This window comes from Barbus barbus (genome assembly GCF_936440315.1).
Source record: "Barbus barbus genome assembly, chromosome: 1".
NCBI classification, from domain to species: domain Eukaryota; kingdom Metazoa; phylum Chordata; class Actinopteri; order Cypriniformes; family Cyprinidae; genus Barbus; species Barbus barbus.
In genome coordinates this window covers 33985896-34130074 of record NC_136729.1, presented here as the reverse complement: position 1 = coordinate 34130074, position 144179 = coordinate 33985896, and the positions used below count along the sequence as shown (strand labels likewise).

General features: G+C 40.0%; 1 protein-coding gene across 2 annotated transcripts in view; it reads left to right on the top strand.

Moving 5' to 3' along the window:
- Nucleotides 1-4012, top strand: part of LOC306868746 (uncharacterized protein) — a 5046-nt gene extending 1034 nt beyond the window's left edge. For both annotated transcript variants that reach the window (XM_079415072.1, XM_079415073.1), the window contains 3 exons: nt 157-226; nt 1245-1422; nt 3397-4012. In XM_079415072.1, coding sequence (XP_079271198.1) covers nt 157-226; nt 1245-1422; nt 3397-3514 — 366 coding nt within the window. In that variant the 3' untranslated portion in view covers nt 3515-4012. The remainder of the gene's footprint in view (nt 1-156; nt 227-1244; nt 1423-3396) is intronic.
- The last annotated feature ends 140167 nt before the right edge of the window (nt 4013-144179 follow it).

Below are 144179 nucleotides of genomic sequence, written 5' to 3'. Positions count from 1 at the left end.
GCGGAAGAATCATTTTCCCTGATTAGAGTGAAACATTTTACACACAAAAAAAAGGCTCATTGCTTCCTTATCAACAAATTTCAAAAAGCTTTTTCTATCCTAGAGATAATATACCGTCTACCTTGTTTCAAGTAACTCTTATCTTTGCTGTCATAGGAGACTACCACTCCCACAGACGCAGAGGCCCAGCTGTCTCTCCCAATCACTCCAAGGATCATCATGCTCGGTAAGTTTCACATTCAATGTTAACGAATCCTTTGAATGTATAGGGCACAAGCAAAGCAACGTTTCTGGAACACTAGTGAATGTGTGTCGTGTCATTCTCTGCCTCTGCACCAGTCAGGAACAGCACAGTCACTTCAAAAACTTAAGTTATGTGAAGTAATCTCTCATCTTTAGTAGCCACCTATAATGTCGTGATTGCTATTTCAGATTGCTTGCTATGCCTGTATCACACATTCTTTTTCTATCACCAAACCAGTTACTGCTGCTTAAAGGATTAGTTCACCTCAAAATGAAAATTTCCTAATAATTTACTCACCCCAATGCCATCCAAGATATCCATGTCTTTCTTTCCTCAGTGGAAGAGAAATTACATTTTTGTAGGAAAACATTTCTGGATTTTTCTTCGAATAATGGACTTCAATTGTAACCAACGTTTTGAAGTCCAAATAAATGCAGTTTCCCAGATCCCATCTGAGGATTAGGGTCTTATCTAGTGAAACGATCTGTCATTTTCTAAAAAAATATATATAATTTATATACTTTGACATAGTATATAAATTAAGTAATATTTTATATTTAAAAATTTTATAAAGTATATAAATTATATATTTTTTTAGAAAATGACCGATCGGTTCACTAGATAAGACCCTAATCCTCAAATGGGATCCCGCACAGCCCGTTGAAGCACTTCAAAGACCTTTGAAACTGCATTTATTTGGACTTCAAAACGTTGGTTACAATTGAAGTCCATTATTCGAAGAAAAATCCAGAAATGTTTTCCTACAAAAATGTAATTTCTCTTCCACTGAGGAAAGAAAGACATGGATATCTTGGATGGCATTGGGGTGAGTAAATTATTAGGAAATTTTCATTTTGAGGTGAACTAATCCTTTAATGCACTGCTTCGAAGATATGTATGCTCCCTGCCCTGTTTTTATAATAATTTATGTGGAGAAAATCTTTTATAGAATGTATTGCTATGAAATATATTTTTTGTGATGACTATTGTCTTTACTAAGGAGAGACAATCCTGACTGCAAAAAAATGGATGCTGTCGATCGAGGGGAGGGTCGTAATCCCACCTGGTGCTCACATGGCGGACTTCACCACTGCCTTGGCCGCTCTCTTCGCCTGTTACTATGTATTCAACCTAGAGTATCAGGTGGAAGCCAGCACAACACTGGAGTTTGTTCAGAGGTATTTTTTATCTTAAATAGTTTGATTGCAGTGTAAAAGCAAATTGACAATTGAAAAGCTGTTCAAAATCATCTTCTCCCTTTAAAATTAGGGGTGTGAACCGACACAGGTCTCACGGTTCGATTCGATTACGATTATCATGTCATCGATTCAGTTCAATCCGATATCACAATGCATTGCGATGCACCGCATTCTCAATTTAACATTTTTCTTCAAAAGTGATGTGTGTGCTCGCCTGTTCAAACAGTGACATTCCAGTTGGGAGTAAAGCTTGTGCCATTAAGAAAAGGAAAATCTGTCATATAAATTTTGTTTTAAAGAAATGTTCATTTAAAAGCAGCGCTCATTAATCAGTGTATTATGTTACCATTAAAGATGCGCGCATCAACCATCGCCGAGTCCGCTGTTGAAGGTGACGATCATCCATTTATAATCACGCATAACAACACAGAATAATTGTAATTTGACCATCGGGTGTGGATACTTAAGTCAGAGAAAATTATTGGGGTGGGTGGATGATTTATTTTTGGCTACGGATTCGGCGTTGGAGCTCATCCGTGCATCTCTAAAAGCAGTCAGACTCTGCCAGATGTTAACAGCTCGTGGTGCAAACGGCTAATGTGGTTTATCAAGTTAGTGGTATTACCTCCTGCATATTCTATTTGTGCGTGACATGAGCGCACACAGCGCGTCTTCTGCAGGTCGTGCTTACCAGGTTGTTCATAAAAACCTGGTAAGCAGGTTTTTATGAACTTTTTTATGAAACTGCATTTCGTTGCCCTGTACCTTACTTGTGCAATGACAATAAAGTTGAATCTAATCTAATAAAAGCCGAAATGTGCCCAGATGTAGGCTTTAAAAGTAGTTGGAGCATCTTTAATTACTCGCACTCGCCTCCCTCTGCCATTGTATGCTACCGCGTTAAATGACGTCAGAAAGCGTCAGTACATTATAATCGGTTATGGTCTATTACTGAACCGATACCGAATCGTCACAGGATCAACACCGGCTGCCTGCCACATTGCGTTTCGTTATTCATTTAAAAAAAAAAAAAATAGTGTTAAAAGAAAATGAATAACTCTCCCTCCATTTCTCTCAGCCGCCAAAGCGAATTTTTGTCCTGCTAAAGCCATTTGAACGGGGTGATGTAGATGACTGCTGCACTTGTGACAGGGCGCATGTTACTGATAGAACGAGCAGAGAGAGAGAGAGCCCTGGCCTTGCGCGCACTCTCACCGTCTTCAAACTGTCTTGCTCGCTCTCGCTCCCTCAGGCATATTAATCAAAATCAATTGAGAATTGACACGATGGTAAAAGACCGAAGTTCATGTCGAGCATTCAGAGATTTTTTTTTTTTTTTTCCCTGAATTACCGCTAGGTGTGAATTGTGCTAAAAAAAAACGTTGCCTTATGTACTCTGAAAATTGTTCCGCATCAGCTGAAATAAAAACACTTTCAATAAACAAACAAAACTATCCAGTGATGAAATGTTTCCTGTGTTGACAAAAATGTTGTACAATGTCCTAAACTCCCGGGATAATAAAACGCGTGCCATAGTCCGCTAATGACACGTCCGATTCTCGAACTAATGACTCCTTTGAACCGATTACATTTAATGAATGGTTAAAACAACTGATCTGTCCAACACTGAACTCACGAGACGTCTGAATCGGTGTATAACAAATTGGTAACACTTTACAATATGGTTCCATTTATTAAACTCTAGTTAACTACATTAGTTAACATTAACTATTAATAAACTACACTTCTACAGCATTTATTAATCTTTCTAAATGTTAATTTCACCATTTACTAGTAGCCTACATTATTTAAATAAAAAGTTGTATTTGTTAAAAGAACACTCCACTTTTTTTGGAAATAGGCTCATTTTACAACTCCCCCAGAGTTAAACAGTTGAGTTTTACCGTTTTCGAAACCATTCAGCCGATCTAATGTTTTCTTCTTTAATTTCAGGGCTCCAACTACGATTCTAGGTCTCCAAGGTCAGGGCATGCAAGAGGCCATAGACCTTTGTCAAGTGGCAGGGGAAGTTTATTTTCCTTTCTGTTTTAAATGTTCATGCAAATGTTAAATATTTTATTTTTTAATGTTCAATGTTTTATTTTATTTCAATATTACCATAGTGTTATTTATTGCTCTTTAGAATGTGGTAATAATCAGTTATTTGCACGGCTTCAAAGTAGTTCAATTGTTTGACCGTATTGTATCAATTTGCATTATTGTTCCGTCATAGCAACCAGTCATGTGGAACTAGTGAATGAACTAGTAACAGTTTGCTCTGTGACTTTACAAAACTTTTAATGAAATAGCCTAGTTTTGTAAAAAATTTCTTCAGTCGTAAATTAAATTTAGCAACAGTAGAATAAGCGGGATAATAGACTTCACGCCATTAGACTATCCAAAGTTAACACACTCCGCTGGGCGTTGTGGCCGCATTACAAACATAGAATGTGCGTTAACTTTGGATGGTATAATAGCATGTTGTCCAATGTCCATTATCCCTTTATGTTGTACCTGTTTTGTCATTCCTGTTCACCAAATGTTTTTAAATAAATAACTGTTAACATTTTTCTTATTGTCTGCAGTTGATTGCAATGTTTTAGAATATGGGTGATTCTTTTAATGATGGCTAATATTAAATCAGAGTGATACAGTATTTAAATTGTACAGTGAGAAACTGAATTTACAGTGATTAACTGTTATCTACTGTTTATAGTACTGTATTGCATACAATACATAAAATACAATACAATTTTGTATGTAAATGCAATTGAAATCACAGTATATTTTTTTATTCTACAGTAAAACAATCAATACTGTAAATACAACTAAAATCACAGTTTTTAATTGTTTTTTATTTTACAGTGAATACACAAAATACTGTAAATGTAAGTACAGTGCCCTTACTGTAAAACGTATTCACAGTAACTTACTGGCAACAATTAGCCAGTAAGTTACTGTAAATACAACTAAAATCACAGTATTTAATTGTTTTTGATTTTACAGTGAATACATAAAATACTGTAAATGGAAGTACAGTACCTTTACTGTAAAAAGTATTCACAGTAACTTACTGGCTAATTGTTGCCAGTAAGTTACTGTAAATTTTACGGTAAATTTTTTACAGTGCAGTCGAGGGCTCCATTCGTTGACCTAAGCCTTGGTTTGTCAGTCAGTCATCCGTCCAAGGACACTCAGTGCTGTGGGGTTCTACTGAGCTCCGCTGTACATGTGTGTGTATGTGTGTGTGTTTGGGAGTATTAGTGTGTGTGTTAACTGTACTTTGTCTCTGCTTTGAAATGCAGAGGGCAATAGACCTTCCAAGATCAAAGGCTGCTGCTTCTTTTGCTCAAAATGTGCCGGCATCTCTGTCCATATACACCACTGTTCCTACATAGTGTGTGTGCTTGTGAGTATTATAACATCATGTTCCTCAGACCAAAGGCAAGCACCTCTCTCAGTCCTTCTAATCTTTCTCCTTTCTGCTTTTTTCTTCCTCCTGGGCAGCAGAGAAAAGCTGAATAGAATAGAATCGAGTCATGATGAGCAAATAAGTGATTCTTCTCAATGGCCATCAGTTACAATTGAATGCAACCTCTGTGAAATGCATGCTTGGGAAAAACAAGAACAAGAACTGAGCTGTATTAAAGGTGCTTTCAGTCATTTAAAACGTTTTACACATTAGGAAATAAGTTGTATATTTGTAGATAGGTATGTACACTCACATCATGAGACTGTACACATATTACTTTTATATCAGCACATGTACAGCCGAAGAAGAAGATCAGAGGCCAAAAGACAGAAGTCAAGACAAAAACAAAAAGTGTAAACACTGATACAACATACACAATGAGGAAAGCTTTGATTCGAGTCTCAGGTTCGGCAGGGATTTTAGGTGGGGGGAGTGAATGTCCAGCGCTCTCTCCACCCCTCAATACCACGACTGAGGTGAGACCCTTGAGTGAGGCACCGAACCCTAACTGTTTCCTAGGTGCCGCAGCATAAATGGCTGCCCACTGCTCCGGTTGTGTGTTCACGGTGTGCGTGTTTGTTTGTTCACTACTCACTGCTATGTGTGTGTGCACTTGGACGGGTTAAATGCAGAGCACAAATTCCGAGTATGTGTCACTATACTTGGCCACATGTCACGTCCTTTCCTTAAAATTTAGACACAGTCATACTGAACCACATCGATAGATGGCAGTGCAGTGTCTAACAACATTGTCACTATTGGTATTAAAAGTTCACAAAGGACAGCCATGTTCTAGCATGTATTCTGGGTTCAAGTTGAGCTCAATAAACAGCATTCAACAGCATAATATATCAGTTACCACAAAATAATTGTGACTTGTTTTCTTTAAAAAAAATAAATAAATAAATAAAATAAATGAAGTTTATGGTGAGACCACTTAATGTGCACTTTTATTAATTCTTCTGTTAAAACTTCTAACACATTAACACATTTTGTTGACACCTTGTGGCTATGCTGTTGAAACATTGAGTTTATGTATTGCCCATAATGCATATTTGCAACTAAAATAAACAAAAATCATTGCTAGTCAGCTAACAAAAATATGTTAATAAAATAAGTTATGTGCTAGTGTTCCTAAGTTGGTCTTTGAACATTCAAAACACTCAAATGTGTCAAATGTGAACATTAAGAGAACATTATTATTTTGCAAACATGGGAATTTTAATTTTAAATATTCTCTGAACACAGAAATAACAAGTTAGATGTATGTCCAAATAAAACGTTCCATGAAAAATGTATAAATAATGTTTTTGTGCTTATGTTTTGAGAATATTAAAGACAAGATAACTCTGAACATAATTTTAAGAACATTGGTTCGTAACTTTAAAATAACTTCTTCTCGCCAGAACGTTTCTCGTCAGGTACTGGTATATGTTTTTTTTTGTTCACCTGTGTTACCATCTACCAGCAAAAATCTGAATGCTTGAAGCAGCAGCACATGTAATGTGATTTCATGAGAAAGACAGCTTCCTCTCAATGTCCATTTCATTTCAGCAAATCAGTTTCATTCTGTCTTGTCTTTTGTTTGTGCAGTCTTGCCTTCCATAACCGCGACTCTCAGCTATGATTTTAGCTGCTCTGCTGCATTTAATACAATCACATAATCAAAGAACCGAGACACAAAGTCTTTTCCAAGTCATTGCACTCTCTCGAATAAAAGAATTGAGCATGAGCTTCAAAAGGACAGCTTTTTTCAATTTCAAAGCATGGGCTTCATGAATTGCTTTTCTTTTTTTCAGGTAATAATTGTGAGCAGAATTATTGGATCTGACAAAATATGGAGTGATTCCTTAAAATATATCAAAGTCAGTTACAGCACATGGGGAACAGGGACTTTATCACGCATGATCAAAAGAAAGTGGTTGCAAGTACACACATAAAAACACACACACACAGACATGGCAGATGGCTTGGCACATCTCAGGATACGCACTCAGTAGAGGAGTCAAGGAGGTGTGGGAGAGCACATCATTACCACCATCATCGTCGTGATGTTTTATTAACAAATTTCGGGCGAAGCACGCGCAGATAATTAACACGGCCAATTCATCATCAGCAAATACACCACCTATCCAATCAGTACGAGAGAGAATCCCTATAAATAACCAAACAGTCTTACTCTTAGTCATTATCTCTCGTCTTCCAACATTGGCACACCCAATTCGCAGGAACATGTCAGAGATAGAACTTTTCGCTAACGAAAATTCCTTCGAAGCCACGGATCCTCCTGCATCATCAGCAGCTCTCCAATACACCAGCACTCTGCAGGACATCACAATCGAGCCCACGGCTGCAACACGGGGCCTCCGGCCTTCCCACGCAGCACCCGCTCATACATCCAGGCGTCGAGGCACGCAGTCACCTTCATCTTCAAGGCGTCAGCCACCTTCTCCAGCATCCTCCTTCACATCAGCCGTTTCTTATGCCCCAGCCGTGGAAAATTGGACCATTGCAGGACTTCGCCAGGTACTCACCAGCGCCGGCGTCATCATTCCAAGCCGTTCTACAAAGCCGGATCTCCTCGCCCTCTACGCTTCTCTCCAGTCCGGGGAGCCTTCAAACTCTTCACCTCCGTCCAAAGCAGTGACTAAAGCAAGCCAGGGCCGCGGCGTTCCTTATTCACGACCCGAACAATTCACCACTCCCTAGGGGACGGGCCCCTAGGGAGCATGTGTGCGATCATGAGGACTTTAATGAAAATGTCAAAGTGGCATGAGAGTGAGAGAACACTGAATCTGGATAATAGAGCACCATAACCTTCCCAGGTGAAAAAAAAGCGCACTTCCATAATATACTTGAAGTGCTATAGTTTCGCACACTAGTTTTGTACTTGATATACTAAAAATTATTCTTTGTACATTATGGAAGTGTACTTTTTTCACCTGGGTCACTCAGTGTCATTGTGTACATATAGTAAAGTGAGATTTTTTTCTCAAGATCAGCATATCATACACTGATAAAGGACAACTATGAAAACACATCTTATTAAAAAAGAAAAACATATTAACCCTCTGGTGTTGTTTTTTTTAATTTTTTTGAATTTTTGAAAATCGCTACTTCATCGGAATGGTACGAAACTTGGTGACTTTTATGGCAGTCGCTATGTGACCACAAAATAAAAATTGTGGACTTGATTCGAAAAAGCTAAATGGTCGTAAAAAAAAAGTCACACTTGTGTTGTTCGCGGTCAAAAATGACCACCATTGGAAATGAATGGAAAATACACAAAAAACAACAATCATAGCTATACTTGATAATTTCAAGTTGCCTAAATGCATTTATGCAAATATATTATGAAGCTGAAATAAGGAGTTTTCACATTTTAGTGAGTAGGCCTGTATATTACATTATTATCTCCAGTTCCTCATTCACTTAAAAGTTACTCTGCATATTGGATTGTGATTCCTGCTTTAAAAAACGCAATGTTCTATAGCAGCCATTTGGAAATACTCTAAAACTTCTTTAATTCTATAGTAATCCTAAATAACACCAGCTTTCAGAGGGAGAGAGACACGGTGTGCTGTAAAAACTGTACTTTATTAAAAACAATCAATGGAATTGAAAACTGTAAAAATAATAATAAAAAAAGTTTAGCACCAAAAAAATATTAAAATAATAATTTCTCCAGACAAATCTACAATATTTCAAATCTAGCATGGTACCAATAAACATACAAGACAACAATGACTTCATCTGCAAATCATGAAACACCACAACAAGGGGTCATATCCCATGATGCTCCACTAGCACTTAGAGCACCAGTTCCAAAGAGTGTCATTTCCAGTTTTACTCCCACTTACTCACCTTGAGCATATGTACACCTTGCACACACACAAACACACACACGTTTGTTTTTGTGAAAAGTGGGGACATCCCATTGGCGTACAAACACACATGCCATATTCTAAAGATGCACAACAAATAAACGCTGCATACTGCAGTTTTTGACTCGACTGTTTCCCAGCGAACCAAGCACATATAGTTAAACAACCAGTATTTAAAAGTGCATTTACTTATTTCCAAAGGAAAGCAATTAGTCAATGTCGAATGATGATTCAACAACTATGAAGGATGTGAATTTAACTGCTAAACACATTGTAGAGATACCTGCTTGATTTGAGCAATGTCAGCCTTGAACGTTTCAGCATACAAGCAGTCAGAGCTTTAAAAGTCTTCATCCTAAAAGTGTGAAAAATGTCTGTAGAGTAAAAGATCAGTGCTGACCACTATTTCCCACACCTGAAGACGCCCTAGGGTATGGACAACAGACAGGCAAGGCCGTCAGTACTCAATGGCGTGATTTAAGTGTCTGTGAGAGCCAATGGCCCTGGCATATGTGAAGTTCATCTTGTTGAGCTTGTGTTGAATTTAACCTGTTTGATATAATAGCACACTGGAGTAAGGCTTACTGTGCCAAACCTATTTCATGTCTGTATATAAAGCCACAAAATGCAATTTCATCAATAAATAAAACTGTAAATTATGTAACTATTTTCTTTGACCAGTGGTGGATATTGGCATACATGGCATTAGGCAGTTATCTGTCTGTCTGCCTGCATCATGGAAATAGGATAAGCATGCTTAAAGTGTCTGTGGGTTGTCATAACTGAAGAACTATGCAAGAATAGCATTTTATAGCAGCTTATATAGGCAAATCTTAACAAGTAAGCCAGTCACAGGTGGGGGTAATCAGGCCATAGAGCATTCATGCAAAGGAATCTGGAAAATGTAGTTCCTGGAGAAGCTAAAGAGTAGAAGAGTATCCTATGAGGAAGATCATAGGGCACTCCAGTTACTGGGCGTAACAGTCACTTTCAAGTGCTTTGTCGGAAAGAACAGGAATGGAGAACAGCTCATTCATGAATTCATTCTTACCTATTTTTTGGGAAAATCTTATTAAAGCCAAAAGTTAGAGAATATATTTATTCAGTATCCAACAGGTTTTGAACAAAATGTTGCAAACCATTCATTGGTAACCATATAAGCCTTTACCGCAGTAGATACAAAACAAAATATGCTGAAATTTTGATCAAATAAATACTATTTTTTTCTTTCAGTGTGTTCAATACATACAATATGCATCAAATGTTTTTTTTTTTTTTTTTTTGTAAATATACATGATTGTAACTTTACAGTACCACAACTATGTTCGTACACTCTCCCATGTTTCAAGTTTTTAACTCGAAAACTCAGGTATCAAAATGATCTGTGTTCCCCAGTTGTAAATGCAACTTGAGGTCATCCATGTCTAATTTACGACCAGGAAACTCATATTTATGACCATTCTGATAGCATGTGCATCTGTATTGTTAAAAGCGCTATATATAAATAAAGGAACCTAGTCTCATGGCATACGTACCTGGGTGCACTTTGTAGCGAGACACAAAATACGTACCAATAACTACATATTACTGCAGTTTCAGTTTCCTAAAGAAACAAACACTATAGGCAGTAAAACTCTGACACCTTTTACTCCTTTTCACACAAATTTACAGAGTTTTGATTAATAAAGCGTATTTTTCGCACAATTACTTTAAGAATATCATGTTACGACTTCAAAACAATATTAATATGCTGGGAGATTTGAAAACTGATGCTTTTGAATGTTAGCATCGCACATATCCAGCCTCGTATCTATGGGTTTTCATTGACGGAAAGTTTGTTTGGTAGCTCACGGAGAACAGAGACGTACTTAGAAGGTGACAGTTTGACAAAACAGTTCAAATCTGCATATAAGGAAGTTGAAATGGCATGGTTGTATCAACAAATACGTTTTTATACCAGTTTTGCACTTGTTAACACTATCGGGTAGGTTTAGGGTTGGGTTTGGTGTAGGGCACCATTTTTCCAACACCATATTTCCAACACGATAGAGCATTAACTTTTAGGGACAGACCCCGGATATTTGAATTCTGAACCGGCGCAGTACGTACCTGTAGCAACATAATAAAAACATAGCAATACGTACCTATATCAATATAATAAAAACACAGCAATACGTACCCATTTCAACACAATAAAAACGTGTCAGGGTTCACGTATTTAACCTGTGTTTTAGCGCCACTCAGAGGACATTTCTCTTTGAAACTGCGGCGAAACGTGCAGTAAGGTACGTAAAACGGTGTCGCACAGAAAGTGCACAGAGGTACATATTTTTATGAGACTAGGTTGCAATCAGGGCTCTGAACCGGTTCAAGGAATGAAAACGAAAACCGGAAACGAACGAAATTTTGACTGGAACAGAACTGGAAACAGAAACTAAATCCAATTTTATAGTTCCAACAGAATCGAAAATTTGAAATGGCCATTAACCGGTTAATAACGTTATTTTATCATTCCATTTAATATTTTTAATTTGCTGTCAACCAATCACGAATTCAAGTAGTACAGACTATACAAATGTGATGCTGACGCATCCAGCGAGTGAAATGCCCGCCCGTGCTCAGCTGTGAACCCTAGTCGCAATGGCAATGAATTCTGCTACCATCTGTTTTAATGGAAAATCTGACAGGGTAGCACAAATCGTCAGAACACCGGCGTTAGCGTTTATCCGACGTCAGTGTAAGATGGATTCAACAGATCTTACACACCAGTGGTGCTTCGATGAAAGTAAAAGCCAATAAATAATATTTTAGTAGGCTATACGTCGAGAATATGGAAACATTTGGATTTGTGCCGAGTGAGAGAGGTAGGCATCAGTTTCACCTTTAATTTGTTTTTGGAATGACGTTTTTATAGCCTATAGGCTATCCTTAAGTTTAGAGGATTTGTTGTGGAGAGAAACTAATTACTGTGTTTATTAGGGATGTGCGGGTCTAGTCGACTAGTCGACTAAACGGTAGCTCCTACTAGTCGACACTGAAAACAATAGTCGATTACACGAGAGAAAAAAAAAACAACCCAAAAAAACATTTTATCATTCAAATTACCATCATTTTAACGTTACATTTTAAAACATTTTTAAAATAAACAAGTTAAAATAAAACTTTTGAAAAAGAATACATATCAAAATATTTAAATATTTTTAAAAGCATATCTGGGCAGAAACTACATTTTTACCTCAGACCTCTCATGCCTTGTCTTCACGTCAGTTGCGGCGAGCTTAGAATGACCACAGGAAAGACCTATGCGTTAGCTTGGAGGCTAGCCAAAGCCAGCAATGTCAATCTTTCATATGTCGCTGCTGTCCGTGATCCCATGCACACGATCTATTCTTCTAAACGAAGACCCACTTCGGTGGTGCTGCGGGATTTCCAGGCGCCTGATTTCCAGGCGAAAGACTGGACTAGACGATTCTGCACTTAAAAAAAAAAAAAAAGCACGCAGAGAGTTTCGAAAAGAGCGCTCTTTTCAAAACTCTCTGCGTGCTTTTTTTTTTTTTTTTTTTTTTAAAAGTGCAGAATCGTCTAGTCCAGTCTTTCGCCAGACCAGTTAACAAATGTGCATGGAGTAAGTAAAACTAGCATTCTTTTGTTTTTAGACAATATAGCCAACATGAAGTAAATTTTTTAAAGCCATTTTAATGCTATTCCTTGATAAACGTTCCTATTTTTTTTTACTTTTGTTTTTATATGTTGGCCAACTTTATATGAAAATGAAGACTTCTGTCAGTCTATTGATTGATTTTCCATTTCTGCATTGCTCCAGCCGATCTGAATAAATAAGCTATGCACCGGTTTATGTTGAGTGTTAGAGCCCTGCAAAATTATTTTTATATTGTAGACATCTATCGATTAGTGATGAAAAAAAAAATCACGCGCTGGTGGAAACAACAGTGTCCCGCAGCAGCAGCAGGTGACTTCAGCGCAGCAGAATAGTTCTGCGTTCAAATGCACGCAATAGGCTAAAGCTTGCTGCAAAACCCCAGCAAACATAACCATGAATGTGTCTGCGGGAAATAGTAAGGAGATATTTGAACTATTTACTAATAAACTAATGTTTTCTGAGTCCTTGTCGCAAGGATGAAGTTGCTGATCCTGACTCACCGTCTCCTCATTAGACGCGCCTTTAGAGAGAAATGCATCTTTATTGATTATGATTAAGATTATAATAAAAGAGTTTTTGTTTTCAATTTTTTATTTCGTTAAGTGATAATTTAAAGCTGTCTATAGATATATTTATCATGTCTGTGAGGCATGTATTCATTTTCATGAAGCGCTCCTGTTCAAGACGAGACGGCAGAAAGCGCAGAAAGTTTGTTTTCTTTGTTTTATAAAAGAACTACCTTTTGTTGGTATTGTGAGTGTGCACAAATACAAGTGGACCCTTTACAGGTCGGAATGATGTATTATTCTTACCTTTATCTACGGTGGCCGAGAGAGCTCAACGCGCTGCAACTTCAGAAAACACATGCAAATAGACAAAACACCAGCAAATCAAGAAAATATCTTCATCATTTTGACAACACATGCGCTGCAAATGCTCACAACACATGCAAATTAATAAACGCTGCAAATCCTCACAACACATGCAAATTGAGAAACGCTGCAAATGCTCACAACACATGCAAATTCAGAAACGCTGCAAATCCTCACAACACATGCAAATTGAGAAACGCTGCAAATGCTCACAACACATGCAAATTGAGAAACGCTGCAAATCCTCACAACACATGCAAATTGAGAAACGCTGCAAATCCTCACAACACATGCAAATTGGGAAACGCTGCAAATCCTCTCAACACATGCAAATTGAGAAACGCTGCAACTGCTCACAACACATGCAAATTGAGAAACGCTGCAAATCCTCACAACACATGCAAATTGAGAAACGCTGCAAATCCTCACAACACATGCAAATTGAGAAACCCTGCAAATCCTCTCAACACATGCAAATTGAGAAACGCTGCAAATCCTCTCAACACATGCAAATTGAGAAACGCTGCAAATGCTCACAACACATGCAAATTGAGAAACGCTGCAAATCCTCTCAATACATGCAAATTGAGAAACGCTGCAAATGCTCACAACACATGCAAATTGAGAAACCCTGCAAATCCTCTCAACACACGCAAATTGAGAAACGCTGCAAATCCTCTCAACACATGCAAATTGAGAAACGCTGCAAATGCTCACAACACATGCAAATTGAGAAACGCTGCAAATCCTCACAACACATGCAAATTGAGAAACGCTGCAAATCCTCACAACACATGCAAATTGAGAAACGCTGCAAATCCTCACAACACATGCAAATTGGGAAACGCTGCAAATGCTCACAACACATGCAAATTGAGAAACGCTGCAAATCCTTACAACACATGCAAATTGAGAAACCCTGCAAATCCTCACAACACATGCAAATTGAGAAACGCTGCAAATCCTCACAACACATGCAAATTGAGAAACGCTGCAAATGCTCACAACACATGCAAATTGAGAAACGCTGCAAATCCTTACAACACATGCAAATTGAGAAACGCTGCAAATCCTCACAAAAACGTGCTGCATGGATCACAATGGAAATGTTTCAAGGGGACCCAAAAAAAGTGACGGACCAGCTGGGATTGTCATGATCGGCTGAAGGGAAGAGGAAACAAGATGCAAGTGAAATGACAGGGTTTATTGATGAAATGAAGTGAGACACCGACAGGACTGTGGTACTGGAGTGACACAGGAACTGGATGGGCTACACGGTGGAGTGGTGGTGAAGACAGACCCAACGACGACAGGGGAACTCCAGACACGAGACGAGGACACGACGACACCAACACGAACTCCGATCCACGAACACCAGACGGGACACCAGATGACGAGATGACGACGAGAAGACTGGAACACTGTACGTGGGTAGACATCAAGAACAATCTGGCAGAGGAGAGGAATGAGAGAGAGGTATTTATGGTAGAGGAAATGGGCTACAGCTGGCTCAGTGATGAGACACAGCTGAAGGGAGTGAGTGGATGACGGCTCGGCCACGCCCCTGCACGTACAACACGCACGCACATGACAAACCACGGGACGAGGTGAGACCGTGGGTAAGTGAACCGTGACAGTACCCCTCCCCTAAGAACGCCTCCTGGCGTTCCCAGGTGCTCCTACCTGTCGATTATAGTCATCGATCAGAGAGTGATCCAGTATGTCTCTCGCAGGTACCCAACTTCTCTCCTCCGGACCGTAACCCTCCCAGTCCACCAAGTACTGGAATCCGCGTCCCCTCCGCCTAGAGTCCAGTATGCGGTTTACCGAATATGTGGGTTCCCCGTCTACGAGTCGCGGCGGGGGGGGAACCGGAGCAGGCGGGTTAATAGGGGAATGAAAAACGGGTTTAACTTTGGACACATGAAAGACGGGATGAATCCTCCTGTACACTGGAGGAAGGTTGAGGCGGACTGCCACCGGACTAATGATCTTGGTGACAGTGAACGGGCCAATGAATTTGGGCGCGAGCTTATTAGAGACGGAGCGGAGAGGAATGTTCTTAGTAGAAAGCCACACTTTTTGACCAACGACGTAAACGGGAGGCTTCGACCGGTGGCGATCGGCCTTGGCCTTGGTGCGCGCCCCCACTTGGAGTAGAGTCTCACGGGCTCTGGTCCAAGTGCGGTGACACCTCTGGACAAAGGCGTGAGCAGAGGGGACCGCGACTACGGATTCCAGACTAGGAAAAATAGGTGGCTGGTACCCTAAACTACATTCAAACGGAGACAGGCCCGTGGATGACACTGGTAATGCATTGTGGGCGTACTCCACCATAGAAAGCTGCTGGCTCCAAGAGGAAGGATTCTTGGAGACCAGACATCGCAACACTCTCTCCAAATCTTGGTTGGCTCTCTCGGTCTGGCCATTGCTCTGGGGATGAAACCCAGAGGACAGACTGACAGTCGCTCCCAGTAATCTACAGAACTCTTGCCAAAACTTAGACACAAACTGGGGACCCCTGTCGGAGACCACGTCTACCGGGAGGCCATGTAAGCGAAAGACGTGGTCTACGACAGTTACCGCTGTCTCCTTGGCTGAAGGTAATTTGGGCAAGGGAATGAAATGTGCTGCCTTCGAGAATCGGTCCACCACGGTCAAAACAACCGTGTTGCCCTGAGAGGGCGGGAGGGCGGTGACAAAATCTAGCGCGATGTGGGACCAGGGTCTCGAAGGCACAGGCAGCGGTTGGAGTAACCCATCTGGGGGCCGATTGGAAGTCTTACCAGTGGCACAAACCGAGCAAGCCAAAACAAAACTGTGAATGTCGCGAGCCATGCGCGGCCACCAGAATCGTTGCTTGACCAAAAACCCGGTGCGATTGACTCCTGGATGGCAAGCCACGTTGGAACAATGGCCCCACTGGATAACGTCAGACCTTAATTCCTCCGGCACAAATAATCGATTCGGTGGGCAACCGGGCGGAGGCATTACCCCTTCTAGAGCCGTCTTGACCCTCGATTCGACCTCCCATGTCAGAGCGGAGACGAAAAGCGTCTCGGGTAAAATGCACTCGGGAGTTGACGGGCGTTCGGAATTGTCAAAAATACGAGATAAAGAATCGGGTTTGATGTTCTTGGAACCCGGGCGGTACGAGAGAGAAAAATCAAAACGACCGAAAAAAAGTGCCCACCGCGCCTGCCTGGAATTCAATCTTTTAGCAGTTCTGATATATTCTAGGTTCTTATGATCGGTCCAGACGATGAAAGGTACCCCTGACCCTTCCAACCAGTGACGCCATTCCTCCAACGCTAGCTTGACGGCCAACAACTCTCTGTTACCAATGTCATAATTGCGTTCGGCTGGCGATAAACGATGGGATAAAAACGCGCAGGGATGCATCCTGCCGTCCGTGGAAGAGCGCTGGGAAAGAACTGCACCTACCCCCACCTCTGACGCATCGACCTCCACCACAAACTGACGTGAGGAATCAGGGGCTATGAGGATGGGAGCCGAAACAAAGCGGCTCTTGAGTTTAGTAAACGCAAGCTCGGCTGCGTTAGACCACCTGAACGTGGTTCTGGGGGAGGTCAAGGCAGTCAGAGGCGCGGCTAGTTGGCTGAAATTGCGAATAAAGCGCCGGTAGAAGTTGGCGAAACCCAGAAACCTCTGTAGGGCCTTACGGGAATCTGGGCTTGGCCAATCCACCACAGCCTTGACTTTGTCAGGATCCATGCGCACCGCCCCGGACGACACGATATATCCCAAAAATGGAACAGACTGTGCATGAAACGCGCATTTCTCCGCCTTGACAAAAAGCCCATTCTCTAGCAACCTCTGAAGCACTCGTCGGACGTGCTGCACATGCTCCTGGAGAGATGAAGAAAAAATCAATATGTCATCCAGGTAAACATATATGAATTGATCGACCATATCTCGCAGCACATCATTGACGAGTGCCTGGAAGACCGCTGGGGAGTTGGACAGCCCGAAGGGCATGACCAAATATTCAAAGTGCCCCCTAGGGGTGTTAAAAGCAGTCTTCCATTCATCCCCCTCCCTGATGCGGACCAAATGATAAGCGTTACGTAAATCCAATTTCGTGAAGATAGCCGCTCCCTGCAACCTCTCGAAGGCTGAAGACATCAACGGCAAAGGATAAGTATTCTTTACCGTGATGTTGTTCAACCCTCGGTAGTCGATGCAAGGACGCAGGGATCCGTCCTTCTTCCCCACGAAAAAGAACCCCGCCCCCGCTGGAGAAGAGGAAGGGCGGATGAACCCAGAAGCTAGAGAATCAGAAATATATTTCTCCATAGCCTCCCTTTCTGGAACAGAAAGCGAATATAATTTGCCCTTAGGCGGAGACGTACCTGGCAGTAAATCTATAGCACAGTCGTAAGGACGATGCGGAGGAAGAGAAGCTGCTCGAGACTTACTGAATACCTCCCTCAGGTCCTGGTACTCCGCGGGCACGTTTGACAGATCCACTGCCTCCTCCTGAAACATAGAAACAGAGACAGACGGACAAGCAGACACAAGACAGGACTTATGACACTGATTGCTCCAAGCGGTGATAGTTCTGTGATGCCAGTCAATTTTAGGGTTATGGGAAATGAGCCAGGGGTGGCCGAGCACGACGGGTGCTAGGGGTGAGTCCATGATAAGGAAGGGGATGGTTTCAGAATGATTGCCTGACGTGATGAGTGTGATGGGTTCAGTGATAAGGCCAATGGTGGGAAGCTCTTGGCCGTTGAGGGCGTGAACAGAAATCTTGTGAGTGAGGGGTTTGGTGGGAATGTTGAGTCTCTTGGCTAATGATGAGTCCAAAAAATTACCCTCGGCTCCCGAGTCCAGCAGGGCTTGACTGTAGTGAGAGTTAGTAGCCCATCTCAGTCTCACCGGAAGGAGGGTAGAAGATGTTGATGAGGTCTTTTTGGCGGAGATCCCGCCCGACAGTAGCCTCATGCTTACCGTCGGGCTTGGTCTTTTACCGGACATCTATCTCGAAGATGTCCCGCCCCTCCGCAGTATAGGCAAAGACCAAGGGATCTCCGTCTGTCCTTCTCCTCCCGGGAGAGCCGAGCCCGCCCCACCTGCATGGGTTCGAGATCGTAGTCGGGACTGGCCGCGTCCCCGTCGTTGGTGCGGCGACTCTCAAACCCACCAGGGACTCGACTGGCCAGGACGCGAGCCTCCGCTCTAGAGAGCCGTGCGTCCACCCGGATAGCTAGTTCGATGAGTTTGTCGAGTGTGGTGGGGAGGTCCAGGACGTAGATCTCCCTGTGGACGCGGTCAGCCAACCCATGCAGGAACATGTCCCACTGCGCCTCCTCGTTCCAGCGACACTCCGCCGCCAGGGTGCGGAACTCGATAGAATAGTCAGCGACTGACCTCGCACCCTGACGGAGATCAGCGAGCATTCTGGCCGCCTCCCTACCGGCGGCGGCGCGGTCGAATACCCGCCTCATTTCCTCTGAAAGCGCTTGGAACGAGGTACAGCATGGGTCTTGATTTTCCCACACCGCCGTTCCCCAAAGTGCCGCTCTCCCAGTGAGCAGGGTGAGAACAAACGCCACCTTACTTTGCTCCCCGCTGAAGGTCCGGGGCTGGAGGGCGAAGTGCATCGAACACCTTGTTAGGAACGCCCTGCAGTAGTTGGGTTCCCCGCCGTACGCTTCCGGGATAGGTAGGCGTGGCTCCAACTGGGAGAGGGGTTCCGATGGCGTGGGAGGAGTAGGCGGCGTGGGTGGCGCAGTGGTAGCTCGTAACTGTTGAAACTGTTGGGTGAGCTCGGATACCTGTGTCACAAGAGCCTGAATAGCACGACCCGTGTTACTCAGGCTCGCTTCCTGATTGTTCATCCTGTCGATGCTCTGGGCGATGAAGTCTTCCAGGGCTGAGGATGAACCACTCGCTGCTTCCATAGCATGGCCAGATTGTTCTGTCATGATCGGCTGAAGGGAAGAGGAAACAAGATGCAAGTGAAATGACAGGGTTTATTGATGAAATGAAGTGAGACACCGACAGGACTGTGGTACTGGAGTGACACAGGAACTGGATGGGCTACACGGTGGAGTGGTGGTGAAGACAGACCCAACGACGACAGGGGAACTCCAGACACGAGACGAGGACACGACGACACCAACACGAACTCCGATCCACGAACACCAGACGGGACACCAGATGACGAGATGACGACGAGAAGACTGGAACACTGTACGTGGGTAGACATCAAGAACAATCTGGCAGAGGAGAGGAATGAGAGAGAGGTATTTATGGTAGAGGAAATGGGCTACAGCTGGCTCAGTGATGAGACACAGCTGAAGGGAGTGAGTGGATGACGGCTCGGCCACGCCCCTGCACGTACAACACGCACGCACATGACAAACCACGGGACGAGGTGAGACCGTGGGTAAGTGAACCGTGACAGGGATTTGCTTATTGTGCAGTGGCTATTGGGTGAGTTGTTGGTGAACTGAAAGGTGAGTGTTTTTTTTTTTTTGTTGTTGTTTATTTTAACACCCTGATTGCAAGATTTATTTGTCTTTTGGATATTATTAGATTAATAATGACAAATTACACGATTAACGTTATTATGTAAGATGGCTAACTTATCCTCAACTAAATATAATTTTAAGGTTAATGAAAATTAATTTGCAATGCTTCATTAATTGTTAAAACCAGGTCAAAATAAAAATGTCAGTAAGAATAATATTTTAAAATTTATTCAGGCTCTTTTAGTAGGCTAATGAAAGAAAGGACATTTGCATGTGTTGTGAGCATTCGCAGCGTTTCTCAATTTGCATGTGTTGTGAGGATTCGCAGCGTTTCTCAATTTGCATGTGTTGTGAGCATTTGCAGCGTTTATTAATTTGCATGTGTTGTGAGCATTTGCAGCGTTTCTCAATTTGCATGTGTTGTGAGCATTTGCAGCGTTTCTCAATTTGCATGTGTTGTGAGCATTTGCAGCGTTTATTAATTTGCATGTGTTGTGAGCAGTTGCAGCGCATGTGTTGTCAAAATGAAGATGTTTTCTTGATTTGCTGGTGTTTTGTCTATTTGCATGTGTTTTCTGAAGTTGCATCACGTTGAGCTCTCTCGGCCACCATATATTTATCAAACAAACAAACAAACAAACAAACAAAAAATGACGGCGTAGGCTATTTTAATTTGTTTCCACTGAAAGTAATCCAAGTGTTTGCTGGTGCCTCCATGTCCTGCAGAGCGCGCTTTAGCTTCCACTCTCCGCACAAACATACATATAGGCTAGCGCACATTATTATTATAGCAGGTTTAACGTTTAAACATTGTTGTATACTTGAACTGTTTTAGTATATCTATAGATTTTATTTTAGGCAAGTCGTGATGATATGAGAAGGCTAAATTTATCAAACATAGGCTATGATCAGCTCATGCCGCTGGTCGCTTGGTCGTTACTTAAAAAAAAACAAAAACGTATAGGCTATTTAATGAACAAAAATGCTCCCAACGTTTTTCTAAATTAACTTAATAAAAAAAACAAAACGAAATATAATACTTTTGCCATTACACACAAAACGGAACTATTTTAATAGCCGAAACAGTAGTATAAACTGTTTTAGGAGAAGGGGGAAAAAAAGGGCTCGGGTCGGAAATTGTGATAAGCTGTCGGACGTGGGCCGGGCCTAGCCTGAGCGTCTCGGGCCAGGGCCGGGCTAGGGCCTAAATTTGAGGGCCGTGCAGGGCTCTGTTGAGTGTATGCTCTTTATTTTTTTCTGTTTAACGACCGCCTAATATTAAATGATGATAACGCGAGGCAAGCATAATCATGACCTATTTTTAGCAGAATTAATTGAGGGATTTGACAGTATGATTAAAAGATTTAAGTATTTCAAGTGTAGGCTGTTATATAGTCACACACTTTTTTTGCCATTTTTTTGGGGGTTTCTAGCTTTTAGACTAGTCGGATACAAAACTTCCGTTTAAACGACAGTCAAATTAGTCGTAGCGCACATCCCTAGTGTTTATAATGTTTGTAAACATTTTTGATTTACCGGCATTTTAGCCTACATCATTTCTGAATAATAGGCTAATAAAATGCAGGCTTAGCCTTTTTATTAACATTTTATACAAGTAGCGTTTTTTTTGTTTTTTTTTACAATTTGCAGCAAACATCTTTAAAAAAATTCTTTAATGTCTTTAAAGCATTAATAGATTTTTTTTATTTTGTTTAGTAGCCTACATTTAGAAATGTAAAAATCTAGAAAAGATGATGCTGTATAGCCTATTAGCGCAGCGGGTTAAGATACCATCTCTTTCTGTATTTTTTTTTTATTTATTTTTCTTTTTGTGTAAAGAAAACACAGTACTTTATTATTATTATTATTATTATTATTATTATTATAGGCAAAGACAATTTTAAAAATAACGGTATTAACCATTATTTTTTCTACTCAAACCGGTTTCGGAACGGTAATAATACAGAGGAACGCAGGAACGGAAACGTTAAAATATCGATTCTGCTCGGAGTGAACCGATTGACATTTTTTTTTTCGTTTTCAAGCCCTGGTTGCAATAAAGGTGATGTGAAGGCAGCAGAAGATCTTGCAATATGATTGTAAAAATATTTTCAAAAACCTTATTGTTGATTATTTGCATTTAATCATATGCATTTTTTTTCTTTTCTGTGAAAAACAATTACATGTAGTGACATTTCTTTTACTTTTAACCAATGCAGCATTACTTCTATAAGGGTAACGTGAATTATTATTATTATTTTTTCAAAATGCCCTATTCGTCCAGGCACTGACTCTGCTTGTATGTTTGACAGAAAATTAGGAATCACTGCTTTCCACTCTTTCCTTTCCATCTCGTCAAAAATCTTATGATCTGTTTTTCACAGTTCTATCTATCTTTCTGGAGTGACCTCAAACTTGCCTGCCTTTAAAGTGGAAAAGTAAACATTACTTGAATGACATTTCCTCAGATAAAAAAAAAAGTATATATGTGCGCGCAGGGTACATGATAACTTGCAAATGTGTATTCGGTGATGGTTTTTCATTTTCATTTTTAAACTTGTTTTGTGATTTCACACTGCTGGGTACCATCTCACACATGCACATGCGTCATTAGAAGCAAACAGTCTAAAGCAATTCCCCCCTCACGAGTCATAGCACACAAGCAAACGACCAGGCTAATTTGATGGCCCCTTCGTCCCTCCTCCCCTCGCACTCTTCTCTTCATCACTGATAGTCCACGGCCCTTGGGTCGACCAGCTCTCCAGTAATTGTTATCCTATTTGGTAATCTATGAGCCTTGGTTTCATCAGACGTTTAGCAGTGCATATAAATATCGCTGACGTTTATTGAATGTCGGAGTTCACGGCGTGGCTGATTGATTCTAACCCGTTGTATTTGGGCATGTCAAAATATGATTTGTTGCCATATAATAGCAATTTTAAAAGCAATTTTCTCAGAGGGAAGAAAATACTATCATTCAGAGGTGAATTGAAGGCAGCTAACTGTGAGATTGAGATTAATGAGCATTTTAGTGAGTTGCCATTAGCCTGTACAGCTGGACAGTGAGGGAGAGTTGAAACAAACTATAGTCAAGACAGCTTGGGCAAACAGTCTGAGAGCAGAGCCTGTCAAGATGTGAGCGTGCATGTGTTCGGACTGCGAGATTTTGGAACGGACGCTTGTAAGCATGAATATAAACGTATCCAACCCCTTAATCTGTCTCTGTGTGTAGGTTTAGTTCAATCATAGTTATTGAGAATTGAGTAAATCAGGCCCTAGCAGCAATATGCAGGGCTACAAACTGCGACTAAAATGGTCGCATTTGCGACCAAAAATATTAATTTGCGAGTGAAGTTTTTGCTGAGGTCGCCACTGGCGACTATATAATTTGCATGAAAGGACTTTTTTCCCGATTGTTTTGCGCTCACATCTTTTGTTATGTTCACGTATTAAACTTACATAAGACGATGCGCATCAAAGTTTTACTGGAAAAGAGTTTCAAACAGTCCTCGTCTGCCGCACACAGTCTGCTGAACGCAGTGAGAGAGACCTGAAAGGGCCTGTTTACACCTGGTCACTTCATGCATTTTCTCTGATCGGATATCTATATGATTTGTTAAAACGTTTCCCCATTTACACTTGGCCACACAAATGTGTCTTCGCAAAACGGATATAAATCCGTTCTTCAATTCCCGCTTCATATGCAAATATAGTTCACGTCAATGAAAGCAATGGATAATTTTATTAATTATCAGCTAATTTCAATATCAGAGACCGCAACAAGAGAGCGCGCGGCATCAGCACTAGAAAGATAGGCTAGTCTCGCTACTTTTAATGAAGAAGATTGTGTTGAGCGTCTGCGACAATCTTTCAGGTTCATTCAGTTTGCGCGTCGCTTGCTGAAGAAATACTCCGCTACTCATCCGCGGTGATGCTTGTTGCATTGCGCTGTCATATCTGACTATAACATGCCATATAGCCTATAAAACGCTCTCACACGTCTATTATTTTAATATTATGGGAGGAGTAAAATTACCGTATGTGGTTTCAACAACCAGATGCATTTACACTTGTCCGGTTTCGCCCAGACCACCTCCTGAAGTGGTTCGAGCGATTGGATTTATATCCGTCTCGAATGCGTTTCGGACGGCATTTACACCTGGTCTTTTCAGGATCAGATAGCTATCCGATCAGGAAAAAATGCATGAAGTGACCAGGTGTAAACAGCCCCAAAGTGCAAGTGCAGAAAAGCTGTGTCTATTTCGTGCACAACTTGAACAAACTTCAACAGGTAAAGCTGTCAGCTCTGTGGATACTGGCAATATCGTCAACAATTCTCATTTATAACCATTACTAATATGGCTTCTTCTTATCGAGATCTTAGTCTATATGCTGTGTTCTGTTAATGCATGGACTTCCTGTTATTTGAAGCGCACTTGCCATCCAGTAATCGCAAAAAGCTTTGTGCTGTCTTACTTTTTATAAACAAAGTATCAGCTTTAAAATGCTACGAAATTCAAATTATGCGGTTTGGGTGCTCTTTAATGCGGACCACAAGCGCACACTTTCGGTAATATAAACACCAGCACCCCGCGTCCACACGGTCCGTGTATGCGTCCGGATCGCGCGAGCGGAGAGTATCGCACTTAATGCTCAGGCGCGATCTCTTTAGCACCTCAGTTAAAGCAGCAAGTGAACCCATTATATATTTCGATTTACTACTATAGTATGAAATGAACATGATCAAAAGGTAGGCAATAAGAAAGCCTATAGTACAACTTACTGAAATGTTTTATGTAAAAGCTCATTCAGTGTTTCAAACTGAGGAAATGTATAAAGCTTGTAAACATTGCATTGTAATACATTTACCTCAGAATAACCACTCAGTGTCCATAAACTCGTCAGTCAGCTAGAAAAATAACTATAAAGAGGAGCGTTTTGCTATATTTATGCGCTGTTGCACATTAATATTTTTACTTATTCTGTTGTACATGATTCAACTCCTCCTATAAAATTGCATTTTACTAATGAAGAAAAACAGACTGAATGTGTGAAAGACGTGACAACATTTATAGGATGCACTGCACTCAGTTGCCAAGTGATGCTTATGGTCCATGATATTGGTACAGATTCTGTGTAACGAACAATTCTTTGTGACTGTATATTTCAAGTTGTAAAAGACATTTAATTCACACTTTAAGTGAACCTTAGTCCCCCGGTCGACCTGATCATCTACAAGATGGATTAAAATGCTGATAAAGCCTAGAAAAGATAAGACATAAACACATGACAAAATGATTGAAATGTTAAAATAGGGGGGAAAAATAAAATGATAATTATAAAATAAACCACTTTATTCTGTGGCACCTAAAAAAATAATTTGGCGCCTAAGTATTTCTTTTATAGGAGCCAATGGCTCCTTACTCGATTTTTTTGTCTGGAGCCCTGAATATGGAAATCCTTGGTGTTCAGCATCTGTTTGGTAAGTGTTGTAAAGCTGTTCACATGCACACACACACACACACACACACACACACACACACACACACACAGCATCAGCAGAAGAGATCAGTCACTCCCTAGAGAGTGCATGTCTCTCGGGAGTGACTGATCTCTTTTGCTGATGTCTTGTTTTATAATTTGTTGTGATAGAACATGAAAGTAAATAGTAAAATAATAAGTAAAATGTCTTGAAATTGGAGGAGAAAATGTCTGTTTGCCTGATTATAAGCGTAGGTTTGAAGTGAATCCTGAATCTCTGTGTTTTATCAACTACGACATACCAGCATTGATTGAATGCTACAGGGCACAATTCATACAGTTAATGTTTAACATTTTCAATGAATCAGGGGTTAATACTGTGGAATAAGTGTGGAATATAAATTAAATCAAAAGAGTCACTCCGATATATGTGTTGTATCACTTCACATAAATAATTATGACTGGATGTTAACTGTTTTGTACTCTACTGTTCAAAAGTTTGGGATTTTTAATGTTAGACAAAGGTCTTTTAAGGCCTGTTCACACCAAGATAACTATAACAATAAAAATGCTAGTGTCCACACCAATAGGTGATATTATAAAGCTCTTTAAAAGCATGATGGCTGTCAATGTTTTTATCGTTCATCAGCTTGGAATTTTTTTTCTAAAAATTATTCCGGTAACATTTTATTTTAAGGACCAGTTTTTAATATCAACTAATTGTTTATTAGCATGCTTATTACTAGCTTATTGGCTGTTTACTTATAAAGCACATATTAATGTCTTATTCTACATGACCATATTTTACAACCTCATAACTAAATTTAACAACTACCTTACTAACTATTAATAAGCAGCAAATTAGGAGTTTTTTCCAGGGAAAACTCTTAATAGTGAATAAGTGTTCCCTATTCTAAAGTGTTACTGTGATCCTATTGATATTTTTCTTCAGTGCCATTATTGTTATAGTTGTGGTGTGGACTCTTTGAAGTTTAGAATGATTTTTTTAAAATCTCTATCTTATTGCTATAGCTGTTGTGCTAGGTGTGAATGGGTTTTTATGCTCATCTAGGATGCATTTAGTGGTTCTCTTATTGGTTTTTGCATGTACATTCAGCAGTTGTTCTTGATGTTTGATGAAGGCTTTGAGAATGGCGAAACATCACTTGTTTTTAACTAATAAAGTTGAAATATTTTCTTCTAGAGTGAGTGTTGCACATTCTCTTCAAGCAGAACAGTGTACTAAAATACTCTAACAGAGTTCTCTGCACCATTCAGCAGCAACATTGCAACTTTCTGAATCTAAAGCACAAAACCACAACACGGCCAATGTAGTCTGAATCCTGATTGAATGACTCATACTGTATATTGTTTGCTACAATTATTGGATTGCATTTATGATGCCTCTGAAAAATGTAAACACACATTTTATTTATTATTATCGAAATGATCAAAATCTGTTCATTAGCAGAATTATTTGTCATTATGTGGCTTTGGAATTACTTGTCCATTTTCTTTTATCCCTAAATATGACTTCAGTAAAATGTTTCCAATAGTTATTTTATATAAAAAGAACTAGAACAGTAATCAAAAAATCAGAATGAGAATCATTCATTTTTTTCTGTTTTCAACATTCATAATAATTAGATTTGTTTTTTGAGCACCAAATAAAGGATATGAAGGATCATGTGAACCTGAAGATTGGATTAATGGCTGCTGAAAATTCATCTTAGCCATCACAGGAATAGATAATATTTTAAATATATTTGAATATAAACACTTGCTTTAAATTGTAATGGATTCATAATATTACTATTTTTAGTGTTTGATTAAATCAAAAACATAAAAAGATATTAACCACCCCAAACTTTTTAATGGTATAGTGTAAATTAAACTGAAAATGCAGTACTTCGCGCACACATCCCTGTGATTCTTGAAGAGGTTTGGGAAAAAAAGTGTCAGCTCTAATGTTCAAATGAAACCCTCATTACTGGTGTCCCTTTTATAGCTACATTTCACACACTGTTAAATTTGCTGATCCAGTCTAACAAAAGTCAGCACAGGAACACAAAAGGTGCCTGTTTGCTAAATTACTCTGTGCAATTAAGACTTCAACAAATGAGAAGCTGGAGTCACACATACATTTAGTCTCTTTCTCTGTCTACGGGGACTTTATAACTCGCATGTAACAGCAGGTGGTAGGGCACCTTGCCATTGTGTAGTTAGCTGGAGAATTCGTATGTGAGACAAAATTAAATGTGTTTGTGTAGGTGTTTCAAAAATGCACCAACTGAGAACCTGAGTTTCCAGATAGACCCCGCAGGAGATGGTGTCCCACCTACACACTCATTCACTTACTTTGCTGGCTGTAATATTCAAACGCTCCTATACGTTTCTGTTTTCAATTGGTCTAAATACATTTGTAATTAAGCGTGTCAAGGGGAAACAGACCAAAAGGAATGTCTGACAAAATAAGAGAAAAAAAATCCATTTTCAGACCGAAATGGAAAGAGAATGTGTGTATCCACTGAGGAAAGCCTGACATTTGTTTGTCTCATTCTCTCTCTTTCCACCCCTTTTCCATCCCTATTTTCCCTTTGGGGAAGTTTGAAATAAATAGTGGGCTTTTACTCTGTTCTTATTTTACACATGATTGAAGGTGATGTCAACAGTGAGGGGCTGAGAGAGAGTCTGGCTGGATTATTGTTCTGAATCATCTCTCTCTTTCTCTTACTCTGTCACACTTTTCTTAAACCTCCAGTCTGTATTCCCTCTATTCTTTATAGCCACATATTTTCCCCTAAACACAGCCCATGTCAAGACGCCTGTATTTATGATATCTAGCAAACAACTGCTACCCTAATTTTAGAGTGAATCTCCAGTGAGAGAGCGAGTCTAAGGCAAGGTGAGTCAAACTGTATCATACAGGCATATACTCTTTCAATAAAAAAGGTGCAAAAGCGGTCACTGGGGCAGTACACTTTCTAAAGTACACCATTTGTACCTTATTTACCACCAAACGGTGCATATTAGTACTTAAAGTACATATTAGTGCCTATATTAGTGCGTTTTGAAAAGATACATCAGAGACAGCTTTTGTGCTTTTTTCCCCTAAAAGTGTGTGAATGAGTGTCAGTTTTGCCTCATAATGCATATTGCAAGGTTGCATTATTTATCTCATATATGTGTAAAATGCAGAATTACTGAGACTACAGGTTTTCTGTTTCACTGTGTGATCTTCATGAAAGGCACTTAACCTTAGGTTACTCCAGATGGACTGTCCAGGTGGTTTGAAAATGCATGGGAAATACTGCATGCTTTGAGTTTTGAGACCTGACCAGCAGCTCACGTTGTAATTCATACATGAGGAAATGCATCTTGCAGTCAAAAACTGTATAATTCTGATTTAAACAAACAAAAAAACTAAATAAAAATAAGATAGTGCATAGGCTTAACTGTATGAATTACATAGCCTATTCATTGATCCTTATTAAAGGTACAAATGTTAATCAGTGAAGAACAGTGAGTGATTCTCCCTTTTGTTTGATTAATATTAACAACACACATCAGTCGGTATATTAGGCTGCTGTCACTTTAAGACCTAATGAACTGCTTCAATATATTGATTTTCTCTCAGGTGTTAACATTTACTTAGGATGTACTAGAATGTGTATGTCAGTGGTGGTCAGTAACGAAGTAAAACTTCTTCGTTACTGTACTTAAGTACATTTTTCAAGTATCTGTACTTTACTGGAGTAGTTTTATTTTGAGTAACTTTTACTTTTACTTCACTACATTCCAAAGCATAAGATCGTACTTTTTACTTCAGTACATTTCATAAAACATATCGTTACTCCTTATAATCTTTTCAATGATATTATAATATTCTTTTCAATGAACCAATTTTTCAGTGAAATTGGTTCGCAAATCGCAACAAACGATTCATTCACGAATTGGAATGATCCGATCGCAGCTGTTCTCGAGTCGAAAACTCACTGATTCAAATGAACCGTTTAGAGCGAGTCTCCAGTGAACTCAACTCACTGATTCAAACGATCGGTTTAGAGCGAGTCTCCAGTGAACTGAACTCACTGATTCAAACGATCCGTTTAGAGCGAGTCTCCAGTGAACTGAACTCACTGATTCAAACGATCCGTTTAGAGCGAGTCTCCAGTGAACTGAACTCACTGATTCAAACGATCCGTTTAGAGCGAGTCTCCAGTGAACTGAACTCACTGATTCAAACGATCCGTTTAGAGCGAGTCTCCAGTGAACTGAACTCACTGATTCAAACGATCCGTTTAGAGCGAGTCTCCAGTGAACTGAACTCACTGATTCAAACGATCCGTTTAGAGCGAGTCTCCAGTGAACTGAACTCACTGATTCAAACGATCCGTTTAGAGCGAGTCTCCAGTGAACTCAACTCACTGATTCAAACGATCCGTTTAGAGCGAGTCTCCAGTGAACTCAACTCACTGATTCAAACGATCCGTTTAGAGCGAGTCTCCAGTGAACTCAACTCACTGATTCAAACGATCCGTTTAGAGCGAGTCTCCAGTGAACTCAACTCACTGATTCAAACGATCCGTTTAGAGCGAGTCTCCAGTGAACTCAACTCACTGATTCAAACGATCCGTTTAGAGCGAGTCTCCAGTGAACTCAACTCACTGATTCAAACGATCCGTTTAGAGCGAGTCTCCAGTGAACTCAACTCACTGATTCAAACGATCCGTTTAGAGCGAGTCTCCAGTGAACTCAACTCACTGATTCAAACGATCCGTTTAGAGCGAGTCTCCAGTGAACTCAACTCACTGATTCAAACGATCCGTTTAGAGCGAGTCTCCAGTGAACTCAACTCACTGATTCAAACGATCCGTTTAGAGCGAGTCTCCAGTGAACTCAACTCACTGATTCAAACGATCCGTTTAGAGCGAGTCTCCAGTGAACTCAACTCACTGATTCAAACGATCCGTTTAGAGCGAGTCTCCAGTGAACTGAACTCACAAGTAAACACTGGAGATCTTTTTTTTTTTTTTTTGTTTCTTTACTGAACTTGTTTTTTTTTTTTTGTTTATTGAAGAACCGTGTAAATATACAGATACATTCAGGAGAACATAGAAGAGGTAAAACAAAGACAAAGGATACAGAGTAATTACAACTTAAATGCCTTATATCTCTACATAAGGGAACAAAACTAACAAATGATAAAAAAAAAAAAAACTAAACAATTGTAACGAGGGAGTCCACTGAAGGCGAGTGTAGTATGAACCCAAGTGCAGTTTATTTACAAAGTGGTTTCCATAGTCCAAACATGATCCAAACAGATACAGACTTGACAACAGGCTTGACGTGGCATGAGACAGACGTAGCATGAACAAACTAAACTCACCGACAGCAGGTTACAACGACAATACACGACAAGGCACAATTGCACTAACTAGCAAACTTATACAAAACTATGAGGGTCACATGACAAGGACAACCAATCAGAACATGACACATAGAACAAAGGAACCAATAGCAATGAAACATGAGGGCAAGGGAAGCATGACAAAACAGGAACCATGACCAAACTTCAAAATAAAAGACATGAAAACATGAACAAGAAACAAAACCCAAAACAGACCTTACATATTCCCCCCTCTAAGGGCGGCTCCCGACGCCCAAACAAAAACAACCCCAAAATAGTCCAGGGGGGGGTGGTGAAGCAGAGGCAGAATAGGGGGAGGGATGGAGGGCCAGGCCCGTGAAGGGGAACAGGACTAGGAGCATGGGGCAATGGCGGGCCTGGGAGAGCAGGGAGCCATGGCGGAGCAGGCGAGGCCTGAGCAGGCAAGGCAGGGAGTCATGGCAGAGCAGGCAGGGCAGGGAGCCGTGGCGGAGACGATGGGGCTGGAGCCCACCAGGGCGGAGCAGACGGGACCGGAGCCCACCAGGGCAGAGCAGCCGAGACTAGAGACTCGGGATCTGAGGGGCGCTCTGGAGGAGCGGGTACTTGAGGGCGCTCTTGAAGCGCGGACACTATAGCCGTGACTGGGCAGGACAAGGATTCACATACGGCCTCCATAGCCATGACTGGGCAGGACAAGGATTCACACACGGCCTCCATAGCCGTGACAGAGCAGGACGAGGATTCAGGAGCACAGTGTGCAGCCCACACACACCCAATGGCAACCGCCATCACAGACAGTGCGGTATTTAATGGGAGGTCAGATACGTCAACCATGCATCCATTAGCTCCAGACCCAAGCTCCGCATTAGCAGGAGCTTCGGTACTATAGCCCCCCCCAAAAGACATTTTGGTGGCGGCCATCTTGGCCAGGGACTCAGGCGTGGCGTGAGCAGGCCCCGTAGACTCGGGCTGGGCAGGCATGACGTGAGCAGACTCGGGCTGGGCAGGCATGACGTGAGCAGACTCGGGCTGGGCAGGCATGACGTGAGCAGACTCGGGCTGGGCAGGCATGACGTGAGCAGACTCGGGCTGGGCAGGCATGACTTGAGCAGACTCGGGCTGGGCAGGCATGACGTGAGCAGACTCGGGCTGGGCAGGCATGACGTGAGCAGACTCGGGCTGGGCAGGCATGACGTGAGCAGACTTTAGAACTGCGTCCATTTTCCCAAGAGACTCCTGCGTGGCAGCTATCTTACGGTGGAGCTCTTGAATAGCAGCCATGTTATGGAGAATCTCCTGAGTAACCAGCATGACATGAGCGGGCCCTGGGGTAACAGACATGACATTAGCGAGCTGTGGCGTGGCAGGCATGACGTGAGCAGGCCTCGGTGTAGCAGACGTGATGTTGGCAGGTTCTGGGTTAGCAGGCTTTGGTGGAGGTACAGCACAATTGCGGGGCTCCTCATCCGCAATTCCCACAGTCAGAGGTGACCCAGCCAAAAGCAGAACAAAGTCAATATATCGTTCCAATGACCAACAAATTGTTCCCCCTGGCAGACTGGAACGAAGTGGTTCGTCGACACCCGAACAAAAAATGTCCTTTAGGGTCACGTCATTAAAATTCACCAAGTGAGAAAGTTCACAAAAATCGGCCACATACTCCTCTATAGCCCGGCCCTCCTGACGCAGGCAGAGGAGACGTCCAACTGCTGGGTTCATTGTAGGGGTCGTGTATTCTGTAACGAGGGAGTCCACTGAAGGCGAGTGTAGTATGAACCCAAGTGCAGTTTATTTACAAAGTGGTTTCCATAGTCCAAACATGATCCAAACAGATACAGACTTGACTTGACAACAGGCTTGACGTGGCATGAGACAGACGTAGCATGAACAAACTAAACTCACCGACAGCAGGTTACAACGACAAGGCACAATTGCACTAACTAGCAAACTTATACAAAACTATGAGGGTCACATGACAAGGACAACCAATCAGAACATGACACATAGAACAAAGGAACCAATAGCAATGAAACATGAGGGCAAGGGAAGCATGACAAAACAGGAACCATGACCAAACTTCAAAATAAAAGACATGAAAACATGAACAAGAAACAAAACCCAAAACAGACCTTACAGCAATATATGACAGAAAGCTGGTTACTCTTGAATATCAGAGCCATTATAAAACAATTGTTCATATATTTTCAGGAATCTATCACATTTCTTATTGCTAATTAAATTAAAGGATTTAAGCAGTGAGTCTACTTCAACCAAAAAATGAGAGAAAATAGGAAGTGAGCCCATAAATTTCTGTTTATGGATGAAAAATTTGCCAAATAAAATAAAAAAGTTAAAAATGTATTCTTTGGATGTGTGGGAGTCAGTATAATAGCAAATAATATCTTTTAAATTAAAAGAGTGTGCATGAATGAGGGTTTTATTTAAATGGGAAAATACGCTAGACCAAAATTTCTGGACCAATTTGCAAGAATAAAATAAATGTATTAATGTTTCATCTTCGTCACCACAAAACGAACAAGTACTAGAAATATTTATATATTTGGACACCGTTGCATTAACAGGATAGATCTTATGTAATATTTTAAAGTGGACTTCTTTGGTCTTGTTGGGAATAAAATATTTATGTGGTAATAACCACGCTCTTCTCCATTCAATATCGCCAATAAAGGCAGCCCAATAGGATCTGCCTCTAGGGCAAATTAAATCTCTTTTTTGAAAAATCTGGCGAATATGTTTATTATTGCATTTCTTATCATAAATGCTAATGCCATCCAATAACAAAGCCGAATCCTTCGTATCATTTTGGCTGTATACTAAGTGGCTCTTAACCAGTTGCACTAGACCTGTAGGAACAGCTTTAATCACAGTATTGTATTCTTTAAAATGAATAGGGAAGTCATGGATAGTCATGAAGCGTTCATAAGACAAGATATTACCAGAATTGTCAAATAAAGAAATGATATGAATTAAATCTCTATTAAACCAATTAGAAAAAAAGAGAGATTTGTTTCTAACAGTTATATTCATATTATTCCACAAAGGAGTTTTATGTGGTGAGAAATTGTGGATGTAACACAATTTCCACGCGAGAAGAGCTTGCTGATGAAATTTAGATAGTTTAACCGGGAGCTTATTGCACATATAATTACATTTTAAGATAAAAGGGAGGCCTCCAATTTTATTAAAGATGAAATTAGGAATAAAAAACCATATAGAATTTGAATTTATTAGACATCTTCTAATCCAACTGATTCTAAACACATTGATAACATTGTGAAAATGTAGCAGTTCTAGTCCCCCATCACTTCTACAATTGGAAATCACTGCTTTTTTAAGTTTATGAGACCTGTTTTTCCATATAAAATCAAGGAAAACTTTATTGACACCTTTAGCAGTGCAGTCATTCACAAATAAAGAAAGTGATGGATACACAAAGCGAGAGAGACCTTCCGCTTTAGACAATAGAACCCTACCATAAAGAGTTAGGTCTCTTTGTAGCCAAAGATTTAAAATATTTAGGGTTTTCTTAATTCGACTAGAGAAATTAAGTTGTTGTCTGTCTACTAAATTTTTTGTTAAGTGAATTCCTAAATACTTTGTGTCTTTGACTGGAATACCTTCAAATAACTTGTCATCGCATTCATGCAACGACATTATCTGTCACGGTTTGGTTTCTGCTTCTGTTCAGTTTTGCCCTTATTTGGTATTTCCTGTCCCAGTTTAGTTAATCAATCATTATCATCACCTGTGTTGTATTAATTATCTTGTTTCCTTGTTTGATCGCTCCCTTTATAAGTCCTTAGTTCTGCTTGTATTGTTGTCCGATCTTGAGTAAATATAGTGTCTTAAGTGTGTTGAAGCTGTTTATTAAAGATTCCTTTTTTGTTTATACCTTCGTCTTGTGCCTCTGTGACTACAACCACTGACTGTTACAGAAGATCGGACCAACACAGAAGATGGGCGAACTCGTACAGTTTTTTGATTTAGCCCACGCCATCCAGGATCCAGTGAGTTTTTTGTTGGCTTTTGCGCCTCTTGCCCTCACCAGCTCACTCGAAGATGGGACCCTCAAGATGCTGCTCCGGCTCGGGCTCACGCACCACCAGCAGCGAGAGCTCCCAGACACCTCCGACCTCACTTGGAGAGAAGCCATCATCCGGTGTCTGGAGAGTCTCCGACCCCGAGCCGGAGCCTTATCCACGGCGAAGGATGTTCTGCCCGCGGCGATGTGGAAACCGCCGCAACAGGCGATGAACGTTGCGCCGTTTACGGCGATGATGGTCCCGTCCAGCCCACCTGATTTCCCACTGGTCCCGTCCAGCCCCGCACCTCCCGTGCGCCCTCTAATGTCCGCGCTGCAAGAGCGCCCTCTAATGTCCGCGCGGCAAGCGCGCCCTCTAATGTCCGCGCTGCAAGAGCGCCCCCAAGTGTCCGTGCTGCCAGAGCACCCTCCTGCGTCTCCGCTGGTCCCATCAAGCCCTCCTTCGTCTCCGCTGGTTCTATCCAGCTTCGCGCCTCCCGTGCGCCCTCAAGTGTCCGCGCTGCAAGAGCGCCCTCCTGCATCTCCGCTGGTCCCGTCCAGCTCTCCTTCGTCTCCGCTGGTACTATCCAGCTTCGCGCCTCCCGTGCACCCTCAAGTGTCCGCGCTGCAAGAGCGCCCTCCTGCATCTACGCTGGTCCCGTCCAGCTCTCCTTCGTCTCCGCTGGTTCCGTCCAGCTCCGCGCCTCCAGAGCGCCCTCCAGTGCCCGCTCCTCCAGAGCACCCTCCAGTGCCCGCTCCTCCAGAGCGCCCTCAAGTGCCCGCTCCTCCAGAGCGCCCTCAAGTGCCCGCTCCTCCAGAGCGCCCTCAAGTGCCCGCTCCTCCAGAGCGCCCTCAAGTGCCCGCTCCTCCAGAGCGCCCCCAAGAGTCCGCTCCTCCAGAGCGCCCCCAAGAGTCCGCTCCTCCAGAGCGCCCTCAAGAACCCTCTCCTCCAATGTGGCCCCCAGAGGGGAACTTTCCCAAAGAAATTTTGGGGGGGGGGCCATATAGTCTCAGTCTGTGTGGCCAGGCCAAGGGCCAAGGCCACGGAGGACCCCGATCCGCCAAGGCCGCCCGAGGACCCCGATCCGCCAAGGCCGCCCGAGGACCCCGATCCGCCAAGGCCGCCCGAGGACCCCGATCCGCCAAGGCCGCCCGAGGACCCCGATCCGCCAAGGCCGCCCGAGGATCCCGATCCGCCATGGTCGCCCGAGGACCCCGATCCGTCATGGCCGCCCGAGGACCCCGATCCGCCATGGTCGCCCGAGGACCCCGATCCGCCATGGTCGCCCGAGGACCCAGATCCGCCATGGCCTCCCGAGTCTTCTGGTCCGCCATGGCCTCCCGAATCTCAAGTCCTGCCATGGCCTCCCGAGTCTCCAGATCCGCCATGGCCTCCCGAGTCTCCAGATCCGCCATGGCCTCCCGAGTCTTCTGGTCCGCCCTGGAGGCTTCCCTTGTCTCCTCCCTGTCCGGGTCCAGCTCCAGCCTCCAGGGCGCCTGCCCTCCCTCCCCGATGTTACTGTTACGGTGCGGGACGCACCTTCCGGGAGGGGGGCGATATCTGTCACGGTTTGGTTTCTGCTTCTGTTCAGTTTTGCCCTTATTTGGTATTTCCTGTCCCAGTTTAGTTAATCAATCATTATCATCACCTGTGTTGTATTAATTATCTTGTTTCCTTGTTTGATCGCTCCCTTTATAAGTCCTCAGTTCTGCTTGTATTGTTGTCCGATCTTGAGTAAATATAGTGTCTTAAGTGTGTTGAAGCTGTTTATTAAAGATTCCTTTTTTGTTTATACCTTCGTCTTGTGCCTCTGTGACTACAACCACTGACTGTTACATTCTCACATTTCGACATATTTAACTTTAACACAGAAGCATAGGAAAAATGTTTAACTATCTGAATGGCACTGGAGAGTTGACTAATATCATGTAAAAAAAGAGTGGTGTCACTCTTTGTGGAAGAGCGGATTTAACTTCCCCAATTGTCAAGGTTGACTCACAAAGATCTTTAAAATCATTCTCAATAGTCGGAATATAGTTTTTAATAGTTTCGACAAAAGTCTCACAATTATCTGAATTAAATTCGGAAGTATAAAGTTTCTCATAAAAGTTTGTGATAAACTTAGAAATTAAGTTTGGATCAGTGCACCTGACACCATTAATATTTAGAGCTGTTAATGAATTTCTCCTGCAATTCCTCTTCTCTAATGCAAAAAAGTAACTCTCCTTCTTATAGCCATTTGGCTTTTGACCTAATAAAGACCCCCCCAGCAAAATCCAAATACGCTTGATTAATTTGCAAATTTAATTCTCTTAAAAGTAACTCTTCCTCCTGAGTTAATGTTTTTTGCAATAAAGTGTTTATTTTATTTAGGAGTTCAAATATATTTTTATTTTTAGAGGATTTTAGCTCTTTACTTCTTCTGATAGCAATCTGCCTAGCTTTATATTTAAAAAATTCCCATTTTGTTTTCTAACCATCACTAGAATTTTCTGAAAATATACCAGAAAACAAGTTCTTAATGCCATTATTAAACGCTGCATCTTTAAGGAGAGAATTATTAAATTTCCAATAACCACGCAAACTTGAAGTTTTTCCAGTGTTATTACACAATTTTAGACTTATTTGCTTATGGTCTGAAAGGGGAGCAAAAGAATGAGAAACATCTTTTACAAATTGAAGAGCTGATGAAGAGATAAGGAAGAGGTCGATTCTCGATTGGGAAGACATATTTCTATTTGACCAAGTAAAATCCTGCAAATCAGGATGAAAGAAACGCCATGTATCTGTAAGAGAAAATTTCCGAGCAAAATGACAAAATGTTAAAATTTAATTGCTGACTATGGTTATTTCTGGGAGGATGTCGGTCCAAAGAATCATCCACACATTCATTAAAATCCCCACCTAAAATCACAAAAGAGTCTGGGTATTTGATAATTACTTCTTTCAATTCTGAAGTTATCTGAGAAAAAAGAGACCTGTTGGCAGATCGGGAGTTGAAACCATAAATATTACAAATAATAAAGATTGAGTTATCCTGCTTAATCACTAAAATAATCCATCTGCCTTCATTAGAAGACTTAACTTCTAGTATGTGCCCTTTAAATTTGTGCAACAAAATTGAAACTCCAGCCGAATGATTAGAGCCATGACTACAGTAAATTGCATTTCCCCATTGATTTTTCCAGAATTTTATATCCATATCACTTGAATGCGTTTCCTGAAGAAGAATTATATCTGACTCACTTCTTTTACAAAATAAAAAAAAAGCTTTCCTTTTTACTGGGTCACGTAAACCCCTCACGTTTAAGGATACAACAGAAAACGAATGGAACTTAAAATCCATTATATAAAGAAAAAGTTTAATAAGCTACCTCTTGTCTGAAGAAAAGAAACAAACACGCTAATCTATTCTTGAAATAGGAACAATATATAACCAAAATTAATTCACGAACATTAAATTAGAGTAGCTATAATCACTTAACCTCCTTGCTTGTCGCGAAACTATTTTAGACAACATTAGTCAAAAAAGAAAAAACTGTCAATAGAGATATTAAATTGAGCTATCGAACTGAACATGGTCAACCTTTATCAACATACACAGCAAAATTTACGGTTCAACCGGAGGAATAACAAAACCTGGTTTCCTAAAATGCGTTGCCCATGGTAATTAGAGGAATAACCAGTCTTATTTCCCCTTCAACAAGGAAAAAGATCATATCCGCATTGCAGAACCGAACCGGTCTATTTTACATCAGAGAAGTTGAATCTTTTCCCGTCAATTAAGGCAAACGCACCGCGAAAGGAGGCTTTATTTCCTTCATCCCTGGTTTTTTTAACAAGAGGCCAAAGTTTTTCTCTGGCGGCCCTATCCTCTGGTGAAAGGGCTTCCGTGAGTCGCAACTTATTGTCGAAAAGAAATTTGCAGCCTCTGGCAGCTTGCCAAACAGTGTCACGAATACGACGCAGAGCAAACAGTACAATGATTGATCTGTGGGAACCATCCTTTCTTCTCTGGCCAAGACGATGTGCAATGTCAATGGCATCCTCAAGGTTATCACTGATACCGGGAACTACATTGCTAAGGACATCGATTACAACTTTCCGGACATCCTCACCATCCTTCTCTCTCACGCCATGTAACTTTAATGTCCATCTCCAGCTGTAACGCTTACATTCTCCCACCTCTTCCTTCATGGTTTTATTCACCTTTTGAAGCTCATGAATCTCCGTCGCCACAACTTTCAGAGACTCCTTGTGCGTTGCTACCTCAGCAACAAGTTGAGTAACAGTTGACGACATTGTCTCAATCTGCTTAGCCGTAGATTCAGTCCTTGTGTCAATCGCAGATATTTTCTGTAACATCTCTTCATATTTGCCAGAAAGCTCACGAATGGCCGCCAGAATTTCTGCTGAAGAGCCGTTACTTTCCATGCTTACCCGTTTTATTTTTTGTTGTTGGAGGTTTTAAGGGAGTATCAAGCAGGGGAGTAGCAAGAATATCACTCAAATCTGGGCGCGAATCAAACCAGTTTTGTTCGTCAGCATTATTCGATGAAATCACATTCACAGAGGAAACGGCGCTATCGTTCCCTTCAGCAATTTGAATAGGCTCCGTAGTTGACATGGGCGCGTGTGCTGTCACGTTCGAAGTTTGTCTATTTTTCTTTCTTCCCATAGATGAATTGGCGCAAGAAGGTTGAAATGAAGAAGGCAATCACTTACACGTTCATAAATAGTAACTGTCAAATTATGATGGCTATATAATCGTCCTATTTCAAACTTTCCTGACGAGACGTACAATAACGTGTCTACCTAACACAGCGCCATCTTGGCCCACAGTAAACACTGGAGATCTTGTGAGGACGGTCCACAGGACGTGACGTCAAAGGTTTTGAACGAAACGAACGGCGGACGGCGGGAGATTGCAAGAGTTTTATGGTTAAAACTTATAAATTAACAAATTGCGGAAATTTAACAGATGATCTTGGAAGAAAAGCATGTTTATCAACTGGAGGTCAGAAAAGCGGAAAAATAATAAGAATGGGAAAGTCAAATGAAAAGAAGAAAACGGTGGCGAGTAAGCACAGCTGTGTTGTGAATGGACCAGAGTGGGGGGATTCTGATATAGTGGACAGTGATGATAGTATGGAAACAAGTCAAGGAAGTGGAAGAATGAGGGAGAAAAGAGAAAATAATTTTGAGGAGATTAGAGCAAAGAAAACCAGGCGTAATCGAAGTTTTGAAAGAGGAGTGGAGGAGAATGATCAAGAAGGTTTGAAATTTAAAATGATATTGAGATTTGGTGAGGAGAAGGGAATATCAGCAATGAGTCCAGTGAAATTGACAACTATTTTGCGAAACCAGATTGGAGACATACATATGGCAAAGGTTTTGAGAGATTGAAATCTACTGATTGTTTGTAGGAATGAAGAGCGAAACCAGATTGGAGACATACATATGGCAAAGGTTTTGAGAGATTGAAATCTACTGATTGTTTGTAGGAATGAAGAGCAGAGGGAGAGGGCTGGAAGAATGAAGGAAATAGGACAATTTAAAGTAATAAATACAAGTCGTGTGGAAAGGGAAAGTAAGTGGAGTAAAGGAGTGATTCGGGGAGTCCCGGTAGGAGTCTCAATGGATGAAATTAAATCAAACTTAAAAGGAGGAATTCTGAAAGGTGTTCGACGGATACAAATAACTCGAGAGGGGGTGAGAAAAGACAGTGAGTATGTTGTACTTGATTTTGAAGATGAATTCCTACCCAAAAAAGTGACATTAGGATTTTTGAGCTATAATGTAAGAGAATACACTCCAAAGCCAATGAGGTGTTACAACTGCCAAAGATTTGGACATACAGCCAAGGTATGTAAAGGTAGAAGGAGATGTGCCAGGTGTGGAGAAGATCATGAATATGGCCAATGTAATCATGAACAGCCAAAATGTTGTAACTGTGGGGGGAATCACAGTGTGGCTTATGGGGGTTGTGAAGTGTTGAGAAAGGAAAGGGAAATACAACAGGTAAGAACTCAGAATAAGATCACATATGCAGAAGCTGTGAGGATGGTGAATCCAAGAGAAGGAAGAAATGAAAGAAACAGAGTGGAGAATCATACCTCAAAGGAAATAGAACAGGTAAATAAAGAAAATGTATTGGTTGACTTAAAGAAACTAGGTATTTTCATTGCAGGGGTAGTTAATACTACAATGGAGATTAAATCTAAAACAGAAAGAATACAAATAATTGTGAAAGCTGCTGTACATCATCTAAATATCAGTGGGCTGACATGGGAGGAAGTAAGAAATGATCTTAGTTCTCAAGCAAGTCAGGAACAAGCATGGGTTGGATAATATTAATGATGATCCTCTTGATGCAATGGAACGCTAGAAGTTTGTTGGCCAATGGACAAGAATTTAAAAAATATATAGAAGAGCTATCTAGCAAACCTAGTGTTATTTGTATTCAGGAGACATGGCTGAGACCAAATTTAGATTTTAGACTAGTTGGATATGATTGTGTTAGGTGTGATAGGAGGGAAGGAGTAGGGGGTGGGTGTGTAACATTTGTTAGAGCAGATATTGCATTTAGAGAGATAGGAATAGGAAATGAGCATGAATACGTAGTCATAGAGATCTGGACAAAGGAAGGAGAGCTCATAATTATTAATTATTATAATCCTTGTAAGAAGTTAGATCTGAATGGGTTAATGCAAATTGAAGGAATGGATGGGAAATAAGAGAGTGATTTGTGGGGATTTTAATGCGCATAGTACATTATGGGGAGGAACAAAAACAGATGTAAACGGAGGGGTGATTGAACAATTGTTAGAGGAAAAGGAATTGGTTTGTTTAAATGATGGAAAAAGGACCAGACTGGATGTACACACAGGGAATATGTCAGTATTGGATTTAACTTTGGTGTCAAATAATTTAGCAGGGATATGTGAGTGGGATGTAACTTATGAAACATCAGTAGGGAGTGATCATTATCCAGTATTTTGTGGAATATTACTACAGGAAAATAAACAACAAGAGAAAAGAATAGGGAAGTGGATATTTGATCGTGCTAATTGGGAAACGTTTAGTTTTATTTGTGAGCGGGAAATAGATAAAATAGATTTAAATGAAGATATTGAGGAGATTGATAAAAAATTTAAAACAGTATTGCTTGAAGCTGCTAATGAGTCAATTCCTAAAAGTAATGGACAAATGAAGAGGAAGGTGGTCCCTTGGTGGACAGATGAATGCAGTGCAGTAGTAAAAGAAAGAAATAAAGTTTTAAGAATTTTAAGAAGAACTCATAATTTTCAAAATTTAATTAAATATAAGCAAATGCAAGCAAAGGTTAGGAAAATTATACGGAATGCAAAAAGACAAAGCTGGCAGAAGTTTTGCAATAAAATAGGGAGATCAACACCTATGGGACATGATTAAAAGCATGAGAGGGATCAGAAGAAAATGGAAATACCCTGTTATGAAGGTGGGGGAAAAGGCAGCAGCATCGGATGAAGAAAGGGCAGAAATGATAGCAAAGGCACTCATTGAAATCCATAGCTCAAACAATCTAACTGAGGAGGGAAAGAGAGGAAGGGAATTAACAAAATCAGTTTATTCTGGAAGGATTGAGAGGCAGAAGGAAATTAATAGTACAATGGATGCTCCGTTTACTATGGAAGAAATGAAGAGGGCAATAGAAAGAGCTGGAATAACATCTCCTGGAAAGGATGAAATCTGCTACATAATGTTAAAACATTTGGGTGTTTTGGCATCTATAAAACTGTTAGGGTTTTATAATGAAGTTTGGGAAAAAGGAAAGTTACCTTCTGGATGGAAAGAGTCAGTGATTATTCCTATTAGGAAACCTGGAAAGGACCAGTCAAATCCAAAGAACTATCGGCCAATAGCATTGACCTCACATATAGGAAAGATAATGGAAAGAATGATTACAGAGAGAATAGCATTTTATTTGGAAAGTAGAGGAATTCTATCACCTCATCAGAGTGGTTTCAGGAGAGGAAGAGGAACTATGGACCCCATTATATGTTTGGAAACAGATGTTAAGAAAGCTCAGGTTAATAAGCAATCAGTGATGGCAGTTTTCTTTGATGTTGAAAAAGCATACGACATGGTTTGGAAAGAGGGGTTAATGATCAAACTTGATATGATAGGAATAACAGGTAGAATTTATAATTGGATTAAAGATTTTTTGTTTGATAGATTTATTCAAGTCAGAATTGGGAAAGTCTTATCTGGAAGATATATGGTAGAAAATGGTACCCCCCAGGGCAACATCATAAGTCCAATACTCTTTTCAATTATGATAAATGATGTATTTTCTCAAGTTCAAGGAGACATTGGGCGTTCATTGTTTGCTGATGACGGGGCATTGTGGAAACGGGGAAGGAATATAAATCATATTATAGGAAAAATACAAGAGGCAATTGAAGTAGTAGAAAAATGGTCATATGCATGGGGATTCAGGTTTTCAGTAGATAAAACAAAAACAATAATGTTCACTCGGAAAAGAGGCATTGACACAGGGATAAAGATGTATGGACAAACTATTGAACAAGTTAAAGTTTTTAAGTTTCTGGGTGTGTGGTTTGATGCAAAATTAACATGGAACGAACATATTGGAAAAATTGACACTAAATGTAAAAAGATTTTAAATGTGATGAGATGTTTAAGAGGATCAGAGTGGGGAGCGAGTAGAACGGCAATGAAAAGTATTTATATAGCACTGATAAGATCAGTGTTAGACTATGGAAGTATTGTTTATGGTTCGGCAGCAAAAACTTTGTTGAAGAAGTTGGATGTGATACAGGCTCAAGCTTTGAGACTTTGTTGTGGTGCTTTTAAAACGACTCCTGTATCTGCTCTTCAGGTTGAAGTGGGTGAAATGCCATTACAAATCAGACGAAAGCAGTTAATGATGAACTACTGGGTAAATCTTCAAGGCCATTCAGAAGACCGCCATCCAACAGTAAAGGTACTCCTTCCATGCTGGGAAAAGGAAAGGTCTGAACAGAGGTGTTTTGCATGGAATAGTGACAAAGAAGCTAGAGAAATGATTTTAAGTCAGAAAAGATACATTCCTACAGTACCTTTATCAATAACTCCACCTTGGTTGTTTCCTGCAGTAATCATAGATTTTGATATGCTAGAGTTAATGAAAGAATCTGGAAACATTGTAGCTGTGGTTGAAGATAGACTACAAATTGTATATCAAGCATTTGTCCCAGTATATACTGATGGCTCTAAAGATCCTAATACAGGGAGAACAGGTTTTGCTTTCAGTATTCCATCCTTAAACATTTCTGTTAATAGGAGAACATCAGATCATTTATCAGTATACACAGTAGAGATGATGGCAATAGCAACAGCACTACAGTGGATAGAAGACACTCAAATCAAAAAGGTTATACTTTGTACAGATTCATGTTCGGCATTAAAATCATTGAAATCATTCACATCTCACAGTCGACAGGATATAGTAAATGAGATATATGAAAATCTCTACAGATTTAAGAATATGAACATCATGATAATATTTATGTGGATACCAGCTCATAGGGGGATAAAAGGTAATGAAAAGGTTGATAGTTTAGCAAAACAGGCTTTGGAAAATGAGGAGGTCATGAATATTTCACTTAGTAAATATGAAGCAAAAGCAGTAATTAAAGCATATATCCCGAAGGAGTGGCAACATAAATGGGACACAGGAAATACAGGACGTCATCTTTATGAAATACAACGAGAAGTAGGAGTAGTGAGGATAACTAAAAGAAGCACCAAAGAGGAAAATATTCTAACATGATTAAGGGTTGGACATACTATGCTGAATAAAACCTTAAAAATAATAAATAAACATCCAACAGGATTATGTGAGCATTGTGGAACAGAGGAATCAGTAGAACATGTTATTTGTGTTTGTCAAAAGTATACTAATGAACGAGAAGTAATGGAAAATGAACTTAGAAAGATGGGAATAGATGAATTAAAGCTTAAAAATATAGTTACTTATGGTTTCGAAAGTTTATTTCTTTATCTCAAGAGATCAGAGTTGATTAAGAGAATTTAGCGGTTTTTTTATTTTTTTATTACATAAAAAGGGTAAACTCTGGTTCACACTCCAATACAGTAGGTGGCGATAATGCACCTCAATGTTGGTGCTACCTGCCATAAAATCGAAGAAGAAGAAGAAGAAGAAGAGATCTTGTGAGCGCCCGCGCGCGCAACTGATGCTGCTAAAAGTAAGTTACTAATATCAAATTTTAGGATTAATTATTGTTACTGAAAATCATATTTAAGTCAAAACTGTCAGTTGTTTGTGAACTAAATCTGCTATAAAGGGTGATCTATTTAAGCCCACTGAAATGCTTGAATGCACACAGATCGATGTCAGTGTCAGTTTTAGGTCAAAAAACAAAACATTAAAATAACACAGATTAAATAAAATAACTCATGCACGTTCATATTCCCGCTGCTGTAAAGTTAGCAGTTTTATTAATTTGCTATGTCAATATTGTTAGCTAATGCTAACTGTCTAGCTAACAAGCTTGCTGGTGCTAAGTTGAGGAATTTTTTTTATATAAAGTCCAAATATTTTTATTCAGCCACCTAGATAGATTCCATCTGATGTAAAAAGAAAGGATGTGATGTTCAGAACACAGTAACTACAGTAATTATCAGAGTGTGAAGTGATGCCCTCTTGGGGCATTTGGCCAGGGGTGTTTTTACACCACAGACAAGGTTTGAGAAGAAAAAAATCATGAAAATATATATACACCCTAAAGTTTACCCTAAAGACACTTCATACTGTTGCCATGATAAACAACATCATACCAAATCTGAGTGAATGTGCATGTTATGGCTGGAGGACCTCTGAGGAACTCATTGTATATGCATACTGATATCTAAAACAACGCTACAAAATAACATACAGGTGTACAAAAAGGCCCTCACTCAGAGCAGACAGGGGATGATGAGAAATGCACATCAATAGCTTTGTAAAACCTGCAAAACTCCTAGCCTAATGGTTTCCTGTGAGAAAACAGATCAGCTGTAAAGTCATGGACTATGTAGATATAGAGACAGGCAAATAAAAAGATAGGCAATGATCATGTAGTAAGATATTAAACTTAGAAAATTCAGGGAAACTACAAACACAGGATATTGCTTCCAGACTTGAAATGTATAACCTTCACTGAAAACGACAGAGAAACTATTCTTCGTTCCGTTGTCAACCCATTTTGCTCTATGGCTTTTCTTTCTTCTGATGCCTTGTAACCCCACTATTTACTTCCTCTTCCATCAACTTTTCATGCCTTCTCATTCCCATTCCTTTCCATCAGCTATATATTCTCTCCTTTGCATCTGTGACTCTTTCTTTGCTTCGCTCCTCTCCTATCTTGATGGATGAGATAGGTAATTGCAGGTAGATCCGAATATGTATTGTTTCAGCTGAGCGAAAAAGGAAATTATTTTATGAGGAGATTTTCAGTGGTATAAATTTCAGTCCACAGTTTAAGGTAAGAGTTAAAGATTAGCGTGCTCTCTGATTAGGCTTTAATAACAACGAAGTATCATAATTATACTCCCATCAATCTTCGCTCCCCCATGCACGAACTAATGCCTGAATCATTATGCAAATTAATAAGTCATATTCCCATAATAAATTTTGCAGCTAACCACTGTAACTTCGTCTTGTTTCACTTGTTGACCTGAGGCAGATTTTTTATTTTTATTTGAGGGGAGTAAGTGTTATTTATTGTATCGTTTCAGTTCTTTATTTTATTGTGGGCATAAAATATTAGCATCAATCATCATCTGATCTTACTTATATTGCTGCATCTTTCAGAGTTTAGGTGGAAACAAATGTGGACCTCTGGGCTAATGACTTCTCCAAAGACTAATTGGAGTCAAGTGTTTCAATCAATGAGATGAGATTGAAGGTGCCCTGGTCTAGAAGTTGTCACAAGTTTGCCATGCAAAGCTACTGATTGAATCTGTATCTCAATAAAAATCTAAAAAATAAAATAATAAACAATTAGTTAAGAAAGTTAATATAAAATATAACAGATGTCAGATAGTTACAGATGCATCACTTTTCCAGTCCTCTATGACCAACTAAGCATAGATTTTTGAATGTGTTAGTTATTATTATTTCTTTTTTTCCATAACAGGAAATACAAGAGATTGGGATGGCGTTTATGTATTTATTTATTTTTATTTTATGTGTCCTCTTGGTGCCCTTGAATGGCAACTAAAGGGTATATAGTGTTTTTTTCTTTGTTTTTGTCTCTTTCTCAAAATAGAAGTGGTTCAGATATTGAACTTTGACATGCAAACACCATCATACCATATTATTTTCTATCACACCACATTATGTGTTTAACAGATATATAAAATAACATTCACACAGAAGATGCTTAACTAAGCCATGTATATTTTATATCGTGTATATCTATTGTTACAGTTTACACATTCATGCCACCTTACAACAGTGATCAATTTAGTGCACTAATTACAATAGCATTTTTCATTTAATTGTTTTTAACATGAACCTGCATACCAACATACAGTAAATGCAATAAGATGCAACACTATGATCAAGTTAGTTACTTTATGACTTGGATATCAGTTAGGACTCCAGCTTAGAAGGAAGCTGCATACTGTGTACATCTGCTAAAGTCAACAGGAAAAGACCAAGTGGAAATTTCCTTCAAGATACATAACCAAATGAAAAATCCCAACCTACATAAGCTGCTTAAAACATCTTGATTCAGTCAGATTTGGCCTACTGAATTGAAAGTGTTGTTTGTGTGCCTGTCGCAGCATGTTGAACTTGTATTAACATGTTTCGCTCCAGTATTTCTGATGATTCATAAAAGCTTACACCACAAAATATTGTGTTAATTAATAGGTTTATAGTGCATTTTCACTGCATTTTTCTGCTGAGCACAACATGCACCAAATAAACTTAGAGCTGAAACTTGTGCCTTCCCTTCTGCTACATAGCATTGCAACTTGTTAATATGGGTACCAAAATATATGCTTTTTGCACATGCAATGTGAAACATGCCTTAGTCAGCACAACTGTATAATATAAGCAACACTGTATTGTTCAATGATGAAAGATGAAGTCAATGTGAGAAGGTGTGATGTTAATAGCATGTGACCTTGTGGCAGGATGGCAATATTTAAATGATCAAGTAGTGAAAGGAGGTTTATGCAATGAATGCAAAGCTCAGAGAAAGCGATGTAGCAGAACCCATTAGTCAAGTGGGCTTTTAACAAGATCTAATATTTAGCAAAGAACATAAAGTATGATAAATATATTACTGACATTCACAATCGTATTCAAGACCAGACAAAGAGGTATGCATAAATAGGGCTGGGTATCGTTCAAAAAAGTTTGATATCGATACCGATACCTTGAGTTCGATACCGGTTCCTGAACGATACTTTTTTCGATACCAATTTTATGAAAACAGTTTTAACAAGATTACATTATCTCAAAAAACTTTGGTTTTCTTTTTTTCAGCTTGTTGACATGTATACAGACTCAAAGACGCATCTCCTGAGCCACTGCACAAAGAAACAAAATATAGCCAACAATAAATCAGTACAAATAATTTTAATAAAGCTCAAATAGTTTTCAGTTTACACTAGTGCGTGCTCGTTTTAAAACGCATAGCTCAGACAGAATCATCATTTCTATTCATTTATTCTAGGTTGTAAAAGACTTCAAGAAATTTAAAATCTTTATCCACTTTCATAAGTGGATGTTTTATTTTCTTTCACAATATGTTTTATTGTTATTAAATTCTATGTTGTAGTATGTCTAATTATTTGAATGCATAAAAATGCATATTCAAATTTATTCTTAAAACAGCCTTATGAAATGTTTTCTTTTTCCTCAGAAATTCTGTGTTCTGTATCTGGTTTTCAAATGAAGGCATAAAACATTCATTTCATTTTTCTTTTAAATGATTGAAAATAAAACTTTATTTATTTTGGCAAACAAATTTACTATTAAAATTAAAACATGCAAGAAATGTTGTGTGATCATTAATTAAAAAAATAAGAGTTTTAATCATTTTAATAGTAGCCTAGTAGTAGCAGTATGTACACTCTGCTGAACAATATTAATTTATTTCTGCCGCAGTGTCTTCCAAGTTAATCCGAACTTTTATTTTGACGGGTTTCCGGGAATACCTTTACAGTTCTGTGTGTATATGATATGAAGTTTTACTCAAATCAAACGGTAAAATGCTCATTAAGTGACTCTCAGAGCAGTTCTAGAGCTGTTGTTCATGTGTTTATGTCCTCATTTAGTGAGACGGCAGATGCTGAAATGTCACGCGAGCTTCAGTCTGTGTCAAGTAAGCGAAACTGCGCGATATAGAGAGCAGACTGCTCCGTACGCTTTTGAATCGCTCTCGCGGATGTCAAACACTGATCAATCAGCACCGCGTCACTTCTAGTCAAACACACCTAGGGATTATTGGCTCACTGACGTTAATGAGATTAACCCCTTAGGTATCGAAATTTGGTACCGAACGACAAGACGTTTTTCGATACTCTGTGGTATCGAGGTAATTCGGTCGGTGCCTAAAAAGTATCGAACTCGATACCCAGCCCTATGTATAAAACTTATTGGGTGAAACAAGACAGGTGACACCACTCATGAAACTGTGAACCTGGGAAACAAGACACTTCAAAATAATAGCCAGAAAATAAAGAGCAACCGCCACTGGTCATCGAGGGCAGTCTTATGATACATGACAGCTCAGTGCAACGTGGTGTATCTGAGAGATTTTTGTGATTTATCGGCCTGTTTTTTCATTGGGAAGGCCTGAAACCTTCTTGAATTGAACTGTGTGCCTAAAAACCTGACAGCTGTGGATGGGCCAGACATTTTTTTGGCAGAGATGGAAAGTCCTAAATCTAAGCACTCAAAGGTCAAATGGATTGTAAAGTAAAAAGTTTGCTCACGTGATGTGTACTTTAGACCTAAGCTTCTAAACCAGTGGTTTTAAATATTTTTATAGTTTGATTAAATGTCTACTGCATATATTACAAGAAATGTGATTTTATTTTTAGACTTAGTTTGAACCTTTGTTCTTAAGCAAATAATTATATATTGTTTTGGCAAATTAATGTTAACAAAATGGGATAAATTATTGTTGCTGTACTTTATCTGCATGCTAAGTGTTTTATATTAAGAGACGGTTAGAGTAGTGATTATCAGTGTCACACAAAAATGAAAATTCTGTCATCATTTACTCACCCTCATGTTGTTTCAAATTCATAAGGTGTTTGTTTAACTTCAAAAAACAAATAAGATACAGGTTTGATTACAGGTATTTTATACAGGTATTTTAATTAAATCTTAGAAAGTTCTGTTCCTCAAATGAAAGTTCATTCAAGCAAAACACAATTCAAAAAGTTTATAAAGGCATATTAAATGTAATCCATATGAACGGAGCAGTTTAATCCAGGACTTCTGAAGAGACACGGTCACATCATATAATGAACAGATTTAAGTTAGGCTTTTATTCATATATAAATATCGATCAGTGCACATACATAGAGCATATGTGGTAAAGGGAAGCTCAACTGTATTTTTTTTTAGAAAAAAGAAAACCCAGTTTATTTTCTTTATTTTTAGAAATAAACACAAGCATTGTGCAAAAAGCTTGTGCAAAACAACTCAGCACATGCATGGTTCAAATGACAGTTGGTCAGTTGGTGAAAGATGGCATCGTTTGTTAACACCTGGAAGCAACAACAACATGGTCTTCTGCTGTGGCAGAGAGTTTTAGAAAGGAGGTCTTACGTGATCTCAGGCTTGTCAAGATAAAGTTCGAGGTGAGGGGTAGACATCCAGTTGGGCATGTCAGAGAGATATGTAGAGAACCTCTTCTAGATCATAGACATGGAGACAGAAGGAGGGAATGAGATGTGCGGCAGAGTTTTGTCAGCCCAGCAGTGGTAAGGAATGCCTTCGGAATGGAGATATGTTCTGTGTGATCTGAAGTAAATGGAGTAGAGCAGGGGCCCAAGCTCCCTGTGGTGAACTCTAGGTAAGATATAAACCAGGACTTACTATAAAATAATATACTTAAAGCGATATTTCACACAAAAATTTTGTCAACATTTACTCACCCTCATGTATTTTTTTTTCTTCTTTTTGAATACAAAACATGTTTTTTTTTTTTAAGAATATTGGTAGCCAGTCAGTTGCTGGTCCCCATTGACTTTCAAAGTATGAGGGACAATAATAATAATAATAATAAAATAAATGAACAAAAATAAATAAATATATACTATGGAAGTCAATGGCTAAAATATACACTGTAAAAAAAAAGACTCTGCAAGGACATTATTTAGTAATTGTAAATTAGAAATGGACATTTATATTAACCTTAAAACACAACACAATGAAATTCAAATAAATAAATACATATTTAAGTGCAATTAAAGAGGCTCCATTTCATGACTTTGTTTCATAACACATTTAAGAACACTATTAAAAAGTGCACTTTTTAATAATGTCAAATCTTCTGTGAAAGGCTCATAAAATGTTGCAATGCAATGATAGGATATCCTACTCAACCTATTTATTTGCAAACCTCCGTGCAGCCAATATCGAGAGCATTTTGGTCGTGGCTACTGTAGCTGGCTGAGCCAGAGGGTGTTTAACTGGTGAGGAAAAATAAATTCAGATTCCAATACAGAACTGCATGCACAATTCGAAGACTTGCCAATATACACAGAGACAGACAACAGGGTAAAATAAGTGGCAGTGTTTTTACAAGACGGAAGAATTTGATGGAATGCTTGGATTTCAATCTAAAGCCTAAGAGGAACTTCCGGAGTTTGTTCTCGACAGGTAAGCTAAACATAAAGTTAAAATTATTCTTGATATGTTGTTCCTTTTATTGAAAGTAGCCTACTTTTACCTGTCCCTTTATTATACCTGTAAGAGCTGTGTTTTGTGATGTCTGAGTTGGAGGAGGTTGTTTGAAAACATGTTTTATTTCTGTAGCTCCGCTAGATGACACTAGTAGCTCAGAAATATAGAGTTTAAATGCGAGTACAGACACCCACCCACCGTCTTTCTGTCGCATACACTGCCCAGCACTGTCAGCATGTCTCTGTGCTTCCATGTTTCTGCTTAAAATATTTATTTTTGAGATGAAGCCGTCTGCTGATAATCCCACACTTTATTTTTGGTTCTTTATAAACCGCATTCAGATGTCTGTTAACACGCCATGTTTCCTTGCCAAGTCTGATGGATTTCTGTTTGCTCAAAACTTTGCAAGACAGCCAAAAACAGGATAATGCATCATCATTATCCAGGACGTGTGCCGCTTCTTTATCGCAATAAAATCTATCGAATTACACCAATCTATTAAATCTATTGTGTGTGTGTGTGTGTGTGATCAGGGTTCCTCTCAGGGTCCGGTGAAAATGTATATACGTTCCATATGTTGTTCCATGTTAAACTGTTTACACCATTTCTGGATAAAAATCATTTGGATAATAAATAATAGCCAAATATTTTGAACCACTGGTCAATAAATCTTCTGGTGATGTCCAAATGAATTATTAAATTTGAAATCCATCCATTCATTTCCACCACTCTGACCCATTCAGTTATATGCATGTGGATAGGTGGATATTATGCCATTGATAGGGTAATCACAGTGATGTGGAGGCATAGGCTCCTCACATGTGACATTTAACCTTTAGTTTTCTGTGATCCTCTCACATTCACACACCATGGGATTTCACTAAAGAAAAAAAGAAAAGCTCCATCTGAAACTTTTAGAAAAATGAGTGCTTACTATTTGATCTCATATATTTTAATCTCTCTCTGCCTCCTCTGAAAAACGGCCAGGCAATCTTTGACTGTATATTAATTACTCTGCATTTATGTATCTCAGTTGTCCACCTGGTTTTCATCACCCAGAGGACACTTTAGGTTGTGACTGAGGTTTAATATTGGTGTAGTTTGTGTGTTTTTTGTTTTTACCTGTGGAAAGAAAAACTAATTTACAGCAAACTTCAAAAGTACTTTATGACAGTGCTCTAAAAAATAACCTATAAACAAAATCAATAATAGCAACCCCAAAAGTTTTACATGTCAGTCTGTTTGTTTATTTGGCCATTAAGAAAGTCATTTTTCATAGTCCTCATTTTATCAAGGGTATACTGAAGTGCTTGTAAATATTTTAAAGTTTTCTCACAGTTATTACGGCCATATTTTGCAGGAGTAAAAGATGTAATTATGTAATTCCTACGAGTGCAACTGTAAAGTAATAACGTTTTTACAATTGTCACTCCAGCTGATTACAGCTACCCGCCTTCTGCAATTTGCTTGTATAATCTTAATTAAATGAGATCTGTTTCTACTCAGCCAGCAGAGTGAGAATGAAGGAATATCTCAGGTCAATTTGATCTGCATTACTGTGCAGAAACTTTTCCTTTCTCTCCCGTATAACCTATGCTGGACTGACCAAACCCTCATAGGCACCGATGTGAAGTATTATCAGTTTAGACATACTTGAGATGTAACACAGACTTCATAGCCTATTTTTTTTGTGGTGAACTGTTTAGTTAAAGGGATAGTTCACACACAGATGAACATTCTGTCATTATTTACTCACCCTCACACTGTTCCAAACCTATGATTTGGCTAATCTCCAAAACACAAATTAAGATATATTTTATAAAACCTCAGTTCCCCGACTGAAGATCCAGGCATCAAAACAATCCAACAAATTCAAAAAGGTGTCAAAAAACATGATGAAACAATTTAATTTAGGCTTGTACACTGCATCTGTTTGACACACACAAGCTTCCGTGTTTGCCAATTGTGATGTGCTGTGTTTTTGACTCAAGTAAATTAATTTTCCATTTTATAGCCTAATTGAATTCCACTGTAAGTAACTTAAGTTCCCGTTTAAGTAGCTTTAGTGTTTCTTTTTGTCTGTCTTGTAATATAGCTAACTATTAAAAAAACAAAACAAAACAAAAAAACATAGCTTGATGTCTATTTAACTATTTTAAATCATGAGTAGCATTGTAGCTTGGCAATCAGCAAATATAGAAGAGCTTCCCCAACACTGGTTTATACATGGATTAAGCATTTGCAAACATATTGGATATAATTCCTCCTTTGTCTTGACCAACAGAGGGTCTGAAGAGTGTCAGTGCAGTCATCCACTCTCATCCATTTTGCCATTGAATTGAGTGGGTTGCAGAAGCTCCTCTTCTCTCCTTTCCTCTCCTCTCGTCTCAACTCTTCTCCATACTCACAACAAACCTCTTAATCCTTCTTTCCCAAAGAAAAGGAGAGCAAAGTAAGCCCAAGCCCACTCACATCTCAGCCAAATATAAATCGAGAGCCAGCGAGGAGAGAAGGGAAACACCCCAGGGGTCTGGGAGAAGCTGTGCTTTAATTTCTCTCCCTTTTGATTATGGGAGGATGTTAGCTTTACTATCAGCCACCTCTAGCTAAGCCTCTGTAGCTGTCTTCTGCCAGTATCGCAAATGCAGAAGGGCCTGTATCTGTAAAGCCTGATATATGGATCTTATTTTTTCTTAAAACCACCCATCTCTCCAATCCCATCTCTTTTTGTGGCAGTTGAAAAGCACCGTATCGTAACTTTCCGTCAAGGTAGACAGTCACGGTGCTGCCTCCCTGCTTTCTTTCACTCACTTGTTTTTATGGCTTGTTCTGTCTCCTCTCTGTCTCTTCTTCTCGATCATTCTCATCTCTCTGTGCTGAACTGATCAAAAAGATTTGGGCTATCCTTCCATGTTTTTTTGATTGATTCCAGTGCTCATCATTTCTTTCTCGCTCGCTCGCTCTCTCCCTCACACCCTTTTTTACCTGTTGTAATTTGCTGTCATCTACGCTGACTTTCTCCCTCTCATCTACTTTGGTGCTCTCTCTTCTTTACTTCCCTCTCCTACCTCTCACTCTATGCTCCTTTTATCCTAACCATGAAAAAGATATTAGAACAGAGAAAAAAGGTAGTACGGAACCATTGTTTTTTTCTTTTAATAACCACACTGGATATGAAGGGCGATGGGTAATATTTGGAAGGGGAAAGCAATGTCTCCTAAAATTATATTGTTTTTTTTTAATGAACAAACAGGGGAAAAATCTCCAAAAGGATCAAACAGACAAAAGAATGGACTTCTTTGACAGGCAGCTTGATTTGAAATTGTTTTAAAGATATGGTTCACCCTAAAATTACAATTCTGTCATAAGTTTCTCACCTCCATGTTGTTCTGAACCTATGACTATTTCCTCTGTGGAACAAAAAAGAGATTTTAATAAGGTACTGCTTATTCAGGTAAAAAAAGTGCACTTCCATAATGTACTTAAAAAAGTGATCATTTTTCACAAACTAATCATGTACTTACAGTAATATACTAAAAATTATTATTTAGTACTTCTGAAGATAAACTTCAGTTCATCTAAGTGTTCCTCTATTTTGGGACACCATGAATGTGAACTAAAATGTGCTTCTCTGTATTTAAGTTGGGCGATGTCTATAAAATTGGCATCGGACGATGTCTACAGTGAAACGTCGCGATGATTAGTTTGCAGGAGTAACAGAAATTAACTTTTCCAATAAGTTTAAATAGATTTTTACCTTTATAAGGCCACTTTCTTTCGGTGCAGTAGAACATCTTGGAAAATGCTAACTTTAGCCTGATAGCACTGAAAGCGTATGTCCCACCCTCCCTGCAAATCGCCGTCCAAAGCCATACCTCTTGAAGGCATGAATACGCACAGACCAGACAACCATAGACAACGTTATTAGAATAGGCTACATCATGTGTCATTCCCCGGTGGGAAAACTTTATAGTACAGTTAGTAACAGTACTACAATACCAGGAAGGAAGGTCAGGTTGTTGATGTTTGCCTGCCAAATCACTGCATGAGTGAGGCATTGAGTCGTTTAGTAACGAAACACGATTGTGTGTTGCTCAGAGACGTAAAACAGTTCTGCTGTGGCTTTGTTTGAAACTATTTTAGTTGACGAAATAGAGCAAAAACAGGAACCTTTGTCTAAAATGTAATTCTTATTGTTTATTGGACTGTTTTACAAAATCAATATCACATTTACAATCATACTGATATTTGGAGAAAAGCTGTACTCTTCGTGTGATATTAACTATATCAGATGATACAAATATAAAATACATATTTGAAGTGAAGTGAAGTGACATACATACTGCCAAGTATGGTGACCCATACTCGGAATTCGTGCTCTGCATTTAACCCATCCAACGTGCACACACACAGCAGTGAACACACACACACCGTGAACACACACCCGCAGCAGTGGGCAGCCATTTATGCTGCGGCGCCCGGGGAGCAGTTGGGGGTTCGGTGCCTTGCTCAAGGGCACCTCAGTCGTGGTATTGAGGGTGGAGAGAGCACTGGACATTCACTCCCCCCACCTACAATCCCTGCTGGCCCGAGACTCAAACCCGCAACCTTTGGATTACGAGTCCGACTCCCTAACCATTAGGCCACGACTTCCCCCTTATTTGCCCCCTTATCCTGAATTTTGGGGAATTCTAAATGTATTTTAATAGACTTTCTTTACATTCTCAAGATGGCGCCGCGCATGGCAGCCATTGTGCTTGGCTCTGCGGTTGTTTTAGTGTTTTTGTTAGTTTTTCCTGTTTTTTGTTTGTCAAACACGATCAGTTTCACCAGGGAAGAACTGCTGAACATTTGGCAGAACACACCACAAAATCTCCAACCGGTTTTCGATTATTCGGATGTTATGCTGAACATAGTAGTCGGCGGAACAGCAGTGCTGTTTAGACGCTTCAGGACGCGCAGACGGCGCGCTTGTGAAACTCAGACAGCGTGGATTTGGAATGCCGTTGCCTAGCATCCATCTGGCTATTCTCCGCTCTCTTCCCAACAAAACGGACGAACTCCTTCTGCATTCCGGTTAAACAAGGACTTTTCAAACTCTGCTGCTCTGTGTTTCACGGAAACCTGGCTGAATGATGCCATCCCAGACAGTGCGATTCATCTTCCTAACTTCACGCTGATCAGAGCAGATCGCGACGTGGAATCAATGGGGAAATCGCGCGGTGGTGGGACATGCTTCTACATCAATGAAAGGTGGTGTACAGATGTAACAGTGTTAAAGAAGATGTGCTGTTCAGATCTAGAAACACATTTTATCAACTGTAAACCTTTCTACTCGCCTCGGGAGTACTGGTCGTTCATTCTCATGAATCTCTCATGTTTCAAATGCTCCACCATCATCCCCGTCCCAAAGAAAGCCAAGATAACAGGACTTAATGACTAAACATCTGTGGTCATGAAGTAATTTCAAAAACTGGTCTTGGCTTATCTGAAGGACATCACTGGACCCCCGCAGTTTGCCCACAGAGCAAACATGTCTGTGGATGATGCAGTCAACATGGGACTGCATTACACACTGCAACACCTGGACAGACCAGGGACTTATGTGAGGACTCTGTTTGTGTACTTCAGCTCAGCCTTTAACACTATCATTCCAAACCTCCTCCTGCCCAAACTAACTCAGCTCTCCGTCCCCACCTCCGTCTGTCAGTGGATCAACAGCTTCCTGAGAAGCAGGCAGCAGCTAGTGAGGCTGGGAAAATACACATCCAGCACCTGTACGATCAGCACTGGAGCTCCTCAGGGCTGTGTTCTCTCCCCACTGCTCTTCTCTCTGTACACCAATGACTGCACATCTAAAGACCCCTCTGTCAAGCTCCTGAAGTTTGCAGACAACACCAGACTGATCACCTCATCCAGGACGGTGACGAGTCTGCCTACAGACAGGAGGTAAAGGAGCTGGCTGTCTGGTGCAGTCTTAACAACTTGGAGCTCAACACACTCAAAACTGTGGAAATGATCGTGGACTTCAGGAGAAACCCCCCTGCACTCCCCCCACTCACCATCATGAACAGCACTGGAGTCATTCAGATTCAGCACCATCTCTCAGGACCTGAAGTGGGACATTCACATTGACTATATTGTTAAAAAGGAGAGGTTGTACTTCCTTCGCCAGCTGAGGAAGTTCAACCTGCCACAGGAGCTGCTGAAACAGTTCTACTCCGCCATCATTGAATCCGTCCTCTGCACTTCATTAACTGTCTGGTTCAGCTCACCTACCAAATCTGACCTCAGAAGGTCTGCTGAGCGAATCATTGGAACAATCCTCCCCAGTCTCAAAGAACTGTACTTATCCAGAGTGAGAAAAAGGGCTGGTAAAATCACTCTGGACCCCTTACATCCAGCACACTCCCTCTTTGAACTGTTACCGTCTGGTCGACGCTACAGAGCTCTGAGCACCAGAAACGACCAGACACAGAAACAGTTTCTTCCCTCAGGCAATCCATCTCATGAACATTTGAACTCTTAACAATAAACATGGAACACACAACACTGTCATACTTTTTATATTTATTTTTTATTTAACACACGTACTTATTACATTTCAAATTTGCACCTAACATACCTGTACATACTGAATTGTATATTTTGTATATTGTGTTTGTGGTATTTTGCATATTGTCCACTTTGTATATTTGTACATTATTATTATTTTTTTTTATTTTATTTTAATTTTAATTTTTTATTATTATTATTATCTGTGTCCTGTCCTGTCGCTGTCAATCTGTCGCACTGTGGAGCTACTGTCACTAAAACAAATTCCTCGTAAGTGCAAACATACCTGGCAATAAAGCTAATTCTGATTCTGATTCTAAATCAGACAGTGATCAAGCGTGAACTCTAAATGTGCTTGCAGCAGTCAAACCTACATCTCATTGTGCATGCGTGCAGTCTCTGGGTGTGGTATGTGTTTGATTTTTGCAATATACAAGATAATGTCAAATCGCATATCGTTTAAACAACAGTTATGATAATATCGTAGGCTATATATCACACACCCCTATGGTCACAGTAATTTTTGAGGCAAAGGTTCACTGGAAAAGAAGATTATCAGTTAATAAAGACTTACATTTTAGTCCTTTACTCACATTTTTTGACTTCAGTGGATATTGGAAACAGGACATGAGTCATATAAACCATTTTTATCCTTTATCACTTTATCCTTTTTGAAGTTTGAAAAATACAGCCTCCATTCACTGCATTAGTACATTGTTCAAAATTCTCCTTTTGACTTTCATTGAAGCCAGAAAAAGTTGAGTAAATAATTTTAAACTATTCCTTTAATATGAATATCCACATATTCAAAGGCAACTCCCTAAAAGCAGACACAATGCGCTTTCAAGCAGACGATGAAAACAATCATTATTCAGTGGATAGAATGGCTCATTGAGAAAAGTAAACTTTTAAAACTGTCTTGAAGTCATGGTGGGCTCATCCATGTTTACAGCCCATGACCCAAAGCTCTCTGTGTCCCGCTTACATTCACAAGTAGTCAATACATATTCGGAGGTCAATGAGCAGAGGGGCCAAACGCTGGATGTTCTTTTGTTTGGCTACCCGTGGTTTGCTCAGAGTCCGCATGCAAGTAGTTTGTCATAAACCAATGATCTTTGACGCTTATGAGGCCGGCATTGTTTATGGGTTTTGGTCTACCCCATGGTGCCAGCAGTGGGTTGGTAATTCCAATATGGCTGAATGACAGTTAAGAGCATTTCTCCCGAGCACAGCAGGGGAATGACAGTAGTGGATTTCAGCTGTGTTTGTGTTGGTTTAATGAAGTCCAATCTGGATGAAAACATCACTCATAGAAGCAAAAGGAAGCAGTGTTGATGTATACTTATGGCTGAATACTTCAAAAACAAAATAAAAGGTCAACCACAATCACACAACCCTGATTTGGAGTATCAGATAATGATTTGTCAACATTGTCAATCATTAGTAGTCATGCCAAGCACTTCATATTGGGAATCTATCACCTCAGTTCATTTGACCCAAATCCCAAATAATGAACACTTTCATGACCTCTGGGTTTGGAGTGTAAACTTTGAAGTACACTACCCTTCAAAAGTCTGTAGTTGGTAAGATTTTTTTTTTATTATTGTTTAAAACGCAGTTTATGGTCATCAAGGCGATCTGATCACTTATTTGATCAGAAATGCAGTGAAATCAGAATCAGAATGAGCTTTATTGGCCAAGTATGTTTACACATACAAGGAATTTGTTGTAGTGACAGAAGCTCCACAGTGCAACAGAAAGACAGCAACAGGACAGGACCCAGATAATAAAAGAATAACAACAATTAACCAAAAGGCAATGTACAAAGCAGCAAAAACACAATATATAATATAAACAACTATGTATGTACAGGTCAAGTATGAGCAAATTAGAAATGAGAAAATAAAGATAAAATTAGTGAGTGTGGCGAATGGATAGTGTATTATAATTGTGTGTTCCACGTTTATTGTTGAGTGTTCATGAGATGGATTGCCTGAGGGAAGAAAAAGTTTCTGTGTCTGGTCGTTCTGGTGCTCAGAGCTCTGTAGCGTCGACCAGACGGTAACAGTTCAAAGAGGGATTGTGCTGGGTGTGAGGGGTCCAGAGTGATTTTACCAGCCCTTTTGCTCACTCTGGATAAATACAGTTCTTGGAGACTGGGGAGGGTTGTACCAATGATTCGCTCAGCAGTCCGGACTACTCTCTGTAGTCTTCTGAGTTCAGACTTGGTAGCTGAGCTGAACCAGACAGTTATTGAAGTGCAGAGGATGGATTCAATGATGGCAGAGTAGAACTGTTTCAGCAGCTCCTGTGGCAGGTTGAACTTCCTCAGCTGGCGAAGAAAGTACAACCTCTGCTGGGCCTTCCTGACAATGGAGTCTATGTGAATCTCCCACTTCAGGTCCTGGAAGATGGTGGTGCCCAGGAATCTGAATGACTCCACTGCAGTCACAGTGCTGTTCATGATGATGAATGGGGGGAGAGCAGGGGGGTTTCTCCTGAAGTCCACTATCATCTCCACAGTTTTGAGCGTGTTAAGCTCCAGGTTGTTACGACTGCACCAGACAGCCAGCTCCTTAACCTGGCAATATTGTGAAATATTATGTTTTAAAATATTGTATTTTAATATATTTTAAAATGTAATTTATTCCTGTAATGGTGAATTTTCAGCAGCCATTACTCCAGTTTCCAGTGAAGGATCTTTAAAGGGGTCATATGACGTTGCTAAAAAGAACATTATTTTGTGTATTTGGTGTAATGCAATGTGTATATGCGGTTTAAGGTAAAAAAAAAAAAAAAACATTATTTTCCACATACTGTACATTGTTGCTCCTCTATGCCCCTCCTTTCAGAAATTCAGAAATTTTTTACAAAGCTCATCGTTCCGAAAAGCATGGTATAAAGCTGATTGGCCAGCTATCCAGTGCGTATCACCACAATGTGATGCCGTGTCCCTAAATATAGTCTTTTTAGACGTTGCATTGCATATCACTCAGCATAAACATAACACCATGTCTGCATTTGTGATCGGAGAAACGACAAACAACAAACACTACTCTACACTGCTCAAAACTCGCGTTTAGTAAGTAGCAAATTCTTTAAATAAGCAAACTTACTTACAGGCTGTGAGTCAGAAGCGCCAGACTGTCCTTGCAAAGTTGGAATTGCCCCACTTTATAGAAACAGCCTTTGTGCGCAGCTAGCCCTGTAGGCTACTCACCTCCCAGGTTCAGGAAACAGTCCTCCATAAAATGCACTGCACACATCCGAGTATTTGGTTTGAACTGTTCTGGAACAGTGTTGCAAATACAACTTAAACACTGATTTCTAGTTGTGTCCTCTTTTGGAAGGCCAAACAAAGTAGTTTCTCAACAAAACACACAGCGTCTCCACGACATGGCGGCCGCAACAATACTACAATGAGAATAATAGTTCCGCAGTTCTGCATTATCACAGTATGCAAAACGGGTCCAAACCACTGATCTATATAAATCTCTATTATAGATCAGTGGTATAAAATGTGGAAGGAAGCACATCATAATTTCTACTCAATTTCTGTTGTTTTGCACATATGATCTCTCCACGTCCTGAGTGATGAGTTTCTCTATTAGAAATTACTTTTACAATTATGCATAAAGTCTATTAAATGTCTGTTATTATTAATGCTTGCTGTGTAGGAGGAGTACTGACAGTGAATAGCATCAGAGAGAGAGAGAAATGTATACTGCTTAAAGAACTAAGATTAGAAGAGTAGGGGAATAACAGAAGGTGAAAGAGGTTGAGCAAGCGAGAGAGTCATCTGCGAGCGAATGAGGTTCTTCCAGTGTGCTAGAGAGGATTTGGGTCATTTGGAAGAATATGGCTGAATCAGCAACGCTCTGTCTCACAGCGACGCTGAACTTAATCTACTGAAAGGACCTGCGGGCAGGGAGAAAGACAGAGAGAGAGAGAAGAAAAGAGAAGAGAAGGGGAAAGCAATAAAACCTCAGGGCACAGAGAGAGGGAAGATATTTTCTTAAATGGAGGGGAAAAGGAGGAGGTTGAGAATCTTTCTGTCCATTTAACTGAACACCATGTTAATGAGGAGTCGGAATGCGGTGGAAGGAGGGCGAGCACCAGCCTCGGAAAGCAGCAGGGAGCTCATGTTTAATTTAGATAATATGTGCATATTAATGAATGAATGCAAATTTGTGTGAAAAATAATCAACTATGGGCAAGAACGCTAATATTTTGAGATGTAGGAAATGCAAGGATTGAAGTGTATGAGTGTTTTCAGGTATAGATATATTAATCTGACCCTCAAAAGATTTGCAGTGAGGTAAAATGTGAGGTTATGAGGTAAAATATAAATACAGTATAGCCCATAAACTAAGAAAATCAAATCAAGCAGGTTGTCATAGACACATGCTTGTGGGTTTCTTTTTTCTCAACAAAACCAGATCGTTGTACCCTTCTCTATCCAGTAGGGGTCTGTGTTGTACCATAGTTTGAAGGTTACAGGCGGCAAAGTCCGGCATGATCCTGCTGGTGCAGCAAACACACTTCCATTGTTCTTCGCAGATAAGATATAAAGAGAACGCTGCAGCAAAATGATGGGTTGTATGTCACAGCATGTGTGTGAATATATATGCAGATGAAGAATTATTGTCTTTGTGTGTTGGCATTATGGTAATTTCATTTTGCTTTTTTAGATGAACACACAAATATCGGTATCAGTTTGACCATTTTGGTGTGAATGTCTATGCTAGAACAACTACTTTCATCAGAGGAACATGAATGAGAAGAAGACACATGTTGTGTTTGTTTCAGGTGGATTTACCTTCCACCAGATGGACTCTGTTGCTTTGATTCCCCTCTTCTCCCACACACGGACACACAGGGCTAGGACTTCCGTGTGTGTGTGTGTTTGCCCAATGTATGGGGAAACGCTTGTGCACGTATGAGTGAGATCATTTCTGTTCCTTGCTATTTGTCAGAAAGAGAAAGGTGGGAAGGACAGCAGCCCTCAGTAATGCTCATTGATTCTTGCTGTAAAATAGACAGCTAGCTTAACTATTCCCTCAGCTGTTCAGGTTGAATAAAACATGATCGTTGATGGACCTTCAGGGAAACCCTCTCCAGATACGGCTTATAGAGGACATTCACTAACAGAACGGACACCTTGTAAACCGTGTAACAGATATTTTCAAATGAAGGTTATGTGAAATCAGAGGAAGGTTTTGGCAGCGATGATGAGGTGCTGATGTACACTGCTGATGACGGTGCTTCTTAAGTTACATTTATAGTCAAATAAAATATTAGTATGACAGTGGAGATGCAGATGCTGATACCACAGAAATACTGAGCAGTTCCTGGGGAATCAAGGTGAAGATCAATCTGACTTTCAAAATTTGAGTGAGTGAGGGAGGGAGTAACAATATGCATAAATAAAAAGTATATTAAAAAAGAGGTTACACTTTTTGACAGTCCATTTTAGACATTCTACTAACTATAAGTAACTTTGTAACCACATGTCAACTACATGTCAACTTCTCATTAATCTATCAGACTGTCGGAGTAGACTGCTAGGGTAGGTTTAGGGTTAGTAGAATAAGTTTACATATACTTGCAAAGTTTCTCATAGTACAGTATCTCGCAGAAGTGAGTACACCCCTCACATTTTTGTAAATATTTTATTATATATTTTCATGTGACAACACTGAAGAAATGACACTTTGCTACAATGTAAAGTAGTGAGTGTACAGCTTGTATAACAGTGTAAATGTGCTGTCCCCTCAAAATAACTCAACGCACAGCCATTAATGTCTAAACCACTGGCCACAAAAGTGACTACACCCCTAAGTGAAAATGTCCAAATTGGGCCCAATTAGCCATTTTCTCTCCCCGGTGTCATGTGACTTGTTAGTGTTACAAGGTCTCAGGTGTGAATGGGTAGCAGGTGTGTTAAATTTGGTGTTATCGCTCTCACGCTCTCATACTGGTCACTGGAAGTTCAACATGGCACCTCATGGCAAAGATCTCTCTGAGGATCTGAAAAAAAGAATTGTTGCTCTACATAAAGATGATGTAGGCTATAAGAAGATTGCCAAGACCCTGAAACTGAGCTGCAGCACGGGGGCCAAGTTGAGTGCACATGCTCAGCGTCATATCCAGAAGTTGTGTTTTGGAAATAGACGTATGAGTGCTGTCAGCATTGCTGCGGAGGTTGAAGGGGTGGGGGGTCAGCCTGTCAGTGCTCAGACCATACGCCGCACACTGCATTAAATTGGTCTGCATGGCTGTCGTCCCAGAAGGAAGCCTCTTCTAAAGGTGATGCACAAGAAAGCCTGCAAACAGTTTGCTGAAGACAAGCAGACTAAGGACATGAATTACTGGAACCATGTCCTGTGGTCTGATAAGACCAAGATAAACTTATTTGGTTCAGATGGTGTCAAGCGTGTGTGGCGGCAACCAGGTGAGGAGTACAAAGACAAGTGTGTCTTGCCTACAGTCAAGCATGGTGATGGGAGTGTCATGTTCTGGGGCTGCATGAGTGCTGCCGGCACTGGGGAGCTACAGTTCATTGAAGGAACCATGAATGCCAACATGTACTGTGACATACTGAAGCAGAGACTGGGCCGCAGGGCAGTATTCCAACATGATAACGAACCCAGACACACCTCCATGACAACCACTGCCTTGCTAAAGAAGCTGAGGATTTCTCCAGACCTAAACCCTATTGTGCATCTGTGGGGCATCCTCAAATGGAAGGTGGAAGAGCGCAGGGTCTCTAACATCCACCAGCTCTGTTATGTCGTCATAGAGGACTGGAAGAGGACTCCAGTGGCAACCTGTGAAGCTCTGGTGAACTCCATGCCCAAGAGGGTTAAGGGAGTGCTGGAAAATAATGGTGGCCACACAAAATATTGACACTTTGGGCCCAATTTGGACATTTTCACTTAGGGGTGTAGTCACTTTTGTGGCCAGCGGTTTAGACATTAATGGCTGTGTGTTGAGTTATTTTGAAGGGACAGCAAATTTACACTGTTATACAAGCTGTACACTCACAACTTTACATTGTAGCAAAGTGTCATTTCTTCAGTGTTGTCACATGAAAAGATATAATAAAATATTTACAAAAATGTGAGGGGTGTACTCATAGGCGACTCTGTGTATTGAAAATAATATAATGGACATTATACTTAATACTTAATAATTGTGTAAGTAGTAAAACAAAATATATGCAAAAAAAGCATTTTCAGTTCAGAAATGTTTTGATTCCCCCTCCCTTGCCTCACAGTGGTTCACTGCCTGCTACCCCCCTTTACCAATACACACACACACATGAGTCTGGTGGGAGAGAGTTCTTCAGTAGTTATGTGTAAGTAACTTAGGCTGTCAAGGCTATTTTATTCTCTTTAAACATCGGGTGAAATGATTCTTTCTCTTTAATGCAGATGATGCTGGATCATTAATAAATTAGTCATGATAAAAAATGATAATATCCGATGTATTTTCTATGAGCGATTATAAGGTTACCAAGCTTAGCTTGTTTAATACCGTAACTAACATGGCGATAAGCTTGTGTGTGAACTGATATTAGGCTAAATTTAGACCGATGTGTTGGGTTTTGCTCAATATGATGTTAAGTGGCAGATCAGTGGGCTTGCTGTGGTTGAATATCTAAAGAGATGTACTCGGTCCCAGACGAAACCTAAAATACTATGGAGGACGCAAAATAATAATTATAATATGACTGTGTGCTGAACCATATGAACCGAACTCATATTTAAACATGGTCTCCATGCTGTGTACACATACAATGGGTACGGAAAGTATTCAGACCCCCTTAAATTTTTCACTCTTTGTTATATTGCAGCCATTTGCTAAAATCATTTAAGTTCATTTTTTTCCTCATTAATGTACACACAGCACCCCATATTGACAGAAAAACACAGAATTGTTGACATTTTTGCAAATTTATTAAAAAAGAAAAACTGAAATATTACATGGTCCTTATTCAGACCCTTTGCTGTGACACTCATATTTTTAACTCCGGTGCTGTCCATTTCTTCTGATCGTCCTTGAGATGGTTCTACACCTTCATTTGAGTCCAGCTGTATTTGATTATACTGACTGGACTTGATTAGGAAAGCTACACACCTGTCTATATAAGACCTTACAGCTTACAGTGCATGTCAGAGCAAATGATAATCATGAGGTCAAAGGAACTGCCTGAAGAGCTCAGAGACAGAATTGTGGCAAGGCACAGATCTGGCCAAGGTTACAAAAAAAATTCTGCTGCACTTAAGGTTCCCAAGAGCACAGTGGCCTCCATAATCCTTAAATGGAAGACGTTTGGGACGACCAGAACCCTTCCTAGAGCTGGCCGTCAGGCCAAACTGAGCTGTCGGGGGAGAAGAGCCTTGGTGAGAGAGGTAAAGAAGAACCCAAAGATCATTGTGGCTGAGCTCCAGAGATGCAGTCGGGAGATGGGAGAAAGTTGTAGAAAGTCAACCATCACTGCAGCCCTCCACCAGTCGGGGCTTTATGGCAGAGTGGCCCGATGGAAGCCTCTCCTCAGTGCAAGACACAAAAAAACACCTGAAGGACTCCAAGATGGTGAGAAATCAGATTCTCTGGTCTGATGAGACCAAGATAGAACTTTTTGGCCTTAATTCTAAGCGGTATGTGTGGAGAAAACCAGGCACTGCTCATCACCTGTCCAATCCAGTCCCAACAGTGAAGCATGGTGGTGGCAGCATCAAGCTGTGGGGGTGTTTTTCAGCTGCAGGGACAGGACAACTGGTTGCAATCGAAGGAAAGATGAATGCGGCCAAGTACAGGGATATCCTGGACGAAAACCTTCTCCAGAGTGCTCAGGACCTCAGACTGGGCCGAAGGTTTACCTTCCAACAAGACAATGACCCTAAGCACACAGCTAAAATAACGAAGGAGTGGCTTCACAACAACTCCGTGACTGTTCTTGAATGGCCCAGCCAGAGCACTGACTTAAACCCAATTGAGCATCTCTGGAGAGACCTAAAAATGGCTGTCCACCAACGTTTACCATCCAACCTGACAGAACTGGAGAGGATCTGCAAGGAGAAATGGCAGAGGATCCCCAAATCCAGGTGTGAAAAACTTGTTGCATCTTTCCCAAAAAGACTCATGGCTGTATTAGATCAAAAGGGTGCTTCTACTAAATACTGAGCAAAGGGTCTGAATACTTAGGACCATGTGATATTTCAGTTTTTCTTTTTTAATAAATCTGCAAAAATGTCAACAATTCTGTGTTTTTCTGTTAATATGGGGTGCTGTGTGAACATTAATGAGGAAAAAAAAAAACCTTAAATGATTTTAGCAAATGGCTGCAATATAACAAAGAGTGAAAAATTGAAGGGGGTCTGAATACTTTCCGTACCCACTGTATATGTCCTTACAAGTACAATTTTGCCTGTATTCTTTGTGTCCCCTTTAAATATTGCTTTTGATAAATTTTATGTTTATTGTCCCCCCCACTGTTAGATGAAATTTACGACCCTGGGTGTACTCACTTCTGTGAGATACTGTATGTTGTGTCAAAATAAAGTTTTATAAAAAAATGTAACAGACAGTCTACTAATACTCTAATGAATGCTAGTCGACATGTAGTTATATATATATATTCACTCTATACATATACACATATATCTGCACAGTTTTGTTTTATTTAACTGGTTTGCACTCTCTGCCTTATGCCACTTTATCTCTTTCTTTATTTTTCTACAAATGTCCTCATTTGTATATCTGTATAGTTGTATGTACATATGTTTAAACTGTATTTATCCATATTTGAACGTCTTCTGTCAGTGTCTTAAATGTTAACTGTATGCACCAAGGGTCTGAGAGCAACGCAATTTCAATTGTCTGTATGTATGTGCCGTACATGTGGAAGAATTGACAATAAAGCAGACTTGACTTGAGTTACAAAGTTACTTACTGTAAGTAGAATGTCTAAAGTGGACTATCAAAATAAATTGTTACCAAAAAAGATGTTGACGGAAACTGTAAACATGTCTCATTTCCCATTTTCTCTCACCAGTTTTGGGAATAAAAAAAAAATAAAAAAAATGAAATAAAATAATCACCTCAAATCACTAATTATTGTATTTGCAGTCACTTAACTGAAGTAACAGTTTACCTAAAATTCTTTCTAAACTGTCTTTCTTTCTAAAAGTCTTTCTTCAGTCAAACACAAGTTGAACTGAAGCCACTCTTTTTCATACAGTGTAAGTGTATGAAAATTAGGGCTGTTGTGTTCCAAAATGACACAGTAGCACCATAAAAAGTATACCATAAAAGTGGCCCATAGGACATGTGGGCTATATTCCAAGCCTTCTGTGCGAGTCATACAACATAATTATAATGTTTTGAGTTAAAGGGCACCTATTATACAAAATCCACTTTTACATGGTGTTTGGACATAAATGTGTGTTGGCAGTGTGAACACAACCACCCTACAATGATAAAAATCCACCCACTCCTTATTTTTTAATCCCCATTAAACCAAATCAGTCTCACTAGGCATGTGGTTTTGATTCTTTAAGCAATTTGACATCACGTTGTTTAGGCCACACCCACAGAAGCTGACTGACAATCCTGCATTGCTCTAGCTTCTGACCCTCAGCAAGTTGTGTTTGGTTGGACGCTGTCCTTCATTTTCTTCGCACTCGAGCAGCTGTAATGTCAGCAATGTCTCGTAAGCAATCCCTGTGTTCTGTGTTTGGATCTAAGACTTAACATAAGAGTCTTCATTTTCTCCCAACATCTAAAACACTAATGACACAGTGGATTACTTTTACTTTTCAAGGTCAACCAACTAAATACGTTTGTGTCTGCACAAATCATTTCACTCCAGACTGTTTTGTGAATGTCATGTCATTATAGTGCTTAGCTAACGTTTTAACCGTGAGATACTGCACTGTCCATTTGGTAGCGCTAGCGAACACGTTCTCCCTGCACTATCAAGTCAGTCGTGCGGCTCGGTCCATTGAGCCACACCGATGACAGGTCAGTGTGGCACAAGCTCTGTAACATTGCCCTGTTTCATCCCACTTTCGGTTTGTTTGGCTTCCCATATGAATGGCTGAACACCGGTTCTCTTCCGCTCAGTCATGTTGCTTCTGTTTATTGCTGTAGGTATGCAAAGCAGAGATGTACACTATGCCCTCTTCTGAAGACTGGGTGGGAATATGCAGCTCATTTGCATTTAAAGTGATACACACCAAAACAGCTCTTTTTTAGACAAACCCAAAAGTGACATTGTCCAGATGTTATTATAAATGATTTGTCGGGTATTTTGAGCTGAAACTTCACAGACACATTCTGAGGACACCAATATTACATCTTGTAAAAAGGGGCATAATAGGTGGCCTTTAAATTTGAGTGAAATAGGGGTGGAACAATATAATGGCAGTGATGATAACTGTGATATTTTTAGAAAAATTAAATATTGTTATGCTATTACTACACATAAGGAATATTTGTAAATAAAGCCAGATTTATACTTTTGCCTGGACCTAGAGCCTCTGCTGACCTCCCCAAACGGATAATGCGTTTATGCTCGTCGTGCTTGCCATTGTACTATTCTTTGAAGTGACAGGGGGAGACTGAGTTATTGCCCTCAAAACTCAGGAAACAGCGGTGAGAAGAAGTAGTAAGCTTTGTGTCTCGCGTGGAGTGAATGAATGAATTAATTTCTTTATGTATAAACTTATTAGGTTGTAGGTTCATTTTGGAGAACACACCACAAAAGAATCAAAGAATCATGTAAATCCCTGTAAAGCTTGAGATCATTAATTCATTCATTAATCAGGGACCATTACTTTCACTAAAAAAAGCTAATTTCTGCTAAAGACATGTCTGCTAGAGTCCCCCTTGATGTCGTGCATCTTCGGATGCGAAGCTGCACGGAACATTACAAAAAATACTGTGCACACCACCACGCGAAATGCACTCAAAGCGAACTTCTGCCAACACAACGACGATGTCATATTTGTTACGCGCACCCAAGTGAATTTGCGGACACGTCGAGTATAAATCAGCCTTAATTCAGCACCAGTCGATCTGGTTGATACTCCAATATAGTAGATGGCAGTATTGCACCTTAACGCTGGTTGCCACCAGTCATAAAATGGAAAAAAGGAAGATAAAACCCATTGGCTATGTCAGAATTTGCATATTATCTCAACAGCTAATTCTTTGGTAATGAATAATAACAATAAGTAACATTAGGTAATCACTTCTCAAACATCAAAAACTATGTTCTATGTAGTATAAATGTGTATATTATGAATATAATGTGGACAAATTACATCCAAGATGTTGTCTTTGTCCTGTGGCCTCATCAGATAGTAAAGTGCTCAACAGATGCACAGTCCAGAATCTTATTTTTGCTGACTGTTTAATGAATACTGTGAATTTGGACATACTTCTCTATTCGCATACTGTTTTTTGCCTGCTATATAGTAGGAAAGTATCCAAATACGTATGTAGGCATCGTGTGCAGTCACTACTACTGCTGCACAAAATCATGTTGGAGGAGATGACAGGCAAAAGCAAGACACTCTAACTGCATCTAAAAAAGTTAACTTGCCAATGTGGGAGTTTTTTGGATTAAAAAAAGGCGGGATGTTAGACACCCAGTCTGCAGGAAGTGCCGATTAACAGTAAATTCTCTTGCGCTTTTGTACAGTTATGGTTGAGATTATTATTATTATTATAATTATTATTATTGTTGTGAAAACACAAAGTAATAAAGACACATATACTGATAACATTATTATTACCTTTTTTTGGGCCATAATATGACAGCACAATTGCATTTCATGAAAATAATGTATTCTACAGTATATCTTAAATGCAGTACCATATTCAAACTTGTGTCATTGTGATAGGCAACACAACATGGGAGAACCAATGGCTTTTGGCATTAATGATGTCAAACCTGGTGCGATGTTTAAAGGTACCATTTTCTGAATTGTTATTTGTTCCTCACGCAGAATTATTATGACACATTTCCCTCTTCTTAACTCTTCTTGACGCTCATTCTTTTCTTTTTCTATTTGAAAGATAAAGTGCAGCAGGTATAATCTAGTCGTCCACAAAGAAAAGAGCATTTAAATAGCTGCCTGCTTCATTCCATCCGATAATTCCTCGGACATAAAGAGTTTTTGTGTAGTCACTTTCAGGAAAGCTTGAGTCATTCCACATACAATGGGTTTCTTTTCCACATATATAGGCCTTTTTTCCAAATTTTTTACTTTTATTTTATTTATTTTTTATTTTTTTGATACCATTGCTATTTTATTAGTCACTTTTTCCAGTATAATGATAATAAAGTCAATCTAATACAGATATGTTCATTGATCCATTGTAACGATGGTAAATAAAATGTCAAAAAATTGCACTTATTTTCCATATTTACTCCATATTATATTTCCAACTGATTTTTTCCAAAATGTTTTTTGTCCATTAAGAAGGTAGCCAAAATATTATCATTATATCTAATATATCACAAATACAGTAGGCTATATTATTGCTATAACAAAAGCAATACAACAAATTGAAATATAACATATTAAATTCAAACATTTAATCTTAAAACAAACTGGTTATAAAAAGGGCTTACTAACAACCTATTACCAGATATCTGTAAATGCAAATCTGTAAAAAGGTTTTTAAATATGACTTCAAATGAAAACTAGACTCATCTGATCTGATATGCCCAGGAGGCAGTACTTTCTTGCATCTCACGTTCTCTTTAATTTTCTTGATTATAAAAAATAAAATAAAACAAATCTCTACTGGCGGGACAAAACTTACACTCAGTAAATGATAACTGCTAAATGCTATGTTTCACAGATACATCATTTTCGGCGTCAGTGCTAAATTAGAAAATAGAGTCTCCTGAGCTGTTCTTACAGAAGTGTGACCAAATTTATTATGCTGTATCTATAAGCATAAACAGCGTAGTCTCACTGTTGTGGTTGTGTGCGCTAAAGTAGAACTTCATTTTTTCCCATGATGCATTAAACATTGATGTGTCCAGCATTGTGTACAGGGCAGCTGATGTCGAGTCTATGGAAATGTACTCTACTCAGGATGACTGTACTCTATCATGCTTACTACACAGCTAGTTAGATACATAAATAAATGCACATGACATATTGATTTAAGTTTAAATTACTTCATCATGTGAGAAGAAATACACTGAAGTTATACAAGAGGCATAAAACTTCCACTGTCTTAGGGAATAGTTTGCAGGGGCAATCTAATAAATAGTTTATTGGTCATCATTATACATACAATATGATATTATGAATGATTCATTTTCCAAGTTTTATTTGACCTTGTCATTTTTCATTAAAATATAACTCTAAAATATAATTTTCTGGTGAAATACTTATCTCATATTCAGATCTGCCTCCATCCAATCATTATCCAATAAACTGAACCCCTGCCCTTTTTCAATAATCAGATTTATTGTATGTCAATGTATGGAAGAAAATATCTGTTGCTGCTATTGTTACATCCTAAATGCAAAGTGCCATGATGATTGACCCATGATACACAAATATTTTGTTTATCAGACTTAAGCCAAGACAATTTTATTGGAATATTATACTAACAGCGCACTGTGAAAGGTAATACAATAAACTATAGATCTTCTTATAGGTATACAATGCTTGAGCTTCTATACTGAATGGTAAAAATGTATAAAATTTAGTTTTTTGAAATGGAGAGCCTCATCTGCTGCTCATCCTAACTGCATGAGTTAAGTGTGTCTTTCCTCAATACATCTGAACAAAAATGGTGAAAGCCATTTACTGGCACTGATGCAAACAGGTGCTGTGAATGAGATTTGCAGAGGCTTTGACGCAAAATACAGCCCTTAAAAGAAACATAGACAGATACAACAGCCATGAACCGTCTAATAAATGTAAATCATTATACCAGTGGAAAAACATAAAAACAAAATTAACAGGGGAAATGTAATGGGAGAGGGTATGTGTGTGTGTGTGTGTGTGAGTGTGTGTGTGTGTGTGTGTGTGCGTGTGTGCATGTGCGTGTGCGTGTGTGTGTGAGAGAGAGAGAGAGAGAGAGAGAGGAAGGGAGGGAGAGCAAGCAATCTAGCGGAGACATATTTCCCTTTATCGGCTCAAACTGACACAACTGGTTCCACCAGATTTAGGTATTAATTCCAGTGGCGGCGAATACAAAATAAATCCCTCTGCTAATCGTGCCATGAGAGACATGCCGGTAAAAGTTTTTGTGTAAATTACCAAAAGATTAGTGCTGTGACTGGAGTTTTATCTTCTGAGTAAAGAAGAGAGAGCGATTCCCTCAATTTCTGCTATAATACAACTCACTCTTTTCACTCTGCCCCCCTCCACCCCCCCACCACCTTTTTGTCTTCTCTTTTGAAATTGCTTCATATATCTGGCAAGCCAGTCTATGTAAGTCCTGTTCTCTGGCATCAACTGATAGTGGACATTGTTTTTTAAGATTCTTTAACACCCAGATGTACAGTTTTGACCAGTCTGTGATCAGTGACATGTCCTGAGGGAGCCGTACCTACAGTTAGTCAGGGATTATACAGCATTAGGGGTATTAGTAGTCTGTCGAACGAAACCAAAGTATTTTACCATGGAGAACTGTATCTCTTGTCTGTGCTCTTCAGTTAATAGCATTGCTCTGTTTCAACAGCAGTCTAAAAGCAAATACTTAAAATACATCCATTTAAAAAATACAATAAATTCACAGTAAAAAAAAGAAAGAAATCAATAGACATCTAGTGAGGCCAGCCACTAAGCAGTCGAAATGGACTCAATTTTACAATAGAGAATAACTTAGCGTTTTTGTGAATTTGGAGTTCAGGACCTCTGGCTTAATAGCAACCATGAAAAATGACACGTTAAACTCTTTGTTGGTACGCTTGTTCTTTCTTGACTTATTTCCAGCTGACTTCAGTGGGAGACAACTATTGCCTGGTGACTCATACACTTCGGCATATTGATTCAGAAAGAGAGAGAGTGAGTGAGTGAATCGCTCAGCAGGCCCGTAACATTAGGAGTCTGCACATTTGTTCATGTACAGCAGGTGTTTATGAAGCAGGGAATGAATAGACTTAATGAAGTGACAGTTTAATGCAGAGACTATTAATTCATTGTATAGTTATCTCATAAAATTGTAGTTCTGGGTAGAGATGATAATCCAACTCTCCCTGCTGAGTGCTGAAATACATTTATCCATTATGTGATGCTTTGTTTTTTTTTTGATTATGCTTTGCCTCCATGTTGTTAGGGGCAGCTTTAGAATTTTAGATTTATTTTTTTTTATTTTTTTTTCAATTCTACAAATGAACGCTGAACTTGTACAATTGCTTTAAAAATCAGAGAACCACCTTTTATTTGCTGTTAAAAAACGTAACAAAATCCGTACAGTTAATTGATGTCAGTCATGTGCATCACTTTGTTTAAAGTAATAATGAGGACAATAAAGAGGTATGGAATGCGTTTTAGTATATTTGAATCTCAAAAAATTCTAAAATAAATTAAAAGACTAAAATTTGCTATATAAAATTTCCAAATTAATTTAAAAGACAATAGCATCAATAGCATATTGAGTGTCTATTTTGCAATATTAAACTGTTTAGATATTTAATACATCTAAAAATTTGAGGTGAATAAGATTGTTTTATTCAGAAAGGATGAGTCAAATAGATCAAAAATGACAATAAAGGTTTGTACGTTATTACAAATGAATGAATGAATGAATAAATACATTTCAATTAAATGCTGTTCTTATGAACTTTCCATTCCAAGGAAAAAAGTGCATCAGTTTCCACAAAAATATTAAGCAGCACAACTTTTTTCCACACTGACAATATGAGCGAGCAGTAAATCAGCATATTCAAGTGATTTCTGAAAGATCATGTGATACTGAAGACTGGAATAATGGCTGTTGGAAATTCAACTTTCCCATCACAGTAATAATAATAATAAAACTTATTTCACAGTATTTCCATTGACTGTATTTTTGATCAAAATAAATATAAATAAGCATAAGAGACATAAGAGTTCAAATCAAGACTGCAATGGTGCATCAGTGGCTGTATATTATGGGGACAGTTGTATTTTTAATTATTTCACAGGAAAGGATAGCAAGACATAGAAAGTGATAGAGACACTAGTGACAAGGTGTAGCTGTAGCTCTCTGCCACTGATGACAACCAAAGTAATGTGTTATATCATTTATACATATAATGTTCACCAAATTGGACATGCTTGCTTGGTATTAGATACATACATGTCGGAAGTTATTTCTCCCCAGTGTCCCCACCTTAAATAATGTCTGTGGTGGCAATGCTTTCAAAATGCTGGTCCATGAATCCTTACCTACAATCAGCCAGGATTCACTATGAAATCCACTCAAAATCAAGAAACAATCATTGTAAAAAAGTCCAACTGTGCTTTAAGAGCAACAAGAAATGGGCCCCATGTGGATTTGTCTCATCTGTTTACATGACACCCACTCTTCATAACCTTAGGAAGACGGAGAGCTTTTTATCCATCCCAGTGGACCCACCCATGTTCATTTGCAAATCATCCCTTTTACAATTTGAATAGCTTTGATGTTTGATAGCTCCCTCTCTCTTTTTTTCCACCAGCATCTCGTTCTCTTCCTTGAGACGTTCCCATGTGGGCGTAACAGCATCAACCTACTCTCAAAGTCTTTTCTCGTATTAACTCTATCACTTCCTAAAACCATCTCTCTTTTTGCTCTCTCTCTCTCTCTCTCCTTTTCTCATTTCCCCTCAATTCCATTTATTTAATTTGCAGTTTTAACAAGCTTGCTTACGTGCCCCACGATCCAAGTAATTTATGGAGATAGTGGTTCTGGCAAAGCCCCTAGTGATCTGGAGTCCCACTGATGTGGTAAACGTGCTCCATGGCTGTCAGAACTTGAATGAGAGCTATAAGAGGACTGGGATAGGGGACCAGCAGGTAAGACAGATGCGCCAGTGTGTGTGTTATGAAGTGGAGACAGTGGGAGGGATGTTGTGCTGAAGCACAATGAAACAATGCATGAAACTCGACATCACATATGCATTTTTTGTTAAATACACCACAGGATTTGCCTAACATACTGTAGCTATAGACATAGTGGTGTGAAAATACATTGAGGTTATGAAAGGTTAATTTTAGGTAAATTTATTATCTAATGCACTGTTTGTTTCTTACATTTCTTAACTTGTAAATTGTATTTCCATGCATTATTCATACTACAAATAGTTGACATTCACTTTACAAAAGGAAAAAAAAAGTTTATGCTAACAATATATATTTTCTTTCTAATTGAACATTTTCTTTCTAAAAACCAATTAAAACCAAAAGGGTATGCTTCAGTTCAACCCTTTTTCCATTTCTAAATCATGCTTTTGTTTACAAGAAATTGGTGGAGAAAATTAGGATGGATATGATTTGGTTAGTGTGTGGAATGAGGTGTGTGAGAATTTGCATTCTGAGAATTATTAATCCAAATGATCCAAACCTCAGCCCCAGAGTGAACTGTAACATCTTGAAAAATAAATTTGCTAGTTAGCTGGCTAACACTGGAATAATAATTGGTGTCTTACTGTTAGCAACAGAGATCTGGAGAAAAAAATGTTAGCGGGCAACAAGTTGGCAACAGAGGTTTTTCAGAAATAGGGTAATGCTGAAAAAAAAAAAAAGCAATGTGATGCTATACACACTTAAGAATGCTGGGTTAAATACAACCCAGTGCTGGGTAAATATTGGACAGAACACATGCTGGGGTTTTTTCAACCAACAGTAGGGTTAAATGTTTAACCCAGCCTTCTGGGCAGTAACAAAAAACGCTGGGTCTAAACAACCTATTCGCTGGGTTCGTCCATATTTTACCCAGCATTGGGTTGCATTTAACCCAGCATTTTTTAGAGTGTACCTGAAGGAAATATATTAGACTACGCTTCTACAATCAATGAGTCTTCAGATTTAATGATCTAAAGCAGCAGTGTTCAATGAAACTTTCAAGAGATTCAGTTTCTAAATTTCCTTCTTAGCTTAGAGCAAAACAATCATATCTCACCTTGTTTTAGTAGTCATTATGTTGTATGTCTATAATGAAAAAGCAGTGTGCATTTCAGGAATATTTACTGCAGGAATGACATTCATTGATTATAGGGAAATATCAGTATTATATAATTGATATCTGCCTCAGGGGACCGCAGGTAATAAGAAATCAGAATCATACTTATATTCAGACCAACAGATCAATTGTGAGTGTGATTAATTTTATTCAGCAGTTGAATAAAGAAGAAATGAAGTTCTAAACACAAGTTTGTGAGGAGCCATATCATTCAGTCCTACATTACATGAGGTTTCCACAGAGTGTGAACTGAGTCTGAGGAAAAAACCCTAACTTTGAGGACAGCAAACCAGATACAGTTAACATTATTAATCTAAACTGGATAGGCAGGAGAATTTGGGACTCAGTAATTAGACAAAATATTAACCCAGTTAATTTGTGTATTTTTTCTCATGCTGACAAATAATTAAATGATTCCAAAACCGAATCTGAACAAAACCGTAGGGTTATTGATTCAGTGACTCACTCACTAATAAAGCCAGCCACTTCTTTTGTTTTTAATCAGATTAGTTAACTAGTAACCTGCAGAAAGAATCACAAAAATGCAGTATGAATTGAACTACTGTGTGGTCTGGATCTGGGCCACAGTCTGCTTATTGTGTGTTGAAATGCATTTTTAAGTAGCTGAAACTTAGAAACAAACAGAACAATTTACCTAAATGTTTGTTGAAATAAGAGTTTTCTTGGAAACAAACTTAGTACTTTGATATTTATGACAAGTGGGCATCTGTTGGTTTGGTTTCCGACCATGTATATGGAGTAGCTGGCACGTGTTTGTCTTGTCACATTAGCACAACAGGTGTTCTGTAAAAACCTGTATAATGCTTGTCACACTTCGCGGCCTCATTGCCAAAACTCAACGTGATAAAGCAAAAAAAAACTGAAACAGCTAAAATTTTCTTCTCTTTCAGGGAGGTAATTCTGTAAGTTGATGCCTGAAAATGTTTTATTCAGGAGTTTGCCCGCTTGGTTAGCAGACACTGGAGGGAAAGTGGCTTGGAATCCCTGTAGTGAAGCAGTCAGAGTGATGCACAGTTGTTCTAGGGAGAATAATATTTCTTTGCAATAAGTTTATATGAAAAGAAACTGTCCTTCCTTTTTCCTGCTAAACAACTGAAATATCCACTGTAATTATAAAGTTCTGAAATTGGCTTGAAGCTGCCAATGCAATGGTTTGTCTGTACAGCCCTCTTGAGTATAGTGAGTTACACTTTGGATTCATCTGTCAGACCCACAGCATATTTGATGCTGAGGAGAGAAAAACTGTGGTGTAAACTGTCAATTTGGTCAGTACTATTAAAGATGTGGATGTCTCTTTATTTTGTTTCTTTGTTGGGCCCTTTTCCTCTTCTTTATTCCCAGAGAAGCCAGAAAGCAGAGACTGTTTATTTGCATATGAATTGATGTGATAAATTTGCCTCTATTGATCAAATGGCCCAGGTCCTGCCCCTTGTCCTCTTCATAAACTAAATATTGTTTAGCTTGTGCCAATATAAGGGCAGGAATCAGTGTATTGATGGAGGTGACATGACGGAAGCTGTGTGAAACAAAACAACAGTTGGCAGGTGACTGATGCTGATGTGACCGCTTGACAAGAGATCTATATCTCATGCTGCGAGAACAAACATCTGTGCATTGGATAAAATCAGCTGTGGGATTTACAAAATAATCGTAACGGAGAAAGAGAGTTTGTAGCCAGCAACAGAAAAAAAAACATGTTGTAGAAATGGAAGTTTGACTGCTCCACATTAGGTTGAAAAGCTAAATTAGCTCTTCAGATTGGCAGGTTTCCCACTCACTTTAACAGCAACGTCATGGCTCTTATGGAATAGAAGAGCAGCCCGGACACACAGTTCCAGTGGATACTGAAAATCTGTCTGGTTTATTATTGGTCTCTAATTGTTAAATTGCAGAATTAATGTTTGTAGAGTAATTATACTCCTAAAAATAAAGATGATGCCATAGAAGAACCATTTTGGTTCCTCAAATAACCTTGCAGTAAACAGTTTTTAAAAGAACCATTTTTTTCTTAGTGTCAAGAACGTTTTAAAGATTCTGTAAATATTTCTAAAGAACCTGTTTCCACCATTTATGGAAAGTTTCCATGTATGTTAAAGGATCTTCATGGAACCTTGGATCCCAATAAAGAACCTTTATTTTTAAGAGTGTATGTACATTTGTTAACACAATGGTTCTCTGTATACCATCTTTGATCAAAGATGCAAAGATGACTGCAAGATCAAAGCACAGTATGCTCAAGAATGTTCAGAAGAATTCTAGAGTGTCAGGTAAAGACTCAGAAATCTTCTAGCATCTCTGTTGATGTGGCTTTTGCTTGACCTCAGGAGAACAAATTACAGTACACCAGGCATGTCAAGAAAAATGCTCTAAACTAAAACAGCTTTGTGCAGAAAAAATGGTGTACAATTCCTCAGGTCTGAATGATCCTCATTTTGGTGGAGGTTATTACTGCCAAAGGAAGGTCAACCAGTTACTAAATACATCCAAGGTTTCACATGCTTTTTCCACTTGTGAAAGATGATATATTGTTCAAGACCAGATCAAATTTAATGTCAGTTTATGCAAAAATCCAACTGCATGTTGTGTATTTTAGCAAAAATGCAAAGTTTGATTGACCAAAACTTGACTGTCTTCCACAATAAGGCCATCTTCATCAAAACTTCATCTTAAACTTGTAACCTTGAAGTATTTTAAATTTCAACTTGAGCAAAACGCTGTTGATTTCTGATGAGCTCTTTGGGTGGTGCCACCTGCTTGCAGCTCTCCAATTCCTGCTCATACAGCTAATTACAGTGAACTGACAGCATCTGTGTTCATTACCTACATCCCCCCGCTGAGCTAAAGACACGCTGTGACCCAATACACCGTGGGGGTCCTCAGCCGGAGAATATATGCACCTCAAACAATGTGCTAGATGTGAAAAACTTAAAGTATAGCAATGAGATGATAATGAACGGGGTTGTGTTTACAGTGTTTTTGTTGGATTTGGCATCAAGTATGTGAAAGCTGTTTTGAAAGATGTTGTGAGGACAGGGATCTGAGGGAGGGTGATGCTTTGCCTGTGTAATGACAGACTGAGGACTGTGGCTGCAGGTGGCCGCTTCCAATATTTACACAACATGTGATATCGTGAACATTTGTTTATATGTGTGCTGCGTGTCTGTTTATGCATATGATAGGATGAAGTATTGCTCACTATTTATTTTTTTTGTAGAATCAGGAGGAAGTTCGTACTCAAAACTAAAAGCTAAATTCTCAGATCTTTTTCTCGTTATTTTCAAAATTACACCATCGTTGAGGGGAAACGGTTGCGCTCCATTCCATTATCTTGAACTGGCAGAGTAATTTTAAAATTGAAGAAAGGTGACCTGAGCATATGTGATTTTATTTTCAGTCTTTTTTTTTTAAGGTGTACAAACTTTATCATAACTGACACCTAAAATGTATGATTTTATGCAGCCAATAATCAAAAGTTGTATGTAAGGTATACCTACTCCTTATCTTGACAATTACACTATAAATGCTAAAATGTTATTATTTTTGCACATTATGAAGAACATATCGACTGGTTTTGTGTGACAGATTTTTTTTAAATTATATTCAATCAAGTTGAATATCTCCCCTTAGTCAGCTACACATAAAAACCTACTGTGCATTTGTACTTTTCATCCATATTCTCCTTTAATGGTCCTAAGAGCAGCAAAAAGTGAATATTGTTTACTATATTGTCTTTCAAATGTCCCACGATTTGAACACAATTTCAAAGCTGACATACATTGAGTCCAAAGATGTCTTTGTGTGTGTGGGAGTGAATGTAGAGAAACAACTAATAAGTTTAGCAGAAGTAAAATGCCTGCAAACGTATGAGTTTATGAAGCATAAGTTGCTAATTTGTAACTGACATCTGACATCTTTTTCTCAATGTTGTTATTCTTGTTAAATTGTGTGTGTGTGTTTTGTCTTCCCGCTTCTTTTAATTAAACATATCCAAAGGCTGGAAATAAGCATTTTTAATTTTGTATTAAAGACTTATGAGAGGTCTTTAGATTAATTCTGTTCACAATTGGAAAAAAAAAAAAAATGAAGCAAGCGCTTGCCCAAGGCATATTTAATGACTCCTGTTATTGCGGAAATTACCTGGAGTTGAACTGAATTGCTCTCCCTATGCTAATGACACAAAGGGTGCGGGAAAGGGGAATTAAAGTAAATGTAAATCAATATGGCTGTTCAGTGACTGAACGAGCTGTCGAGTAAAGAGTTAAGTCAGGCCTACGTTACACTGTCTAAACACTGACTACTGCAGCACCAGTTGATGGCTTGATTTGCATAACCTGTGATGAGCGGAAAACAGATTTGAGGAGGGATGGATGAGGGAAATTAAGTAATTATCCTTTCAAGTGTAATTTCCAGAGTTGCTGGATATTAACCTATGCAAATTAATTCTCCCCAAAATCCCACTGAGAACCTCAGGTGATTCAGCTAATGGGAACTTGCTAGTCCTGGCTTGTGTAACTATATATATAATGGTCTGTTCTGTCATCTATCTTTCAAAGTCTTCCTGTCCATCCAGGCATTTGTCTAGCAGTTACAGAGAGTTAATCCACAGATTTCTGACAGGTTGGTTTGCATTATCAGTGCCAGTAGGACGAACACTGTACTATTTTAAAGAATATAACCACACTTTTCAGCTGGGATAAAACAGTCCTCTTCTTTTAAAACAACATATTTCTATTTATTTACCTGCTGAATTTCTTAAAGATACAATTTAAAGGTGCAATAGGTATTGTGCACCCTGTTCGCGCAGACAGGATACGTCATCAGTGCGTTCACGCACGCTGTGCAGACAGAGCGAGAATGGCAGACAAACATCAACAACCCAATCTTCATTCCTGGTATTGTAGTACTTTTACTAACTGTGCTATAAAGTTTTCTCACCGGTGAAAGACACGTAATGTAGCCCAGCGGTTCCCAATTCCAGTCCTCGAGCCCCCTGCTCTGCATATTTTTCATGTCTCGCTTAGTTAACACACCTGATTCAGATAACCAGCTTGTTAGAAGAGAGCTACGTGCATGAACTCTGTTTCGATTGACATGATCCCTTGAAGCTTATTTCACTTCGGAACATTCATTCACGGATTTGAGCTGCGCACAGACAAAACTTACTGGAGAAGTGTGAAGTGTGACATAATATACATCTGGAAATAAATACAATTTAAATTCACGTCTCGTACGCTTTAATGCCCTTTGAATGGAACATATAAACTCGCTTTGAACTGGAATTCTGGCGGAATATCTGAGGATGTCCACTTCGCAGGGCACTTATTACGATCGAATAGAACAACCATCGGACGTGATAAGATATACATATGAAATGTGCAGAGCGGGGAGGGCGCGAGGACTGTAATTGGAAACCATTGATGTAGCCTATTGTAGTAATTTAATGTTGTCTCTGGTATTCTGCTCTTTAAGCGTATGTGCGTTCAGGGGGAATGGCTTTGGACCGCGATTGCAGCGAGGGTGGGGTCGTTCGCTTTCAGTGCTATCAGGCTAAAGTTAGCATTTTCCGAGATCTCCTGTTGCACCTTTAATGTACTTCCCTGAATTACAGAATTATTGACAACAATGTAAGATTAATTCTGTGTCAATCTGTTAAGAACCAAGTTTTCCGGCTTGAAAGGAATATCATAAAATTAATAAAACACCCTACCAGGTAGAAAAAAAGGAATCAAAAAGTTACAAAACAGAGCAGAAAGACATTAAATGGAATGACAGCACATAATGTCAAACACATTGATATATAAACTCTTTAAAACGCTTTTAAAAAAATGTAGATATAAAAAGTCACCTTTGTGGAAAACATCAGAAATGAAAGCAATCTTTATCCTTTTGAAATGTAAATGTGTCTAGATTTCCTGAGAACCTTTGAAGAATTGTGCTATTAAAAGCCAGTATCTGAGCATGGCTTCTGTTGATACCAACTTTACAATCTTAAATGATTTTTGACTTTTGACTACTTTCCTCCACTATACAGTTCTTAAATCTCTTAGTTTTTATCCCGTTTCTATTAGTGCTATTTTTTTCCTTCCAATTTGATGTTGAGAGGTCACTATTATTATTTTTTTACCAGATAAAAGCTCACACATTTAGTGATTTTAACTTCTGTTGTCTGCCATGTGAACCACCCTCTGAGACCAGTTGATGCACGTTTGTCTTTTCTCACATTCACCCAAAATGATCAGATTCAGACTACTTAGAACTAAATGCTTTTTTTGGTAACACTTTATTTTAGGGTCTCTTAACTAGTTGCTTATTAGCATGCATATTACTAGAATATTAGCCATTTATTAGTAGTAATTAAGTTCATATTAATGCTTTATTCTACATGACCTTATTCTACATCCCTAATCCTACCCAATACCTACATTTAACAACTACCTGACTATTAATAAGCAGCAAATTAGGAATTTATTGAGGAAAAATCGTAGTTAATAGTGAATAAATGTTACCTATTCTAAAGTGTTACCCTTTTTTAATGCAGGAATTTTTATTTAATTCACAACTTGACATTCGATGTACTGTCTTTTGTGTAATATCACATATCTGCTGAGAAGTGAGAGACATTGAATTTTCTGTTTGTAGCAATGTTAAAACATCATGGACCATGCATTTGATTCAGCCATCTCAATGATCAGCTGTATAGCTATGACATTAGTTTTGATAATTAAAAAAATAGTTTATTTCTCTCATCTCTCTCCTGCAATATCCTCAACAGCTTGAACTACATATATTTATTTGGACTCAAGGGTATTGCTTAAGTGCATTATCGTGGATGTTTTGTTTTACCTTGGGAGTGATGAAAAGTTACCAAAAGTACTGATGCTAAACTCTCTTTACTTATATGCTCTCTCGCTCCCTCTCTCTGTTTCAGTATTGTTTTAATTTCTTCTCATCTCACATAACTCTTTCTCACTGATATGGGTTCATTTGTTTGCGGTTATGTATGTACAGGTCCTTCTCAAAAAATTAGCATATTGTGATAAAGTTCATTATTTTCTGTAATGTACTGATAAACATTAGACTTTCATATATTTTAGATTCATTACAACACAACTGAAGTAGTTCAAGCCTTTTATTGTTTTAATATTGATGATTTTGGCATACAGCTCATGAAAACCCAAAATTCCTATTTCAAAAAATTTGCATATTTCATCCGACCAATAAAAGAAAAGTGTTTTTAATACAAAAAAAGGTCAACCTTCAAATAATTATGTTCAGTTATGCACTCAATACTTGGTCGGGAATCCTTTTGCAGAAATGACTGCTTCAATGCGGCGTGGCATGGAGGCAATCAGCCTGTGGCACTGCTGAGGTGTTATGGAGGCCCAGGATGCTTCGATAGCGGCCTTAAGCTCATCCAGAGTGTTGGGTCTTGCGTCTCTCAACTTTCTCTTCACAATATCCCACAGATTCTCTATGGGGTTCAGGTCAGGAGAGTTGGCAGGTCAATTGAGCACAGTAATACCATGGTCAGTAAACCATTTACCAGTGGTTTTGGCACTGTGAGCAGGTGCCAGGTCGTGCTGAAAAATGAAATCTTCATCTCCATAAAGCTTTTCAGCAGATGGAAGCATGAAGTGCTCCAAAATCTCCTGATAGCTAGCTGCATTGACCCTGCCCTTGATGAAACACAGTGGACCAACACCAGCATCACTGACTGTGGGTACTTGACACTGGACTTCAGGCATTTTGGCATTTCCCTCTCCCCAGTCTTCCTCCAGACTCTGGCACCTTGATTTCCGAATGACATGCAAAATTTGCTTTCATCCGAAAAAAGTACTTTGGACCACTGAGCAACAGTCCAGTGCTGCTTCTCTGTAGCCCAGGTCAGGCGCTTCTGCCGCTGTTTCTGGTTCAAAAGTGGCTTGACCTGGGGAATGCGGCACCTGTAGCCCATTTCCTGCACACGCCTGTACACGGTGGCTCTGGATGTTTCTACTCCAGACTCAGTCCACTGCTTCCGCAGGTCCCCCAAGGTCTGGAATCGGTCCTTCTCCACAATCTTCCTCAGGGTCCGGTCACCTCTTCTCGTTGTGCTGCGTTTTCTGCCACACTTTTTCCTTCCCACAGACTTCCCACTGAGGTTCCTTGATACAGCACTCTGGGAACAGCCTATTCGTTCAGAAATTTATTTCTGTGTCTTACCCTCTTGCTTGAGGGTGTCAATGATGGCCTTCTGGACAGCAGTAAGGTCGGCAGTCTTACCCATGATTGCGGTTTTGAGTAATGAACCAGGCTGGGAGTTTTTAAAAGCCTCAGGAATCTTTTGCAGGTGTTTAGAGTTAATTAGTTGATTCAGATGATTAGGTTAATAGCTCGTTTAGAGAACCTTTTCATGATATGCTAATTTTTTGAGATAGGAATTTGGGGTTTTCATGAGCTGTATGCCAAAATCATCAATATTAAAACAATAAAAGGCTTGAACTACTTCAGTTGTGTTGTAATGAATCTAAAATATATGAAAGTCTAATGTTTATCAGTACATTACAGAAAATAATGAACTTTATCACAATATGCAAATTTTTTGAGAAGGACCTGTACTAGGATCCATAGCTTTGGTCTACCTGTCTCATGTGAGTGGTCAGGTGAGACTCGTTACCATTTACACCTAGTATTAATGTGCCCCAATGTGTCTTCTGTGACCACTTGTTATTTTGCCAAGGAGAGGGTCAGTGATTTTGTGACTGCATACAAGAAAAAAAAAAGCACCTAAGCACTGTTGCTCTCAAACATAGCCTGCTTGAATTTTAATTCAATATGTAACTTATTGAAGGGAATGCTTGGTTATGTTAGTCTTATATGTTATGTATTATATGAACTTTGGATTTTGAATTTGAACTTATATGCAGTGTGAATTATCTGTGCTATTGCATACAGCATTTCAGGCATGTTAGGTAGACTATTCTTCAAAAGTCTTTTTTTTTTTAATTATTATCTTATGCTCACCAAGATTTATTTGAAATAGAGTGAAAATTGTAATATAGTGAAATATTGTTATAATTTAAAATAACAGTTTTCAGTTTGAATATATTTTAAAATGTAATTTATTCCTGTGACCGTAAAGCTGAATTTTCAGCAAGCATTACTCCAGTCTTCAGTGTCACATGGTCATTCTGAAATCTTTTTAATGTGCTGATATGGTGCTAAAAATACATTTCTTCTTATTATCAATGTTGAAAACCATGATACATTTTTTTCAGGATAAATTGATGAACAGAACATTAAAAAGAGCAGCCTTTTTGTTAAATACAAATCTTTTGAAACATAAATGTCTTCAAAGTCACTTTGATCAGTTTAATACATCATTGCTGAATAAAAGTATTAATTTCTTGCAAATATTTTATTTTTGTTTGATGCTTTGGTGTCTTATGAACTATTTTCATAGGTGGAGAAAAAAAAAAGAACTAATAGTAAGATTTTGTCTGAAATGTAAAGGGATAGTTTACCCAAAAATTGAAATTCTTGAAATTACTCACACGTTTCTCCAAACTCGTAAGACCTTAGTTGATCTTCGGAACACAAATGAAGATATTTTTGATGAAACCCGAGAGCTTTCTGACCCTTCATAGACAGCAATGCAACTACCACGCTCAAGCCCCAGAAACATAGTAAGGACATCGTTAAAATAGCCCATGTGACATCAGTGGTTCAACCTTAATTTTCTGAAGTTATTAAAATAGTTTTTGTGCACGAAGAAAAAAAAAAACTTTATTCAATGATTTCTTCTCTTCTGGGTCAGTCTCCGCCACCATTCATGAGAGTACAAGCAGAAGAATGCACACACATGCATTGTGGTGAATAACCGAATTTTCATTTTTCATATTCCTTTAGTTTATGCCAAAATCACAGCTGTCATGTTATAATGTATATTTAAATGAGCACATAACAGTTAAAACTGCAATGACTGAAGTTTTAGTGCAATGACTGATTAACAGCAAAGCAGACAGTATTTTACTGTTGTCTGGAACACATCAGGATGCATTATCTTTTACACTACAAATGCTACAGTGCTCCGGATGTGGTTTTAGTGATTTTGGACTCCATTTGCACCTGTATTTAGCACTGACCCCATGTGATGAATGAGACCTGCTGTCTCTATAACAGTTATTTACTCCTCAGTCAGTCTCTGTTACTCTCCCCATCACACTAATCCCACCGACCCTGCGTGGAGATTCAATTTCCACCTGATTTGTATGTATCAAACTCTCAGCACTTCTTTATTCATTGCAAAACCACATTCAAACCTCACACAGATCATATCCAAAATGATTATTTAAATATGCCCATACTACATCATGGGCAAAAATCTAGTCAGTCCCTTTATTTCTAATGGGACAAAACTGAGGCTGTTAAGGCAGCATGCGAATGGGAAGACGGACTAAATAATTGATATTGTGGTGCCTTGGTATTCCGCTGAGCACTTCAGAGGCGAGCCACCTCCCACACGAACGGGGAGGCTGTCAGGAGTAATTGGAGGAATCGCGACAGCGTCGAGTTAAGTGTTCGCCAGTCCTGAGGTGAAGAATGTGACACTGTGCACTGCAGAACTCAAAAGCACATTTTTTTTTTTCATTTCTCTCTCTCTTCTTCAATTTCTCTCGTGCAATTTTCCTTATTGTTCCATTTTCTTTTCCAAGCATAAATCCCTTTCAGATCCAGTTTTGCCTAAGAATGCTACAATTTGGCTGATGTGGCAGTCGAGTTCATGGCCATCAGGGGAATTCATAGGTAAGTCAGTCACAGAATTTTGTGCTTTGCATGATAAAACCTCTCTTGTTATTAAAAGGTCGCTGTAGACTTCTTCTTACTCGGAGAATGCATCTCTCTTATTGATTTTGAAGTGTTTTGATCTTTCCAGCACTCTTACGCAGCTCTTTTTTGTTTCTTGTGCACGTGGTCATTCCAGCAAATCGACTAAAAATAACCAAGACATATTTTGACAACATTTATCAAAGGAAAAGACCTCGATGACCCAGAATCTCTCTCACATCCACATCACAGTCTCAAGGAGTCTTCGCTGTGAGCTCAACTCATCCAGCCCCCACATACACCATCTCTACTTCAGAGAAGATGACGTTTTCAGAGGCCTCTGGTGGTCATCGGGTCTGGTTGGGCCACTGAGCAGACAGCTCAGCGCTCACCCAAAGCCCCTATCTGTAGGCTGGAGGCCTTGTGGCCAGGTTGAGAAGAACAAGAGGAGGTGGCAGCTCAGAGACCACGGCTCAACATGTCAGTAAAAGAAAAATAGGTCTCCTGACAGGGTGAGGCAGAAGTCTATATTTTGTTGTTCTAACCACCCCCGAACCATTTGAAAAGAAAGCACAAAGCCGGTCATAGCAGTACAGGCCATCTTCAACCAAGGCTCTTTACGGCTGGCATCAGATTTTTGCAGGGCAGTTTGACTGCTCTGGGGCTGAGTTCATCAGTTCAAGTCGGCTTCAGTGGGGCATGAGAGACAGAATGGCAGATGTAATCAGATCGAGGGTCACAGGCTGCTGAAATGAGCAGCTACACCCACCCAACAGCTGAGGGAGCATCCTCTACCATCCATCCCTCTCAGATGCCTCACACTCAGGGTTCAAATGATTTCTTTGAAAATTTCTTTGAATTCTTTGAAAATTTCACTGTATGTGTAAGTGGATTGTTTACTAAGAACTCTAGGTATGTTTGCAGTATTATGGCATATGAAGGTTTGGACTAAGGTGCTTTTTGTTTTCGAAAGAAATATAACTTTTTGCAGCAAGGGCATGTTAAACTGACCATAATCAGTTCGGTAAAGACATTTATATTGTTGCAAAAATTTATATTTCAAATAAATGCTGTGCTTTTGAACATTCTATTCATCAAAAGAATCTTGAAATAAAAAAAAAAAACGTTTTCAACTATGGTAATAAAAAATGTTTTTAGAGCAATAAATCAGCATATTAAAGACATTTGGATCATATGAAACTCAAAATTATCCTGAAAATTCAGCTTAGCCATTAAAGGGATAAAATAAATAATAAAAAAATATTAAAATAGAGCACAGAAAATTAAATAATAAAATAGTTTTATTGTATGTTTTGGTCAAATAAACGTGGTGAGCATAAGATTTAAAAAAAAAACAAAAAAAACAGTAAAATCGTCATTAAAACGTCTTACCAACCCTAAACTTCTAAATGGTTGTTTATGCAAATAAATAGATATATGAAATCATTAACTCTCACCCTTTTTCATACAATGTCAGTTAACATGATTAAATATTACCGTAAAGCCATCTGCTTTGTATATTTACGAACACTCTGTAGTCTATCTCAGCATGTTCACATTAAAAACAAATATCATCATCATCATTATAGCAATTAACATTTTACAGATGCAATCCTGATGAGAGTGATGCATCTGTTTTCAAATTAAGGATACACCACTGAATTAAGTTGACTAAATAGGATTATTTCTCTGCTCATTTTCCATGTTTGTCGTTATTGCTATTTTAATTAGAACATTTTTATTGTTCCTCGGTTGGATTTCATATTTTTTTAAACTCAAATTTCCCAAATTATTTGTTTCTCTTGCATACAGTAGTGGTAATAATTACCCTGGGTGCATGGGTGAAAAGAGACATTTCAAAGGCATATTCAAATACAGATACCTCATGATAAAAGAAAATTAATCTCTGAACTATGCAAATCACTTGGTTGCCTCATTAATAATAAGGAATGTAATATTTTTCTGTGAAATGCTAATTTCACTTTTATGGAAAGAAACTTGTCAACAAATGTGTCACCATCACTTGGAAACAAAACAATTAAAAGAAAACCGAGGAGAGTGTCTGCAACACAACACTGTGTTTGGAAGGGTCAACTCAACAATAAACTGATACATTATTTGATTCGACTGCTTAAATCAATAGTGCACTAATTGAAATGGTGACACTTGAGACACTTTTGACATAAATAGGCTCAAACTTTATAATAAAGCCCAGCTCCTTGCCTTTATTTTTATTCAAGTATTTCTCCTCTAAATGAACAAATAGAACATTTGAATATAATTTTTCAACACTTTGAAGTTCCCCGCACTCCTCCTAGGCAATGTATAATGAAGAAATCAGCTATTTTGCTGTTAGCTGTGTTGGACATGAATTCCTTATTAAAAAAAAAGAAAAAAGAAGAAATGCTGTTATCCTGCAGCAAGAACATTAATGCCACCAATTTTATGTCAGAAAAAGAACCGGATTGAAAATAAACAAGTGTTGACTGGGGCCTAATTGGCTTTTGACCAGCCACACTCTCGATGTTATCAGTGACTCAAGGGTGTTGATGGAAGAATCTGTTTTTTTTTTTTTCCTCAATGAGGGGAGAGTAGGAGGGAGGGAGGTCATAGTGGCAGAAAACAAAATGATTGGTTTTCTTTTAGCAGAAGCCTTTATGAAATGAGAGAGGAATTTCAAAGGTCTCCCTAATTGCAAGTTAATGTGATGTGATTTATGTGGCTTTGATTCCAGCAGGAAGGATGATTTCAGGGACTCAGGAAGCACAATGGGCATGTGATGCTTACTGCTGCATCGAACAAGCAGTTTAGAACATGTGTGATTATTATTCACTAAAATTTGCTGAAGGGAATAAAATCAGAATGCAAATACAGCACGGCGCCTGCAGGATTGCGTGGCTATACTTTTTCGAGGTACCATGGCAAAGATTCCATTAGAGTCCTCTAATTTGATGGTAATATTTTCAGCTGCAGGGGCTGAATGTCAGCTTACATGCTTGTTTTTATTTTTTTATTTTTTTTAACGTCACAACTCAAAGCAGCAACAGAGTTTAAATGAAAGTGACCCTAGACCTAAATTGAGATGATGACCTGGAAAACAATAATGTAATCCCACAGCTGGAACAAGATCATTTAGCCTGATGGCACCTGGCTGTGACTGCATTAACGGTAGTTGTCTGTACTAATGCTTTGCATTAGTAGAAACATCACAGACACACAAAAAAGAATTGATTCAATATAGATGGAGCAAAACAACTACCTATTTGGCCCATGGTGAAAGGGATTTAAAGTTGCAATGATTATGATGACAGATAATTGAGACATACATACAAGTAAACTGATTATTGAAAAAGTAAAAAAAATGTAGGGTGGGAAATTGGTCAAAAGAGGCTAGCTTTAACCCATTAAACAATTCCGTGGATGAATCATTCACAGTGAGATCAATAACATGCATATAGGCAGAGAAAGGGTACATCTATTTCGTGATGACTTTAGGTGATAAATATCAGCAGAATCTGAGGAAGTTTTAGAAAGATTTTAGCAGTTGCTGTTGAACTGATCAACCATTGCTTTTTTTTTTTTTTTTTAAATCTCACCTTGTCTTTGCCTGGCTGCATTGCGGCTGCACTGGGGTTCCCATGGTTACAACTAGGTCACTTTAGGTTTAAAAGGCTCCCAAAATGGCAAATCAACTCTTCCGTGACCTGTCAAGGGCACCTCGCTTCGATTCCTCTTCAGATGAAGCTGAAACAAATGCTTCTCTGTCTGAGAGAGAGGAGGTCATGATGTTTCACTGAGATTGGCACACTCAATCTTACATGGCTTGATGTAAAGCCATGTAAGATTGAGTGTGCCGGGCTTGAGGGGAGGTCAGGAAACACTTCCTTCAGCTAGACTTCTGAAGCTATGCACCGGCTATCTTATTTGAGAGAAAAATGAAAATGCTGTAGTTGCTTATGGTATTCAGTATATGTTTGTCAGCATTTTTGCTTTTTGGCATTGTGTGCTGACGGAGATAAACAAGAGATAAATAAAACCGAGGAAAGGGAGAGTGAAGTATCAGCGATAGTTTTGATGTACCTATTGATTCTGGCATGTGGACACAAACCTACATCTCCCACTTGTGCTCGGATGTGCTTGATGTGAGCACATTTCTCCATCTTCTGAGTAATGCTTTCCTTTGTCCAATTCAGCAACAGAGGGCCAGTATCTATAGAGGCAAATTTACTAAAGAATAGTATGTATACTCTTAAAAATAAAAGGGTTAGAAGGCATACAGCTAAAATTACTGGGAATGTGCACATCAATATAGCATAATTTTTGTCACAATATACAACAGTAATTGCTGTTTTTGCATTATTGTAAGGGTAGGTTTAGGGTTGGGGAAGGTGTAGATGTTAATCAAACACAATCTAATAGGTAGAAAATGTAATTTATAGTTAGCTTCCGGTTTTAGCTGTATCCCTTCTAGCCACGACCAAATAATAGTTTTTACTGGCATCTATGGAACAGTGAAATTTAACATCCAATAGACCTGTCCATTGCACAAAAGGTTGTTTATTGTAGAAGAAGGTTCTTTAGATTATTAAAATGTTCTTCAAGCTAAGAAAAAAATGGACTCTTATAAGAACTGAAAGGTTCTTTGAGGAACCAAATTGGTTTTGCTGTGAAATCCCCTTACTGGGACCTTTATTTTTAAGAGTATATGGTATGCAAAACCTGTATTTTTGAATTAATGGCCTATAATACAGTTTAACCAGGCACCAAATATGTTCAAGTGACGTTGTTGTGCTGTGAGTATTTAAATTAAGCCATTAAGACTGTTTGGACTGTAATTGTTTCTCAGGGTGACATCTGTGATGTTTGCATGACTCATCTGTGATAAAACATGTGGTGTTAAGTTGCTTCACTTCCATATTTAACCTCTACCTTTTCTCCAAACTATTTTTCTCTGTCTCTCCCACGTCTTTCTTAGAGGGCAATTCATAGAGATGAATTGTCAGATTTATACCATTATCATATTGCTTGAAAGCAGTAACTTTTTTTTGGAACATAAAAGAAGTGCATTTTTTTCCCCATACATTGAAAGTAAATGTGGTCCAGTGTTGTTTTAGACACAATTGACTTTCATTGTATGGACAAAAAATTTCAAATGTTCTTCAAAATATCTTATTTTGTGTTCCACAGAAATCATGCAGGTATTGAACTATATGAGGTGGCAGAGACTGAGAAAAAATGCTTGGAGAGGTGACTGGTGAAAGTTAAATATGGAACTGGAGCAACATAAAATGTCCAAGACATAATGTAATGTAATAATGAATACATCCAAATAGTAAATTAATCACATAAATATATCCCTCTTTTATGGTTTTGCTCTCAATCCTCAAGAGAGTTGTGTCAGTTTTGCAGAGAGCAGACATATTTTTGCTCATGAATCAGTCAAAGCTTCTGCTCTGACATCACTGAAGGAGGCCTGTGGGAATTGACTGATACCAGCATAGTGTGTACACTGTAAAAAATGATCGTGATTTTAACGGTAAAAAACTGTGAAAATGCTACGGTAAAAACCTGTTACATGGTTAACGGAAAGTTCCTGTAAAATTTACAGGGAAAAACCGTAAACTGACGTTCCCAGAATTCCCTGCGTACCATTTCAAATTCTGTTTGAATTTGACGTTTTTTCTTTGAAATAACTATGTTTCTTCTTAGTTTTGTCTTATCAGTTATGTTTATTAGGGTTGTATGTTACATCTAATGTTGTTAAATTAATGCTTATAGCATATTTCAGTTTAATGAGTCTCAGCATGATGGTGTTTAGTGCTTGTGTGAATGACACTGTGCACCTTCTGAATATGCTATTGTTTAAAAGTTGCTTGTGATGGGCTTTGGTTCATCATGTGACTTTCTCATCATCACCTGCATTTGGTGGTTATCAGTGTATTTCAAAGGAACAAAACAGATTTCAGTACTTTAATAGGTTGGTATATTAAGATTATCACAGTTAAAGAAATTACGGTATTTAACTGTAAATTTAAGTTAAAACCGTAAAACCTAAAACGTTGCTACCGTATTTTTAACGGTAGAATTCTGGTAACCACAGCTGCCAGTTTTTTACCGTAAATTTTACGGAATTTTTTTTACAGTACTGCATATGTCACGACACCACTGCTTATTCAATCAGTTCAGTCTGCAGTCTAGCAGAGCTTTTCAGCAAATGATGCTTGATGCTGTCAGCCAGCATGCATTTGGACAAATCATTTAAGCTACCAGATGAGCATTGAGCTGGTTGTTCACTTCAAACAGGGTTTTCTCTAATGCTCTAGGAGAGAAAAACATAGAAGTGCACGTACACATGTCCACAGTTATTAGCTAATGTAGAATATCTCTCAAGTACAAGCATTTTAAAGCTCCATATTAGCTCTGCAGGTAAAATTATAGTAGTACTAATTTGACTTTCCTCACTCTCACATGATATTTTCATCAGCCATTAATTAGAGACTCAATTTTCCAAACGTCACAATTAACATCACGGAGACTCCAGCACTCAAAACTGCTGTGCCCGATTCAATTAAGCATGTTTTGCGCAAGTGATGCGAATGCTAATTAATCAGTTAATATTCCCTAAGACCTGTTTGGATTTAAAGCTCACCCAGCCGCAACATCAGTATGCAGGATGGGCGCTGTGTTATACACTTTTAGCGTGAGTGGGTCCTGTCATTGTTCCCAACTCACAGTAATAATGCACGTCAGCTAATTAATAAAATATTCCAGATGTCTCTTGGTGTTTGCTGATGCGACGATGGCACGTCCTTATATACAAAATGGTGAAGGCTTGGTTCAGAGACCTGAGCTTCCCATGTGACCACAACTAATTAAATGAGTCAACAGTGAGTGTCAAGTATTTGTGTGTGTATTTAGGGACCTGTGTGCAATTTTGGCTCTAGATCGATAAGTCAGACAGGGCTTTAAAACACAGTTCTCCCTATGGAGGCTTATGTTATGGAGCAAGCCGTGATTTACCTTTCAGACTTGCTGCCTGATCGCAGCTCAGTCCGGCTTCAGCCTCCTCCTCTATTTTCACAGCTTAGTCATGGAACAGCATCACAAATTTGCAACAGCAAATTACATGTCATTGTAGGTAGGCATCTGTGATGATCTGGATGAAAAATGAATCATCCTCATCTGCCTCTTACTGTGGTATTTTTTACTCTACACTGAACATTTTAGCTCTGTAGTTAAAAATCTGTGGACAGTTTTTATTTATTTTTATTTTAGCCGAGTGGAACATAATTATTAACTGAAGTGCAATTATTGTGGGTTAAGTCAATTCAAGTCACCTTTATTTATATAGCGCTTTTAACAATACAAATTGTGTCAAAGCAACTGCACAATATCAAAAAAGGAAAATATTTTGTCAATGTAAAATGACAAGATTAAACACTAAATTTTCAGTTAAAGGCATTTCATTATTTAATTCAGTGATGTCATCATCCAGCTCAGTTCAGTTTAAATAGTATCTGTGCAATCAGGTCGACGATATCGCTGGAAATGAAGTCTCCTCAACTAAGCAAGCCAGAGGCGACAGCGGCAAGAAACCAAAATTCCATCGATGACAGAATGGAGAAAAAAAACTTTGGGAGAAACCAGGCTCAGTCCGGGGGCCAGTTCTCCTCTGGCCAGACGAACCAGCAGTTTGCTTCAACTGCAGCAAAGTCAGATTATAAGGGCTCAACTGGTTCCAGTGGTCTTTTCCCGATGGCTGTCTAGGTGGCGGGGTCTTCACTGGGGATCTGTCTCTGGTGCTCATCTAGGTGTCCTGGTCTCTGCTGACGTTCAGGGCTGTAGAGGTCATCTCTAGGTGCTGATACATCATCTGATCTGGATAGGGACCAGATCTGGTGACTGCAGTGACCATCTGGGCTGGACACGGACCGGATCGGGTGGCTACGGTGACCTCGGAATAAGAAAGAAACAGACTAATATTAGCGTAGATGTCAGTCTTCTTACGATGTAACAAGTACATTGTGTGTTATGGGAAGTCTTCCCAGTTCTGGTTGATCTAATTAATGCAGCTTAACAATCCTTTAAAGGATTTGAATATTAGAAGTGTATTAGTGTGTTATGTATAAACCAGGTTAAAGAGATGGGTCTTTTAATCTAGATTTAAACTGACAGAGTGTGTCTGCTTCCCGAACAGTGTTAGGTAGATTGTTCCAGAGTTTGGGCGCTAAATAGAAAAAGGATCTGCCGCCCGCAGTTGATTTGAATATTCTAGGTATTATCAAATGGCCAGAGTTTTGAGATCGCAGTGGACGTGGAGGACTATAATGCAATAAGAGCTCGCTCAAGTACTGAGGAGCTAAACCATTCAGGGCTTTATAAGTAGGGTACAACCGGGCTAAAAACACCACAGGGTAAAAGGCGCCTTTGATATTATTTTCATGTAAACCACTAGATGGCACAAAAACACTTTCCAAAACATCCACTTTTCAAGATGCACTTGTATATTTATCTGATCTTTGACGGATGGCGCTGAAGGTGCACAGTAATTAACATGATAATAAATAGATCGCTGACTTTACCATTTGTTGGCATGACATGGTTAGATTCAGATGGTAAATATCATATATTATGTTGGGTGTCCATATTAGAGATAATCACCATGCTTAGAATGAAACCATCATATTTAAAAACATGATATTAATCACATCATATAATAAAATATAATTTGTTGTTACTACTGTAAATATATATTCAATTATTATTGGGTCTCCTTCAATACTTTCAGAATCTTTATTAAAATGATTTTGTTTCTGTATTTTAAAATATATTTTTTATATGAACATTTTAATGTTCATATAAAAAATATATTTTAAAATACAGAAACAAAATCATTTTAATATATATTTTTTATATGAACATTTTAATGACAGTATATTTATTGAACAAAAATTAATGATTTTATTTTTCTAAATAAGCAGAAAATTGTACAAACTTTGCTAAAGTGATTGTTTTGAACAAGTATTAACTTAGACATTATTTTAAAAAACATTTTTTTTTAGCTGAAGTATTTGTATCAATACCATGTGCCTTGTACCCCATACTGGTGGGCCTTTTACCCCGTGTGTGGGGTAAAAGGCCCCTCTTGTCATCTCATACATTTATACAATTTTTAAACAAACAACTTTAATGATTTGTTTTCACACAAAATCTGTTGCTCCATTAATGTTCAATACAACGTATATATTTTTTCTGCAATTATACATTTTAGGTTCAGTGAATAGCACATTTTTTTTCTTAAGGGAGGCCTTGTTGTACCCTAATTATAAAGATTTTAAAATCTATACAATGTTTAATAAGGAGCCAGTGCAGTGTTGACAGGGCCGGGCTAATGTGGTCCGACTTTTTGGTTCTAGTAAGAACTCTAGATGCTGCATTTTGAACCATTTGTAGTTTTTTTATTAAGCGTGCAGAACAACCACCCAATAAAGCATTACAATAATCGAACCTTGAGGCCATAAACGCATGAATTAACATTTCTGCACTTGACATTGAGAGCATAGGTCTTAGTTTAAATATATTTTTATGATGAAAAAAAGCAGTTTTACAAATGCTAGAAACGTGGATGTCAAAGGAGAGATTGCTTTTAAATAGCACACCTAGGTTCCTGACTGATGACGAAGAATCGACAGAGCAGCCATCAAGTGTTAGACAGTGTTCTAGGTTATCACTTGTGGGGGTTTTAGGTCTGATAATTAACACCTCTGTTTTTTCAGAATTTAGCAAAAAAAAAAAAAAGGTATTGTCTTAAACACTGTGACAGGAATCACAGATTCACGTTTAAATCTTCTTCTGCATCTTCTGAAAATCATTTGAAAACGATTAAAATGGAAAGTTCTGTCATCTTCACGCCACTCCAATCTTGACATTTTTATCAGAAGGGGATTACTCAAAAGATTTGAGACGGGAAAAAAGTTTACATGTTAAATTAAAGTAAAGTAATTGATAGAAGTAATTAAATATGAATAAAATCATATTTTAAAATACATTTACCTCTGTTTGTCAAAGATAGGTCAGGAATCATAAGACTAATAAATTATTATACGCTGCTGATAGCATTTGTAACAGTAAGAAGTAAACATTGAATGTGCCGGTAGTTTTGTGGAAAAAAAAAATATATATATATTTCTATTCAGGTATATAGGCCTACTGCTTACGTTTTTAATAGGCAGAATAAAGATACAATGTCAACTAAAAGTAAATATTTCTGTTTTTGTTTTATAAAAATTATAGTATGGTGGCATTTTGGAATCAACATGTGTATTTGTTTTATTTTATTATATATAATATATATGAAGAGTTTATTTGCAAAAACCGATAACTCCGTTTTTTTCTTTTTGGACTGCCACTGATGCCCCTTAAAAAAAAATAGCTGCATGACATGCCCGACTTTAGATCTGCAGTTGCACAACTGTGAATATACATATATATAATATATATGTTCTGTGATCTTGCATGGCCTCTGATACTTCATTCCCAGTTAAATTTGCCTGAGATTAAATGTCTTAGCAATGTAAATTCCCCATTAGGAAGAAACTTGCGTCCTCTGGTGTTACACTGCTATTTCCATTCCACTGAAATGAATGTATATTCATCTCTTTCTGTTACTCTCGTTTTCCTGCTCTCTTTTGTCTAATTATAAATCACTGAATGAAGACGGAGTAGAGCTGAAGGTGTTTTGAAGCACTGCTCTCTCATTGGTGATTTAGCCCTGGTAATTACCCTGACTATCTTTCTCTCGCTCCCTCTCTCTTTCTCCCTGTCCCTCTGACTGTCCCTCCCTCTTTTTCTCTCTCTCTTCCCACCATGCTAGCTAGATTAAACTCAGGGGAATGACCTGCCCCAGATTTTACGCTGCATTGAACTCTTAACAAATTAGAGATGGGTTATCCATGGACAGCTTAATTGCAAGGAGCATATGGTGTATTAACTCATGATCAAGATTAAATTATACATTTCCGAGCGCAGATTTGTTCTTTTTGCACTCCACAGCTGCCCTGCCCATGCTTCCTCTCTCCTCTATTTCTGGCTTGAGATGAGGTCAGAAAATCTGTATGTAGTGAAATATGTGATTTACAACATGGTGATAATTTAAGTGTCTGAAGAACATATGTGTATAACCTGGTTGATGCATGTCTCTGCAAAGCTTCCTTTTATTACAGTAGAAACTACACTTTGAAATGTTGCCCAACTTCAAACAAACTGTAGGATATCAGAGACTGAATCAGACAATTTTAAGATGCATCAGAACATTGAAACCTGAGGAGCTGGAATGCAGAGAGGCCTTAAGGAAACAGGACGTCATAAATCTAGTTTGAAGCAAGCAATCCTAACCAGCGAGCCTCTGTCACTAAACAGCTTGCAACACTGAGACAAACGAACACTTATTGATAATTCCAATTCAAGAAGGAGACTGTCAAATTTGTTGCAAGTAATCAAGACTGATGTTCACATGTAAACCTGTGATAGGAAATCACTAGCTACAGACTCTCTCTTGGGCGGGTCTCCACACATAGAAGACAGACCAAACCAAAATTCCTTTGTCTAAAGAACACGCCTTCGTTCACCATAGAACTATACAAAGACTTTCTTTTTCATATGCCCATAAAATCATCCTAAAAGGACATTTTTATGCAGAACCCCACATATGATTTTAATATCCTTGTTTTAATCACTCATTGTGTATGTCTTGCTTTTAATAAGTATTGAATAGCTGAAGTATTAATATTCATGTTTAGTATGTACGAGTTTGAAAATTCATGCTTTAAATGTTTCTTCCAATCAATTCTTTGTCAAATGCATCATAGTCTTGTTATTAGAAATCATGGACGAAAGTAGACTTTGCAAGAGCCTGTAAAGTTCGGACCTCTGACTGAACAGATAACAAGTTGATTTATGATTTGGTGGAGGAACAGAGCAACACCCCAAGCAAGGACAGTATCTAATTGGTCAAGACGTCCAGAGGGGACGGTCTGGAAGCCGAGTTTAAAAACTCAGGACATCGTAAAATTCTCTCTCTTAGTACCCTTCTCTTGCCGCCCTCTAGTCACGCTCTTGCCGCGCTCTCTTAGTACTCTCTCTCTCCTCTTCTCTTCTGGCCCACGTGCCATAATGAGAAGGAAAACAACTTAGTCTCGTTACATCCTTTTATTTTTATTCTTTTACTTTAGTTTCTTTTCTTTCCGTGGAGTTTCGTGTTCTAATGTAAGTTTGCTACAAAGTCCAGCTCCGACTGCACTCGCTTCAAACTTCAAACCAGACCAACTCTGCATCCTCAGCCAACGCCCAAGACGTCACTTCAAAGACTAATGAACTCTCAACACATCAGACACGTCGGGGAACCCCTGTCTGCAACGACGACATAACCCCGTTACACAGGCAAAGCAAGCAAGCAAGTACACCTCCAGATTCTAACTGAATCAGGTGCAGTTAATATAAATTTTAGCCTCATTGAGAAACTCAAAGCGAGGGTTAAATAAGTGATTGATGGTTGTTCAGGTCTAGGCAATGGAACATATTGCTGTAAACTTGGAATATCACATTTCCATTCTCTTAAACTCATCCTTTCCTCACTTTCTCTCTTCCTGCAACGTGTGAATGTGTGAATGCTTGTGTTCATGTGTTAGATTAGTTTATGTCTTAGGTTTATATAAATAAAATGTGATTTATATTGAAAGAGAAGTATCTTGTGTTTTCTGCTCATAAGTTAATGTCTTAATCTGCCGATCTTGTTACTGTGCTATTTAATAGTGTTTTCACTATATTTTGGATTTTAATATCCAGTGCAGAGTTTGTTATACGGCTCGTTCAGTGAATCGCCGTAACAGTGATTCTGTTCAAATCCCTATAAAATCATAAATGATTCCCTTTGAGCTAAATTAAACTATTTCTTTAAATTACATATTAATATTATAAATGTATAACCCCTACAAAACCAAACCAAACATTATAGATGCTTCAGGACAAACTTACCAAACTGTTGCACCACATTTGCGTTCTTCAGTGCCAAACCTGTCTTATTCACGTCTGTAATCCAACGTAATCAGATGCTAAATAGTGTAGTATTTCATTGTAATTATTTTGCCACATAATTTGTTGACCATGTAAATTAACCACATAATAGATTATTTCTTATTCACAAAAGTTGCCAGGTGCTACAACCTGAATTCCAGAAATGTTGGGAAGTTTTTTTTTTTTAAATTTGAATAAAATAAAAACTAAAAGACTTTCAAATAACATGAGCCAATATTTTATTCACAATAGAACATAGATAACATAACAAATGTTTAAACTGAGAAATTTTACAATTTTATGCACAAAATTAGCTAATTTCAAATTTGATCCCTGCTACAGGTCTCAAAATAGTTGGGACGAGGGCATCTTTACCATGGTGTAGCATCTCCTCTTCCTTTCAAAACAGTTTAAAGACATCTGGGCATCGAGGTTATGAGTTTCTGGAGTTTTCAGGGCTTCTCTACTATGAAGCCATGCTGTTTTAATAGCTGCAGTATGTCGTTCCCTTTCGAGGGAACTTCGAACTGCGTCCTCTAGGGGTCGCTATGGGAGCTGAATACATGCTGCGCGATGCAAGTGCGGTGAGAATTATCTGCCCATTGCCCGCGATTCGCGGTTCATGGGCAGAACAGGGAAAGGACCTGACGGGAAATCTTCCCAATCAGTAATTTCCCTATCAGTAAGGAATTATGATGTGGGTATCTGTCTGCAGTTATTGGACAGATGATTTATAACATGTTCTAACCACATTATACTGCACTCCGGGAGCCCTCTTGATCCTGTGGTATGGTCTCACCTGTCAGTACTAGATCCAGCCTGAATGATGGCCTACATCTTCGGCCTCATGCTTGCTGGATCAGGCAGCCAAGTCGCTAGGCTTCTGCAGTAGCCTCCTTGGCTTTCAGGTCCCAGTATAGCGCTGCAACCCAGGACTTGCGGGTCCTCCATTCAGGCTGAGCCTTTTTTGGAGATTATTGCTTCGTAATGTGCTCCCTGAGCTCCTGGCTGGGTGTTTGCTTCGAGAAGCTGCCCCAGCCAGGAGTAGCTCTCGATGCGCTACTTGTGTCTCGCATCGAGAGGCTTCCTGAGACACTGTCCTTACGGTTGAACCAGTGAATCGCCCCTCCATGGAGTGGGCTTGAGTACACTGCTTTCCCGGAGGTACAAGTGAGACGTGTTTCTGCGGAAACCCTTCCTGAGTGCTTTTAGCTCTGAGGAGCGATAGTTCTTCAGACATGTATGGTTTATGGCACTGCCTTCTGGTCGAGCTAGGGTGTGCTCCCCTCCGTTGAGCAGCAACTTCAGGTTGTTAGGCTCCTCTCTGCCTCCCTGTCAGGTTGCTGTCTTTGTTGGTTGAGCTCAGCAGTGCTCCCCTCACCCTAGAGGGTCACCTATGAGCACACCGCTCCCAAAACTGAGTGTCTAAGTCCCTCTCCTTTTTTATATATATTTTGAGAGTTAGGCCTCTGCTCTCTAGAGCTCCGGTTAGCAGTCATGCCAGGTTGTTGGGCCACCTTCTGCCTCCCTGGTAGGCTGTTTTTTGGTTGAGCTAGCATTGCTCCCCTCACTATAGAGGGTCACCGATGAGCATGCTGCTCCCTCCCGAGCTCTCCTTGTTGGTCGAGCTGGCATTGCTCCCCTCAACTTAGAGGGTCACCTATGAGCATGCCGCTCCTTTCTGAGCGTCTGAGTTCCCTCATGCTGAGAGTTAAGTTCTCCGCTCTCCAGAGCTCTGCCTTGGTAGAGCTAGCATTGCTCCCCTTACTATAGAGGGTCACCTATGAGCATGCTGCTCCCTCCCAAGCTCTCCTTGTTGGTCCAGCTGGCATTGCTCCCCTCACTATAGAGGGCCACCTATGAGCATGCTGCTCCCTCACGAGCTCTACTTGTTGGTCGAGCTGGCATTGCTCCCCTTAACTTAGAGGGTCCCTTCTGAGCGTCTGAGTTACTCTCCAGAGCTCTGCCTTGGTAGAGCTAGCATTGCTCCCCTCACTATAGAGTGTCACCTATGCGCATGCTTCTCCCTCCAGGGCATTTGAAAAGACGGTGTTTACAAATCTATGTTATGGTAAGTGTGCACGCATGTCTCTGTGCGCTTTCTGAAAGCCACATTGTGGTAAGATTGCACACCAAGTGTTTTGCGGTCTTTCTAAAATCCTGTACGGTATGGGTTACGCGCTGCGGCTTCGTGCCCATTCTTTGAGTCGGTCAGGCCCCGGTTTCACCTTGGGCCCCACTCTACCTATGTATCCCCAGTGATACTACTTGAACAGGGTGTTGCTACCAAGGATCTGTTGAGACAGTTCCTTCAGCGAGCTCTTGCAGCACAAGCAGTAGCCCCTTGGATGACAGGCCAAGATTTGGTTACTATCCTAAGCGCTTGGTCGTATCCCCTTAAAGGAATCTCTTTTTCTGATTCCAAGCCTTTGAGCTCTACCCTGGGTCCAGGAGGCCTGGCCCCTAACAGGTAAGTTCTGGGGTATGCAGCTCAGTCCTTTGGCCGAAGGGGATAATGTCACTGACAGCCGTCCTACCGTTCCAAGGGGCAACTCCCTTAGCCGGGTAGAGTTGGTACTCAGTGCTTGGCTTTTGTGCTTGGCTTGCACTCCCCTCAGCATGGTGGTGTGGGTATTCTGTTAGTTCGAAGTTATTTTTAAAAAAAATATTTTTATATATATTTTTTTATACTAAATAAACCCATACCCATAGTCGGAATTCGTGCTCTGCATTTAACCCATCCACCGTGCACACACACACAGCAGTGAACACACACACACTGTGAACACACACCCGGAGCAGTGGGCAGCCATTTATGCTGCGGCGCCCGGGGAGAAGTTGGGGGTTCGGTGCCTTGCTCAAGGGCACCTCAGTCGTGGTATTGAGGGTGGAGAGAGTGCTGGACATTCACTCCCCCCACCTACAATCCCTGCCGGCCCGAGACTCAAACCCGCAACCTTTGGATTACGAGTCCGACTCTCTAACCATTAGGCCACAACTTCCCCTCTTATGTATGTGACTGATACGTATTGTGAATAACGTATTTTCCCGGTGCCCCTTTATACTGTGGCCACGCCGGAAGTAACGCCATGGACTGTCGCCGACCAATGTTATTGTCGTGATTAGATATATGCTTCAAGACACCGGTCACGCCAAGGCGTTCCCCATAGCGACCCCTAGAGGACGCAGTGTCTCGTTCCCTACTCTCAAGGAACCAAGGTTACATACGTAACCTGAGACGTTTTGCATTGTCCTGCTGAAATACATGTCATCTGGAGGGGAGCATATGTTCCTCTAAAACCTTTATAAACATTTCAGCATTCATAGTGCCTTCCAAAACATGCAAGCTGCCCATACCGTATGCACTTATGTACCCCAATACCATCAGAGATGCTGGCTTCTGAACTGTATGCTCAGGACATGGCGTCCGGGATTTCCAACAAGAATGTCAAATTTGGACTCGACTGACCATAGAACACTTTTACACTTTGAAACAGTCCATTTAAAATGAGCCTTGGCCTACAGGACACGACGGCGCTGATGTTCAAATTTGGCTTCCTTTTTGCATGATAGAGCTTTAGTTCAAATCTGCAGATGGCACGGCGTATTGTTTTTACAGACAGTGGTTTCTGGAAGTATTCCTGGGTCCATTTAGTAATGTCAATGACAGAATCATGCCAGTGAGTGATGCAGTGTCGTTTGAGGGCCCGAAGACCACAGGCATCCAGCAAAGGTCTTTGGCCTTGTCCCTTAAGCACAGAGATTTCTCCAGTTTTTCTGAATCATTTGATGATGTTGTAGCATTTTGACCAATCAGACACAAAATTTTGCATTTGATTTAACAAATCAATTAGTTATTAGATTAACAAATGGTCACATACCCCCACCCCCCCCCCCCCCCCCACCCCCCAACACCTAATACACATACTGGTGCTGGTGTGTCTGTCAACAACTCCAGGTCTCTGGTTCCATGGCAACCCATCTGATAACACTGGTTTTATTGCTCAAAGGAATGTGGGTAGAGCAACACTACCTCTTAGGAAAGACACATTACACCATAAAAATGGACTCTTCTCTACTTAATTAATAGAAAATCATTATTTGAATGAACACACATATATTTAGGTCATTGTGTATATTATTACTGTTCTTGTATAAGTTTTTGTGTATTGTACACTGTTTTCTACATGCTTATGATAGATCACTAATTAATATCACTTTAGCTGCATCATGTTTAGTTTCTATCGGTTCGTCTTCGGATGATCTAATTGAGAGTGAATATTACATGTTGATACCTATGCAACATATTAGTGTCCTAAGAATCTTTAGAAGTTTGTGCATTAACCCAGGCAAATTACCTATGCAAATTACCATGTTCAGAGACAAAGGGTCGTAAAACTTTCCCTCCAAAAATCCAGGACTCCATTGGGTATATGACACCCCAGAGGTGTGACCTCTATAGCAGATAAGCTCTCACTTCAGAGATGCCCAAGCAGTCTGCGGTTTTGTTAGATCCTAAGAGGATGTGAGCTAGAACTTTTTCTGACCCTCTAATTTTTATGCCAGGCCTTTGCGGCCTTGTCTTTCCATTCAACCAAGCTCCTTGGACCTCAGCATGATCTCTTTCTTAGCTCTTTTCCATTCAAAACTTGGAAGAACATTTCTACCTGAGAACATCTTTGGAATTCATCACTCTTCAACCCAGAAGTACGTGATCGGGAGTCCAAAACTTTGAAACCATTAAGACTTTCATCTGAGACTGCATTCCGGACACTCGACCCGACTAAAGGCAGTGCAAGTATAACATTTAACTAAACGAAACAGCGGTTTAGTATAAGTTATAGACCCCATTATAAATGGTGCTGATGGTTTTACTCAGGTGGTTAAATGACTTTTTCCATAACTGCATTCTCTGGTTTTCCTGATGGTTTCATCCATCAACACTCATTAGCCTTTCCCATGTATGAGTGATTGTATGTTTGTTTGTTTGTTAGACTAGTCTGCGTTAGTGTTAAGTTAATAAAAGTTGTGTGCAAAAATTACATGAGTTTCTGATTCTGCCTTGCATATTAAATGTCCCTTTACGGTTTTGACGCTTGCTACAATGCTCTAATTAATAGGAAAGTATTTTCTGTGGCCAAGGAAATACCCTTTCTTAGAGTTGATATGAACTTACACTGAATGTTCGCTGGACGGACAGATCAGCTGATGGCAATTTAATTCTGCCACAGTTATTACTGGCAGCTGATATAAATAATCAAGTCAAGTCTGCTTTATTGTCAATTCTTCCACATGTACGGCACATACATACAGAGAACTGAAATTGCGTTACTCTCGGTGCATACAGTTAACATTTAAAACACGGACAGTGGACGTTCAGATACAGATAAATACAGTTTAAACATATGTACATACAACTATACAGATATACAAATGAGAACATTGTAGAAAAATAAAGAAAGAGATAGATACATGGCAGATAGAGTGCAAACCAGTTAAATAAAACAAAACTGCAGATATATGTGTATATGTATAGAGTGTGTGTATATATATATAGTGCAAGAGGAGCTTATCAGTCTGAGGACATTGTAGAAAAATAAAAAAAGACATACATAAAGTGGCATAAGGCACATGGCAGAATAGATAGAGTGCAAACCAGTTAAATAAAACAAAACTGTGCAGATATATGTGTAGTGCAAGAAGAGCTTATCAGTCTGTTAAAGTGACAAGAGAACAGTCTTTTTATCAGACTATCCGATAATAATTGTCATGAATCATAATTAATCGTAATTATTTATATAAAATTCCCTTTTGAGCTTATAAATTGTTACAATGTAATGCGCTTTAGGTGATGAGATTTGCAAAGCCTGTGCAATTTGACGTTAAGGAATGTTTTTTTTTTTAAGTCTTTTTATGCACTCTTTCATAGATTGGAGAGCCTCTGCCCATCTTTACTTCCGAGAGACTCTGCCTCTCTTTATATCTAATCATGTTACAGACCTGGGCCCGTATTCATAAAGATTCTAAGAATCCTCTCAGAGAGCTCCTATTTTAGCTTAAAAATTTCTAACTAGGAGTCTTAGCTTAAGAGTGATTCAGGACCAATCTGAGAGCAACTCTGAGCAAGGAAAAGACAAAAACTTTGAGGAGGTGTGGAGGAGTGAGGAGGCGGGGTTGACCCTGTTGCTAGGAATGACACAGTCTTTTGAAGACTGTTATTGGTAGGTTGTCAAGAAGGAAATAAAAGAGTGCTTTTAAGAGTAGGGCATATTATAATCCTTCACTTTGAAATTACAGGCATAATGTTTCCTCTCGCTCTTTCTCACACACACACACACACACACACACACACATATATGTATATATATTCTTTATTTTTTATTTACCATGCTGTCATACTAACCGTGTTTTATAGGAAATGAACAGAGACATAGCCTAATAAGTGCTGCAACAGACCCAAATCATCACTGCTGCATAGATGCATTTTTCCAGCTGCCAAATATGTTAATGTAGTGATTATACATCCATTTCTGGCGCTATGGCATTTCTGCACGATGTCGGAGATGTTAGCATGTCTTTAATAAAATCGGTCACAAACATGATCCCTGCACAAGCTAATGTGTAGCGTCTTATTAACTCACTGTCATGCATTGTGTGCGACACATTTCTTCTCCCTCTTCATGTTTCGTCCATTTTCTCCGCTGCTAAAGAAACTCTTAAGACCCTTAAAAGTCCTCGTCCATACTCTCTTTGGACCTTAAGACCTCTTTTAAGGGTTAAGATTTGGAGATTTTCACTTAGGGGTGTACTCACTTTTGTGGCCAGCGGTTTAGACATTAATGGCTGTGTGTTGAGTTAATTTGAGGGGACAGCACATTTACACTGTTATACAAGCTGTACACTCACAACTTTACATTGTAGCAAAGTGTCATTTCCTCAGTGTTGTCACATGAAAATATATAATAAAATATTTACAAAAATGTGAGGGGTGTATATATAATATATATGTATGTGTGTGTGTGTGTGTGTGTGTGTGTGTGTATATCTGTTTTTGTTAATACAGCTAAAGTGTGACGATTTAGTCCACAAATATGCAGAAACACATAATTTGCCAAGTTTGTCTTCCTTTTGTTTCTGTGATGCTGTACTTAAATATACTGTGAAACTGAGATTATATGCAAATTATCTTTATTTTTCTAAATGAAAAACATGTTGAATGGGGTAAAATGGTATGACATTTGCAACAGCATTGCTTTGTGCACATCAAAACTCATTTTCTTTTCCAAGGCCTGCGGTTGTTTGCAAACAGTGAGAATGTAGATTTTTTTCATCTGGTAAACTGATAAAAAGACACAGTCTTGTCATGTTTCTTTACACCATCAGGAAGTCTCATAGAATAAATTATAACTCGGTGGGTTCACGATTTAAAACTGCTGTTCACAAATGACTCCAAACAACAGGTTAAACTGTTTGCACAAAAAAGCATGACGATGTTATGATAAGCTGTGGCAAGAAAGCAGATTAAAAAAGGCTACAGACAGAAAGATCTTACTGATGTTTCTATTTAATTAAACGTGAGTGAAAGGTAGACGATGAAAGAAAGTTCAAATCGGATGCTGCGACAAGGTAATATCACATGCATCTAGCAAACGTCGTAGTCCTCCTCCCTGAGATGCTCTTTATTTCTGTCCCGATTCAGTAAACATCTCAAATGTCTTTCTTGCACTTGTGACCAGTATTTTAGTTTGAGGCTTTTGTTCTCATTTCTTTCTTTAAGTGAAGGGGACAGAACATTTAGTGGAAGACCAGTTTTCCAGACAGCTGACCAAGTGATCCAGTTTTATTTTCTCTCCTCTTTTGTCTTGATTGTATTTTTAAAATATTTTTATTCTCTTGGACTACACTGTTTACTTCTCCGTTGACCATGTTAGAGAATCGATTCTCTAACAATAGCGTGAACAAGCACTAGCACAATATGTTCTGATTTATTGAATCCATTTTAAAAAAACAAAAAAATGGAAAAAATTGTGCTGCTTCTCCAAAATAACCAATTAACTATCCTCAGATGATGATAATGCTATTATATGATCTATTTAATACAGAAAAAATGCAGGTTACAGAGTGAACAGAGTCAAAGAGATACAACTATCTTTGAATGCATAACTCTTGGGAACTGTCCATTGTTAATGGAATATCAATTATGATAACTACTGTATTGATGATAGTGGTGTTATTTAATTTTTTTATATTTGAAAACATAAATTAGATACCATGTGGATTTTTGTTATGTAAGGCCATGTGTCCACCAAAGCATTTTGCTGCAGACTTGGCATTTTTTTCTATTTGATGAAAGTTGAAAAATGTTCAACTTTGGGTAAAATGCAGCACTCAGTGTCACTTTTTACCCAGCTATCAAATCACAATGGAGAACAACGCCTGAACAACAATGGAGAAGTAAATATTCCTGGTCTTCGAGTATACATATCTCAATTAGATGACATCTCTGGACTACAACAGTAGTAATATGAAACATAATGCTTGGAGGAACATTTTTTTCACTGTGGATCTAGCTAAACGCTGTGCCTCCAAAGTGCTCTCCAGCTGGGTGTTTTCAAAAGAGCTGGCTAAAAAAAGCATTGGTGGACACATGTCCAAGAAAGGGTGAAGGTTTTTGCTTCTTTTAGAGTTTATTGTGATCAATAGCTCACTTACATGGTACAAAAGCTGTCACTGGGGTGATACCTTTTCAAAAGGTACACCTTTGTACCTCTAAAAGGTGAATATTGGTACCTTAAAGGTACATATTAGTACCTAAAGTGTACTTCAGTGACAGCTTTTGTACCTTTTTTTTCTGAAAGTGTAGTATGTAGCTGGGTTTGTGTGACATAGTCATCATGGAACACGAAGCTATGTGAAAAGCGAACTGTGCTATTTATATAATCTCTGAAGAGTTTGACTGGTGACTTTTTTCATATGTACATATATTTGTACACATTTACACCTTTTTTCCCACTTTTCACATAGTGTAAACTTCTGCAATGCTGCATCAGTGGACAAACTGACTTATGGTCTTGAGCTACAAGTTGACAAGTATCCGCAAGAACCGTGAGTCGCCAAGGACTTTCCTTTTCTGTAAGTGACAGTTTTGCTTATGTCAGACATTGTAAACCATAAGATTATCTGGACATGATACACTTGGATCTCTCATCCTGTCTTTCCTGTCGAGTCCCTGTATGACAGGAAGCGGTTGTGATTTATGGAAGGTTGCGATGTCTCTCCGCTGCTGTTGTGTGGGCTTGCAGAGCTGTCCCACAGATCCCCTCTAGAGAAATCATTTGTTTCAGTCTTTGCTTTCTTGCTGGATTTGGCGGCCATTCCTTTAGGCTTCAATGCACATCATTAGCCCTCTGCTAATTACTAAAGTTCTCTTCTGACTTGTGTGCGGGTGTGCATGTAAGCAAGTTTAAGAAGAAACAAAAAGGTCAATGAAAGTAGTATATACATTTCAAAAGTTTAGGATCTGATTTTTTTTAATGTTTTTAAAATTCCCTTATGCTCACCAAGTCTGCATTTGTTTTAATCAAAAAATCTTTTAAAATACCCGTTTTCTCTTTGAATATTATTATAAGAGGTAATTTATTCCTGTGATGACAAAGCTGAATTTTCAGCAGGCATTACCCCAGTCTTCAGTGTCACATGATCCTTTAGATATCATTCTGATATGTTGATTTGGTGCTTAAGAAGAAACAGTGGTCACACTTTATTTTAAGGTCCAATTCTCACTATTAACAAACCATTACAACTTTTGCCTCAATAAATTCTAATTTTCTGCTTGTTCATAGTTATTAAGGAAGTTAATATGTTGTTAGGTATTCGGTAGGATTAGGGATGTAGAATATGGTCATGCAGAATATGTGGTTTATAAGTACTAATTAAACACCTAATATGGTAATAGGCATGCTTTAATAAGAAACTTGTTAATATTCCCTAAAGTAAAGTGTTACCAAAACAGATGTGCTACTTATAGTTTTGCAGAAGTGTGATTTAGGATAGTTCAACAAATAGAAAGTAAATAAAAAATCAGCATTTGTTTGGCATTGAAATCTTTTGTAAAATTAGAAATATTTGATTTGAAAAAAAAAACAAACAAACAAGCACATACAAACACAAAGCTTCTGGGTGAATGCAAATGATTGATGATAATTAGTTTTTTTCCAATTTTAATTAAAAACATTAAAAAAGGAGGGCAAAGTTTAAAATGAAGAGAAAAAGTATCCTACTAAGAGACCTGACATTTTCTCTATTGTGTTGTTTTGACTCACCAATAACAATTATCTTGTAATTGTTGTAGTAATTATGATGGTTTGATTTGGTGGTGTGCCAGAGAAGCACTCTCCTGTGCCATGGAGCATCTTTATTTTCTGTCATCTACAAGAGCTGCAGAAGGGGTCCCTGTGCTCTCAGGGGACTGTAACACCATTTATTCCTGATTCTTTTAAGATCTCAGAGCACATAATGTAAATATTCCCTTCACTCAACTCAAGATAGCTGTTGTCCAATTTAGTTTTGTTGTGCACTCATACACTGTTTGCACTGGATAAAAATACTCAAGGAATACTTTTTTAAATTCTATCTTTTGACCTCAGCCTGAAAGTAAAGCTATGGTTTTGATTCAGTGCCAAGTGCTTATCAAATACACCTGTTTGTGTGTGTGTGTGTGTGTGTGTGAGAGAGAGAGAAATAGTGGTGTTTCATTTCAGAGGATAAAGAGAAGCAAGGAGAACTCCTCTCAAAGGAATTGCAAATCATGAGAGGCATGAGAGGAATCGGCTAAATAGAGAGCTTGCGGCTAAATGTCTTGTCAGGCACTTTTTGAAATTGGTCTCCCCTGCGATTGACCTTCTTTATAAGCAAAGCCAGCAATAAAAGGTGACCACAGCAGCAAAGCATCTCCTGTTTTATTCTTCCCCGTTTCTTTGTTCTGATTGCACAACTACTCTTCTGGTTCAGTGGTTCAATATTCAATGCAAGAAAGCAGCAATTGACAAGTTAACGTTTGATGAAAATGTCTCTCTAGCTTTGAAAAAACCTTGATTATTTGCTTCATTATATTACCATTCGAGTTTTTAATCTTCATATTGATCCGCGTTTTCAGCAGATCCTGTCTTCCTCTCTCGCTCCTTCAGCAAGCTCAGATCCAGCGGATCAACAGCCAGTTCCTGTTGCTAGGCAACTCCATCGCAAAGATCCTCCCAGTAGAGTTTTGAAGGTAATAAAACAATGCCCCTAGATAAACAGGAGCCAAGGTCTGGAAAAGCCACAAGGGTGGAGGACGACAGTAACAAACTGTAAATAACTTCTATAACTTCTTCTGCCCAAGTCTTTATTTTACAGTGACCAATTTAAAAAAAGACAGACAGAAGAAATGGGATTTACTTGGACTGTCAGTTAATGCGTTAACAAACTGAATTTGCCTTCAGTTTTTTTAGACAGTTTACTCATTTTGTTTCAGTTATGCATTATATTGTTCCATTCTGTTCTGTATGATTTTAACCCTCTTATGCATGGGATCCAGAACAGTGAACACATAATGTCGAATCATCATTATTGATGTAAGTCCCAATCATCACTATTAACTATGTGACTAACTAACTGTGACGTTTGCCTCAATACTCCTAATTCACTGAATGTTAATAGTTTGTAAGCATTAAGCAGTGTTGGGGAGTAACTAGTTGCATGTAATGGAATTACATAATTTGATTACAAAATAAATGATAACACTTTATTTTAGGGTCTCTTAACTAGTTGCTTACTAGCACGCATATTGCTAGGATATTAGCCATGTATTAGTAGTAATTAAGCACATATTAATGCCTTATTCTACATGACCTTATTCTACATCCCTAATCCTACCCAATACCTAAACTTAACAACTACCTTACTAACTATTAATATGCAACAAATTAGGAATTTATTGAGGGAAAAGTCGTAGTTAATAGTGAATAAGTGTTCCCTATTCTAAAGTGTTACCAAATAAATGTAATTGTAATCAGTTATAGTTACTGAAAAAAAGTGTAATTAAATTACAGTTACATATGAAAATATTAATGATTACAAAGGTTACATCTGAATTTTTACACCCCCCCCCCCACACACACACACTTTTAAACTGACCAAACAATATTTTCTATGCCCTATCCCAACCCTAAACCTACCCCTTACAGAATACTTGTTTGCATTGTCACACCTTCAGATAAACATCATTTGCTATTTTTAATAGGTTTTTTTTTTTTTTCCCACGCAGGCCAGTCCCCACAATGTCAAACAATTTCAGGTTTTACTATCCTTGTGGGGACATTTGTGACCCTGGGCCACAAAACCAGTCATAAGGGTACATTTTTTCAAAATTGAGATTTATAAATCAATTTATAAATCAATGAATAAATACGCTTTACATTGATGTATGTTTTGTTACGATAAGACAATATTTGGCCGATATACAACTATTTGAAAATCTGGAATATGAGGGTGCTAAAAAATCAAAATATTGAGAAAATCGCCTTTAAAATTGTCCAAATTAAGTTCTTAGAAATGCATATTAACACTCAAAAATTAAGTTTTGATATATTTACAGTAGGAAATTTACAAAATATCTTCATGGAACATGATCTTTACTTAATGTTCTAAAGATTGGCACAAAATACAGAACAATAATTTTGACCCATACAAAATCCCGAGGACTGGGATTGGGAAACACTGCACTACTGTAAGGTTAACCCTGTTTGGTATAAATGTTTGAAAATGACAAACAGTTGAAGACGTTATAAATTTAGAAAAGTAATCAAAAAGTAATCAAATGTAATCAGCTTTAACAAAGTAATTGAAATAGTTACATTACAATAGTTACATTTTAAATAGGGTAACTTGTAATCTGTAATTTATTAGATTTCCAAAGTAACCGTCCCAACACTGTTAGAAAGGCAGTTGTTAAATTTAGGTATGGGGTAAGATTAAGGCATTGAAAACCATGCAGAATTAGGCTTTAATATGTGCTTAAACTATTCCTACGTCATCTGCCAGAACACACCTATGACAGTTAGCGGAAGCTAGAGATTACTTTTTTGTAAAGTTTTAAATATTTATATTTTTCTTACAAAAATGAATCGATTCACTGCAGGAGGCCTTTCTTAATCCCCATCACCCTAACTCAAACCCCCCCCCCCCCCACCCCCCGTAGCAGTGTGGGACACTTTTTATGATAGATGGATGCACTTTAATGGATTTCATTTGGACTATTGAAATATAAAACCTATTCACTGCCATTATAAAGCTTGGAAGAAATAGGACTTTTTTTTATTTTTTATAAAACTCAGATTATCATCTGAAAGAAGAGCATCAAGGTAATTAAATCATAGGGTAATTTTCACTTTTGCGTGAACTATCCCTTTAATGACTCCTTTCCTGTGCCCTCATGGGATGATACTGTATGTGCACTTCATAATCTCACTAGAAATAGTATGCCATCTGGGTGCATGTGCCCACTACTCTTTTCACTTACTGTTTTTTTGCCCACTATATGGAAGTATGCATATTTAAATGCATCCACTGTTTTTTACTCATGAAAACAAAATTCAACATGACAAAAATTTTTATAAAAATGATGCACCTTTTATTAACAGAAACATTGAAACTGTTTAATTTCACAAGAGGCGATTCTTCTATGTTCCTCCATCCCCTGCATCAGATACAGCACATCAAAGCAGGAGCACTTTAGAAGCTTTTCTATAGCTGACACATTGTACAGTGAGTGTTCTGCAAGATGTCCTACCATGTATCAGTGACGCTTTGCTAAAGATGTGGCAGACCCAGAGCAGAGAAGAATGAAGGATAGTTTCAATGATTCCAAATGACCACCCATTCACAAAACCCACTCTTGTCTTTTATCTCTCTTTTCTTCATTTTGATGATTTCGCACTGAATCCATTTAATGCAGAATTCGGGAATTTGCTCTGTGTGCTATTACCCTAATCGACATGCAAATCTCTCTTTCCCTATTGCACTAATGCATCTTAGAAGCTGAATATATGAGCTTGCATTGAAAGAGGATAAATGTGAAATCATTCTAAAGCAAGCAAGTGCCCTGAAATTACAAACATGGAAAATGAAAACAAGTGAGAGAGGAGTAGTGTGGCGTTGATGCTGATAATGCACGGGCACGAATGCTAATGATGGGATGAGGTAAATAAATCAGTTTGTTCCACCCTGTCAGGGCATGACAGACTGACCTCATGGTGTCGTGTCTACATTTATTGCAGTTATATTTGTATGAAGTCGCTCACACCAATATTGACAGCAAGCAATTAGAACCAACAAGAGTCAGTTGCTGTGGAATATATCAGCAAACATTCTGACTACCAGTATATCAATGATACTAAAATCTAACTTGTGCCAATTTGATGTGAGGTCTTATACCTTATATGTCTTATATCTTATAATATATATGTAGGTGGTAAGCAGTTACAAGAGTGGCATGTTATAAAGGTTATAATAGCTTCAATTCAGTTGGCAGCTCTTGTAATTTATTTCAGTGCCCAAAGACGTTGTATTAAATATAAACAAAAGCATCATGTGGTTATAACATTTGAGAAGTAGGAGTCTATGTGTAGTAGATTTGATTACAGTTACAGACGTCCTCTTATCGATTTCTATACAGAGTCATAATCATTCTTCTTATCTGATATCTGTGCTGACATCCCCCAAGGTATATGTGCATTTGAGAAGAGATGTTACAGAGGCTGAATATTCACTTTGACTGAAGCCCCTTTTTGAGAAAACACTGTATGTCATCTCTAGAGTATAACATATATTTACCACAGTGTATAAATTACATGTATGTAACTCAGTATAATGTATATTGTCACGATCCGTTGTTGCAGGGGAGAACGCAGGAGTCTCAAACTTCATGGAATAGAGTTTAATAATGAAAACGCAGGGTACATACAACTCAGGAGCAACTTCTAACAACTAGTAGCAAAGTAGACTGGACGAGGAATGAAGGAACAAACAGGAACTAATAATCATAGGATAATTAACAAAACAGATGCATAGAATAATCAATCAACTCAACAAGAACAGGACAACGACCATATAAGGAAACTCAGGAACAAGGGCAGTGGTAAAACATGGAAAAACAAGTCCAAAACAGGCCATAAACGTAACATACTGTATATGAACTAACTAAATAAATCCTAACCATGATTGATGTTTTTTTCTGTTACAAAGTCATACATTTAGGTATGATCAAGTTGTATGCTTTCACATGATTTTGCTATTTTGTGCAAATTATTACTAAATGTCGTGAAAGTGTGTTGTGTGTTTTAGAGGGTTTAAACAGGTCTCTAATAAGTCTGAAAATTAAGTTTGACTGAATTTAAGTCTTTAAAGACTTAAGTATCTTAAATGGTAATTATCAATTTAAAACAGGAGTCATGATATGGCCTAATGTGAGGTGATTTAATTAATTCTGTGGTGTTTATATGATAATTTATTGTAGATGGTTGTAAGTGTGTATGTTTTTTGAAAGCACAGCTGGGAGTAGTAAAGCATTTAAAAATAAGAGCACCAACATATTTTGGGGTTGTTTATAATTAAAAGTCCTGCATATAGATAAAATGTTTTCTGGATATTATCCTGGTATTTTGGTTACACAATAAATGCTGCACTGTACTGAACTGTGCTGCGCCATGCCACATCTATAAAATTTGAACACATTGTTTTCTATTAGTGTACACACACCAGCGACTGTCTGTGGTGACTCAGGACGCTGTTCAAAATCCAGCAGTGTCACTCACATATTTTTATATAAAATCACATTATATTTGTCCACAGAAATAAATCAGAATCTTCACTAAATTCAGTATATCATCAGATTCACAAATGCTGGAAACGACAGAGCCTTCGTTCACAAACCATTCATATCCAAGGCCAACACAAAGATGCATATCCTGGTCTAAGGTGTAATGCTCACCGTTAGAGATTTCTGGATGCCTGGTTAAGTGATATTTGCTGCCAGAAGGCAGGATGGAAAGGGACACGCATGGTGTGCCACCCCTTGGAATGCTTTTCATCCATCATGGTGCAAGGGAACAGGGCGATGCTCTGTTAATATCGGCCAGGCTCTCTCCCAATGGAGCCTGGCAAGAGCACTTCCTCTGAGTCTGATATTAGCAGCTCTCCTAATTTGTCACTGTGATGAGACGGAGGCTGTGTGGAGCATTGTGTGGATTGATGTCCTGTTCAAGAATCAGCCTGATGCTAGGACCAAACCAAGCAAGAACTCTGGCTCCAGCTTTAGAGGACTTTATTTTGCACAACATTGAAGTGTTTGTAGAGCACTGAAGGAATTAATTTCAGTTGCGTGCAGCTTATAACAGCACTACAGAGAGCTTACAAAAACCTCAAGTAGGTTTAAACTAAGACCAAAACGTATTCTTTTGATAAGAAAACACTGTGGCTCACTTGCTAAAATGTAATCAATTACAGAGTACAAATGTTTTAGATAATTAAACAGCTTAAACATACTTTAGAGTCTCTGAAGACGAATATTTGGAAAATGAAGTACAGCTTTTCACTCTGCAGAAAGAAAAGCTCATCACTTCTGCTTTTAGCCTTCTGCTTTTCTATTTAAGCACAACTTTCTATTTTAGAAGATTAGATTAGAAATCTTTATTGTCCACACATGTGGAAATTAATCTTCGGCCTCACAAAAACATATACCACAAATACACTTGACTTCACAGTCCAATACAACAGGCACACCGAACATAAAAGAGTGTCCTGCCCCAAGGATCACAGACACATAAGACACAAAATAAGTATATAGAAATGAAAGGAAGGTTTGCCTGAAGGAAGTTTTTCAAATTCATGTTTGGAGAGGATGGCTGGAGTCCTGAACTATTTGTGAGGCTTTCCTCCTGGTCTGGTTTGTATACAGTTCCACCAACTGCCTCTGGGGGTCTAATATTATTTTACTGGTTATATTAATAATCTTTGTGATCTTACATTTACTTCTAGCTCCCAGATTCCCATACCAACAGGTGATGTTATAAGCAATAATACTTTCCAGCAAACTGGTGTAGACCATCCTCAAGATTCCCTTACTCACATTAAAATTATTTAGTTTCCTCAAAAGAAACAATCTTTGGCTTGCCTTCTTGTATATATAGTATATGTGTGCTCAATAGAATTTAAGATACAATCTAGCATAATCCCTAGATATTTAAAACTATTTACAATCTCAACATGTCGGCCCCCAATTATGATTGGCTGACATGTAGGTTGCCCTTCCCTAGTACTGACAACAAGTTCCTTGGTTTTAGAAGCATTTAGTGAGAGAGCACTCTTCTCACACCATGCCACCAGGCGGTCTATATGCTCTAAGTAGGCCCTTTCTAACTCCCCCTTCCTCTGACCATAAGACCAACCATAGCCATGTCATTGGCATACTTAAACTAAAATTACTTTCACAAATCTGCATTTCATTTATATACATAGAAAAAAATGCAGGTGATAACGCACAACCTTGAGGGACTCCAGTGTTCAGAATAACCTCGTCAGACATGGTACCCTGTAAAGAGACTCTTTGAGGATGGTCAGCTAAGAAGTCCTTGATCCATAACACAAGGATCCTGTTTTAATAGCCAATCAAATAAAATGTAAATCCTGAGAGTATTAAAAGCTGAACTAAAATAAATAAATAAAATTCTAGCAAAAGCGCCAGGATGCTGTATGTGCTTACTAATCACATGCAGCAGAGTTAACGTAGCGTCCTCAGTGCCTCTCTGTGCCTTATAAGCAAACTGCAGTTGGTCAGACAAATGGGTGTCAAGTGTGTGTGTCAAGCAAGATCTGAAATAGTCTAGTAAAATCACCTTTAAGTTGGTAAACGCACCCTGCTATGGCCCTCCCTCTAAGACCATCCGGGCCAGGTGCTTTATGAGGGTTTACCCTAGCAAGACAGCTATCTCATCCTCTGTAAGAGTGAAGGTATTCCAAACATGGCTACACACTTGGTCAGCCCTAACTGCATGTGTAGTTTTGTCAAACCTACTGTAAAACTGATTTAATTCATTTACAAATGAACCAATATTTGTGGGTAGGCTATGTTGCTTCTGGGTCTCTCTACCCATCATATTGTTTAGACTGCTCCATGCTTTACGAGAATACTCAGTGACAAACATTGGTAACACTTTATAATAACGTCCAGTTATAAGTCATTTATAAGTGATTAGTTAATGATTAATGAAATTAGTTAAGCATCATGAAATAATCAAACAGATCCTTAATGGTTAATAGTTAATAGTTAATATATTATTAATCACTTATAGATCATTGAAATGTCAACATTGTACTATTATCTCAATAAACATTATAAATCATTTACAAAGCTTTCTGCATCCCCTAATCTAAAGTGTAAACTAATCATCAGTTGTAAATGTTTTACAAACTTTATGGTTTCCAGTCGTGTGTGCGTAAATATATATATATATATATATATATATATATATATATATATATATATATATTCACAAACAACCTGTAACCTGGAAGGTTTGTAAAACATTTACAACTGATGAGTAGTTTACACTTTAGATTAGGGGATGCAGAAAGCTTTGTAAATGATTTATAATGTTTATTGAGATAATAGTACAATGTTGACATTTCAATGATCTATAAGTGATTAATAATATATTAACTAGTAACTATTAACCATTAAGGATGTGTTTAATTATTTCATGATGCTATTTATAAAGATAACTTATGACAGATTTATAAATCGTTAGCATATTACTTAATCATTTGTGAATGTATAGTTATGTTTTGTAAATGATTAGTTCATCATTAGCTAATTACTTGTAAATGACTTTTAAATGAATTAACAAAACATACACAAATTGTTAGCATATCACTTATTAATCGCTTATGAATGTTTTGTAAATGATTAGTTAATCATTAACTAATCACTTATAAATGACTTATAACTGGACATTATTATAAAGTGTTACCCAAACATTTTCTCCATTTTATCTCTATATTGCTGCCTGGACTTTCTAAGAATCGCTCTGAGTTCTCATATTTTGGCTTTAAAGAGCACCATATTACCTTGAGCAAAAGAAGCCCTTTTCTTACTGAGACATTTCTTAATTTCATGAGAAACACAAACCTTATTATTAGGGTATATTTAAACAGTTTTTGTTGGTACAACATTATTCTCACAGAAAATAATGTAAGATGTTATTATTTCTGTTAACTCATTTGTGCTTACACAGTTATCAAAGAAAATGTCCCAGTTCGTATCATCAAAGCAGTCTCGCAGTCTTTCTTTACAGACCTCAGACCACAGCGTTACTTCTCTTACAGTAGGCTTTTCTTGTTTGAGTTTAGCTTTGTATGTGGGCAGCAGATGAATAACATTATGTTCTGACTTACCCAGTGACTTACAAATGACTGGAAAGTTCGCAGTTATTAAAATCCCCAAGTATGAAGACTGGCCATAAACATGCTACAATAAAAAGCAGTAAAAAGACATCAGATGTAACACTGTTAGGTATAACACCTGTCACATCGAACTGTTGTTCCCTTTCGAGGGAACTTCGAACTGCGTCCTCTAGGGGTCGCTATGGGGAACGCCATCAGTGTGACCCGTGTCTGAAGCATACATACAAAAACACCACATGTTGGCCGGCGACAGCCTATGACGTCACTACCGGCACGACCACAGCATAAAGGGGCGCCGGGAAAATATGTCATTCTCTTCTTCGTCTTATAATGATGTCTTCCTTTCATTGTGTTTGAAGCGTGCATTCCACTGGTAAGAACGATTTTCTACTACTACTATGGCGAGCACTAGCAAGGCGTTTAAGATATGTGTGCATCCGTGTCCTCGTTAGTTGACACCTGATGACACACACGATCTTTGCATCTTTTGTTTGGGCAAAGAGTACGCACGCGATGTCCTCGAGGGGGCAATCTGCGTGCACTGTGAACTTTTTTCTAGGAGAAAGCTCCGCTCTCGTCTGTCTCTCTTTTCGAGGAAGGAAGGACAGCCGTCTGCTTCCCACGGTTCAAGACCCACTGATGCCGAGGGACGGAGGAGAATTAACTTGTGGGGTTCGCAGGCGGATCTGGCTGATGAGTTAAAGAAGGGGGCTTTCCTTCTCGCGCTCATCGGCTGCGAGCCAGGGTCGAGCCGCGGGATGATGATGACGCGATCTCGCTGACATCATCTGATCCAGCGGCTAGTGCTCTGCTGGGTTATGCCCAGGAAGAGCAGGAGATGTCTGAGGGTGAAGAAGTTGAGACTGAGCCCTCTTAATCCTCCTGCCCTGCGCATGACAAACTGTTGGAGGTTATGGAACGCGCCATGGCAAGGCTTGACTTGCCGTGGAAGCGGGCCAAGATAGTGGCGCCGTAGGGTCGTCTCGATGAGCGTTATCTTTCTGGCCATGGCCCCCCAGCTCGAGTGGGAGGTTGAGAGAGAATGGAAGAAGGCGTTTTCCTCTCGTATTCATAGGTTTCAGCATACCATTTATGCTAACATTGAGGGGATGTGTGAAAACGAGGATTTGCACCACGCACCACGGATTTGGCTATCTATGTGCTAGCTCAGGGACTGCTCCCCTTCCGGGGGGTTTTAAGTAGCAATCTCCCTGAGCCCCTGTGCTAGGGTGTAAGTAAACATTATTGTGGCAGCTTCTCTAGAGTTTTTCAGGCAGTGGTCGAGCTAGCTTTGCTCCCCTCACCATATAGGGTCACCTTTGAGCATGCCGCTCCCTTCTGAGAGTCCGAGTTCCCTCTCATGCTAAGAGTTAAGTTCTCTGCTCTCCAGAGTCTGTCATGGTAGAACTAGCATTGCTCCCCTCACTATCGAGGGTCACCTATGAGCATGCTGCTCCCTTCTTGCACCCTATGCTCTCCTGGCTGGTCGAGCTGGCATTGCTCCCCTCACTATAGAGGGTCACCTGTGAGCATGCTGCTCCCGTCCTACACCCTATGCTCTCCTTGTTGGTCGAGCTAGCATTGCTCCCCTCACTATAGAGGGTCACCTATGAGCATGCTGCTGCCTTTCGAGCTCTCCTTGTTGGTCGAACTGGCATTGCTCCCCTCACCTTAGAGGGTCACCTATGAGCATGCGCTCCCTTCTGAGCGTCTGAGTTCCCTCTCATGCTAAGAATTAATTTCTCCACTCTCTAGAGCTCTGCCATGGTAGACCTAGCATTGCTCCCCTCACTACAGAGGGTCACGTATGAGCATGCTGCTCCCTCCCGAGCATCTGAAAAGAATTTCAGCTCTGTGAGTCACCTACTTCAGGTTGTTAGGCCTCTCTCTGCCTCCCTGTTAAGTTGCTCTCCTTGTTGGTAGAGCTAGCTTTGCTCCCCTCATAGAGGATCACCTATGAGCATGCTGCTCCCTCCCGAGCATCTGAAATTACAAATCCATGTTATGGTAGGTGTGCACGCTAGTCTCTGTGCACTTTCTGAAAGCCACGTTGTGGTAAGATTGCACACCAAGTGTTTTGCAGTCTTTCTAAACTCCTGTACGGTATGGGTTACGCGCTGCGGCTTCTTGCCCATTCTTTTAGTCGGTCAGGCCCCGTTTTCACCTTGGGCCCCACTCTACCTATGTATCCCCAGTGATACTACTTGAACAGGGTGTTGCTACCAAGGATCTGTTGACACAGTTCCTTCAGCGAGCTCTTGCAGAGCAAGCAGTAGCCCCTGGGTGACAGGCCAAGACTTAGTTACTATCCTAGGTGCTTGGTCGTATCCCCTTAAAGGAATCTCTTCTTCTGATTCCAAGCCTTTGAGCTCTACCCTGGGTCCAGGAGGACCGGCCCCTAACAGGTAAGTTCTGGTGTATGCAGCTCAGGCCTTTGGCCGAAGGGGATAATGTCACTGACAGCCATCGTACCGTCCCAGAGGCAACTCCCTTAGCCGGGTAGAGTTGGTACTTAGTGCTCGCCTTTTGTGCTTGGCTTGCACTCCCCTCAGGATGGTGGTGTGGGTATTCTGTTCCCCATAGCGACCCCTAGAGGACGCAGTTTGAAGTTCCCTCAAAAGGGAACGTCTCAGGTTACATATGTAACCATGGTTCCCTGAGAGTAGGGAACGAGACACTGCGTCCTCTAGGTTCAGTTCCATGCTTCGGACGCAAGCTTTAGACGAAGAAGAGAATGACGTATTTTCCCGGCGCCCCTTTATACTGTGGTCGCGCCGGTAGTGACGTCATAGGCTGTCGCTGGCCAACATGTGGTGTTTTTGTATGTATGCTTCAGACACGGGTCACGCTGATGGCGTTCTCCATAGCGACCCCTAGAGGACGCAGTGTCTCGTTCCCTACTCTCAGGTAACCATGGTTACATATGTAACCTGAGACGTTACATTTTATTACTGTGTATTTTTTAATAGCAAACTTTCCTGTAAATTCCCACATTTACGCGCTCCTAGTTATATTTGTTTTGAAATGCACAGATTATTTCTAAACTGTGCTGCTTTTATAACATACCCACCAATGGATTGAGAATGGACATCTGTTTAGATTTTGTACATGACTTTATTTTGTTCATCAAATGTGCTTGTTAAAAAAGTTTTTCAGACGAGTCCTCATCAACATCTTCATTTTAAGCATTTTAATACAGAAATGTTAGACAATTATGTTCAAAACAGGTGTGAAAATTAATCTGAGTGCATCAGACGATGGTGGAAACTGATGGACAAAGTAAACAGCTCAGCCACTCAGACATCATCACCATCATCACTTTTGTCACGTCCCAATGACTATGTTCTAAATTAACTTAAAATTACTTCAAACACAAAATGATCTGAGCTGTTTTTAAGCAGATCAATTAAAGCTGTACTACTGTGCCTGCCGCCATCAATAGACTTGCAGTGTTTACTGAGAACTGATGATTTATGATCTGAAAAGCACCAAATATTATAGTATTTATTTTTTTGTTAAAGGCAAATGCTGTCCATGTGTACACAAAGCTGTGGATTTCACAATAAATTTAACTTGATAAATGTGGGTATTTTACTGCAAAGTTTGAAATAAAAAAATACAACAGTTTGAAAGTTGAAATAAACAAATTGTACTTTTTGTAAACTATACTTGTATACTTCACATCTGCTAAATTGGAACAATTAATTTTTTTACTTAATTGTGTGGAAATAGTGCTGAAGTCCAACTAAAGATATACTGAAGTATACTTGATTGTGCTAAAGTGGAACTATTGCAAGTAAACTTCAGGTACACTTTAAATATCTTGCATTTAAAGACCAAATATTATTCAAAGATCATACAATCCTCATCAATAGTGACATTAAAACACATTTAGGCTTAAGAAATGTTCATTGTGCACAGGTATTACTCCAAAAAAGTTTAATTATAATTTTTATATCAATAAGTCTTGAGAGACATGTCAGTGAATATATTCATAGATTTGAACTATACTTGGTATGAAATAAACAAATTTCAAATTGCAAAATTCAAAACAAAATTGAAATTACATCTAAAAGTATTACACCTGTAGTCTTTGGTCTATTCAGCACAGCACAGTCACGGCCACTTCCTGTTATTGTCACAATTTTTTTTAAATATTTTATTAAATTGATTATTTACATTTTGTTTTATTACCTGTCTGATAGTCAAGAATATAATTTATTTTTGTTGCAAAATTGCTATCTTATCTTATTATAGTCTACAAAAATTGTCCTTTCTGATTACTGAATTAGTATTTATTTAATTTTTTCATATTGAATGTTACCACAAATTTTTCATGAGTCTTTTTAAAAAACTATATATTGTTCAATGCATGCATGCAGACCTGGGATATACTATTCATGTTTCATATATATGCAGCTGAGACTGAGACAGCTGAGACAGCTTAGACATTACACTTTCTCATTTTATGTGAGCATCATGTTCATGTGAGTCAAAGCTTCATAATGAGACACTGGAGTTTATTCCCTAGAAAGATATATAAATGAACACCAGGCACTATGAGGGACACATTCAAATGAGATACCCTGCAACCTAACAACACCTGGTATTTGTCTTCCATGTGCACATCAAAGTATAGTATGTGTGGCAAGGATGGGTAGCACATACACTGTTGTGTCTTGGTATTTTGAAAATGTAGTTAACTCAAAGCAGTCAGCGCATACTTTCTGATCAATATAAAGCAAAGATATTAAACAAAACAAGCACAAATGTCTTAAAAAATGAAAATGGGAAATAAAGCAAGTGTGTGTGTGTGTGCTCAGGCAGGTTAGTAAAAGCAATGACCTCGCTGGAGCCAAGGACTCTGGTCCACCTCCTGGAGTAAGATGGATTCAGCAGCCTAGAATGGGCCCTGGATTATCTCTGCCGAACAGCAGCGGATGAGAAAGAAAGGATACGGGGCTCTCTCGCTTCTCTGGGAGGTTGAAAAATGAGTGAGCAAGATACTACTACTCCTTTAATTTGCGAGGGGTGGCCTGGCTCGGCCTGCGATAAGCCAGCAGTGATCAACTTCCTTTGAGTTTGGACGTGACCGAGTGACCTGCCCCCACCTACGCCGATACACGCGTAAACACCCGCACACAGTTATCATTCCGCTAGCCAACTTCCCATCCAGCTCCAGCTCCATGCAACCTTAAGCCCTCTATTTGGAATCGAACAAGCATGAGATGTGACTACCCCTCTCTGCTGTGCGTTTATTTTGGATAAGAAGTGTTGAAGAAAAGTGGCTGAAGAAGATGAAAGCACATACTCACGCAGCTCGGGCATATGTTCGGTGCTATGATTTATGAAATGGAAGCGCTTCATACCCAGCTGGACGTGCTGTGAGCTGGATAGAGGTGCGACTTTTTTGCTAACATTGTTTGGAAACATTTATTTTAGTTTTATTTGTTTTTAGTTTTGTGTCACTGAGGGAGGTTTACTGAAAACGAATGCCAACCACTTTTTTGTTTGCATTGTTTTAGCAACTGATCCGCTAAAGTAATTATGCAAGTAATGGAATGGCAAATTCACAATTTAAATGCAGTTAACAAGTCCCTAACTTGTGGACCATTTCTGAGTGCTTGGTTGTGGAGAATATAGCACACTACTGCGATTTGGAGTACTTTATTGGGACTGTAGAGCATCACTGCACCACTGCACTCCAGACACCAGAATCAACTCTTTAAAATACAGAAATGCACTAAATTCTGTCTACCACCTACTATCTACAGTCAGAAATAGGGCAACATTAATTGCGGCAAGAGCACAATTCTCATTGTGAATTTAAAGGGGTCATCGGACGCCTATTTTCCACAAGTTGATATGATTCTTTAGGGTCTTAATGAAAAGTCTATTACATACTTTGGTTAAAATTTCTCAATGGTAGTGTAAAAAAACACAATTTTTACCATGTATAAATATTGGGGGTGCATAATCCACTGCGTCTTCAGCGGCTCAAATGTCGGGAGTAAATGACGACTGCTATGTTCATTATTACATCCAACAACAGAACACCTCAATCGCTTAGGAGACACTCTTATCTAAACCTGCGCTGGCGTTGAAACAATTGAAACAAAGTGAATTTTTGCATCCGATGACCCCTTTAAACTCTCAAGGCGCATATCAGCCCATAATGATTGTTTGTGAATAAAGATGAAGGGTTTTGCATTGAAATACCACAAGCAAAAATGGCATAACTGTTTTGTGAATTCGCACCTGACATTTTCCATTCTAATCATGGAGCATTTATGCATTTTTCTTCTGTAATCTTTCACAAGATCATAAGGTGCGGTCATTTTTGCGGTCAAATTTTGCAGACAGAAATTTTAAGTCCAGTGTCTGTTGTCAATAGAGCAGTGACGTATAAAGCACAGAAGAAGTGACTTTCAAACCAAGAAGCTATCTGTTGGTCATCATACTGACCACCATAGTTTGGGGACAACTTAACACAAAACTTTTTTGAATGCGATTAATCACGAATAATTGTTGCCTAGTACAAGTATGTATATATATATATATATATATATATATATATATATATATCCTGTCATGGAGGATGCCCAAATCCACTATAATTGTATAAATAATACTGTTTTTGTGTCACTACTGAGTTTTTGAGTGTATAGGTGAGAATGTAGTTGTTTAGACTTCAAATATGCAGTCTGTTAATAAAGATAACGTCTATTTGAAAATTTGCTTCAATATTTTCCGAGATTTGAGTTCCATGCCGTTCAGAACTTATGAAGCTGCCGAGAGCAGCTTCCCCTCTGCAGCTGTCTTGGACACAGATTCCTTAATGATGCACACCTTCCAAAATCCCCCCTCACACCCCACCTCTAAAGAAACACAACCCCACAGCAGAGAAAACACAACAGCATAACTGAATCACAAACTGCTTTCTGATCCAAGTCTCACAGTAAATAGCATTATTAAGGACTTTATATAGACATTTGTGATCTTGTCAGAGTTAATTCCCTAGGACAATTATGTCACAAACAGATTGGTTAGACCGTTAATTAGTTTGATTTTAGGATGATACAATTTGACACAGCTGAAACTAACAAAAGCCCTTTCTTTCTTTCTTTCTTTCTTTTTTTTTTCTTACCAATTTGAGATGTGTTTTTAAAACGTCTGTTTTGGCAGTTTTAGGTTGATTTTTTTCTTACTTTTTTCTTCTTGCAATTAATTTCTCTCACACGCTGGAATAATGCAATTAGGGTTATTTGCTGTGATGGATCACAAATATAGTTGTCAAGATGAACAATTATCTTAGTGTGATAAAGTGAGATAAATAAATTACTGCAATCTAATTAGGAAGTTTGTATTTTGAGCTAAGAAAGAAAGAAAACATCTTGATTAAGATATTAAGATAAATGACCTGAGTTTTGGTGAACATAATATATGTGTGTGTACTGTGTATATTTTGTTTGTTTATATAAAGGCACACACACACACACACACCATATATATTTAGAAAAGATTTAAATGTATATATTTATATTAATTTAATTAATTTTATATATAAATATATTTAATATATAAACAACATATATTTCTTAAATCTATACATGCATGTGTGTATTTATATATACATAATAAATATACACAGTACACACAAATATTATGCACACACAAAAACTTTTATTTTGGATGCGATTAATCACGATTAATCGTTGCCCAGCATTATATATATATGAAGAGCTTATTTGCAAAAACAGATAACTCAGTTTTTAAAAGTTATTAAAAGTCATAACTTTTATTATGTTATCATGTTTTTATTGTGTTTTATTGTGGTAGTTAGCTGTTTTTTTTTTTTTTTTTTTAATCCAGTCAAAATAACCCAACTGCAGTTTGATTTAGAGTAATTGGAATGCACAAGGAAAAAACATGATTTCTGAGAATTGTTAAAAAGAGAGTTAACCGTTTTTGCTAATGAACTCTTCATATATACATAAATATATAAATAAAATATCCTCAGGGAAATATCCTCTACTCCACCAACCACCAGCAGAGCATATATCAAGGGTAGGCAATGTCTGTCCTGGAGTGCCAATGTCCTGCAGAGTTTAGTTCCAACCCTGAAAAAAACCTCACATGCCTATAGCCATAGCAATTCTGAAGACCTTGGTTAGCTTTTTCAGGTGTGTTTGATTAGGGTTGGAGCTAAACTCTAAAGGACAACGGCACTCCATGATCAACATTGCCTACCCCTGGCATATAGAATACCCAAAGTAAAAATATTTTTTAAAACACTAGCAAGTAAAATACTGCAACATGAGAATGCAAACAACATAACATCAGAAATGGACTTTAACTGTCAGCACTTCTCCCGCGTCTCGGTTTCGTGATCCTGGTTCACATGCCTCAATCCATAGGCTACAGCGCTTTAGAGAAAGTCAACGCACACTATTTCATAGTGACAATATGACATTAATAAACAATGTTTTTGCTCAAAATTCACTCTATTGTGACCTAATGCAGATATTGTAAATAAACTGATGCAAAAATTGGGAGCACTAATATATATATACAATATATATATATATATATATGCACGCGCACACACACACACACACACACACACACACACACACACACACAGACATATATATATATATATATATATATATATATATATATATATACATTGTGGCGGGAGGAGCAACTGACAGACACAGTGGGTGTGGCGTCAAGCCTCGGAGAGGTTTTTATTAAACAATAAAAAGGAAAATAAAGTGTCCAAGGGGAAAAGTGTCCAAATAAACAGGGAACCTGGTGTCATCGCTGTGCCGCGGGACTAGTGAAGGAGGGTAGTGTTCGTCAGGGAAGGGTCCAGGGAAGGGGCGGAGTCCGGTGGCCTCACGCGCTCCCCTCTCGGGGCCGGGAGCGAGTGGTGGTGGCGGCGTCTCTTGCGCGGCTTCGTCCATCTCCTGGGTTCCCGGCACTTCTGGGGGATTCGGCGGCCCGGCATCCTGGTCCGTCAGCCGCCTAACGGGTGCGGCAGTCCTCCTCGACGCTCCCTTCCTGGACCCACGAGGACACCAGCGTGCATGCACGGGGAAGAGACCGGTCTCCCGAGGAGAAGCGCGCTCGGCGTTTAAACGGCGGCGGTGATGAGGCTCTATTCACATCAGGTGCGCCTCATCACACGCCGCCAGCCCTAGGTGTTCAGCGCCCCTCCTCACACACCCACTCCCGTCGGGAGCCTGGTGAAGGGCGGCGAATACGGGACGGGGTGGTGATGATGGACGGAGGGAGGCAGCCGACTCGTCACATTCCCCCCCCCCCCAAGCGACATCCCCGTCCTAGAGTCGCCGCCCACGCAGGAGTGCTACCTTCCTCAACCAGGCTCCAGCGGTCGGAGTGGGCGGGGCAGGGATTCCTCTCCGGGCAACTCTCCCTCTCGCACCGCGCCGGAGCCGGGACAGAGAAAGCGGGTATTAGTTGACAGCCTCAACCAACCACGGGGTAATGATGACAAAGATTGAATGTCACTTACCCCATTGGTGGCTGGGAGGCTGTCCCCGTCCTTCCTCCGTCCCCGTACGGCCTCGACGGCTTCTTGCGAGCGAGAGGGGATGACGTCATCTGATGTTGCCCAACTGCGCTGTCTAGGCTCCGCCTGCCCGCATTCTCCACCACTGTGGCGGGAGGAGCCAACGACAGACACAGTGGGTGTGGCGTCAAGCCTCGGAGAGGTTTTTATTAAACAATAAAAAGGAAAATAAAGTGTCCAAGAGGAAAAGTGTCCAAATAAACAGGGAACCTGGTGTCCTCGCTGTGCCGCGGGGCTAGTGAAGGAGGGTAGTGTTCGTCAGGGAAGGGTCCAGGGAAGGGGCGGAGTCCGGTGGCCTCACGCGCTCCCCTCTCGGGGCCGGGAGCGAGTGGCGGCGGCGGCGTCTCTTGCGCGGCTTCGTCCATCTCCTGGGTTCCCGGCGCTTCTGGGGGATTCGGCGGCCCGGCATCCTGGCCCGTCAGCCGCCTAACGGGTGCGGCAGTCCTCCTCGACGCTCCCTTCCTGGACCCACGAGGACACCAGCGTGCATGCACGGGGAAGATACCGGTCTCCCGAGGAGAAGCGCGCTCGGCGTTTAAACGGCGGCGGTGATGAGGCTCTATTCACATCAGGTGCGCCTCATCACACGCCGCCAGCCCTAGGTGTTCAGCGCCCCTCCTCTCTCACACACCCACTCCCGTCGGGAGCCTGGTGAAGGGCGGCGAATACGGGACGGGGTGGTGATGATGGACAGGGGGGAGGCAGCCGACTCGTCACAATATATATATACATACATACATACATACATACACACATATATAGTACATATATATATATATAGACAGTTAAGGCTTATGTCATGCCTGATCTGTAGTTAGGCTGAACTTGAAAGTTAAGTTGCACAATATTTAGGTTTTATTATTAATATTTTTTTACTTACTATTATTTTGAATTATGCTTTAGTGTTAGGTTTGTGCTACGTTTAACTTTTTTAGAGTAATTAGAAATTACTAAATTACTAAAAAGAAAACAAATTACGTCATTTTAAGAGACCTTTCTTATTTTCTCTTGTATATTTAGTATTGCTCTTTAATAAAGAAAGAGTACTTCTTATCCGATTACTCAATTAATTGATGGAATTTTCAGATTTTCATGGAATACTCGATTTCTAAAATATTCGATAGCTACAGCCCTACATTAGATATAATGGGAAGCGTTGTTGCTTACCCTATTTGGTGCAGCATACAAATCCTTTAAGGGATTTTAATTATAGAAATGTGATAGTGTGTTATGTGCATGGAAGGTTAAAGAGATGGGACATTTAAACTCACAGTGTGTGTCTGCCTCCCGAAGTGGGAGCCACCTTTTCATAGTCCCCATTTCACCAGCATTAGCTTGAAAGTTTTTCCAAATTGAAAATTATATATATATATGTTTGTGTGTGTGTGTGTGTGTGCACACAAACAACAATCTTTAGCCATGTTTTTCTTTATAAAAAATACCAAAATTATATTAAAGCTTTTGCTTCTTTTTGACTCAATGCAACTGTTTGTGTAAAGCACTGCAATGTTCCTTTTAGCTTAATTTCAGTCCAAGATCACTTCCTGCTGTAAAAGCAGATTTGAACGACACTCTGATGTGTGAGAAGTTTGCCTAGGCCTGATTTTCAGGGGGCCTTTGTCTAAAACTGATGGGGTACGAGCTCCCTATAACTCCCTTGTAATTTGAACATGAAATGTGAAAACATCAAATATGTGAAAAATGTTCAAAAGGCTACTACTAATATTGTGGTATTGCCTCTGTAGCTGGCCTTTTATCCATGTAATGATGTGCACATGGTCAGATATAACACCACAAGTTTAACCCCAGCTATTAAACTTCTATCCCTGCATATTCAATAACCTCTAAAAAAACTTATTTTGAAAGCACTCCATGACATTTCAAACTTTTAAAGTTTGGAGTCATTCCTACAGTTCAAGTTCACTTCTTTTCTTTTTATTTCTTTCCTTATTTATAATTATTGTTTAGTCTGGGGCCATGGTAGCTGATTTCAGGCATTACAGAGTACAGGAGCTGCTAAAAATGGTCTAACTTTTAGGGAACAGCACCAGTTTTGTGTGCAACTAAGGAGCCACCTTCTCTAATCACTCTGACATTTCACATTCCATATTTGTTGCACAGGGTTTTTCTACACTTTGAAGGTAACTACTAAATTATCTTAAAGCATGCAAATTGGACTGTCCCTTCCTCTGATTTTAAAGCCTTGGAAAATTGACCCTTAAGTGTCTGATAGCTTTTTGTTTTTCTCTTTAGGTTTGCGAGAGCTGTGAAAGGACACTACTGACTATTGAACATATCATGCAGTTGTCAGGTAGGGCTATATGTGCCTTCCTATATCACTTGTTATGTGCAGCAGGCGCTGACCCAAGCCAGATCCTCAAAAATACTTGAAAGCTTTTTACATGTGCAAACGCTTCATAGCCTTGGCTCAGATTTAACAGCAAAGTTGTACTGTTACCTAGGACTTGTGGTTGGACTTAACTTTTGGATGTATGGCCCCAATATTGTTCAGTGCTGTTCAGACAGCCATCATTTCAGTAATGCCACTGACTGGGCCATGTGTGCTTGAATATTTCATTGAAGACAGATGAATTTCTAATCTTAGCTCCAAGCTGCAGCATTTTGTCACAGATCCATTTCCTGTCTGTCTAGTGCTTTTTCCACTCGCACATAAGAAACGGTACGCATAAACACAGAGAGAAGCTCATGAAAAATATTAGCTTATACTAGATTACATTTTATGTAATACTCCCTCCCACCGCCTTAATGCATTTCCAAAGAGGTATTACACACAAAGAAGAATGATATCCCAAAATCTTCATTAATGACTGTGTCTCATTAATTGATATATTATATTTTTCACTAATTATAGGCCAATTACATGCTTCACTGTTCATCAATAACCAATATATGCTAACGGATCACAAAAGTGGCACATGCTATATAATTAGACGTTCACAGAACTAGAATTCACAACAGTTTTGTTGCCATGGTGATCTGTTATAGTTGAGACACACATTTTTCAATTTCCAATCAGTAAGAAATACATAATTCTCACAAAAAGAAATTGGAATCGTAATGAATCAGGTAAAACAGCAAAAAAAGTATTTGCTGTCACAGTTGATGGCAACCTGAATTTAGAGCTTTCATTTTCCTGAGATTACAGTCTCAATTATATTATAGTGTAATGGATGAGAAGAGAGAACAATTATTAAAGGATCTAAGGCCATCAGACCATACAAAATCTCTCCTTGGTTCTCACTTATGGGTACTTAAACCCACAGCACACATTTTCAATGGGGTTTATTACGAAAACAGGAATAGATGTGGCAAAATCTTGGTTTTATGGTCAGTGAGGCATTTGTATAGAGGAATTTGGAGGTATGCACTGGATATGGTCCTGCAGGAAGAGCCAACCATGACCAAATCTAAACCCCCAGACAGAGACAGACAGATTTTGATCTGAAATCTATGTCTATGGTACTCAGAATCCCAACAAGATTACCAGGGCGTTTGGAAGATAGAAAGCCCCTGCAACTTCACAGGTAAACCACAATCCTTTGCAGGAGGGATCTTTCTGCTTGACCTTGGCTGTTTTTACTCTAAACCCACTTTCTCCTGTTTGTAGCCAAAACGCTAGTGGGTGAAACATTGCAGGAACCTGCAAAATATGCATAGGCCTACAAAAACTGAACATATACATATATAAAGTATTCACAGCTGCTCTACCCACCACAAAGAGGTTTCCAAAGGCCTAACTAGGGATAATGATGGGATTTAATTGTGAGTGGGCTGACCCCCAGTGCAGTGGATTGCAGGATTTCATAAGGGGGCGTGAGAATTGCTTTGTTGCAAATGCCTGGAGTTCAAAATAATTTTGTGGTAGAAAAAAAGCGGAATATTTCAGTTGGCTTTGTGATTAAATTTTTTTGAAGTTTGGCATTAGAAAACAGGAATGTCTGATAATTAAAATATTACAAAAATATGGAAGCAATAAATACAAATGTGTGTGTATATATGTATATGTATATATATATATATATATATATATATATATATATATATATATATATATATATATATTTACAGTCACGGACAAAATTATCGGCACCCTTGCAATTCTGTCAGAAAATGCAACACTTCTCTCAGAAAATTGTTCCAATTGCAAATAGTTTGGTATTCACGTGCTTATTGGTTTTGTTTGCACTGCAACGACACAAAAAACAGAAGAAAAGTCAAACTTGATACAATTTCACACAGAACTCAAAAATGGAGTGGACAAAATTATTGGCACATTCTCAAAATTGTAAGAAATAATTGCTTTTCAAACATGTGATGCTCCTGTAATTTGTATTTAGACACACCTTGCACACACTTGCAACCAGTTAAAATGGAGAAAAGTTGACTCAACCTTTGTGTTGTGTGTCACACTGAGCATGGAGAAAAGAAATGTGAAAAGAGTTGTCTGTGGATTTGAGAGAAAAAAAAAAAAGTGGAAAAACATGGACAATCTCAAGGCTACAAGTCCATCTCCAGAGATCTTAATGTTCCTGTGTCCACTGTGCGTAATATCATCAAGGGGTTTACAGCCCATGGCACTGTAGCTAACCTCCCTGGACGTGGACAGAAGAGCAAAATTAATGAAATATTACACCGAAGGATTGTTTGAATGGTGGATAAAGAACCCAGATTAACTTCCAAACAAATTCAAGCGACGACAGTCAGCTCGCACTATCCCGTCGCCATATGAATGAAAAATGACGCTATGGTAGGAGACCCAGGAGGACACCACTGCTGACACAAAGGCATAAAAAAAGCTAGACTAGAGTTTGCCAAAACGTCTCGGTTACGTACGTAACCCTCGTTCCCTGATGGAGGGAACGGAGACGTTATGTCGTGACGACATTAGGGGATTTACTTGGAAGCCCCGACTGCCTCTGATAAGAGAAAACGCCAATGAAATTTGGCTAGTGGATTTTGCATACCTGAGCCACTCCCCGTGCATACGGGTATAAAAGGGTGACAGGTGCATCCACTCATCAGGTTTTCCGCTGAGGAGCAGAGAACGTGTCCCTGGCAACCAGTGATGGTTCAAGATTGTGGCATGGGGACATAATGTCTCCGTTCTCTCCATCAGGGAACGAGGGTTACGTACGTAACCAAGACGTTCCCTATCTGTCGGTCACTACGAGTTATGTCGTGACGACATTAGGGGTCTATGGAAAGCGCCACAACCTGAACCCCGTAACGACCTTGTGGCATGCAGATGTTGACAAGCTAGTGCGTGACAGACAAATGCGATGCGAAGGTCGCAACCTTCCCGTCGCCCCAGAGCAAATTCGCTAACCTTGGCGCCCGCAGGGACCACTGAGTACATTGCTGCTGGAGATAACCAAGCCGCTGTTCCTTTCCCCAGAAATTGGAAGGGATTTCGACCTTCTATGAAAGACTGCTTCAAGTCTTTCCTGTTTGTTGTTACAGCCCGGCAGTAACGACAGGGAAGCGAGCCTTCCGGAGAAGGGCGCTACGGAGGCCACACCCTGCCTGAAGGGAGGTAACGTGTGGAGACACTGGTATGGACTGGCCTAAGCCTGGGGCAGTGCTACATACGCCTGGACCCCGGGGCAGATCCTACCTAGGAGAAGGGAGGAGGGCTGCCAGCAGGGTCTGACAGAGCTCTGTCAAAGGGAAGACACGGGTTTACCGTGAGGGAAACCGTACCGTGGATGAATACACGTGTGGGATCACCCGAAGGGAATCAGGCCACACGGGCACCTAGCCGAGTACAGGGGCTGACCGGAGACCCGGGCAAGCTAACACCGGTACTGGGCCTGCCGTCAGACTGCTCCGCCCAGCCTGACTGCCGGGGGTGCTGGAGGCACTCCGCCAGGGTTCGCCGTCCGGGGAACTGACTGGAGGAGAGAATAGGCGCTCATATCCCCGGGTAAGGGGGAATGGCGCAGCAAGCGTGACACCGGCCAACTCTTCCCACCACTTACCTGTTACCCAACACACGGGAAGAGACTGGCTCAACGCGGAGACTGTAAAATCTCGCGAAGGTGTTCGGCGTCGCCCAGCCCGCAGCTCTACAGATGTCTGCCAAAGAGGCGCCGTGCGCCAGCGCATAGGAGGAGGCAACACTCCGTGTAGAGTGAGTCCTCAACCCGAGGGGGCACGGCTCGCCTTGGGATTGGTACGCCAAGGCGATGGCATCCACTATCCAGTGGGCCAACCTCTGCTTGGAGACAGCCTTCCCTTTCTGCTGACCTCCATGGCAGACAAAGAGCTGCTCAGAGCTTCTGAAGCTCCGGGTGCGGTCCACGTATATGCGCAGCGCTCTTACGGGACACAGCAACGCCAAGGCTGGGTCTGCCTCCTCCGAGGGCAGTGCTTGCAGGTTCACCACCTGATCGCGGAAGGGCGTGGTGGGAACCTTAGGCACGTATCCAGGCCGGGGTCTCAGGACAACGTGAGAGTAGGCCGGCCCAAACACAAGGCACTCTTCGCTTACCGAAAATGCTTGGAGGTCCCCGACCCTCTTGATGGAAGTGAGCGCGGTCAGGAGCGCTGTCTTAGCCGACAGGAATTTCAGCTCGACTGAGTCCAGCGGCTCAAAGGGACCCCTCTGAAGTCCAGCCAGGACAATAGAGAGATCCCAGGAGGGCATCAGGGGTGACCTAGGAGGAATTAACCTTCTGGCACCCCTCAGGATCCTCACGATGAGATCGTGCTTCCCCAGGGACCGGCCGTCCACTGCAACGTGATGGGCCGCAATAGCAGCCACGTACACTTTCAAGGTGGAGGGCGACAGCCTGCGCTCCAACCTCTCTTGCAGGAAAGAAAGCACCACTCCAATCGTGCATCTTCGGGGGTCCTCCCGACGAGAAGAACACCAGTCCGCGAACAGACTCCACTTCAGCCTGTGGCAGGCCACTCAAGTCTGCCGCGTCCCATCCAGTAGCCACACATGGAGGTTCCACAGATCTGGACGCGGGTGCCATATGGTGCCGAGCCCCTGAGAAAGAAGGTCCTTCCTCAGAGGGATGCGCCAGGGAGGGGCTGTCGCGAGGAGGGTGAGTTCTGGAAACCAGGTCCGGGTGGGCCAATATGGCGCAACCAACAAGACCTGCTCCTCGTCCTCCCTGACCTTGCACAGTGTCTGTGCGATCAGGCTCACTGGGGGAAACGCATACTTGCGCAGAGCCCGAGGCCAGCTGTGTGCCAGTGCGTCCGTGCCGAGGGGGGCCTCGGCCAGGGAGAAATACAGCTGGCAGTGGGAGGACTCGTGGGAAGCAAACAGGTCTACCTGAGCTTCCCCGAATCGACTCCAAATCAGCCGGATCGTCTCGGGATGGAGTCGCCATTCTCCGGGGAACGTGAGCTGTCGTGAGAGCGCGTCGGCTGCACGATTGAGCTCCCCCGGAATGTGGACGGCGCGCAGCGATTTCAGCTGTGACTGACTCCAGAGGAGGAGATGGCGGGCGAGCTGTGACATGCGGCGTGATCGTAGACCTCCCTGCCGGTTGATGTACGAAACAGCCGCAGTGTTGTCCGTGCGGACCAACACGTGCTGGCCTAGGAGCAGTGGCCGGAACTGCTTTAAGGCCAGATGCACTGCCAACAGCTCTAGGCAGTTGATGTGCCAAAGCAGTCGAGGCCCCGTCCAGAGCCCCGAGGCTGCCTGCCCGTTGCATGTAGCGCCCCAGCCCATGCTGGAGGCATCTGTTGTGACAACAACATGCCGGGACACTTGTCCTAAGGGCACCCCGGCCCGTAGGAAGGCAAGGTCCGACCAGGGGCTGAAAGAGCGGCGACACGATTGTGTGATGGTCACACGACGTGTCCCGCGGCGCCATGCCCATCTCGGGACCCGTGAGTGTAACCAGTGCTGAAGTGGTCTCATATGAAGCAACCCGAGCGGCGTGACTGCGGCTACGGATGCCATATGCCCCAGGAGCTGCTGAAACTGTTTCAGCGGAACCACTGTCCTGCCTCTGAAGGAACTCAGGTAGTTCAGCACTGATTAGGCACGCTCGTCCGTGAGACGTGCCGTCATACTCACGGAGTCTAACTCCACACCGAGAAAAGAGATTCTCTGCACAGGGGAGAGCTTGCTCTTTTCCCAGTTGACCCGAAGCCCCAACTGGCTGAGGTGCCGGAGCACCAGGTCCCTGTGACCACACAACTGTTCTCGCGACCGGGCCAGCATGAGCCAATCGTCGAGATAGTTGAGGATCCTGACGCCCACTTCCCGTAACGGGGCAAGGGCGCCCTCCGCCACCTTCGTGAAGGCACGGGGAGACACGGAGAGCCCGAAGGGGAGGACCCTGTACTGCCGTGCCCGCCCCTCGAACGCAAACCGTAGGAACGGCCTGTGTCAAGGGAGAATCGAGACATGAAAGTAAGCGCCCTTCAGGTTGATCGCTGCAAAAGAATCCGCGGACTGAACGCATTTGACGATGCGCTTCTGTGTCAACATCTTGAACGGGAGCTTGTGTAGGGCCCGATTCAAGACTCGCAGGTCCAGGATTGGCCGGAGGCCACCGTCTTTCTTGGGCACGATGAAGTAGGGGCTGTAAAACCCCTGCCTCATCTCGGCTGGTGGGACCGGCTCGATTGCACCCTTTGCCAGAAGGACAGCAATCTCCTCGCGCAGGACAGGTGCATCTCGGACTGCCACCGAAGTCTCAAGGATGCCACTGAACCTGGGAGGCCGCCTGGCGAACTGAATCGCATAGCCGAGTCGAACTGTGCGAATGAGCTAGCGAGACGGGCTGGGTAGCGCAAGCCACGCCCTCAGATACCGTGCAAGTGACACCAAAGGCACAATCGACGTGCCCGCAGTGGTGCAGCGAGGGGGAGTAAGGTTGGATGGAACAGAAGGCGGTGCGTTCTGACTCATCCCCACAAAACTCCCTAAGTCCCCGGGGGGACTGGCTAGAGGTGCGCGGGAGGCATCGCGTCCCCAGACCGCACTCTCTTGGCCACTGGCAATATGGGTCTCGGGTGAGAGTGAGGAGGCAGTGCGTCGCACACTGTCAGCCCGCAGACCTGGGAACCCGGAGGAAAGGGAAATTGCTCTTTCTTTGACAATGTGGGTACCACTGGCCCTTGAGCCAGTGGCGGAACAGAAACAAAAGAAAACACAGGATTCTCCACTCGGCCCTCCTCCGGGAGAAGGAGCGACGCTAGCCTCGTCGTCTCCTGGGAAAGAGCAAATTCCTCCATCTCCGGGTTGTGCGCGTCAGGGCCGCTTTGTCGTCTTCCTGGAGGACTTGGCGGCCGGCTGAGGCGCAGGGGGCGCCGCACTCCTGCGAGAGGCTCGACGCACCGGCCTAGGTGACGACTCAGCACGGGGCGGAGCAGCTCTGGAGGACGCAGGAGGGCGCCCACGGCGACCAGCAGACTGGGGCCTGGCCCTTGGGCCAGCGGTGGCAGCTGGAGTATCCCGCCGTTTAGGGAGGATGTGCTGAATTGCCTCCGTCTGCTTTTGTACTGCCGAGAATTGCTGGGCAAAACCCTCGACAGTGTCGCCAAATAGCCCCGTCTGGGAGATGGAGGCGTCGAGAAAGCGTACTTTGTCGTCGTCCTTCATCTCGGCCAGATTGAGCCAGAGATGGCGCTCTTGGACCACTAACGTGGACATCGCCTTCCCGAGGGACCGGAGAGCGAAGTCAGTCGCCGTGCGCAGCTCCTGCATCAACCCCGGGTCGGGACTACCCTCGTGCATTTGTTTCAGTGCCTTAGCCTGGTGAACTTGCAGGATGGCCATGGCATGCAGGGCAGAGGCGGCCTGGCCCGCAGCGCTGTAAGCCTTGGCGGCAAGTGCGGCCGTCAGCTTACAGGCTTTGGACGGAAGACGCGGACGATTCCTCCAGGTGGCGGCGTTTTGCGGGCACAGGTGCACCGCAACCGCTCTCTCCACCTGGGGAATATCCACGTACCCCCTGGCCGCCCCGCCATCGAGGGTAGTGAGGACGGAGGAAGGAGACGAGCGGCTTCTGGCCGAGAAAGGGGCCGTCCACAACTTCGTCAGCTCCTCATGCACCTCCGGGAAGAAAGGCACTGGGGCAAAGTGCGGCCGCTGGTCGCGTTTTGCGCCGATGAACCAATCATCCAGCCGCGAAGGCTCGGGACTTGGCGGTCTGTTGACCTCCAGCCCGATACTCACGGCTGCCCGGGCAAGCATGTCCGTCAGCTCTGGGTCCGTATCGGCAGTGGCGACAACACCCGAGGGGGGCAGCCCCGCCGATCGTTCATCCTCAGAGGACGAAAGCCCATCCCCCGATGCCGCGATCGACATCTGATCCTCAGGCGGCGCACCGAATGAAATGCTGGCGGCCCCGTGAGGCGAACCAGCGAAATCACTCGGGAACCGGACGGAACAAGCGCTGCGGGAGGAGTAAGAGGTCCGCGGGGACGTGCCCGGCGGAGAAGCTCTTACTGTCACCCTCAGATCTCCCAGAGCGCCAGCCGGCGGTCCTCTGCTCGAGCCAGAGAGACCAGGACGGGTGGCGGCAGAGGGTGCCAATCCTTTCAGAAAGGAAAGGCGAGATCGCAGCGTTGCCATGTTCATACGCCCACAACAGGCGCATGATTCATCCACAAACGCATCTTCAGCGTGCTGGATGCCCAGACACTGAAGACAACGCTCGTGACCGTCATCCGAGGACAGGAAGCGGCCGCAACCAAGAGAACACGGACGGAACGGCATCTTTAAAAAGATGCGAACCGCCCAGTGTTTTAGAAATTTGCTCTTTCAGGTGAAGTGCCCAGAGGAATCGCTGCTGCAGGGACACCGCTGTCTGCACCGTAACGCCACCCAGGAACAAACTTCGAGGCAGACGGCTTTGTGGAGATCTGATCTGTTTCAAGACTTCTCATCCACTCGGCTCCGAAGCAAAAATCTGATGAGTGGATGCACCTGTCGCCCTTTTATACCCGTATGCACGGGGAGTGGCTCAGGTATGCAAAATCCACTAGCCAAATTTCATTGGCGTTTTCTCTTATCAGAGGCAGTCGGGGCTTCCAAGTAAATCCCCTAATGTCGTCATGACATAACTCGCAGTGACCGACAGATAGGGAACTTATGTGACAAAACCACAATACTTCTGGGAGAACGTACTGTGGACAGTTGAGACAAAAGTAGAGCTTTTTGGTGAAGGACATCATGGCACTGTTTACAGAAAAATAAATGAGACATTCAAAGAAAATAACACAGTTCCTACAGTCAAACATGGTGGAGGTTCAGAAATGTTTTGGGGTTGCTTTGCTGCTTCTGGCACTGGATGCCTTGACTGTGTGAACGATATCATGAAATCTGATGATTACCAAAGTGAAGTGAAGTGAAGTGACCAGAATTTCAGGGCACAACATATTGGCCAGTGTCCGAAAGCTGCATCTCCACCAGAGGTCATGGGTCTTCCAGCAGGACAATGACCCGAAATACACTTCAAAAAGCACTCAGAAATGGTTACAAACGAAGCGCTGGAGAGTTCTGAAATGGCCAGCAATGAGTCCAGATCTGAATCCCATAGAATAACTGTGGCGAGATCTCAAAACAGCAGTTGGGAGAAGGCATCCTTCAAATCTGAACGACCTGGAGCAGTTTGCAAAAGAAGAGTGGTCCAAAATTCTAGTATAGAGGTGTAAGAAACTCATTCATGATTACAGGAAGCGATTTATTTGAGCATTTTTATCACTCCCCCGCCTACAATCCCTGCCGGACCTGAGACTCGAACCCACGACCTTCGGGTTACAAGTCCAACTCTCTATCCACTAGGTATCTATCTCTCTATCCACTTTGTGTGTTTATATTACAATGATCTGTTTTTATGTTAGAAATATCCAGTCAAATTTTTAAGTGACCATTTAAGCAATAGATTTATGGTGTTACAGAGCAGCAAATGAAGCTGTAAGGCTCCACCCATCTGGTCCAAGGAAGGTATCCAATGGTGGATGAAGGGTTCCGGCGTGTTCGGTCTTTCCAGTGTGCAAAGTTCTTCAATTTAAGTTAAACTCTAATCTGACTCCATTTTATCATTTAATCTGACTCCATGTTATTATGACCTCGTATTTAGCTTGAAATACGAATTGATTGCTTGTCTATTTCTAATTGGTATTCTTCTGATATTTGATTATTCTAGTTAACTCTTGACTTTATATTTACACGTTCATTCGGTTGCTCATGTCTTTAACAAGGATGCAACGTAATCTACTAGAGTCAATAATTACAGAGTAAAACAGAATAAGGTCAAATGTAACAATTTATTATCAGTCAGGTAAATACTGTATGTATTATTTCAATTCCACAGCAATTCAAAGAGATCAAATCATATCAATACAAAACATCGAATTCTCAAAGATAAATCTATGAGTAAAGAATGCAAACCTGACTTTATAGAAATACATAGTGTGAGTATTCAGACATACCACACTACGGGCTTCTGGTTACAGAATCGCGCCTGATCCTTTTGCCAAATTTCCTTAAGTACTTCAGACCAGAATAAACATCCCCCAAACTGGAGACAGGAACTAACAATTTGAATTTGCTTTGATCAAGCCAAGTTGGGACCTTTTGGGACAGAAGGTAATTTGCATGAAAACCACTAGGAGCTGACCCACCCTCTACAGTATGCAAAATATCTCTGAACTCTTAAGATCTGTATTACCTTTTAGTTTACTTCTTATAAGAATGAGACCATTGTACCAGTCGCCCTGAGACAATTCAAATGATACCAAACATGACTGTAAATAACACTTGCATTAATGTAGAATATTACATTCTTCTATTGACCATTCTGAGTGAGCTGAGTGAGGTGAAAGAAAGGGGATGGAAAGGAACTGATGCATATTTCAGAGAGGCGTTTTCCCGCATTTTCTCTCAGTGGGATGTGGAGACAGATGTCTGTATGTTAATGCACTGTGTGTGTGTTGTCCATCTCAGAAGTTCAAAGTGTCTGAGGTTCTGTAATCCTTACAAAGCTGATTAAAATGGAGTTATGCTATGATCAGTAGTGTGTCTTTGTGCCTTTCCATTTTTTGTTAAATTATAAATATAATTTTTCAATGTTAATACTTCAAACTTTGATCTTTTCTAAAACTGTTACCAGGAGTACATTATTTACACAGTATAATGTCTAAGAAATTTAAAAAAAAAAAAATGTTGAGGTTCAAGATAAAATATTCAATGTGAGTAAATAAATTAATACACAAATTAAAATCTAGTAAACCAAATTACTTGCCAAGCCGAATCCACTTTATATCAAAAGTCTCTGAAATGTTATGAATGGTGCTGCTCTTAACAAGTGGTTTTTAATTATGAGGCAGAAATGTGAAGTCGGAAGACATTCTTATTATATGTGTGGATTTGTTCCGCTTTGAGGACTGTCGGCATGTCCATGTTCTTATACAAACACTCTTTGTTTAGACTGTTTTGATCCCACGTTTTATGTATTAAGATGTTTAGCTTTGATCAAATTTGTCTTATATAAATATTAGGAAGCAAGGCATTACATCTGGATGTAATATGAATTAAAACTCAGACTACGTTAATCCTCATGATGTGCTGTGGGATAAGATCAAATCAAGACATATATCAGTGACAGTATAGTGTATTGTACTTTATAGTGTCCACTTTAGTCTTATATTGAAATTTCAAGGTCCCTCTCTAAACTTTTTAAATTTGCTATAAATACTTGTACAGCATATCATCAAATGTGTATTACAAAATTATTTTAAGGCTTACAATAGCATTCTTTAGGCA